Source organism: Strigops habroptila, chromosome 2 (genome assembly GCF_004027225.2).
Source record: "Strigops habroptila isolate Jane chromosome 2, bStrHab1.2.pri, whole genome shotgun sequence".
In the NCBI taxonomy this organism is placed as follows: Eukaryota; Metazoa; Chordata; class Aves; order Psittaciformes; family Psittacidae; genus Strigops; species Strigops habroptila.
The window spans coordinates 54,962,759-55,082,311 of NC_044278.2; the positions used below are offsets into that span (position 1 = coordinate 54,962,759).

The 119,553-nt window shown below is 41.8% G+C and overlaps 2 protein-coding genes across 3 annotated transcripts in view; one reads left to right on the forward strand and one right to left on the reverse strand.

The window, feature by feature from the left end:
• Positions 1–13,047, reverse strand: part of RP2 (RP2 activator of ARL3 GTPase) — a 16,508-nt gene extending 3,461 nt beyond the window's left edge. The window contains exons 1-4 of the mRNA XM_030476891.1: positions 12,786–13,047; positions 5,329–5,994; positions 3,599–3,713; positions 2,348–2,433 (exon numbers count right to left, since the gene is read on the reverse strand). Coding sequence (XP_030332751.1) covers positions 2,348–2,433; positions 3,599–3,713; positions 5,329–5,994; positions 12,786–12,911 — 993 coding nt within the window. The 5' untranslated portion in view covers positions 12,912–13,047. The remainder of the gene's footprint in view (positions 1–2,347; positions 2,434–3,598; positions 3,714–5,328; positions 5,995–12,785) is intronic.
• Positions 13,048–35,742: 22,695 nt separating this feature from the next.
• Positions 35,743–106,750, forward strand: SLC9A7 (solute carrier family 9 member A7). Of its 2 annotated transcripts, XM_030476801.1 has the most exons (17): positions 35,743–36,101; positions 66,925–67,124; positions 68,411–68,488; positions 69,214–69,290; positions 70,279–70,391; positions 71,747–71,852; positions 72,803–72,944; positions 76,883–76,988; positions 77,345–77,433; positions 77,548–77,661; positions 80,142–80,253; positions 81,653–81,806; positions 88,006–88,065; positions 92,076–92,139; positions 94,810–94,892; positions 98,210–98,315; positions 104,229–106,750. In XM_030476801.1, the coding sequence occupies exons 1-17, from the start codon at positions 35,843–35,845 to the stop codon at positions 104,475–104,477; spliced, it is 2,112 nt and encodes a 703-aa protein (XP_030332661.1). In that variant the 5' UTR covers positions 35,743–35,842; the 3' UTR covers positions 104,478–106,750. The 2 variants fall into 2 exon arrangements, with proteins under 2 accessions (XP_030332661.1, XP_030332662.1); XM_030476802.1 differs by lacking the exon at positions 88,006–88,065 and having other exon boundaries at positions 104,229–106,001.
• The last annotated feature ends 12,803 nt before the right edge of the window (positions 106,751–119,553 follow it).

Genomic DNA, 119,553 nt, shown 5'->3' on the forward strand with positions numbered 1-119,553 from the left:
AATACCATGTAACTGTAAACGATGACAATTCCTGGAACTTGTATATACTTAAACTGTTTTTTAAGATGAATATCCTGTTGTCCAGTAAATTTCTGATTTAAAAAAAAAAAAAAAACCACAAACCAATGATATATCACCACAAAGCAAGTAGTTTCCTAGGCTGTTGCTTGGATGCATGGTAGACTTCTATTTGAAGGGACTTGAAAATATCTACTAATTATTTGGCAGTTGTTTGGTGCGACAGCGATCAGTACCATAGTCACAACAGTTGAATACCTTACTTCAGCACCCCTCCATACCAGGATATTGTGATTTACATTTTGCAGAGTATTTTATGAATAATTGATGAGATGGAGGAACAATACGAGAAAGCATGCCAAAAAAGTCACACTAGAAAGAATGTCAGAGGTGAAGAGTGCAGACGTACCTAGCCCACACAAATAGGAAGTCTACTTAAGTGCAGAGCATAGAGCTCTCCTTGTAACATGTTGTTTCTACCAAACAGCTCAAAAAACTGTGGCAGAACTATTGCTGAAGAACTTTTCAACCCCTACTAGAGTACCTAAAGTTGTTAATTGGATTTATTTTGGAAACAAAATCCTGGTGAAATTAAGGTTATTAACAGATGAATTTAATAATTTTTAACTATGGCTTTCAAATGCAAATGTAGCCACCTGCTTAAAAACAGATTAAGCTCCTGCAAAGTCTTACAGGATACATGTCTTCCTAAGAGCATTTGCTGTTATTTCTTGATCAAGGATACCAATAATTCTTTGAGTGCTATAACAACTCTCAAACATGGTAAGGGCAGCCAAGAATGAAGTGAAACCATTTTACAGAGCATTCCTGAACCTTCTGGTAGCAATAAGTCTGAAGTTTGTAACTCCCTAAATTGCTTCTAGATTATGCTCCAAAGAAGAAATGCATTTTCTAAGAAACATATACTTATAATATTCCATTATCTAGGGATCCATGCACAAACCCAGTTTTTATCCGGAGTTTTGGAGTTACATTTTATCTAAATAAAGTTCTGCTTCATAATTCAATGCAGCAAGTATTTAATAAGTGAGGTAGATTTTACTATGTAACCAGACTGTAAACAGAAGTTTTAAATCCAGATGCAGTAGTTTCATATTTGGAACCGAACCCAAACGCTACCAATCACCTCCAAGAACAATGCTTACTTCACAGCAGGAAGCGCACAGGCTGAGGTTTCTGGATGCATCTCGGATCAGGACAATCATAGTGTTATTATAAACAGACACCGGTCATTTCCAATAAGGAAAATATGAAATTTTATTTGTTCTAGTAATCACTATCACTTCAGTCTTTGAATAGAGAAAAAGATCAAGAAGAACCAGTGAGTTACCTACCCAGTATCAGCTTTGTTCTGTATGGAAAAAGAAAAAAACGCTAACCACGTGACATAAAAAAACACCCCAGCACTGTAAGATCCTGTTTTAGAGAGGCCGTTTTTATGGTAAAATTTGCAGTGATAACTTTTGGGTCAGAAGAATTGCCCAGAATGTAGTTCTAGTATTCTCCAGACTGACAGCCAAATCAAGGCCTGCTATGCGTTAGGTTTTTGCTGGTGCAATAGCAAACACGAAAAAAGCAAACACATCAGCTGCATTTGAGATGACTTACTACAAGATAACTCTTCTTCCAGAAACTGGGCTGTCTAGTGCCTAGTAACTCTTTCAAGGGAACCAAAAGACAGCAAGTTGCTGTATGGACATTAGGTCTCAAAGACATTCTAGTCTTCTTTGAAGAGCTACTTGAAAGCAAAGGGTTTGTCACTTTCTTGTTACCAGGAGTGCTCTAATCGTTTCCAGAAATTTTCTCAAAACTATTGCCATTCAGAGAAATGGGGACAGCAAGCAAAGAGGAGGTGTGGTGTCTTTGAAGGAAGGCATTCCGCGATATCCTACACTGCAAAAGTAAACCTTGAAAAAGGATGAAATCCCATCATATTATCTTTGTCAGGATTTAATGGACTAGAACATCACAAAGCAGACTTCAGCATAAGACTTGGAACAGAGCTTTTCCCTACTATAGTTATAGAACTTGTTTTTACTATTATGTGAAATAACAGTTTAAAGTGGAAATCTTCTGTTCTTCAGTTGATATGATGAGGATTTAGTACTCTCTTTCCAAGGGCAATTTTTCTTGTCTCTGACAAGCGACTTGAGTTTGGAGTACAAAAACACACAAAAAATAGAATATTCAGGGTTTACTATTCAGAAACCTAAAAAGATCGTGCAGTTTGTCAGCACTATGGCTTTTCCATAAAGTTTCCTAGACATTCTGTGACATTTTCTGCCAATAAAGCAATACATCAGCTTACCTTGGTCCCACTGAAAACATCATTTACAGTGCTTCGACATCCTTCCACAGCACCGTCTCCATTAAACTCCAAAGCAACCACTGGACCTAGAAGATAGTTTCATCTAGAATCAATACTACTTTTAAGCTTGGCATTGAAACAGTAGATTTCTCAACCCACGGGGAATTGTGAAGCTTGCAAGAGGTATTTTATGGTTTTTGCTTGAGCAGCCATAAAGCAAGAATTAAAAACACTTAACCATAGCTTCAAAGTACAGTGTTATCTGAGAAGAAAATATCTGCAATTCTATGCTCATTTTTGCAGAGATTCTGGCAGAATTCCAGTTTTACTTCTTGAAAGGCAGCAATGGCACAAAACCACTAAGGAGCGCAGGGCATCATGGAAGTGAGTCAGATTATACTGCTCAAGTAGTGAGCCATTTCACAGACATCTGGAGTAGGACTGAGTCATTCAGGCATTTTTGCTTCAGTCCCAAGATAGCAAACTGCCTGATTCTTAGACTTGTTCTCACCCACTATTTGCAGATCCCCTTTCTCTGGTTTCATTCTGAACACGTTATTTCTTCCCACATGGGTGCGAAATAGCCTTTAAACTAGACTGCCATCTGATAAGTACAATAACTTTTGGCCTGTTCTCGCAATGAGCATCGCAGGCCTCTTATGTTACTATGAAAAAACCTGAACACTGCTACTAAGTTTGGGAGTGTATATTGAGCTTTAGCATATAACAGATGGCAAGATGTCAGTACTTCTGCAGGAAGAGACAAAAACCAATTACAGTCAGATCAATAAAAAGGCTTTTGAAATACTCTGACAGTACACCAGTTAAAACCAGGAATTTAACACTTGCCTGCTTTATACATATCTATACCTATTTGCTTGAATATGTATACGGAAAAACTGAACATTTGGGTATTGAGCAGCAATGGCGAGAAGTTAGAAATAATCTAAAAGCATGAGTTGCTTTTGACCACCCCCGACAGATCTCCATGTGCCACTGCTCCTGAGCTATACAGTTGCACCACTAGAGGGGGGGGCAGAGCCACAAATTACATATGGAATAGCTCATTTCTGATGCCTTCAGGAGTTTTGGCTAGTTTAGGACCTCACTGAGGCTTCCAAAACTCATCTCAACTGGCTTTACACTATGCCCTTGAAACACAAATTTGTCCTTCATTCCTCTTTCTTCTCCAGAACTCTCTAGTGACAGCTAGATACCTGTATCAAGAGAAAGCAAACACCACAAACTCACCTTTTTCAAGGAGTGGAATGAATTCTGATGCACACTGCTGGAAAACTCTGTGCGCATCCTCTGCCTTCATTGAAACTTCTTTAGTTTGTACCAGCTGAAAGCCTTTACCAGTCATCTGTTAACAGAGAAAGAATTCATGTTAAAAATAATTTTAGGGCAGAAAGTTCAGCTCAGGTATCCAGGTTACACTGGAATAGACCCATTTTCCCCCCATACACATCAAGCCACAGAGCAAAGAGACCCTTTTTTGCTTTTTTCAAAAACCATTTGCTTTTTCTACATTTCTGTTTATTTTCATTCCATTCATCCAGATTTTCTCCTCTGGCCTAGTGCACCTAGAGGAGTAAATGTGAATGGTTTTGTTTTATATTATGGCCCAGGGTTGTGTTTTTTTCCTCACAATCCCTCACAAGCTGAAACTAATGGAAGTTAAAAGCATTCAGCATCTGGAGTCAAGCAGTTAGTTCTCATTAGCCTGCAATAGTTCAGTCAAGCGTTAGCTCAAACTCTCGTCTATCCACTGCTGAAGTTTTCCATTTTGGAAAAATAATTACAAACTTTGGAACACACGCAGCTTCTTACTTCAAATCCGATACAAAACTAAAAGCATGTGGAGAAGGAGCAACTGTATTTGTACTTCCAAAGCATCTATTACCCTACAGAGCTGTAAGATTTCCATAGAATCTCACAAACTAGGCTTTCAGTGTTGTCTTAACTCTAATTTCTAAAGAACTACTAACACAGAACACATCTATTATCCTCTTTACTATAGCTATTCCTTCTCCAGATACCCCTACGTATCATTATCTTCATTATTTCCCTTAACTCAAGTAGCTGCTAGTAACTCAGTTCCATAAAAAACCAACTGGGAGGGGAGAGGTGATGGGGTGGGTACGGACATGAGACATGGAAACACCCCACAGCTTGCTTTCGTTGCAGTTAAAACTCAAGGGAAGGAGCCCCATCAGTTGTTTTGTTGATCATACAGCACTGGGATCAGCAGCTTTTGCAGATACCTCTTCTGTCAGAAGCTCTAGCTCATGGTTACTGGCTCTGCTCTGTCATCCCTGGCACTTCAGGGTGCTAAAAGCAGCCAGCCACTCCCAGATTTTAGCCCCAGGAAAGCCCCAAATCTTGCCAAGCTTGGAGCTGCTGCCTCAAAGGAAAAAAAAAAAAAGAGACAGCACCAGCTATTTAAGTAATGGAAGACAGCTGATCAGCTGTGACAAACACTCACTGCCTCTTCCAGAAAAAAATTCCAGTACTGGGTGGCAGGGGGAATACAATTTAACACACTGGGGTTTTGTAAAGTCTCTGTTAGTACTGGAGAAACTTGCAGGCCAAGCTGTCAGCTGTGACTTGCAGGGCAGTAAGCTGTTAACTGGCTCTATCCCTTTCACAAGCATTGCCAATTGCTCATTCTACAATTGGCCAAGTTCATCAAATCAACTACGCATTTTCTTCAGAACGTAGCTTTGGTGTGTGCCATGACAGAAAAGAACACTAGAACTATTAGAGGATAGATGTGCCAGTCCCAGGATGTCAGCTGTAAAACAACAGATCAGATCCAGTCTCTTACCTTGCTTTAAGGTTTTAAACAGTGCAGTTGACCAGTATGGTCAGCAGACAAGCAGGGCCTCTGCGTTCACCCTTCAGGGAGCACCAGAGGCTGTCTAGAGGCAAGTTCAATTAGAAATTCGAACAGCTGAATGAAGACAAAGGTTGCTCACCTCATCAATTAGCTTCCTGGCATTTGCAGTTGTGTAGTCACCAGCAAAAAACACGGCCAAACACGATTCATCGCTGTTTTTCTGTCTCTGCCCCCGAGTTACTGGTATTATGCTCCTTGTAGCATCGGTAGAAATTCTGACAGCTTTCAGCTCCTCAGAGCTGGGCAGAGGAACATAATCTTGGACTACAGCATTCTCAGGCAAAAGGCCCCAGTTATTTTCTCCTGACACAGGGGTAAAGTCATGGATGTTGCTCCATGTGTTATTGAAGATACTCAGTCCAGCATCTTTAAATTGCAAAGCAAGCTCAGGATAATAGTACTGGAAACATCCGAACTTCATACCTGTAGAGGACTCGATAATGGGCTGGGTGGCACAGCACAAGAATACCTCCAGCTTTCTGCAGTCCCGAGTGCGAAACTGTTGACAGGCCACTATACACTTACAATCTTTGCAGTCACGGAAAAACACACTGCCCTTTATTGGTCCTAAAAAGATTTGGCAGTTTACACAGTCATCAATAGTGATTGTAGCAGAATTGTCAAATATGTAGATCTTGCAGTTCTCACAGTCCTGAATGACGAATTGTTGCCCTGCTATTTTTCCAGGCAGTCGGCCCACAGTTTCATCTTTAAGTCCAGAAAACGTGTAATCTTTGGGGTCAATCTGAAGAAGGAAGAAAAGAAAAGAAAAGAAAAAAAAGAAAAAGAGAGAACATGAAACCTTTCCCATACAGAGAATATTACAATGCTAAATGTCAATTCACTTCTATTAACTGAGGTAGCACTGAATTGTACAGGATAACCTGCCAGAAAAGTCTTTGAAGAGTGATGAAAGATTAGAAGCAGATCTTTTATCTAAACTACTGGAATGCACAACAAAGAATTGAAACTATACTTCTGAGATGCTCCAAGAAGAAACCCAACTAACTCAGCTTGTCCTCTAATACAGAGAGGAGGCAGGGGCAGCTAGTTTTCTCTGTGGCTGCTAAACAGTTTCAATGTGGCTATTACCACAATAACTGTAATAAATGAATTGGCCAACACACTTGCAGGTTCATAAAGTTAGAGATACACAGTATTCCCTTGTCAAGTAGCTTTCTTGGTCATATTTTACCACACTTAAAGATGTTGCAAGGAAACCCTGCTGCTTTCAAGCAATATCTTCTTTATTATGTTTGCAAACTACAAAGAGCTCACTTATCTGCACCACAGTCTTATCTTGTGCTAACAACTACAAGATTCTTGGGCTAGCAACAGCTATGTGATTGTTTTAGCTACGACCAACAGGCAAACATTGGCAGTGGTGGTGCAGAGGCACTTTTACAGACCTCTCCTCCTCCATGCTCCAGCATCCCCCCACCAGGGAGAGACACTTGAGAAAGGCTGTGGCTTTCCCTGTTGGGGAGCAGGGACTGAAGAGCCACATGGAACCCAGGATAGTTTGCAATACAGGTGGACAGCATGAATAATACGACCCATGCTGTCATAACACCAAAGGAATCTGAGCTGGTTCATTTCTAGAAAGACCTAAGCCTCAAGACAAGTATAATTCCCAGAGTAAATTCTACTCTGCCCTCTTGTGAAAGCATATTAAAATAGCACTTAGAAGTCTACAAGTAGCTGAACTAGTTTAACACAAAACCAATTCACAAACCTGCTTTTGATTTTCTGCCCAAGGGCCCTAAAGTTTGCTCCACAATAATCAGTGGTAATATATTACAAAAGTTTCTGTGTAGCCCAATTTGTAAAATACTCCTCCTCCCCAGCATTTCAAACATTTGCATGAGATTTCAAGCCCAAAAAAAGGCATAAACCAGGATGGGCTAGTGCCAGACATCCACTAAACCAGCTCAGCCTAGGTAGCTTTAGTCCAGAACAGCTAATGGAAGCTAAGGTATCAGCTCCACCAACTGATAAAATGTACTCCTTTATATACAACATATCTGACCTCTGGACAGCAAAGTAAGTTTGCAGCTGATAAATCTTCCAAATAAAATGCAAATTGAGACAATGAAGATGGCTTCCTAGAAATCTCCCCTCAATCATATTTAATACCACTAGAACACATCCAGGAAAGTTAGTTGGAAGAATTTCAAGCAAAATTAGGAGGCTCAAACGATAATGTATGCATTCTAGAGACTCAGCCACATAGTACGGATAGTAGGATAGCCATGTAGTAAGATTCAAACCTTCTAAGGTCTTAAGTCTCATGTAATGTTTCATATTTGATCCATATACAAGATATTTGTATTAGTTTTGTCCCATCCCTGGCAGTGTTCAAGGCCAGGCTGGACGGGGCTTTGAGCAACCTGGGTCTAGTGGAAGGTGTCCCAGCCCACGGCAGAGGGTTGGAACTAGATGAGCTTCGAGGTCCTTTCCAACCCAAACCATTCTATGAGTCTATGAAGTAGGAACATGCATAAGTGTCTAAGCCTGGGAATGCACCTTTCTCGTTTATTTCCTTTCTGTTAATTCCCCTACTGACAAAAATAGCACATAAAGCCTCTTAAGTTTGTGTGCCTACCCTATAGCTGCAGCTTTTAATGTCACCGGGTCAGCAGCTGGCTCTTGGATGTCATCAGCTGTATATAAGCCCAGAGCTGAACTGCCATCTCTTGTGATTTAAACAGATATGGAATTATTTTTTTGAGAATGATATTTAAAAGAGAAGACCTTTCTGTAAATGGTTTAGAAAGACTCTGCAAATTCTTGTTTGCTCAGCAAGCTAGACCGAGGTGACCAGGGAGAACCATAATCCATTAAGTACAGCAGTACCTTCTCATATTTGAGGTGGCATATCATTGCTGACTGAAACTCCTTTTCTGATGGAGCCAGTGAAAAAGTCTTGTTAAGACATGAAGCCATACCAGAATGAGTTCAAGAAGCTGTTGGGATCCTCGGTGATTCTAGGTACAGTTACCACTTAAAAACTGTGAAGGTCTAGTACTTCTGAGTCATCTTCCAAATGGGAGCTCCCTAGTCTCGGTGCCAGTAAACTGGATAATGGTGGTTGAAGAGATGTACGTCATCTACAGCCTTCATGTCTGGCCCCTGACCTTCTTGCAAGACAAGTGTTTACAGGAAGGAAAGCTGCTTAATACGCCTTGCACTTGTTGCAGCAGAGCTTCCTAGAGTTCAAAGCAACCATGACAAATTTTTGTTTGTCTTAACTTCTCTCTCTTCTTTGTTCTTTAAAATCCTTGCTCCTTACAATTTGTCCTTCAGCCCTTCATAACAAATCTATCATCGCTGATAACCAAGATGATACTTCAATACCTCTGTTAACAGGGAAGAATATTGTGTAAGCAGGGATTACTTTTTCGTCATCATATCTGGTAAAATAACCAGGTCACTCGATGAAGTAATTCTTGAACCTGCACATAGCACTTCTGTTAGAAGGTTTCAACTCTTGAACTGTGTCCATATCTATTAACGCATGAATCCTATCTAGTCTAAAAACTTTAAATTCACCTGAAAGCATTGAAAGTTGCATCTATAAATACTGTCATCATTTGGACTTAGACCAGCCTGAGAAAAAGACATATAAAAATGTACTGAGGGACGGAGAGTAAAGCAACTGTGTGGGTGAGATGGGTTGATTTGGACAAAGTTCTTTGAAGCTTTATCCAAATGCAAAGGATAAATAGATGAGTTATCAAACAGTTGATTTTTGCCGACCTGCCACATGCTGAAGATTTTACAGCATTAGTTGCCCAGATGAACAGGCAGAGAAATCTACATAGCCCTGACTGTGGTTGCATGAGGCCGCAGATGTTACCTTCTTCTGCTGATTTTGGTTTTTCTAGCCTGCTTTTTTGCTATGTTGCCCAGACAGAGCTTAAGAAGCAGTTAGTGCTGACTGTCAGGGGAAGGAAGGTGGACACAACGATTTAATACCAACCTGCCGATGATAGCTGCAGACTTCAGAGATAGCATGAACCAAGAAAGCAAATGGCATCCTGGCTTGCATTGGAAATAGCATAGCCAGCAGGACTAGGGAAGTGATCATCCCCCTGACCTCAGCAAACTCCCTAGCATGGTGAACAAACTGAGATGTAAGAGTTGTGTTAGGGCAGGACTCTTAACTCATGTCAGGGAAATAAAATTGAGCTCCTGATTCTGGTAATAAGCTGATTTATTTTTCTTACCATTAAACTCAACTACTACTCTCTCAAGTGCTCTCATTTGAAACTGTCTGTAAGCTATAGTTAGCTGACTAACTAGTAGGCCTAAATAAAATCATCACATAGGCCTAAATAAAATTGCAAGGTGGATGGGAAGTTTCACACGTCTCTATAAAGGCCAACGTGTAGGACAAGCTAGTGCTGCTTCAGAGGCTTTTTAGAGCAGAACAGTTTAGAAGGACATGCTTAGGTGCCAAATTTAAAAAAAGCTGTAAGTTATGGTACCTCTGAACTTCCCCTTCTGAAAAGAAGTAACTGTTCCTCTGTACTCTCTTTTAAGGCAGTAAGTAAGCCTGCTTCCCCCAGCATACAGGCACACACACGGGCAGGGACACCTCACATTAGACCATGTCGCCCAAGGCTCTGTCCAACCTGGGCTTGAACATCGCCAGGGATGGAGCATTCACAGCTTCCTTGGGCAACCCATTCCAGTGCTTCACCACCCTCACAGTAAAGAACTTCTTCCTCATATCTAACCTGAACTTCCCCTGTTTATATTTAAACCCATTGTCCCTTGTCCTATCGCTACAGTTCCTGATGGAGCCCCTCTCCGGCATCCTTGTAGGCCCCCTTCAGATACTGGAAGGCTGCTAGGAGGTCTCCACACAGCCTTCTCTTCTCCAGGCTGAACAGCCCCAACTCTCTCAGCCTTCATACGGGAAGTGCTTCATACGGGAGGTGCTCCAGCCCCCTGATCATCCTCGTGGCCCTCCTCTGGAGTCGCTCCAACAGCTCCATGTCCTTTTTATGTTGAGGACACCAGAACTGTACACAATACTCCAAGTGAGGTCTCACAAGAGCAGAACAGAGGGGCAGGATCACCTCCTTCGACCTGCTGGTCACGCTTCCTTTGATGCGGCCCAGGATACGGTTGGCTTTCTGGGCTGCAAGCGCACACTGCCGGCTCATGTTAAGCTTCTCGTCAACCAACACCCCCAAGTCCTTTTCTGCAGGGCTGCTCTGAATCTCTTCTCTGCCCAACCTGTAGCAGTGCCTGGGATTGCCCCGACCCAGGTGTAGGACCTTGCACTTGGCTTGGTTGAACTTCATGAGGTTGGCATCAGCCCACCTCACAAGCATGTCAAGGTCCCTCTGGATGATCCCTTGCAATACTCGCATGGGTTTGGTGCCCTTAAGCACCGAGTTGCAACATTCTCTGGAGACTGTTGAAGTTACTCACCTCTGGCAGATTTCTAGATTCTTATGCAACAAGAAAAGATGGAAAGAGGGACAGCATGTGCAAGTTCCAGTCACTAGCATACAGATTTTCATCTTGGAGCATCTCCTGCACACCTTGACTTCAAACGTGGCCAATAAAATAGTCTGAAGGCACATTTCATTCTACTCTTTGTAATCTTCTCCCTCTTCTAGAGTACCCATAATAGCATAAACTGGTCATACTCATACTTTTCCAAGCAGCAAACCATTGCCAAATACTGCAGATAGAAGAAGAGCCATTCTCGAGCTGTATAATACAAAAACCAAGCAGCTAATTTGTCAGCTTCCCAAGTTCAGTAGCACAGCCCAAGCTCACAGATTCTTCTGGTTTCTGAGAGTCTTTTATAGAAAAGGAGGAAGTTGTTGTACATGCAATATATTACATGCTTTTATTTTCCCCTCCACAGAGGTGGATCACTGGTGCTGCAATAGCCTTGTCTGTTAGCTTGAACCTACTTCTAGCACATTAACAATGGTCATCTCCTTAGCAACAAGGCTGGCTGTTCTCCAAATCAAGTGTTTCTATGTCCTGACTTTCCTCCTCCTAGTTTCAGAAGTTAGAGCCATATAAGCAGATTGGATGGAAAGTCTCATATCTCTTGAGCTTTAGCTGATGAATTTGCTCTAAAATTAAAAAAAACCAAACAATCAATTATTATTTCAAATGCTCATTTAGTAAATCACTTTTGCACAGGACTAAGATTTCTTCTGCTGCTCTAGGATAGGGTTTGAATACAGCTCTCTCCCTGAGAACAGCCTCCATACAAGTAACAGGTTGCCATGCTTCCCTTCTCTATCCAGCGCTGCACTGCAACAGTCAAAGCAACAAGCCCAACAGAGATCAACCATCATTATCCTTAAGGAATCAATTCCTCCAGGCCACGCGCATGCTCTCTAGCTCATCTCCATCCCAGCTTGTCTTAATCTACTTGGAAGACTTAAGGGGCGCCCTAGAGCCAAGTTTAAAAAAACAAAGCAGCTAAGCATTCAAATAAGTTGACGCATTTTCTTTTCTATACTTGTAAAATGTGGCCTAAAGGTTTGAGGATTTTGTTTGTTAAAATTGAGTTTTACAGCTGTTTTCCCCTCCCTTCCACCCCAAAGGCAGGTGGAGAGGAGGGGAAACCTAGCAGGGCTATGATGTCATGACACATGAGGAAGCGAAACTTGAAATGGGGGTGGGAAGAGATACATTTAATCCAGCACTTCAGTGCTTTCCTGCTTCGGTCTTCACAATCGCCTTCGACAGGTCAGGAAACAGCAGTGGGATGGACCTGTCTTCATCTGTCACTTCAGAGACTGATGGGGTAGCTCTAGTTCAAATAGCTTTCAAAGAAAAAAAAAAAAAAACCCAACCCAAACAACCAAAACACCCAAACATGCCCAAACCCCACAACCTAATCAAGAAGATCCCAACAGCCCAAGCAGGAAGAATAAACATTACTGACAGCCAGGGCACAAGTTCTGTACCTGCACTGAAGCACCATGAGCGGGGACTTCCCCTCAGGCCCGCACAGACCGCTGCTGCCCCTGTGCCCACCGACCGCCCAGGTACACGGGACCCCAGGGTACCCCATAAATCCCGACGGCAGACAGACACAGACCCACCACCGCGGCGCCTGCCCCAGCTCAGGCTGACGGCCACCACTACGGTGCGTGTCCCACCCCGAGGCAGCAGCCACCGCCACCGCCGCTGGCGGTACAGCTGGACCGGGACTGCCTCTCGCAGAGCCGAGCCGCCACCACAGGATCCAGCGCGCCGCCTTCTCCGCTTGCGCCACCGGAGGTAAAATCCTCAGGCTAAATACTTTTTAATTTCTTAAACAAACGCACTTCCCTGCGCGGACCGAGCCCGAACAGCGGTACCGGGAGGTGAGCTCCCCAACCGCCCCCAGCCCTTCCCGACCTGTGTCCAGCGGCCACCGCCCGGCGCCGCGGCCCTGCCACAGCTACAGCCCCGCACCTCCCCTGCCCCGGCCGGCAGAAGGGGGCGAGGCGCTGCCCGAGAAGCCGATACCCCCGCCCAGCGCAGGGACAACGGCCGGGGCGCTACCTTGGCTCGCTGGTCCCAGCTGTACTGCGGCGCCTTCTCCTCGCCGGCCGCCGCCTCTTGCTGCTGCTGCTTCTGCTGCTGTCCGCCCTGGGCCGGCTTGCCGCGGCGGGAGAAACAGCAGCCCATGGCAGCACCGGCGCCGCCGCCGCCCGGCCGGCCTGCGGGGAGAGGCTGGGAGCGGGGGAGCCCGCGCCAGCGCAGCGCCTCGCCGCCCCGCCCCGCTCGCTTCCGGTTTCTCCTCGTCTCCCGTGGCGACCGCAACACTTCCACCCCCTCTCCGGCTCGTCCCGCCCCGTCCCAGCCGTCACCGGGCGCGCCGGGGCCGGGTCTGGCAGGGGGAAGGGGCCGGCGGGGCGGAGCGCAGCCCAGCGCTAGAAGGGGGTTTCTTCAGTGAGTGCCCTCACCGTCTCCCGCAGCGGTGAGGGTGTCCCTACAGCCGTGCCGCAGAAGCGGGCGCCGAGCCGCACCGGCACCGGGTCGGAGCGGTCGGTAACTGCTCATGAACCACCGGCCCCAACGGGGTGAAACGGCTGCGCCTGTGGGAGCCCGTGTCCCAGCTGAGGCCGTGCGCGGGCTCCCCTGCGGGCGTCATGGAACCGTAGAACGGCTTGGGCTGTAAGGGGTCTTAAAGATCGCCTAGTTCCAACCAAAGGAAAAATGTCAGGTGCAGCATGTAAATACAAACCAACTACTCCATCGAGTCATCTTCAGCCGGTGCAACCCGTCCTGTGGGCAGGTGCCTCTCCCTCTGGATGCGTTACGCGGGGGTTATAGCTGCCTTGCTCGTGCTTCCGAGGGGACTGCACCGAAAGGTTCAGCTTCCCTGGCTTCTCGTGAGTGTCTCGCAGCACCAGCAGCAAGTGGCAGCGTGAGAACCCCCAGTGTCCTACAGCTCTGCGCCTTCCTTTGCAAATAGACAAATGGGCTTTCTTTGTGGGTTGTGGGTTGTTGTTCGGGGTTAATCCTTCCCCAGAGGGGGAAAAAAAAAAAAATCACAATTTTTATCAGACCATCCAACCGTTCAAAGAGATTTTCCCTAAGATTTTACAGATCTGATTCCTGGGGGTAGAGGGAAAGACTTCAGCACTCCCTCTGAGGCTGTTACCCAGTAGTGGGTTGACCTTGGCCAGCTCTCCACCCATCTACTTGCTCACTGCCCTCCATAAGACCAGGGGAGAAAAGGTGGAAAAGCTTGTGGGTTGAAATAAAGACAGGGAGATAATTTACCATTTACTGTCACAGGCAAAACAGACTTGCCTTGGGGAAAATCGTTTGCCAGTGAAAAATAGTTTGGTGGTGAGAAACAAAGTCTAAATGAAAACAACACTTTCCCCCTGCCCTACCACTTTCCCTGGGTCACCTTCACCCCTCCATTTCCAACTTCTCTACCTCCCACCAGCATGCCCCAAGCAGTGCAGAGGAGTTGGGGAATGGGGACTGCCGTCAGTCCATCCCTGCTCCTCTTTGCTGCTCCTTCCTCCTCACACTTTACTCCAGCATGGGTCCTTCCATGGGCTGCAGTCCTTCAAGAAGTACTCCAGTATGGGCTCTCCACAGGCTGCTATTCCATCAGAAAATATCCACCTGCTTCATTGTGGGGCTCTCCATGGGCTGGAGTGTGGATGTCTGCTCCACCATGGTCCTCTCCATGGGCTGCACGGAACCCTTGCTCCAGCACCTCCACCCCCCATTTCTTCCCTGACCTTGGTGTTCACACTGTTGTTCCTCACTTTCCCCCCTCACTCCTCTCTCTCACACTACTATGTAGTGGTTTTGCCCTTTCTTAAGCATGTTTTCCCAGAGGTGCCACCAGTGCCACTGAGGGGCTCAGCTGTGCCCTGTGGTGGGTCTCTCTGGAAGTGGCTGTGTCCAGCGTGGCAACCCCTGGCCTCTCCTCACGGGGGCCACCCCTGCAGCCCCCCCCCGCCAGCACCCAGCCACCTACACCCAATCATGCCCACTTACAAAACTTTAGAGCCCTTTTGTGTAAGATAAAGGATGACACTCTTGCTGTAGAAGCAGAAGAGGAAGGAGAGGAGAAGCCCTGGAAAAGCAGCAGAGAAGTGCCCTGCTGGTTGAGCAGGCTGGAAGGCTTGGCCAGCTCGGGGCCCTGGGGACAGCAGAAAGGAGGAAGCAAGACCAATTGGCCAGAAATGGTTGCTAAGGAAGAGGGTGGCTGACACCCTTTGTAGCGTCAGCTGCGCTGTGAAACCTCATGCCTGGGCAGGTTTTACTCTGAGCTCTGATGCTACAGTTCAAGCCAACAGCTCAGCCAGCACTACCACTGGCAACACAAAGTACAGCTTTACACCTCAACTGCCACGTGGATTTACTCTATGAGACACTCATCTGGGTTTCTTAGGCATTGGCTGGCTGGATCCTGGTCTTTCTCCGAGACCTCTGTGCACCAGCTCTTTCCATGGAGTGTCCAGCTAGGCCAGTTGGAGACAGTTTGCAACTGCAGGGAGTCTGACACACCCTCACCTCTTCTAGCTCGTGCTCTTTAAGTCTAATGGTCCTTCCAGACCACTGTGTAATCTATACAATTATTTATTCTATTAGATTAGCAATGTTGCTGATCTAATGTATGCAGTCTTTTGGCAACCAGGCTCTTTTTTCTGTACACCCGTTAAAAAATATAAAGTATTTGTGGATAGAAGGAATAAAAATAACATTTGATACATTTTTGTCAAAAGCTAACATGCCAGTTAATTAATCTATGCAAACCCTAAAACTACCAGAACATTGTTACCTCACATTAATGGATTATCTGTAGTAACAGAAGACTTCATAGTCCATGTGCGTAAAGAGACTTCTTCCCCTACTGAGATGCAGCCAGCTCTACAGTGGAAATATGTCAGAGACGGCGGGAGAAATTGCAACACGACCATCCAGGGAATGATCAGCAAATCTCGTTTATTTCACCAACAGGCTGCGGTTATATAGACATGATAATAAGCCTCATACATAGTGCAAAAGCTAGCTCATCATTGGCTTACAGTCAAATGTCATCCCCGCCCATACCTCCTTGTTCCTGAAACTCTTGTGGTTATACAGACCCTGTTTTTAACACTTCTCCGGCCTTCAGCCAACTCCCCTGTTAGTCAAGGACACAGTGTCCTTGCCTTATATAATCTTGTTTTTCTCACCCAGTTGTTTCTAACTTCACCAGCTGTATTTTATCATGTCCTTTTTCTTCCATCCAGAGTTCGATAAAACTCTCCACATTTCCCCTGTTTTCCTTTTGGGCGAGGAGGTTCGTCTGCCATATTTTCTGCGCTGCATTGGTAATCATACCTCGAATACAATTGAGTATACAGGGCAGAAGGAGTAATAGTAACAATATCACACCCAAAAACCCTATTGCGTACATTATAAGACTCCTTAGCCATGGGCCAATTCCCAACCCCTTTAGCCAGTTTTCGATTCCTAAACCACCTTCCTTTTTTAATAAATGTAGCCCTTGTTGCAACTGCTTAATCTTGGTGTGGATAGAAACTGCATGGTCCGAGAGGTTCATGCAACACATACCTTCAAATTCGTCGCACCCATGTCCCTGAGCTAATAGAAGAAAATCGATAGCAGCCCTGTTTTGTAGCACTGCATGGTTTACGCTCTGTACATCGCTAGTGAGCATGTCAAGTATCTGAGATGTCTTATTAAATTCATCTTTGGTCCAGCATCCTAACTGTTCCGCGAGTTTCATGGCTTTACCGGCTGCCGCACCCGGTACAAATATCGCTGTCATGATAAGCCGGAGATCACTCCGAAAGTTTGGGCTACCAATGTTAGTGCATTGTAGTTCGTGTACGCTACGCTTGGTCCTTGTACTATTTGCACTACTACTATTCCATTTTAGTAATAATGACATGTTGGGGTGAAATAAGGTTAATTTTCCCAAATAACATGGTCCTCCCTGTGGCTGGGCAGGTATGCCATTCCAAGCTCTATCTCCACAAATAAGGAATATCCTATCGGGCAGTCTTTTTGGGGTAGTAACACTACTACCATTGCAGTTTGAATACAATTGTTTGAAAACCGTGCTTGACTCCAGTGCTGAATCTAAAGTAGCCCAATCTTTTCTATGCACATTCCAATTTTGAGGGTTAATGGGGGTGAAGCTTACCAAATCCCCCTCAGTATTGTTTCCAAGGCTAGCATTGGCGCTCCCAAAGAGATCTAACTCTTCAGGAGGGGAGTGTAAGGTGGCATTAAGAGACAGTATTAGCTGACACTGCCTATGGCCATCCGGAAACATCTGTTCACTGGTACCGGAACTAGCTCTCGTGGTCTTCATAGTCGTTTTACAGAGGGTTCCATTGTTGACCCAACCACAAAATTCTCCAGGTTCCCATATTGGTAGGCCGACTAAACATGTACGAAAAGGGTTGGTGACTCCTCCCAGACTAAGGCAAAGCGAGGTTTGATGGTTTGATTCGCTAATGTCACCCAAATGTTCTCTCTAGGCTGGTTAAATCGTGTAATGCATACCACACTAGGCAGAGTAATAATAGCAAATATTATGTGATATCCCATTGTATCAATTCGCTTTCTTTCCTGATTTGTACTTATCCTTCCTTGTTCCCTTCAATCTGACTTGTTCTAGCTTTCTTACCCTTAGGTCCTTGAGACGTTGTAAGAGTAGATCTAACTCTTCTTCGGGGTCTCCACGTAATGGTCCTACAATCGAGTGTTGTGATATAGGTATTCTCTTTCTACACCTAACGGCTAATATACTAGACTGATTTTGAACAGTTATTCTATAAACCACCTGCTCTAGTTCCCAACGCAAATAAGCTAAAATCTTTTGTTCTACGGTTTTGAAAAGCTGTACTGCAAGTTGTGTCCTTAGCCCAGTTTTCGCTTGCAATTCACTCTCCCAGGTAGTGTTATAATGTTGGAAGGCACACCTATTGCACCAGAGGTTGGTGATCAGAGACTGCTCTATCCAGAAGGTCTGATTGCAGCCTCCACACCTCAATGCTGTCCAAGCGGCGCAATCCTGATTGTCACACTCAAGACACTTATTCCCCCTAGGCCCGCGGATATTAAGTCTTTGCCAAGCCTCAATATTTTCAATCCAGTCCCCGAGTGTCCAATGGCTTTTCTCAGTCTCACTGAGGTTTCTCAGATGGTCACTTAGTTGATGCCGCAGGGGCTGTAGCGTAAGGAGTGCTTTATCTTCAATCCTCTTCCTGTCTGCCTCTGTTAAGTTCCGGGGTATCAGGAACATTAAGGGCAGGCTTAGTCCATCGTGATGGTACCCATATGTTTCCTGTAGGGGTAGAAACACATAGATATCCCCTTCCCCAATATATCACCTTTGCCAGATCCGTTTTGTTGCAGCATAGGCGAGATCCACTCCAATACCCATAGCTCCCCCGTTTTCCTTTTAAGCTGCGTCAGGGCAGCTAATGGGTACTGTTCGCCACACCAAATCGTGAGATCGACGGGTAGCTCTGGGTCGCGACGTCGAACTTGGCCCGTTGTGACTCGATCCATTATCTGTTGCAAGATGTCATGTTGGTGTGGTGTAATGTGCACTGGTTGGCGGCAGCTACTTGTGTCTGAGCGCGGCTGCTGCTGCGTTGCGACGCGCTGGCATTGGAGTTTCCCGGCCGCCGCCGGCACGCCGTAGTATTATGAGAGTCCGAGCGGCATTTTTGGCACCCCATTCCTGAGGCTTGACATTCTCGACGCATATGTCCTGCGCCTCCACAACGATAGCATTTGATTCGACCACTAGGTGGAGCTCTAGGATTACTTATTGCAGAGGCTTGCAGGGGTGCAAGAGCAGCTAGTACCTGATTTTGACTTGCCTGTGCCTGTTCCTTCAGTCCTAAACCTAATTCTTTTATCGCCTCTACCAACATTGCCTGTGGCCCCACTGGGATACTGGCTAGGCGGTCTAGAGCTTCTTCAATACTCCAGTCCGCGCCCATGGTGTTTAATACACTTCTGGTGGTGGCATTGCAGTTTTGAAGAGCACATTGCTTAAGCATCGTGCCTTTAGCGATCTTATCAATAAAACTGCCAAATGTTTCGTCTCTACCCTGTTTTATCCCCATATAGGACAGAATCCCCCCTGGCTCTTTCACCCTATCCATTGCTTCCCTTGCCAGCCGCATGGCTTCCCGACATTTATCAGGGCCGATTAGAGCCTGAGCCTCAGTACGCAAAAAGGGTCCCAATCCCATTAGTTCTTCTAGGGTGACTCCCTGCAACGGGTCTCCGACAGCCCGATTCATCATCACACTCTGTTGGCATAGATTTTGCCAATGCGCATTAAATAAAAGTTGTTGATGCTGTGTAAAGATAAGCTTAACTATTCCCTGACAATCAGCTGGCAATAAAATATGCGTTCCCCAGATATAGTCTAGCATCTGTTTGACTGGCTCACTTTTAACCCCAAATTGGCTAACTGTAGATCGTAGCTGTGATAAAAGTTTCCAATCTAACGCAGTAATCGTGGCCTGAAGTCCACCTCCCGCCAGCGGAGTGAAAACCACCGGACAAGCCAGCTCTTTTGCTGTCTCCATTGCCTCCCCATCCCCAAGCTCCAGGCATTCTTTTGCCAACGCCGCCGACGCTTCCCTCCTCTCCTTTGCAATAGCCCCTGCTAGGTCACTTTCTGCCCCAGGGATAGGCTCATTGCTAATTGGAGATGGTGGTGGTGGCTCCTCCGGACACGGAGCGGGGGGGGCAGTTGGCACATTCGCCACAGCCGCTGAAAAAGGGGGTTTGGGGAAAGGCATAGGGAGAGGATCTTCAGACCCTTCACCAGCCGGTGGCGGCAATACAACCGTGGACACAGCAGGGGGTAATGGGCAGTCTGACCAACCGGTATATCTCTTATTCTTCTCTTGAGCTGCCGTGGCGTGATGGGCTGCCCCTTTTTCTACCTGATACTGTAATAACTCATTATGCACCACCCTCCACAACTTTCCCAGCTTTTTCGCTGTCTTATCATCATCTAATACGGCCTCCCATATCTTATCGCCAAATTTCCGCCACTCCTCTAGCTCATGAACAGTATGTGGGTTCTGAAAACAACCCTTCACATAGCCATAGGCTAAAAGCCCAGGGAGCTCCTTTTGGAGGTCTATCCCTTTTATCTGCCGCTTTTTTAAAAAGCATGTAAATAAATCATATGCTGCTTGCCTTTCCATCTCTTTGTTACTCGTCAGCGCTGTTGCAGCCCCACAAGGTCTCAGCAGCACGTATCGGCCAGGCTCTCCGCTGAGATCACCCAGGGCACGGCACCGCTCTCTTCTCTTGTCGGCGCTTAGTTGCCGTCCTCGCTGCTAAAGGACCCGAGCTCACTCGCCGCTCCGCCGTGGTCGCCGATTATCACGTCGGGGTCGCCATTTGTCAGAGACGGCGGGAGAAATTGCAACACGACCATCCAGGGAATGATCAGCAAATCTCGTTTATTTCACCAACAGGCTGCGGTTATATAGACATGATAATAAGCCTCATACATAGTGCAAAAGCTAGCTCATCATTGGCTTACAGTCAAATGTCATCCCCGCCCATACCTCCTTGTTCCTGAAACTCTTGTGGTTATACAGACCCTGTTTTTAACACTTCTCCGGCCTTCAGCCAACTCCCCTGTTAGTCAAGGACACAGCGTCCTTGCCTTATATAATCTTGTTTTTCTCACCCAGTTGTTTCTAACTTCACCAGCTGTATTTTATCATGTCCTTTTTCTTCCATCCAGAGTTCGATAAAACTCTCCACAGAAATACTTCATCATCGATGAGGCATTTTCAGTAATGCACCACAAAGGTATTTCAATGCAAGAGAAGAAAGTAACTTTTCCACTTCTAGGCAAGGCAAAAGTAAATTTCTGAGTTGGGATTTTTCCGTGCTGCCATGACCAATATACTTGTCTTACAAAACAGTCAGTCCCACAAAAATACAGGCTTTTTATATGGCTACAGCTGATTAGAACAGACTGTAGGTTTTATCTGTCTGTCACAATACAGCCTCTCAAGCTCCAGGGTTTCTCCTGACACCAAAGCACCAGGATATTTATTCCAGACCAAATTAACATGACTTGTGATTTGTAAGCACATGACCTCTTAAAAAATTGCAAATGCCTAGTTCAATCCTTCATTCTCTATTTTTACGACAGCCAGACCCAACCCTCTTGACTTCTGAGATTTGATACAATCATAGCCTGAAGTGTAGTAATACAAGATTGCAATAGTATCCTAGTCACTACCAACCATTATCATACTGACTTTAATTTCAACAAACTGCTGTAATTAGTGATTTACCTCGTGGGGATGTTGTGAAACATATCTAATTATGGTCTAATACAGAGCTTTGTGATCTCCAGACAATAGTTTCTAGGTAACTGAAAAATAAAACATTTTCATTGTAAAGGTTATATTCTAAAGGATTTGGTGAAAGCAGCTTGCTGTATCCGTACCTTCTGGTCATATGCAGCTCATAAGGAGCCTTTCAGACCCCTGCTGTCCTTCCCAGGAGGGCAGTGATCCTGTTCCAGCAGGAGAAAAGTCCCTCTCAGGCATTTGGGCAAAGCTTGTGCGTGTGTCTCTATGAGCTGGCTCTTATCCCCACACAGCTTTGTAGTGCCTGCTTCCCCGCAGGGAAGCAGGTCCTAACTCCCTTTCCTCCTTCTCTTGTTTGACACTCTTGTGCATCCCCCAAAGGCTCAGGGAGGGAGATGTTCTCAGTAAGCATCAGCATCTGGAAGTCTGCTCAAGTGCTGAACAGATAGTGTAAGGAAGAGAGTGTGCATCTGCACTTCTCCTAAACCAGGGCAGAATCAGGTTCGCTCTGTGCTGTTGCGTGCCTGCCAAAACACACAAAGCCAAACTTTCACAACCTTCTGCTTAATGAGATTCATTGTGTTCTCTGTGCCTGTCTCTTAAAGCTCTTGAAATCACATATTTGTGACAAAACCTGAAGGGTGTCTTGTTTAAAGCAGGTTTTTAATCCTGTTTGTTACAGAGAAGATCTTGAAAATATCACTTCTAAAACATGAAAATCAAAACAACAAAACAAAAGAATGTAAATATTTTCTAAAAGCTCATTTCATGTTTTCTATCAGGAATGGTTATAAATCCTGGACTTGAGATCCTGGCAATTTATCTAGAACTGGTATAAAGCTTTGAAAAGGATTCCTAGTTAAGATTAGGTTCACCAATACTCATATGAAATTGTGAATTACAGATGAGAAAAATTACGCTGGACAGTGGCAATTCATAGAGTGATGACAGATCACAGAATGATCATAGAATGGTTCAGGTTGGAAAGGACCTCAGAGATTATCTAGTTCCAGCAACCCTGCCACAGGAGGGACATGTTCCACTAGACCAGGTTGCTCCAAGCCCCATCCAACCTGGCCTTGAACACTGCCAGGGATGGGGCAGCCACAGCTTCTCTGGGTGTACTTCCCCACATAGTATTCAACAGAAAGGAAGGGAGGGATACTTTACTGCTGGGTTCACTCTCTGAGGCTATGTTCTGGTACACATTTAAGACAGAACTGTTACAGCAAGCATCCCTTGTCTCCAGCTGCTTATTTAAATCTCCAACCACCTATGAAGTGGCACAGCATAAATGTTTGTACAGACGTGGTAAAATGTGTTGGGGAACTGATGAATGTGAAAAACAACCATTTCAATTAGACATCTGCGCATTTGAGTCTCATACACTCTTTTTGCAGAGGCAGATGACAAATATATTGAAGAACATTTTCACACAGCACTCGTCATACACTCTGGGATCACGCTGGCCTTTTTTTTGGTCTCTCAGCAGATTCTCTAGTGCTGGAGAGTCTTGTCAGATTGAACACCAACATAAGCTAGTTGAGCTTGAGACCAGGTAGAACAAATAATATGGCTAATTTTGTGATAAAATGTATTAGAATCTATTTTGCATTGCTGTTGGTGATTTTGGACTAATGTCCTTCCATTTTTCAAGCAATATATGGCTTTCCAGCATCTCCTTGCATATAGAACGTAGCCCTGGTCACCACTAATGTTGATGAACCACACTACTGTTGGTCAGCAAGGGAATGCTTTTTATGGTAGTGGTACCCAGCATAGAATTTAAGTGTGATCTACAGCAGTAACGCTGGGATTATTTAAGTGGGAACAACGGAAAAGTGTGCCTGTATCCCAGGTTACTGTGAACTTGCACCCTGTGACAAGGAAAAGCACAAACAGTAAAACTGAACAGTTCATTTTTGCTAACTTGTTTGTTCAGAAATGGCCTTCCACATATTCCCACTGTAAATCACCTCCCCTGTAAGAAGTTACATCACATCCACACACCTTTTTCTGTTGCTGGTGCTTGGGGCAAAGATGAGCAGAGTTCTATGCAGTACATGAGGCACAGACAGAGAGCACACTATTTAAAATAATTCTTAAAAGACACTACACAGAACCACAAGTCATTTCAGAAGGGTTTTTTTTCTCCTGAAAATCTAAATAGTTCAATAATTTTAAAAAGACATAAATTAAATATTCTTGGCCAAATGAATGAAAGAATCATTTGAAACTAGACCATAATATATTTTATCCTGTATAATTGAAGTATATATCCTAATATTAGCATAATGGACAGCATAATGTATGATATAAGCCCCAGATTAATCCTGAAATTTGCCGCAAGCCATCTCCATGGAAGAAATACTGTGGCTGAGAGGATCACGATCTGTTTAAGGGCTGCTAATGTACTGAGTGCACTTACTCAAATGGAGCACAATTAAGTTTTTGTCTATAAAGCACATTCTTGTTTAGCAATTACAGGTTCATAGATCTTACACAAGAGTCTGTATCCCAGATCCTTTTCGGTGATATGAAGACAGCTGCCGCAAACAGGGTGTTGCCCAACATCCAGTTTGCCAGAAGAGCTGGTGTTCCACCTGAGACTCTAGCTGAGGCAGACAGGCTCTTCAATTTAATGTTAAATGAAAATGCAATGTAATGACAATGAAATTTACAGAGTGTATCTTTTGCAGTTTGTGTTTAATAGTGCAGCAATTCAGGTAACAAGCTACAGTGCTGATTCAGCAAGGCATGTATGCACGTGCTAAACCCTACAGATTTCAGTGGGATTTAAGCAAGAGCAAAGAGTTAGGCACATAATTAAAATTAAGATGAGCTTTAACTGCTTCCTGCATCATAGCACAGCAGCCTTTACTTTCTTCCCCAAGTTTACAGGACTTGTTTTCCTCTAAAGAGGCACTCCAGTTCCCTTTGCTTCCTCATTAAAGTTGACAAGATAATCTGCCAGCATTTGTTTCCAGTTACATCTCTTTATCCTTTATCCAGGTCTCTAGTACTTGGCATGCTCAGTGGAGCACTGTTCCAAAGGTGGGCTCTTAGAAAGTTTTGCTCTGTCACAGTCCTGATGTGGAAAAGGAAAGACGAAAACTCACTGGGTAAAGTTTGTTTGCTCTTATCGCCTGGCCAGTTTTAGAGCCTAGGTAACTTTTTGACTGTAGAGGGATACAGGTTTTGTTTGGTTTTTTAGCTTGCTTAGTGTCTGGCATAGTATCAACCCTCTTTCACCATCAGTTTGAGCTGCTGCTGTGGCATGGGAGACGGATTGCTGAGGCCTGGGGTAGACACTGTCCTCCTTATTCGAGTGCAGCAGACCATCACAAACAGGTAGTTCGAGGTAGCAACGTGTTAATTTGCTATTGCACAATTCATCAGAATTTGTCTATCTGAAGTCTTATTTTACATTGTGGCACAGTCCTCTTCCAATTTCAAGCTTTTAACATTGATTTTGTGGGATGGCTTTATCTATGGTGCCAACCTGCCATGCACATTGTCCTTGTGGGTGAGAACAGTAGCTTTCTGGTGCTCCCAGGGAGACTGGCAAAAAATGAGAAAAGCGGGATCTCCAACAAAAATGTAGGAGACATCACCTACCTGGACCCTGGTGGAATCAAGGGCTGCAGCAGTGCTGGATTCTGCCTACATTAACTTCAGGGAATTATACAGGAATCTGTAACTGAACAATCCCCACACAGTTCGAGATTTTTATCAAACTTCATCAGCATCATAATGAGCCAGTGAATCATATCTAAACTACTCATTTAAATATTCAGTGTTAACTGTAAAAAAGTCCGCTGTCAAAGCAAACACAGGATTCCATTTGTTTTGCCTTTTCTTCCCTTTCTGTCTTTCAGCAGAATGTGCAATAAACATTCTAGACACTAGTTTTGGAAATACTGCTAAGTCACTGTAAGACTCTGAGGAATCAATTAGTTAAACTGTTGATAACACAAAACAGCAAGGGATTCTGCAGAGACAGCAGATGGAAAGAAAATAATAAAGAAGTAATTATTATTGGTGAGAGTTTAAACTCTAAAGCTTGCTTGCATGTCAGGAAGACTCATTGCACTAAGACTGGTTCAAATAATGTAATTTGTACTGAAGAAGCAAAAATGTTCAGGTCAGAAGTCAATAAATTAAAATGGTCAGATGGAGAGGAACTAGGGTGGAATGAAAGACATATTCTCTTGCAAAACAGACCCATTCACCAGAGACAAGTATGAATTAGGCAAATCCAACATGTGGAAAAACCTTCCTCTCAGTCCAGATAGATAGAAATATAGATTTTAATACTGTAAGGTGAAATCCCAAAGGAATTCCATGATCATGTGCAGAGGTAAGTACAGTCCATATAACCTACACAGAGTTTAGGCAAATTGATCTTGACTTATATGTCAAAAGAAGGGAAGAACAGCCATGTCATGAGAATCTGGAGCAGAGCTGGCTGGTGAGCAATGGGAAAATGGGAAATGTCTTTGAGTTAAGGCAAATGAAGTCTCTTCTCATTCAACCCTGTGCTGTTTTGGTGAATTTCAGTCCCTCTATTTCCAGGAGCTCAGGAGTTATTCAAACTGCAGTAACCTCTCTAAAAATTTTTCAGTGAGAGAGGTACTGGGAAAAAGCCAAATAAATAAAAAAGAACCAAAATGCATAATGATGGCTCATTTTGAGACTCATGCTTTACTCTGTTTCAGACTTATTCAGCAGGATCTGTGTCCCCAGCAGAACAGTCTGTTAATTGTCTCTGTTTTCAATTGGAAAAGGAAAAATCTCTCTCTCCGCTACTTTTGTAAGTGGCTGCACATCTTCAGTACAGGCAAACTATCAAAAAGTGCCCTTTTTTGAGTTCGCGGCACTCACTGAGATCCGCTGCTGTCAAACAAACTAGATTTGTGGGTAGGTTTCCTTAGCCTTAGCGTCAGAGGCCTACTACTTAGACATGTAACTCTGAGTTTGTCACCTAGAGCAATCTCTTTGTAGGCAGTGGAAAAAAACCTTTGGGATGGCGATTCATCTCAGATAAGCACTTTTGGATAGTAGCTAATGCAACCTATCTCAACTGTCTGCTTTTCTCTGTTAACTATAAAGTCAACAAAGAGCGACGAACACAATAGACAGACATCAAAACTTCAGCTGTCTAAAACTGACCTTCCAAAGCTGTTTTAGGTAAATCACGCCTTTTTATGCAGAACTGTTTATCATTGATTATTTCCAGCAGTTCTCTTCAAGTTATAGATGCTATGCATAAATGAAACCATACTCCATGCCAGAAAGAGCTTACATCTGGAAAGCAGCTAAGCCAAATCACCTCACATACATTAAAGAGGTGCCTGCTACAGCAGCTCAGCTTCAAACAACTGGATAAATTATATTCATGTTAATTATGAAGGTGAGGTATCTATTTAGATAAATATATTGAGTAAATAACCCTGGATCGTATCCTGAAAGAAATCCATTACAAATATTATTCAGGCATTTGAAAAGAGGTTCCAATTTAAATATTTTTGTAAGATAAGGGAAACAAAATGTTAATTTTATGTATTAAACTGGATCGTAGTCAATTTTTTATATTGCTTGTTTAAAATTATTTCCTTTTAAAATAATTTGCTTTGAAGTTCCTCTCTCTATTTCACAGCTATTTACACACCAAAGGACTAAAGAACAAAGAATAGAAAATGACAATCAAAGAATTAGGAAACATCAGAAATACACCCAGGTGCCATGAATGTAAAAGAAGTGCTCTAGAGAAAGGTCCCAAACCCCAGACTGTGAGCCAAACCAAACCAAACACAAATGTCTTCCATAATGAGCAATTGCACTTGGTCAAAATGTCTATGCATCTCTCTCAGTTGTGGCAGAGCACTGAAATACTTTCCACTGATGGGAAACTTGTCTCTCAGGGTGTCCTGCAACCTGCTGGCTGTCCTGCTGAGAGCCTGCACCAGCAACTCCCCATGAGAACACTGGTCATCTCCTACCAGTCCTGTGGGAAAAGCTGGTTTCCTAGTCACACAGTCATGTTCACTGCTTTCTGTTGCCCTATTTGTTGCCATTTCCACGTCATCTCTGTGCCAGTAGCTTCTTTCTGGCAGCCCTGGTCCTACCTCTCCCTGTTGCCAGAGTTAGTATGCCAGGCAGCAAGTCATTCCTAGCCTCCTTCTCCTGCTGTTGGGACCCTGGACCCTCTAAGGGGATTGTCAGCAATGACAGCTTCACCTCTTCAAGGGAATAGGACCCACAAACCCAGAGAAATAGAACATTATTCTTTTGCTGATGTTAAAAGAAAATGTTAACTCCTCTTTGACTTTCTGAGTCACTGCAGAGAAGACATTGACAATTTTACCTCCCGATTCTCACTGCTGTTCCTTCTTGCACTGGTGTTGCTGGGTTTCTTATTTGTCTGCATGAAGACAATAGCAGGTGTACTGCTATTTTGGCTGAGATAGAGTTCATTTCCTTTATAGTAGCTGGTATGGGGCTATGTTTTGGATTTGTGCTGGAAACAGTGTTGATAACACAGGGTGTTTCCGTTACTGCTGAGCAGTGCTTACACAGAGTCAAGGCCCTTTCTGCTCCTCACCCCACCAGCCAGTAGGCTGGGGGTGCACAAGGAGTTTTGAGGGGGCGCAGCTGGGACAGCTGACCCCAACTGACCCGAGGGATATTCCATACCATGACGTGATGCTCAGCACATGAAGCTGTGGGAAGAATAAGGAAGGGGAGACATTTGGAGTGATGGTGTTTGTCTTCCCAAGTAACACTTGTGATGAAGCTCTGTTTTCCTGGGGACGGCTGAACACCTGCCTGCCCATGCGGACCAGTGAATGAATTTCTTGTTTTGCCTAGAGTGTGTGCATGGCTTTTGCTTTACCCCTTAAACTGTCTTTATCTCAACACATGAGTTTTGTCATTTTTACGCACTTTTACCCATTTCATGGTGGATTAAACCATGATAGCAGGAAAGATTAACGGCCATGTGTGAATAGTTGTCAATGAAAACATCGCTGCAACACATTTGCTCTGCTTTTGGTATTTCTGCTGAATTAAAAACTTTTCTCAATCTTATCCTGGCAGTGGGACAAAATTTGGGCTGCAATAACGCTGGCAGTAAGGCGGGGTACAGCAGCATAGAACTAGCACGTGTGTGATGGTTCCTCTTTAACCTTGGCATTTCCCCAATCATATCAGACTGGTATGAGTGACTTTGACAGTGCCTTGGGCTTAATACCACTAGAGGTCATGCAATGTATTTATTATCTAAGCTGCTTTTGAAAAATGCTCTAATATTCCACAACTAGTGGATGTGGTTGTACTGACTATAGTTCCAGACACTGCTTTGGCCTCTAGATGTCCCTGCTTTGTAGGTGTGTAAATAACCACACCACAATAAATCACCCCATCTATTCTGTTGCCCAAGCTTGGGATTTATCTTGAATAGTACTCAAATGGGGAAAGATGAGGAATTGGAAATATGCAAATAATATTAGCATGAAAAGCCTGCTTTATAGAATGAAATATCTTATCCACTAAAATAAAGAACAAACAGTGAAAGACAGTGCATCAAATCTTTCATTATAATAGCACAAGTGGTGGCTTGTGTCTGACCTGACTACTGTGATGCTGATTCCACTAATGTATCTGCCTTGGACTTTTCCTATCTTGGGGGTACAGCTTGAGATAATATTGATTGCATCTTGAAGCAGCTGACAACTGCTCTCTATCTTTTGATTACAAGCCTTTTGGTGTCTTTCTCCTCTTTGCCTTTGGCCAGTAACACCCTTATCTGTACCACCCACATCCAGCTCCACCTGGAATAGGCATGCTTTTAGGGACCTGTCAGACATCACATCCTGTCACAACTTGCACCAGCCCTACTATCGTATTTTTCCCACAAGATGCACATATGTTGTGAGTAGGCTAAACTGTTGGATCTAGCACGTTTTCCCTTAGACCGTGCCACTGGTATTAGCCAGGGTCCAGCAGCAGCTAAAACTTGTCCAACAGCACTGCCCTCACCAGCCTGAGTTTGCTTATTCTTATTAAAACAACAACCAACTCTCAGCACTGGCATCACCCGCTTTATTCTGCACTCTTGTCTGATTCTCATCTTTCAGCTAGGCAGCCCCTTCTGCCTCCCTGACTTAGGGTTCTCCCAGGTTGGGGGCACTGGCTGCCTGTGTAGCCTTTTGAAAAACATATCTCCAAATTTCCGACGCAATTTGGCAGATCCTGCAAAATGAGATCAGTAACAGTCAATCAGTTTTTTAGTTTCCACAGTAGTAAGAATTTACAATTACATTGTTCTCCTCCTTTTGAAGGACCATTCTCCTAGACTTTTGCCAGTCTGGAAAACTCTGGAGATAAGTATTGTTACTAAACTAGATGTTACATTCATAATCTTATCATTGATAGTCTAATCTCATCTTATTTTACCACACACTGATAATCTCATCATTGTATACAAATACCTGAAGGGAAGGTCTAAAGAGGACAAAGCCAGGCTCTTTCCAGTGATGCCCTGCGATAAGATCAGGGGCAAAGGACACAAACTGAAACACAGGAGGTTCCCTCTGAACATCGGGAAACACTTTTTCACTGTGAGGGTGACTGAGCACTGGCACAGGGTGCCCAGGGAGGCTGTGGAGTCTTCATTGCTGAAGACATTTAAAAGCTGTTTTTGATGAGTCTAGGTGTCCGGCTTGAGAAGGGGAGTTGGACCAGATGGAGTTGGACCTCCAGCTGTACCTTCTGACCTCAGCTGTCCTGTGGCTACTGGCCAGTTAACTGACATTGTCACTCTCTTCATAAGGTATTTATTATCGATGCAGGAGGTTGCTTAGATTATACAAGTTGACTTTATTAGTATATTGCTAATAATTCAGCCCTTTCAGCAGAGGAAGTGTCTTTGGAAAGACAGCAGGCAATTTATACCTTCTTGCTAAAGCACTAGGCTTCTTTCGAAGCTGTGGAGCACAGTGTCCAGCATGATGGGAGCCATTTATCATCCAAGCCCACTTCTCTGTGTATGTTTTATGATCTAATATTTGTAGGAGAGATTGTTTTCCTGTAGAAGAAAATAGAAGTTTCCTGTGTGGTTTGGCATTTTGGTTTTGGGGTTTTTTTTCCAAAACAAAAGCAAAAGTAAGTACCTTCAGGCATAACTTCTCAAGATAGGTTTAACCTTTTTCTTTTACATATCTAACCGTGCCTCTGGGCTGCCTAGTTCAGATGAATCCAAGACGCTTAGCATAACTTTACTTACAGCGATTCACTTTCCAGCCTATGCAATGCCTACAGGAATAGCGTATTGAGTGTAATCAAGATTTAATCAAACATAATTTTGACTTTCTGTTACTCTATCAAGAAGAGAGCTGCAGGCTTTTCCAGGAGACCTTTGTCAAAAAATTTGGAATAAATGTAAAAATATCGAATAGAAATATTTTATCAGAAGTTTGATGCCACAACATCAAACCCAATCTTTCCTTCTTTGTACTTTAGAACTACATTCAAAGAAACCTTCCATAGGCACTCTTTCTGGTAGTGGCCACCTGACAGCTGGCAGTAACAGAGCAACCATGTGCATGACTACAGTTTCAAATCATGTTCACGTACTCCTCATAGGGCTAGACAAGATTTATCTTGTGCAGGAGGTCAAATTATAATTCATGTGCCTCAACCGAGGCTCACTTGCTCAGAACTTTTTCAGACTCTTCTGGCACAATTTGAGCAGCAGCACTCAGATATTCACTTGTTTAAATATTTATGGGGAATGTGGTGGGGAGTGATGAGTGATGAGAACAGTGATCACTTAGCTGCTTCTTTGAGCAATCATAACACTGAACGTCATAACCACGATTTGCACCCTCAAAGAGTAATGAACTGCCACCTTCTGAGGAATAAGAGAAAACCTGCCTTGTCCCCTGTAGAATGACACTTCCTGATATCACATACAGGTAGAAAGGAAAAGCAATATATTTGGGTATGAGGGAGATGGCAGAGCACCCTTCCATAGATAAAATTTCTAGTCATATCCCTCTCAGACACTTTGAAAGTTTACCATGACATAAAAGCTGTGAGATGTGGCTGCACAGCAAGTGACTTTTGCACCTTGCAAATAGCACAGAGCAGCTTTTACTCTAGCTAGACTGATGTCTAGCAGAAAGGCTAAAGTTGCTTTCTGCATTTGCACTGGTGGAAAATGGCAGTTCTGACATTTTCTTGGATATACAACACCTCTGCAGAACTGGTACTAACAGAGAAATATGTCACAATTGTTAGCACTTCCAACAAACTGGAGATTCAAGCAAATTTGTTTTTACAGTAAAAACATCACATGTTCTTCATAATTTAGCTGCAGAACACTTAGTTGTCTTTAAACTCACATCTGCAATAGGACGTGTTTTATGGGATCCCGGCACATAGGGGTATCTTACATGAACACGGGAGGGTAGCCCACAAGATGATCCCACTATTGCTGGAAGCTAGCTGTCAGTTCAAAATGGGTTGCCATTTTAAAGCACAGTGATGGGACATTTTGGCTTAAAAGGGAAGGAAGGAGAAAGGAAGGGAGATGGTAAGGAGAGCAGCTGGCATGCTAGCTGCTGTGCAAGGTTGACCTGTCTGCTAATCAACTTGATACTGCATTCTGGATTAATGTGCTAGAAAATTTGAGCATGCAAGGGAAGCTGCACAAACATGCCACATATTAAGATAAGGATTTGTTTGATTTTCCAGTCTGTTATAAGCACAAGCAGCTGCAAGGCCTTTCCCTATTGGAACCAGTCCTACAACAGCATGTTAGATCAATGAAAATCTCAAAACTGTTGCCTTTGTCAGCACAGAGGGCCCGTCTCAACAGACTTGTGTGATACAGAAAAGGTCTTGATAGAGTGCGAGCTCTTCAGTGTTACTGACAAGGCGTGGACAGTGTTACCACCAATAGCTCAGAGACAGCGCAGGGCCTCGCATTTGCCTCACATGACATTATTCAGCTCTGGGAATAAGAATAAACCTGAGGTATGTATCGGTTCATGTGATAACGATGGCTTCCATAACAAAGGAAATTATAAAAATGCTGAGCAGACTATTTGATGGTGATTCTGTCAGGATTAACTTTTTAATAAGAGAAGGCTGGTAGGCAAAAGGAATGGGGTGGGCTGATCCATATGTATCTCTATAGTGCATTGATCAGACTCATGTGAGTCAATCCTGTGAGTCAATCATCAACTCTATGCAGATGCACATGTTTATTAGCATTTAATACCAAAATCCTCCTGCATCCCTCCAGTTATGGCTGAACTCTGTTGAATGGCTAGCTTCTGTCATTTGCTCTGTTTCACTGCCATCTCATAGCTTTAGTTTTAAGCCTTTGATAGCTCTGTTGTGATCCCACTTGGACATTGCCTTCCATCTCCCTGAGCTCACCTCATTGTTTCTGCCCCAAGTGTGGCCTTTCAAACAGTGAGCAGATCAAAGACTGCTGCCTGGGACTAGATAAAAAAATAGCAAAGGGGAGGAAAGCAGGAATAGAATAAAATTATAGTTTTGCTCAGCAGCCAGGCTGGCTTCTGCAACATATGTGGTGGCAGCTAGGCAAAGGTAACATCAGGGTCCCACCTGTAGAGAACATGAAGGAGGTTTAGTGCAGAACAGCTTGGGAAAGCAGGTGGAGTCCGGGAGAAAAAGTTCAGAACACAAACTAACCACAGGGCTATTACAGTGATGGAGCTACCCCTGGAGGTGAAATTACTGGTGTTGCTAATGGACTGAAAATGCCACAGCAATCTGCTAGCTACACTGCTGTAAGGAACTGGGCTGTTTGAACACAGCTCTCTTACAAGGATGAAGCCTGGCTTATAGTGATGTAGAGACCAGCTCAAATTGATAGCTTTTTCTTGTTTGATATCATATGCTCCAGATGATCCTGCTTAAATGAGTTAAACTATCCAGTACCATACCACATGGTACTGATCCATGAACGTAAAAAGGCAGCAAAATTTTGCCTGTATGAATCAAACACACTGTGCATGCCAAATTCCCTGGCAACAACACATTAGACAGAACAGTTGAGAACTTAATTACATCACTATTAAACTTTGATGCCCTGGATGGACAGAAATTATTATACTCCCATCATGAGTTTGTGTCTGCGTTGAAGTTACATCCACATAGCCCAAAGTAAGGATTAGTTGTGCCCAACTTTGTGCACAACAATGGTGAAAAAATACTTTTTTTGATTCAGGAAAAAGATTTTGGGATGGTACCTACTGAAGTATTGATTTCAGTGGAAGTGTTCCTAGGATAAGGTGATACCTGTGCAGAGACTACAGGGGCAAGACAGCAGTGAAAACACCAAGAAGTGTGAAGGAAGAGGTTTAAAGACAGTAGCACTGACGTGTGAAACTGTAGATGAATGCTTTCCTCCACAAACAGTATAGATCAGCTAGAAAAAATCAAAATAATAAAATAAAACCAAGTAAAACTGGACTATTATGCTTAACTGTTAAAAGAATTGCCTGGATATTTCTCACTGTTGCTGGAGAGCAACAGGCATAGCGCATAGTGAACTGTGCGAATGTTGAAGGCTAAAACACAGGTTACTGCTGGAAGACTGCAGAAAGTAACTTAAGACCTTGACTGTGGCTCAGCTGAGAGGTGGATGAAATTACAACATACATGGAAATTGTCTTTCTAAAAAGAACCACCATACACTTAGTGATTTTACCCAGCGCTATTCCACACAGGAAAAAAACCAAACAGAAGAGAGCCTGTTACTGCCAAGCAGCTTTTTATTTTACAACTGTATCAGCATTACACATACCTAGCACTGTACTGCATACCTGTAGTCTGCTGTGAGGCCTGTAGATTTTATATCCTAAAGATATACATTATATTGTATGTAGGTTGCATATCCTAAAGATACATCATAAAAATTTGGTGGTATAATGCTCTCATTATACTATAAATGTTAATTTTGAACTTGAGATTTAACATAAGGCAGTCTTGAGGCAGGATTTTTTAATGGTTCACATAGATGTAAGAGCTAGGTCTTCAGGGCAAATTACTGCTTTTCATCTCTAAGAGGTTTACAAATGACGGCACTATCAATGTAAACTTTCAGCCCTGCACAATCAAATGTTTAAAGGTAATTGCAGACAATTATAGCAGATTTTGAGGGTTGTTGAGGAGTTTGCGTAAATACCATGTTTAAAAGGACTACATATAAATAAAAATGTGGATTTACATAGCTGTCATCTTGAAATGTTTCTAAAAAGGGGTCTCCTAAACAAAAGTATGTGTGACAAGAGACAATTCCAGGTCCGCTAGCAGAAGAGAAAGTCTGGAAGAAATACTCTTATAACTAGAGCACCCCAATAAATACCTTCAGAAATGGCCAGGCAGCAGTTTTAAGAAAGAGGACAGCACTAAAGGAGATAGCATCTGCTATATAACTAGTTAAACACGTGGCCAAACATATTCTGCTTTCTTCTTATTAGCAAAATAATGGCTAAAGTACATGTTAGAAGCTGTGAGTGAAACTACCAATTCTGGGAGAAATGTCACAGGAGCAGGAAGGTCAGTGCTGCTCACGCCACTGCTGGGAACTGGGAGGGGATTCCTCTGGCAGCCAAAGGCAAAGCACACTCATGCTGAAGCTGATAAAAACTGAGTAAACACGAGTTTTAACAGCATTTCCTATTTCTTAAGAACCAAACATTTTCATTACTCGGAATTCTCTGGTTTTGTTGGTAAAAAAAGAATAAAAAATTAAATTTGCAATTCAGTAAAGAAAAAAGCTAAAGGAGACAGTTCTGATGTTGGCTTGTTTGCAAAAAGCAAAAAGTGACCTTTCTTCTTTTCTTTCCCTCCCCAACTCGAGGTGATTTTGAAACAGCAGGCATCTGGTTTGGTGGGATTTTTTTGGTTTTGTTTTTTGTTTTTGTTTTTTAATAGCAAAGAAATTTCGAATGAAAAATACTGACTAGCTCTATTAATTTCCTACAATTGACTTGTTTCCTAGAAGCAAATCTCTAGTAGGATGTACTTAGATGGAAACCCCCAAGTCAGCAACTTGCGTTTAGTGCGTTTTCCTGTACCGGGGGGGGAAGAGAAAAAAGAAATAAAAGAAAAAAAACCACGAGGGAAAACAGTCGCGTGACTCTAATGAGTGTATTCTCACTCTTTTGGGAGAACGTCTGCAAATTCGTAGAGACCCGGCGCGACCGGTGCCTGCGTCTATCCCCTCCCAGGTCTCACGGACACCCGCAGCTCCCGGCCCCGCTCGGGCCCGGGCAGGGCGGGCTCCAGGGTGATGATTTCCATCCAGCACCGCACCCGTGGAGCCGCTGCGCACCGGTTTGCTGTGGGACACGGGGAGACTGGGGCGAGCACCTGAGGGTCTCGAAACGAATCCAGCCCCACCTCGGGGCTGGACAGGACCGTTCTCACCCACCCCCGGACCTCCCTCCGCTTCACCTCCACTGGGCCGAGCCCAGAGCAGGGAGAACACCGCATCCTCACGGCAGATGAGCCCACACCCCCCCAGCCGAGGCTGCCGGGGCTGCGCCTTTAAGGGGCCGTGGGAGGAGGTGGCGGGCGGGATCTTGCGCGCCGGGGCTGCTCCCTCCTTTCCTCCCTCCGCCGCCGGCCGGGCGGTGGGCAGTGCCCGCGGGCCGCCGCCGCGGGTGAGGGACGGGGAGCCGCGGCAGCCTGCCCGCTCTGCGGTCCGCAGCCATGGCTGTGCCCCTGCGCCGCCGGCTGCCGATGCTCCCGCTTCTCCTGTTGGCAGCCGGTGGGCTGCGGGCGGTGGAGAGGAGCAGCAGCGCTATGGAGGAGCTCGCCACCGAGAAGGAGGCGGAGGAGAGCCACCGGCAGGACAGCGTGAGCCTCCTCACCTTCATCCTGCTCCTCACCCTCACCATCCTCACCATCTGGCTGTTCAAGCACCGCCGCGTCCGCTTCCTCCATGAGACCGGCCTGGCCATGATCTACGGTGAGTTCCACCGCGCCCCGGCCAGCGCTGCCCGCGCCTCAGCCCCTCTCTCTTCCGCCCCTTCCCTCCCTGAGGGCCGGCGTCACGCCCGGCAGGTGCCGGCAGGGGCGCGGGCGGCGGCGGGCCCCGGTGCTCGGCTGCGCCCTCGCCGCCGGAGGAGAACCGAGCCAAGGGGCGGGCGGGCTGCGGCCTTGAACCCCCGTCGCGGCTGGCGGGCGGCAGTGCAGGGGTAGGCCGCGCCCCGGGGTGGGGGGGCACAGCCCATCAGCGCCGGTGCTCCGGGATCCTCTCACCCCGCCGGAGCCTTTCCTGTGTGAAAAGAGCGTGTTTAAACTTCGGTGCTGTGGGGTTTGCTCCTGACTGCTGTCATGCCGCTGCCACGGGTGGACCGAGTTTGCTCGTTACCGGCTGACCGCAGTGGTACTAGGCACTCTAGACAGCGCCCGCAGCTCGCCCTAAACCCATCTCGTGGAATAAGGACTGTACTCAGTCGAGTTTGTCACCTCCAGCCCTCTCTGTGCGTAAAGGGAAAGTAAATTCGTCAGCAGAAGCGGTTGTGGGGATGATGGTTTGGAGGAGCGGGGCTCTGCGCCGGTGCTGTTGGTGGCTGGCGCAGAGGACCGCAGGTGAGCCTCGGCTGGTGCTGCGGAGGACTCGCTCCGCTGCGAACGCGCACAGTTGTATTATGCGTGCGGTTTGCTACGCAGCATAAACGGTTGCGATGAGGAGCAGCCATCCGTTTAAAAAATGATTTGTCTGCTGGTGATTGGCTACTACTGTAGCACCGAGGGCATTTCTTCTTCATGAGCGGAGTCCGCTCCTGCTGAATGGTGTGAAACACCTACCCGGTGCTGGTCGGGATAAACATACTGAGGATAACCACAGATGAGAAATTCAGCACTCGAGGGGAGGGGAAAAAAGAACTCTTTCCTCCCTGATGAGTACTACTGCTCTTGAGAGCTATGTGATTGCTTGCAAAGCAGTGGAATTTTCCTCTGCTGCTGCTTCTCTTAAACCATCCCAATTTGCTCTTAGTCACAGATCTCTTTGCTGCATTGCTGTGTCTTTCACATATGCTTGTTGCTGAAAACTGACAAATTAACAATTGGGCATATAAGTAAGTTCTGCACTAGCATGGTAGTGTTTAGCTGCTGGGTAGTGCTCAGGAGGGGGTAGGTTAACTGTATGTGTGCTGACTGGAAGAGACAGGGTAAGGTTGTATTGAAGATGTCGTTTAGATACTACCCTGGTGTTGTCACCTTCAGAAAGTTCATCTAGGTTTTATGACCATTTAGGTGGTTTAGTTTATGGTGGAAATCCTATGTATGTGGGAGTGCTAATGTATGCAATAACAGTACCAGGGCACTGAGGGCATTTGGGTATGCATTTTGATGAGCTGTGGGGGAAATAAGAAGCTGTTCAACTGGAGAACTTCTACCTTTCATGAAACTCAAATTAGTTTACTCTACTATCCAGTTCCTGATCCATGAAATAGATGCTAGATTCCCAATTTAACGTACAAGTGCTGAAATGGTGTGTTAGGAAAGGTGCTATGCAGTAGCCATTTTTGCCCAACAGGCAGCACTGCTGAAAGGATTGGCTCTAGCCATTGCATATTCTTGGTATACCCTTGCTTGAATCTTTTTCTTTTCATAGATCATTCCTCAATGCACTCACCTTCTAAATAAGCCCCTTTACCAAAATACACACTCTTCTCTCTCCCAAACAAACTGACTCTTGCCATGTTGTGGCAAACATCTGAGGAAACATGTTTCGTGAGCTCAATTCCTTTCTAACACATTTAATCTTCTTGCCAGTAAAGCTCTGCTGAGGTCCAGCTTCACCTAAGCATTTTGCAGAATTCCTTTAAAGCAAAGAAAAGAACATAGCAAGTGTCATAGTAACTGTCTGTTACGCTTCTGATAACCAGGTTTCAGTCTTCAAATAAGAGTTTCTCCTCTTCCTTCTTTGTCACTTAAAGGGTAATGGTTAAACTGAGATGGGTTTCTATTTTGCTGATAAGTGGGTATCTGAGAAATGCACATGTGGGTTTTGTTGTTTGGGGTTGGTTGGTTTGTTTGTTTTGTTTATATGTGTGGTTTTACTATGTATGTATTTAAGAGGCATGTGTTTGATCAATCTGACTTAAACACAAAATCATTAAGCAATATTTCAACCAAAGAGTTTGTTGTCATAAACGCCCCCCCCAAAAAAAACAACAAACCCAACAAAACCAACCAACCAAAACAACAGACAAAAAAAAAAAAAAAAAAAAAAAAAAAGACCAAAACCAAAAAAACCCCGAACAAACAAACAACAACAAAAAGCACCACGGAAAAACCACCAAAACCCCCCACCAGTTCTGGGTGTGTAGGTGCTCTCCTAAGGATGTATTTAATAACATGTTACTGGTGTAGCCTCCAAATTCTGCACACTAGGTAACTTTCTTATGGTTTTGTGGTCAAGCGTACAGCACTTGTACCACTTGCATTCAACTTTTTAGCAGAAAACTCAAAATGTTTCTGTAGCAGTTTTCAATGCTACCCAAGTAAGTGGCTTTCATTTACAGGAGAAGTAAGTCACCACTTCAGTGCTGATTAATTTTTATTATGGAGAAAATGACCTGGGAAAAACTGGCTTGTTGCACCTAAAACCCCTCCAGAACTGTTGGTTTCAAAGTGGTGAATCTTTGGATGATAGTATTGGATCAAATACACATTTGACTTGAGCTGGTTACAACTGCAGTTCTTAATGGTTGCTAGCTTCTTCTGATCTTTAAGAAGAGGTGGTGGAATTGGGTTTCTTTTTATCTAGCCATGTTAATTTAATGTGCAGTGAGACCTCTTTCTTTGAGTACAGTAGGCATCAGGTAGCACGACACTGGCTTGAAACAGTGAGCAGAGAGGCTGCCTCCAGAAGCCAGGGCTTTAACCATCATCCAGATTTGCTGTGTTGTACGTAACTTTAATGTGCTAGCTGCTTTGATTGATGATTAAAGTGTCATTAAAATCATTATGTAGTCTGTCCATGTTTCTTATTTCCTGTGTTGTCACTGTTCTTCAACAGACAGTCGCTGCTTGTCTGTCTGTGTTATTCTGATGTGTTAAATATCTTTTACTGAAAATATCTGTTGAGATGTGAACTAACACAGAGCTTATATGGGTGTTTAATGACTTGCAGTGCTGCTTCCCCCCCACCCCCTTTTTTTTTTTGGTGATGTGCAACTTAATCTTGTTTGTGATGAAGCAGTATGGAAATCTCAGCTGCACATGACAGATCTGTGTGTGTGAAAGTGGAAGGAACCTATCTTTTTTGAATGTCTTAAAATACCTTGTGTTAAAGCTGCAGGTTTGGGTGCAGTACAGATTTAAAAATGAATACGCACCATAGCATTGCACTATGATCACGCACAGGTCATTCCATAGGGTGTATTGGGCTTACAAAGTGCTAAATACAATTGAATCTGGTCTTGAAACTGTAACAAGGACATTGCTCTATGAAAGTTAAATACTTGCAAATGTTGTGCAGCTGCTCCAGCAACAGTGTTACTAATGTAAGTCATTATGGAGCAATCAGCAAACCCCAAACAACTAACCCATAACAGCGCAATTAAGGAATTGAGACTTTGCTGACACACGTATTCCAGCTTGTGATAGTGATCATAATGCTCCTTTTTCTTTGTGCTGGTCTGAGTCCCAAGGGTAAAGCATTCTGAGCTGTGTTTTACCTGAAGAAGTTCAACAGCGTACAGCAACTCAGTGTTTGACAGGTTTCTTCACTCTCTTAGGAGCATCCCCAGCTGGTGGGGCACCAGAGGGAACAGACCATGCACCTCAAGAGCTCTGGGAAGACCTTAAGAATGTGAAGTGATGGTAGGTTCCCAGCATCCTGCTCTTTAAGAAGCAGCTTTCTGGATAATTAGATGTGCCACAGCAGATCCAGTGGTATTACTCCCATTAGGCAATTAGTTTGTCCCTTTTCAAAAGTGGTAATTTGGATGTCAGTCCTACCAGGTACCTTCTCAACTGTGGAGCTGTTCTGGAACTGTCTGGAGGCCACATGTGCTAGTGCTGCAGATAAAAGTAAAAGCAAAACCGGACTTTGGTGTGAAGAAAGAAAAACAATATATGAAGAGGCATACAAAAGTTGTTACCTAAGTTTCTGTATCCACAGAGTAGATACAGAAAAGGCCTGTTTTTAGCCCATGTGGCTGCAGCACTGTCTGTTACAATTTTAGTCTCTACACATGCTAGAGATGACCTGATGCATCTCCCACAGCCATCAAAATAACAGCAGTGTTGGTATTTAATAAGCTGCTTTCACACAAGCCTTCCAATAATAGATTTAGAAGCATAACTCCGAGTGCCTAGAACATCACCCTTTCTCTGGCAACCTGCTTGTTCTTCCTGAATATTCTTTTATATCTTTCAAATGAGTCTTGCTCGATTTGTCGGCTGCTCAGGACATTTTAATTGTATTGCAAATCTCATCTGTAAGCTTGCTTTGTGGTCTGTAACTGGATGGAGCTTATTTTCTCTTTTGAGAGATTTTAGCAGAAATGCTGTGTATCTGTTGTTCAGATTTGCTCTTCAGGTGGGATAGCTGAATAGCTTGGAAATTGCTAATGTTTCTGAAATGTCTTTGAAGTATAATTCAGCTGTAGTCCTCAGAGCACAGAGCAGTGATTTTGTAGGGTTTTTTTTTGTTTGTTTTGTGGGGAGTGTGGTGGTGGTGGGTCCTTTTAATAGCAATAAGATAAATCAGTTCATTTTTATGTTTGTTAAATTCAGCTTCATGAAATGTTCTATCAAATCAGCACCAGAATATCCTTCTGATTGCCAGCATGACCTAAAGAAGAGAGAAATGGCAACCCTGGATTTCCACCACATGACAAAAGTGGCTGCTAAAGCTGGTACTGCTCTACAGCACCACGTGGTTGTAGGAACCAGGATGAGGCTGAAGGGGAAGGGATTCCTTTGCATGTAATATAATTCTCATCTGAATTAGAAAGTAATCACAAATAGAAGCCAGTTCTGTAATATTGCAGAGCTCATATATCTGCCTGCCTTCCTCTCCTGTGTGCATGCTCGGTGACCAGTTGCATTGGTTGGAGTGTGCTGAACTGTGGGTAGGTAACCTGCTGTCTGGTGCACAAGCTTTTTTTTCAGACAGTAAGGTGGTCCTGCAGTGCATGACAGGTTAGCATTGCTCCTGTCTAGGATCTGTAGTATCTTGAAGCTTTCCTTAGTCCACTTCTGAAGATTTTCTGCAACATTTCCAATTTGTCTTTGCTACCTTGCAATAGAAATATGACTCTAAACAGGTCCTCCAATGAATCTTCCTAAAACAACCCAAGGACTGAGCTCCTCTGTAGATGCAGTGTCTGTAACTATTCTAGTAGCTTCTGCTCTTGGTGCAGGTGAGAAAACTGAAAAGAGGGTGGTGAGGGAGTGTATAAAAGCTGTCAAGTCCCGCAGGATGCACAAAGCTGCTTGTCAGGTGCTGAAGGTATCCCCATCTCAGTGCTGCTCTACTTAATCACTGGGACTCTGTGGTTTTGGGAGAGGTGGATGGGACAGATCAGGTCTAGGTTTTCAGCTGACTCCTTGCTGCTTGGTTACTTAGGCCTTTGTTTTATAGACGATCACAGAAGGGTAATAGGCAGTGCTTCTTTGGCTATGTTAACAAAAATCTATGTAGCAACTGGTGTGTAACTTTATCTCTGGGTTTCACAATCCTGCATTGACTTATACCTTATGCAAAACAGAATGAACAATTCAGATATTGTTCTTTCCAATATTTAATTTAAAAAAGCTGTGGTGGACTGAAGTGATACTGGCTGTGCCTTCTCTTGCGGTGTGTCTTTTATAGACCTTTCTCACTTCCTGCGCTATAGGAAGACTAGAGCTTCTTAACACTGAAATCACCTTCACTCAAAGCAATTATGTGCACAGCAGGAAGTGCCTCTGCTTCGTCTGTACAACCAGTCCTGGGAAGCATTTAGGTGCAGGAGTGAAACCTGTGAGACTCCTTTCTAAATCACTGCGTGGGCTCACTAACAGAGCTGGAAGTCTAGACTTCTGCTGTGTGTGCTCCCAGCACAACTGGAGACAGGCATAAGCTTTGCCTCTGGCTTGGTGGGGCCCAAACTCTCCCTTCTCAGGGTGCTGGCCTTGCCTCCATGCCAGGATGGTTTCCCACAGCACACACAGATAGCTCTGGAAGCAGTGATAGGAAGCCTCCATTCCCTGTGACAGAAGTATCATGGTTCAGCTAGCTATGCTCCTCTTTGTCCTCTGTCCCCACAAACCTGGCTTTGTGGGTGCATAATAGCATCTTTCCTTAGGAAAATTGGCCTCCCCTTACCACCCTACTCTGTAGGTTAGTGTAAGACAACATCTTGAAGAGCTGAGTGAAACCATTCCCTTGCTTCTGGTAGGGAGATATTTCTACCCCTATCCCCTGCTATCTGAACAACCATTCTCTCCTTTAGGTAGAGGTGGCAGTATCCACCCCCCTACTGATTTAGAAACCAGAAATCTGAAGCAGGAACCACAGGCCAGCCATCATGTAAAACAAAAATCCCTCAGAGCTGTGCAGTGTTATAGGACACCTCCTGCAGCCCAGAACTGTGTATCTTGGCCTGTTAGGGGCCAGAAGTAAAAATATTTTGCAATTCCTCTCTAGCCCTTTAACAGGTTCTGTATATCAAGGATGCTCTTTCCTTGCTCACGTGCTGATTGCTGTGAGTCTGGCACTGTGCTGCTGAGCTGTCTCTATGTGTTCAGGAGACAGCCTCAGTATTTAACTCAAAGCTGTTGTTTCCACTCTGACAGGCAGAAATACCAGCTTGTAGACTTATTATTTTTTTTACTTCAACAGAGTCCTTATTTGTGACTCAAGATTAATGTTTTATCTCCATTTAATACTGAATATAGCCCTTCTCCCCCAGACTAAGTGGTGTCTATATTGACAGGATGTGATACAAGCAATTATATTTTTTAGAAGGGCATTTATCTTGAAGGAGTTTTTACTAGTGTTGTAAAAAAACCACAGTTGTTCTCAGCAGATCAGATAATTTCTGTGTCTACCAGAGATGGGTAATTTAGCTCAAATGCACTGCTTTTTTTTCTCTCTCTATTAAAAAGCACTTCAGCCTGCAATTAACTGAGTGTGAAGGGAGAAAAGAGAAATGGTACAAAACTGCCTTTTTTTTCTTTTCTTTTTTTTTTTCTTCCCCCTCCCCCCCCCCCCCCCCCCCCCTTATGCCCTGAAATCAGACAATTCACTTTATTTAAAGGTACCTTGAAAGTTACGGTGGAAGAAGCTGGTGGTTTTGTTTCGTGTTGTTGTTTCTTTGATTGGAGAGAAATAGCTGAAGGCTCCCTCTCAATTAGAGCAGAGGAGGTGAACTGCTCTTAGCCAGGGGAGGTGCATGGTTTTTATGCTTTCTTCCTGGCTTCAGTATTTAATTTTCAAAGGCTGAGCTTAAGCTCTGCATTTCTCTTGATACAGCTGTATGTGTGAGTGATGCATGGAAAAAGATCCCACCCTACCTGGTAGGTCTGTCCTGGCAAAGCTCTTGTAGGTGCAGCACTGCTGCCAGGAGGTGTCTGTCGCTTGGCTGCACCCTACCCTGGATGGCCAGCCATGGGGTAGCTCTGCTGCTGCTTGTGGTCCTGCCCATAATGCTGTGTTTGTGGGCTTGTAGGTCTGCTGCAGCCTGGGCTACTTCTCCATAGCTGTTCTCTTCTCTGCTTGTAGGATTTACTTTTTCTCAAAATATCCCTGCCCTGTTGAGATACGTCTGTAGCAAATGGTTTTAAAGGCAGCTGGAGGCCACTGAAATACCTGGTGCAAACCTTAAGTGCACATAATGAGTGTACAACTTGTTTCTCCTCTATTACCTTGTATAAGCTCCTTGGAGGGGGCAGTTTGAACAGCAGAGTTGTGGGTCTAATGGACATCTTGGTGTGCTGGCTTTGTGGAAGTGTTTAAATGAAGTGATATGCTTATTCTGAATGTCATGCCTCTCCATAGGTGTCTTTGCTTCTCACTTAGGCTTAAAAAAACTTAATTAGTACTGAGGAGATTTTTTTTTTTTTAAAATAGGTGCTCTCTGAGTTGTTCTCCTGCACTTTCATTATGAAACTGGGGACTATTCTTAACAACAAAAAAAGAGGTGGAAACGAAGGGGCACAGTATAAATGTGTTTTAAAATGCCATTAACTTTTCTGTGCATAAGATGACAATCTTTAACGTGCTGGCTTCCTGTGGATGTGCACTGTATGCACCTGCAACTCTTGCCATCAATAGCTAGCTGAAGAGAAAGCTGCTCGTGTGGCTTGGTGTCCCCTACATATGAGATTCTTCCCTGTGTCAGCTCTGCAGCAGGGCATGGATTGATGCCAGCATGCTGGGTCATTGCTTCTGAGGCTCAGATGCTATCCCCTTAATTCAAGAATCAGATTAAACATGAAAACTGCTGTTAACCTTTGCCATAGCTTTGAATATAAGATACCAATACAAAGATGTCATAACTGATGATAATTTGAAAATATCAAGTGTATCACAAGGATATGACTAGCTTTTGATTTGTTCTCGTTGAATCCATTAGAATGGATACTGTTTCCACATTTATTCCGAGAAATTAGATTTTTTTTTTTTTCCCCATCACTTCTTAGTACTTGATATCAAGTTGTCCGGTAGAGAAAGGGGATCTGCATTTGAAGTGTCATACACCTCTCTGCTGCTGTTTTACTGCTGCACCATTCTTCCTATTTGCTGTTTCCTACATGCTAGTCTTCATTGTGCTTACTGATCATGTAATGGCCTTTCTCTTGGGAACAACTTCCTTTTCATGAGACAGCTTGACTATTCCTCCTTAAATTGCCTTTTTAGTGAATTGTTAGTCTTCAGCCCCCAGAATTTGCCCTGACCTGCAGCTGGCGAACTTGCTTTACAGCCTTGAATGAATGAACAAGTCACCTGCTATGGAGTTGAACACTTGCCTCCTCCAAAAGTCTGCTGAGGCTGAAGATAAAATATTTACATTCCATGTATACCCAGCACCATTATTTGCAGTCTTTGGATCTGGCTAGTTTTTGTAGGTGAATTACAAAGTACTTTTATACTCTGAAGTATTTAGAAAAACCCAGGCATTTGGAGAAGCAGAGGCTTCATCTGGGCATGCTTGAAAATGAGCTGGGTTGTTGTTCTCATATAACAGCAGTCATCAAACAGCTAGCTAGTTTCTACCTAATACTGTGCTTGTCTGTGTATGAGCAATGAAGCTGATAACCTAATGCGATTGAGAGAGAGAGAATACAGTTCATGCTATATTTGTGTTTGCTAGTAGATCCCATATTTGAACTTGTTATTCTTGGCCTGAAATACCAACCTATTGCAGCTGGCTTTTAGCTTTGCTATGTAATTGTCTGTTTCTAAATAGTCTTTAGAAGTTGGACTTGATAGAGGAGTCTGTCAAACAGAGAGCTCCTTGGCTATTCAGGAGGGATACTCCACCTTGGCTATTCAGGAGGTGGAAGGGGCACTCACAAGAGACAAGAAGCAGGCTGTGGAGTTGGCATCACTGACTACAGTGCAGGTCTGCAACGGCTGGAAAATACGGGAATAGCCATGGAGGAAGTAAACTTGTGTAACTGCTTATTCCTGCTGTGGAAGTGTCACCTGATTGTTCCTCGTGGATTATCTTTGATATTCTAGTTGAATATTATATAGTGTTTATTATTAATTGCAGAGGAGTGTGACTGTATGTGACCTTCTACAGACATGTCTGGCAAGGTTGGCTCTAGCATCCTTTCCTGGCTCACAGAATTGAAGCGGGCAGTTCTGCTTGTTTAGCTTGTCTTGAAGCTTTATACTTTGGCAGTTGTGACAGCTGCACAGCATAAAAGGTGCAGCTTTGTCATACTTATCTGCAATACTAGTGTCTTGCAGAGAGCGTATTCCCATCAGGCACTGTTTACAGTGAATCATTCTCAGAGGGAAGTGTTTTGAGGGCATGATGGTATGAGTGAGGTAGCCTTAATGCTGGAATAGACTTTCATATGGGCAATTAAGTGCCAATACAATATTTCAGCCTAACCATTACTGCTTTTCATCTCTGCATGGCAGTATATCTAACTTAGCAAATATTTTTTTTATGATTTTTATCTCTAGGAAATTTTGACTATTGTTCAACCATATTCATATGTGTTAGAGCAATGTGTTTACCTGCTAGCCGCAGACACATTCTTAGCACTTCAGGAGCTTGAATAGAAAGATTGTGTTTCTGTACCAGGTTTAATTTTTCTCTGAAATTCTGACTTGCTGAGTTCTCAGGGAGTTTGTTATGCCCAAATTTCTCTCAAAGAGAAGGAACCTCCTTGGAACACATACAGACTTTCCGGGCTTCCAAAAAATCCAGTGGGTGACCATGTTCCTAATGATCTCTTACAGACATTCATAGACATGAAATTAATCTTTTACTCAGCACTGCATGACTGAAGAGCTAGTGAGCGATTTCCTAATGGTGACCTGCTTGTTAAGCTGCAGTAACTAAACATAATTTCAGCATACTCAGTTTTTGCGTGTGCCTGCATGAAACGGAGAAATGTCAACATAGATATCTTAGTGATACCTAGCACTTGACTATGTTCCGTTTCCCCTCAGGGGACTGTAAAAAACAGTTTATTGCTCTTGCTGGCAAATGCTTGGGTATATTTATTTCAACACTTTCAGTTTTTGACCCCAATGGTTTTGGGATCTCTTCCAAAATGCAAAATATAAGGTAGTTACATTTCTTGCCCTCTGCGCTGCAGACAAAAATACCTGATCTTCTCATTGCAGTAGGTGCCTATGACATCAGATATATAAGTGTTTTCTCTACCCTAATTAGGGATGGGGTAAACTTTGCATTACATGTTGCATGTACCTGTGACAGAGCTCCTCTCCTAAAGACTGGAAGGTGAAGGCAGGATGCGTAAGCACAATCTACCTCATGTTTATGAATACTTTCTTCTTAGCTTGTTGAAGCTAAGACCCTTCCATCAGGACTTCAATCTTTTAGGTACTCCTTGAATTTATAGTTATGTTCTTAAAAACAAAAACAGATGAACAAACAAAAAAAGCACCTCTGAAACATCCGGTTTGCTACTCTCATTGGCCAAAGTCATACCATAGAATGGTCAGGGTTGGAAGGGACTTTTAAAGATTGTCTAGTTCCAACCCCTCTTTGCTCTTTTCCCTGCCTCTTGGGATCATGTGGTAATTGACTTGAGCTTAGAACAGCTGAAATAACTTGTCATTTTTAACTTCCTCCTGCTACAACAGTCTTCTCCATCACTCAGGCCGGTTCCTATCTCTCTACACATCTCCAGTCCAGACTTTCATTGCAGTGTTCAGATTAAACTTTTACTGTTTGTGTTATAAGTATTTTTTTCCCCTTGACCTCTCTTGCTCTGTTGCAGTGTTCTCAGCTGTCCTCCTGGTTCCATGTGTGTTGGTTTAGAATTTTTAGTTAATGCTATGTGAATAAGTGGTTTTGTGAAGTCAAAGGTAAAGTTGCCACTATCTCTAGGAATATTTAATTATAGCAAGAATTAAACTAACGTTGTTTAACTTGCTAATAGTCTGTGTCAAAAGCAAGACCTACTTCTCAGTTCTTGGACTTTCAAAGAAGGCTTAGAGTTTGACTCACTGGCCAAGTACAGATTGCTCAGCGATAAGAAGAAAACTTGAATCACTGATGATTATTTACTATCAGATTTATGTTACAGAATTTTCTTGGAATGGCGAGTGAGGAAATTTGAGTTAATTTGTAACACTAGGTTATAATGAGTTTGTAAAAATAGTCCTTTAGTGAATCTAATTTTATGATATCTTCAGAACTCTTAATTGCAGAAAAGGGTAATGCTTAAGAACAGAAGTTGGAAGCTTTTGTAATGACGGCAAAGTGCCAGAATCCAAATGAAGCAATATCTGCATGGTGTTTTCCAAACACAGATCCTTGAGCTGGTCACATTCCTGACCCACGTGTGTGCACCCACAAACAACATGCATGCATCAGAGCTGAATTTCTTGATTTCCAGAATAGCCTGTTCTTGTGTAATATTCTCTGAGCACAGAGACAGTTTTCTGATGCTTCACTTGATTAGAACCAGTATTTCTTTGCATTTCACTTAGTATAGAAAATATACCATTTTACATGTGGTGATAGTATTTTATTTATTTTCCTAATGTCATCAAAAAAACCCTTGTCAACTAAAGAAACTTAGGCACCCTCTTTCTAAATTTCCTGAAACATAAAGTGAGTGTCTGTTGTATGGTGGACATAAAAGGTCTATGAATCATATATTGAAATAAATACATGATCAATGCAATCTGATACACCTTAGGTAATCATTAGGTATGCTCCTCAATTTGACAGTTCTTACTATAGGTGATTTACTTTTACACCGTAATTGCCTTACTGGTTGAGAAACTTGAAACAGCAGCTTGTTGACAAACACAGATTTATGGGAAGTTCCTGAGCGGGCAGGGGTTTTGTGTGGTTTGGAGACAGTGGGCTGGTGTGACCATGAGGGTGTTCTGGGGCTCTTTAAAAGGACTGGGAGGACCTTACTCATTCTTCTTAGCAGCTGTTTGCCAGAGGCCCCTTCCATAGTGCTGGGCTTCAAAGTTGAGGAAAATTAATTTGAAACCAGTATTCTATTCTTAAAATGTCTGGAAGAAAAGCTCACTTTCATTCTGTAACTTGCACTGACCAGGTCCTATGGACTTGGGGTTAGTACTGGCTTGTCGCATTTGCAGAACACGTTCTGCTGGACAAGTTGCTGTATTGACCAGCAAAATTAATCTATGACTTAGGTTTTGATGTGCTTGAGGACCAAGCAGTTTTGTTGTAACCTTCAGTGAGCAGGAGATCAGCCAGTACTGAAGAAGTCACCTACCTTGTCCAGAAGAAGCTGCAGAAAAAATTGCCGTGCGACAGATGTCCCAAGGAGAAATGCTTGGTTGAATTGTATCTACAGAGAGAGATGTAGCCAAGGAGAAGGCAGCAGATTCAAGGCAGGCTTATTGAAATGGGCAGAGATACTGACTATTGAGAAGACAGAAGTATTCTGGGGAGATATGAATTCTCTTTTAGGGGTGACAAAACAGTGACTGAAAAACTAGGATTTCTGGTCTAGGATTTTCATAGCTATATTCTTGTGTTATTTGGCAGATCTTCTACATAGTCTGTGGGTCAAAGTCCAGTAACCTCAAGTCTTTGAGGTGATAAATAGGAAATCCTGGAAAAGAACAATTTCCTTTGGGATCTTAAGTGGGGAGGGGGTTCTGGCTGGGAGTGGGCTGTTGAACTACACGGCATATGTTCTCAGAAGTCAATGTCAGTTGCATCATCTCTGAACCACCACAACTATATTGCTCAGCCTATAAAATTTTTTTAGTCACCTGTTTATGCTGCTGCTTTTTTTCTTCCTACTCCTACTTGCTTGGCACACCTAGCACACCCAAAGGCACAGTATCATAGCAGGGAGCATGGGAACGGTTGGGCCACTGATGCTTATCAGCCTAATATAGGACCCAATTCTTCTTGCTACCTCTTTATGTGGGATGGAAAAAATAAAGTATGTGTGTGCATCAGCTCCATGAAATACCATATTAGTATCGAAGCGTTGTAAAGCCTTAGTAATTTTTTCCTCTTAAAGATGGAAAATAGTACTGGATCTGAAGTAGGTGACAGGAAAAGTTTGCTCAAGGATGCTTTGAAGACTCGCTGCTGAACTTGGATCATGAACTGTGATTCTGTCCTTGCTCAGCGATTTCCACTAGCATAGTCTCTTCTGTTGAGCGTAAAGCAGAACCCTCTGCTCTGAAGCAGCCAGTGCTGTGCATGCTCTTTGCTCTTGTAATGATCATACAGGGCCCCAATTAAAAATGATCTGACTTTGCATATTTTAACTGTGCCTGTAACATGTCTGTAATTTTTGCTTTGTAGCAGCTGTACAAAGCAGGCAGGCTGCCGTGCCCCTTACAAAGAAGCGTGAGTGCTGAGTGCATTTTCCCCATTGCCAAGTCTTAACCTGGCACGGAGGTGTGTGAGTGACTTCTTGTGCCTTTTTTCCTAGCCAACACTTATAGGGAGAGCTTATATTTTTTTTTTTTTTTTTTTTTTTTTTTCCTTTTTCTTTTTTAATGGGACTTTTGGTAAAATAGTTAAGGGGGGGGGTGGTCTGGGTCTATTTGCGGGGCTTTTGGTGTTTGCCATGAGTGACTCGATGTCAGGCACTGTGCACATTACTCATCTCATTGGATCCATTCAATCCTTTATTTCTGTTTGATTTGGTGCAAGATTTTTAGTTACTGTTGTGACAGGAGAATTGTGGCATACCTTGTTAACTTTCAGTTGAATTTAATGATGTATCTTCCACATAGGCTGCTGGAAAAGATTATCTTTTGCTTAGAAAGTAATGAAAGCTGGACCCAGTACTAGCAAATCTTCTAGTAGTCATGTTGGTCTCTGAATATGTAGATTTTATACATTTAATGATATTATCTGCCAGATATTTTTATTGTGACATTTGTGGTCTAAAACATGGCTGACAGCAGCCTGATGAGTGTTTTCTCAGTGATCTGGCAGTTCAGTCTGTCAGTATTTAGCATGAGTAACTGGGCACACCTTTTGTTTATGCTTTGCTAGTTTAGCAGTCCAGAAGCTGACATTTTTTTCCTGCATCCATCTGGATCTCTCGACCTGAAACGTTATGGTAACAATGATAATGCTGTACTCAAGTTCTGCTGTTCCTTCTGAAATATTATAGTTATTTATGCCAGAAGAAAATTATAAGCTAGTCTACTTGATTCCTTATGATACTTAGCTCCAGTCCCAAAACTGATCCTGTGTGCCTATGAGTCTAATTGCTAGGTAGCACATTACTGTAAGGTACAGTTAAGCAATTTGGTCTTCACAGAATCACAGAATGGTTTGGGTTGGAAGGGACCTTAAAGATCATTTAGTTCCAATGCCCCTGCCATGGACAGGCACACCTTCCACTAGACCAGGTTGCTCAAAGCCCCATCCAGCCTGGTGTTGAACACTTAACGACAATCTTCCATTTATTGTTGCTTAACCTGCTCGTATTTCATAGCAAGTCTTCTTGCTTAAATTGATACAGCTTGCTAAAAGCTTTGCAAAAAAAAAAAAAATTGCAATGAATGTGTATTTTGTGGGTTGCAGTACCTATTGTGTAGTACATTTTTAAAATTGGGAGGCAATTTTTTATTCACATTAGGTTCTAGCAAAAGCACTGCGCAGCTGGTTTGCCCGCTGCTGAGGGAAGGCTCGCTGGAGCGATTATTCTCTCCAGGTCCTTGGCATGAATAGGCATTGCAGCAGTAATTTTTCTGAAGAACTCCTTTAATTGCTGTAGCTTCAGAACATGTCACTGTCAGGAACTGACGTTAACATACTTTTTGTAGAGAAGTAGCAGAATGCTTCACAGTGCCTGCAACAGCATTTCAGCATATCTGTAACCTGGTTTTATTTTTGTCATTCCTTCTTTCTGTGCGTTATCCCTAAACACAAAGGAACGAGAAAAGGTAGTCTTTCTGTTTTTGGGAGGGATGTTGCTGCGAAACAACTTTATACAGAGGCACTTTGCAGCTTTTTAAATATGGCATCTGAATGTAGTGCTTCATAAACCCTTTTTGACTCAATTTCCACCATTTTCCTGTTTTGTTTCAAAGACCGTGTACATTTTATAGCTGACCATTGTATACATCAGCAAATCTTCAGTGCATGCTCTGAAAGCTTGGATTTTCTTTGGACAGATTTTCATTATGGCTCTATTGCTGCTCTTTACAACCCAAAGAAAGCCTGCATTCATAAGGATTACTGCATCTGTGAAGGATGAAGAATAAGTAGGAATGATGAACTCCAGTGGTCATGAATGGACAGATTGTTCAGGCATTTGTTCAGTTGTCAGTATATTGTGAAGTATTTGGGCTGGCAAAAAATGTTAGCTTTGGGTAACATACTCGTTTTATTAAAAACACAGTAGAATACTCAGGCACAGTGTATTCCAAGACAGTATGTGATCTATTAGTGTATCTCTCTTCTTAATTTATTTCTCACTAAAAGCTTGTAACTTTAGATTGTACTTCTGCTTTCCATTGCTAGCTGCACTTACGCTATCAGACAAGTCTTATTAAAAAGATACTTGTAATTCTGAGTTGGATGCTGTGTGGTGTTATGCCAGGAGCACTGAAGAAGGAAGACCATGCTGTACTGGCTGAAGATCAGAGTTGATTCTGGAGTCTGAAATGTTCTTTGTGTTCACAAATATAAATAGTACTGTGGCCGAGAGTTGCATGTCTTCAGATTCCACTTCACCCCTGTCGTGGTGGGTGGTAGTAAATGTAGGCGTTTTCCAGGGTGTTCTGATAAAGCACTTCAGCAGTTCTATCCTCAGTGATACAAGTCTCTTCTAAATACAATGTTAATCAGGAGTAAGCAGTCACTGTAAGAGCTGCTGTGCTCTTACATAGAATGCAGCACTTTGTTATGCTCTGATACCAGAGCAACTAAATAACATCTCACGTTAACAGTTTGCTCTTGATAGAACAATCTGGTCCAGCTATGAACAACACTTTAAATAGATAAAACGTTAGAAAGCTAGTTCAATGTCATTTAAAATAAAGAATTGGGATGAAATTGTTTGGTAAAGCATTTTGCACGGTATGGGTACCTAATGTGCCTGGCACTGCCTGTGGAGATCAGAACAGGCATGTCTCTTGTGACTGACTTGGGCTTCTGATTCCATCAATACCAGCTGGTTTAGCAACTGCATAAACCAAATATAACACTGCTATACTGTATAAATTTTAATAAGTAATTATACAGTTAATACTGTACAAAAAATATGATGCTTATGTAAGTGCTATTTATTGCAGACAGTATTGATATTCTGATCTGAAGATGGTTTCCTTGCATCTGAGTTTTCACTGTGGAATCTGTTGTGGTTGAGTCAACAAGCAAACCTGGGGACTTTCAAACCAATGGCAAATGTTATGGTGCTTTATTGAAGACATCTACAGTTAGAGATAACCTTTCCTGAATATATTTTGCTAGTGACAGGTCATTACTAATGACAAGCCTTGCAGAAAGAGCCTTTGAATAGCAAATTAAGAGCTTGAAAATAGTAGCTAAAATAGTAGCTGTTTGAGATATATATGTTTAGAAGGAGGGAAGCAAGGGGGAAGAGATTTTTCCCTTGAAGATATAGTGCTATATAAAGCACGTAGGCATGTTTTGAATACTAGGGGCTTTGGGGGGGTGTTTTTGGGTGTTGGTTTTTTTTTGGGGGGGGGTGTGTGTTGGGTTTTTTGGGGGAAGTGTTTGTTTTTTCAGCTGACCAGTGAAATTTTGTGCTCAGTTGCCGTCTTTAGGATCTTTGCTATAGTGGACTTGAGGACACAGTGATGTGCTTTTTTTGCAGCTCTCTGCTAATGCATATGTGTTCCCTGATTTGATGAGAATTAGTGTGACTGCACTTCCTGACATCAGGACATCTGTGATCATTGCTGATGGACATCGTTAATTGATTATTTGCACTTCTGTAGGCACCAGCTGCCCAGCTGTTATCTCAGGCTGGATTTGCATTCCTATGTGTCCTGGTTTCAGCTGTAACAGTTATTTTTCTCCTTCCTAGTAGCTGGTGCAGTGCTATGCTTTGGCTTTAGTCCGAGAACAATGCTGATAACACACCGATGCTTCAGTTGTTGCTCAGTAGCACTTACCTTAACCAGAGACTTTTCAGTCTCTCATACTCTGCCAGTAAAGAGGGGCACAAGAAGCCAGGAGGAAGCACAGACAGGACACCTGATCCAAATTAGCCAAAGGGACATTCCATACCACAGCATGTCATGCCCAGTATATAAACTGGAGGGAGTCACCCAGAAGGGACTGATTGCTGCTCAGGTCAGTGGGTAGTGAGCAATTGTATTGTGCATCACTTGTGTTTTCTGAGCTTTCATTTCTTCTCTTGTTGTTTCCTATTATTATGTTATTGTTGGTATTCTCTCTTATCACTTTATTACTTTTATTTTGTTGTACTTTATTTTAGTTATTAAACTGTTCTTATCTCAACCCATGAATTTTACATTCTTTTGGTTCTCCTTCCTATCCTGCCCAAGGAGGGGAAGGGACGTGAGTGAGTGGCTGTGTGGTTCTGAGTTGATGGCTGGGTTTAAACTATGACATCATGTCACAGATTATTTTTATTATGTTCCTGTTTGATAATTTTGATAGGTCCCACTGAAGGAACTGGCCTGTACTTGTACTTAGCTTCTAGAAGAGTGCTTGTATGTGGTATATGGAGCTGTTATCATGTAGCATGGCTCTGTAAAATTTTCTTCTGTCTCCTATTCTTTGGGAATATGACTGCTATACTCTGAGGGTTCTCACAACCATTAAATCCTGTAATGTGTTTGTAGGGGAGTGCTATGACTCCATCTTGCAGGTAAGGAGTGACAAGGAACAAGATCAAAAGCATTACTGAATGTCTTCTAGTTGTCCCCCTTTTTATGCCTGCAGTGGGGACTTCCTTCCCTTTATGCTCCCAGATATGCTCTTATGTATCACTGAAGCTTGGAAAGACCACTACTCTTGCAGACCTCTAAATACTAACTTCAAGAATGCCAAGTCATGTCCCATTGTAAATAGTGGCTTGTGGTTGTTTGCATGACCCAGAAGCTCTTACAGACTCAAGCTTGAAATGTAACTCTGCAGGCAGCATGGCTTTGCTTTAAGGCTTTGTCCCCTTGGAAGAGACCCACCTTGAAGATACCCTTTCCAAATTTTAACAAATAGGACATGATCGTAGTGCACAGCAGCCTCCTATGAGTTGTAATAAGCCCAATCTTAATAAATCCAAGACACATGCAATGTTCTCATCTTCTGCCTGCTGATTTCTGGGAATGGACAGCAATTTTCTAAGGCAAACTGAAATGAAGTTTATTGTGCTGTATGTACAGAGTGGTACACTTCAGTTTGCTTTTCAAAATTGCGTTCTGCACAAAAACATGCTATTGGAGTTAAAATAAGGTAATGGTAGCAGTAGGGGAGGGAAGAGACAAGTCAGGGCATGCAGCTCCATGCAGTTTTGGTTACAGCTTCTTTGCACGTTGTTTCTTGGTGAGCATTTTTGTCTTTGCTTCTGCAGCCTATCATCACCCAGCCTTCTTCCTCCCCTCCTGAGCTGTGTTATAGTGCCCTCCCTGCTCCAGCGCCTGTGAGTTTTCTGGTGTCCCATGAGTTTGTACTGTAGTTCTGATCACGGTAAATGTGGAAGCCTAGGTAAATACCCAGAACTGTTTCTAATCTTTCATACCCAATTGCAGAATTGTGATGGAAGCCTCTTTGGAGATACTTGTAACTTGGATTTTTCTGTCTCGTGATTGTTTTAACAATGCAATACAGAGTCTTTTCTCACTCCTGTTATTTCTTTGTTTTTCAGGAGTCTTGACTTTCTTTTTGGAATCCCCTTTTAAAAAACTTTTATGGAGGTCTTCAGTTAACCTTTTATAGCAAATTTTTTTTAAAGCCAGGCATTTATAAGGATAAAACTTAAGCCTAGCAAAGTAACTCATACAATTTTTATCTGACAGAGGTTGCCTTGCTTTTACAAGACATTTCTTCAGGAACTGGAACTGCGAAATGTCGTTGTTCTGACAGAAAATATTTTCTGTCTGCAAAATTCAAGTTACTTTCATGCAAGTACCCCTTTTGCAAAATCTGCAGCAACGTAAGTTGAGGATAGTACAGAGACCATTCAGTCTGTGAGTGCTGGATTGCAAAGTCTTGAGCCTTGCTGACATCTCTGCAGTTTGGCCTTAATATGTAATAAGCCTGACATTCTGCAGTCTCTGGAGTGAGAATGGATCTTTAAAAAACCACCTTGTGCCTATGCTGGAGTTCTCACCAGGTTCTTTAAACTCGGAGGTATGTTTGCAATACCGTGTCTGGAGGGTAAGGCAATAATCATCAGTTTTATGGCCCCATACTCTCGTTGTATTAAAATTCTAAGCAGTTTGCAGAAAAAATTACATTGTATAGCAGAGCAAGACCTTGGTTTTGCTCTTGATCAGTGGGAACTATTGCAAGTCTCAGGTTGCCTTTTTCGAAGGGAATTAAGAGGTAAAGTGACTTGGCAGAGGCTACTCGTCCAGGAAGTGCTACAGCCTGCACGTTCTTGTTGTCCACTTGATACCAGGTGTCTTGGTGGGACCTAAGCTTTTCTAGAGGAAGCTGGTCTTGAAGGCATAGGAGATGCATGAGAGGTGCAACCCACATCTGTTGGTGCAGTGGCAGCAGTCAAAGCTGCAAATATACTTCTGCTTATGTGCCAGAAAAGAGCAGCTGGGGCTGTTCCATGAGGACAAACTTTTTTTGTCTCCTTCAAAAGCTGTGGGGAATCTAGGGAAATACAGTCTGAGTAAGTTGGTTTATGTACCATCTGTGAACATAAGGGCTCTCTCAATTCCAAACTTCTGATTTGAACCCTGGTTTTGTCTTTGGATAGACAGGAGCAAATTTTCAGGATTGCTAACTCTCTGTGGATTCCCACCAGTCAGACTTCTTTGTGGTAGCAGAAAGTGTTCATCCTCCGCACCTTGCACCCCAAATTTGCTAGCTTGAGTTGGAGGCTGCTGTTGAGACAGCTGCCTTGTCTGATTTTTGGGCAGCCCAAGCAAAGAATCTGACTTCTTTCTTTCTGCGAACCCTTAGCCAGTAGGAAGTCATGCACAAGTTAAAGCAAGTATTTGTCATTACACTGGCATATTTCACCAAGAAAATTCATGGTAACCACAAAAGTACTTTGAATTATTTTTGCGTAAGAAGCTGTGTAGCGAAAGTTGAAAGTTACTGCTCTAAGTTATGTGGTTTGGGAGTTTTCTAGAACTCTTTCAAAAAACTTCAGTTTTGAAATCCACAGAAGTGGCTTTTTTTAGATCTTAAAGTGGTTTTAGCACGTAACTTTCAGCTGACATTGAAAGGAAAAGAAGAAGAAAAAGCAATTTTTTTTTCTCTTTTTTTTCTTTTTTTTTTTTCTTTTTCCTCTGGAGGCTTGAGTCAAATTTTTATTTTTTTTTTTTTCCTCTTTAGTTATCTATGCAAATTGCAAATGCTCTGTAAGAACATCTCATTTTTGTCCTAATATGTCATTAGATTTTGAACTTGAGCTTAAACTTTAGTAAATCTTTTTTGTCAGACTTAAGTTGGTGCTTAGACTTCTACACTGTAATTTTTGTTCCACACCTATCTTGACAATCAGCCTGAAAGGTAAATGTGTGGGAGCTCTTGCCAACTGCTAATGGCTTTTAAAAGGCAAATTGTTAAATCAGAATTCTCTTCAAGTGCACCAGGGACTTCCACTGTCCTCAAAAAAACTAACTTCATTTCTAGCACTTTTGTGACTTTTCTAACAGGAATAACACAAAGGAGATCCCATGTCTGCCTATGGGATGTAAATGAGTTGGGATGTAGGAAGTATCATGTTGGGCTTAAAATGCTCCATTGGGCTGGAATCCTCTAGCAGTGGGATGAATGGAAAAGTTAGATATTTTCTGACTTGGAACTTGGAACAGTAATAGGAGGAACAGGCAAGCATAGGTTCTAACTGGTTTCTCTTCTTAGCTTGGCTGCTTGGAAAGGGGCAAGATGACAGCTGTGTTTCCTGCTGGCTCTGGGCAAGAGCCGTTTACTTATCCTAGTGGCTTCCTTAAATGTCAGGGTATACAGGGTAGTGGTACCAAAACTAACCTTGGTGGAGGCAAAATAGAAGCTTGCAGTGAGTTGCCCTAGATACTTTGCATCCACTGAAGTAAATCTGCAGTCTTTATGTATTAACTACCACTCCAGCTTTTGTGCTGTGAGGGTATTCATAAGTGCACATACACTGCTATTTAATCTGCAGATTCAGATGGTAATAGGTTTTGAAGTCCTTCTTGGAGGTTTCAAGTGGTGTTTTACCAAATGTCTAGATAGTAATCCACCTCTTAACCACATTGACCAAAAGCAATATTACTAGCGTGTAATTTTTAAAAATAAAAAGCTTTTTGTAAAGACTGGTCTGTTCTCCAAGTGTAGCTCTCTGTTGATGAGCAATGTTGACACGTAGTTTCAGCACATAAATGCAGGGTAGTGTAACTTGTTATGTACACAAACCAGTGTTTTGGGTGGTTTTGTATTAGCTTCAACTATTTACCTGCTACCAGAGCCCTAACAGCCACATCACTATTAAGTGAGGTATTTCTGTGGTTTGTGATGGCAGTTGTAAGCTGGACAAAATGTATTATATTGTATTGCATGTTGTTGTCTTGCATGTTGCTGTCACTGGTACTTGAATTATTCTGTCAGGCATTTTCTTAGACTAAAAAAAGAGTATCTTTGAGGAAGTGAAAGAGAATTGAAGCCAGAATTAGCTGATGGTGTATTTCACTTAAAAAATCTAAATGGAAAAGTAAAGAGAAAAGGCTATGAAGCTGCAAAAATGGTAAAGGAATACGCATGGTGAGCAGCAGTGCTTGGGGTCACGGCCTGCTTAACTCTGTGCTATCTTGCGTGTGTGGGTGTGAGTCCATCGTCCCCTGCCCTCTAGTTTTATGGGAAGTGGGAATTGTTCGTGCTTCTGATGGCAAATGTGTAAGTTCACAGGTTTTTATACATACCATATGCACTTATTTCTTCTGAAGCATGTTGACTTAAGCAATTTCTGACTGTTAGACATAGTTCACCCCTTGTATTGATAAAAATAATGTCATGAGAAATGACTTAAGGAAGTTTGGAGGATATCTTGGTGTAGCTTGTCTAGAGCAGCTCTGAAAGCACAGTGGTGTGAAGCCAGTGAAATAAAGACCCTTCTTTCGGCTTGATATCTTCCTGAAAGGGTACCCTTCCGCCTTGGGGATGCACGACTTGCTTTATAGTGACTATTTTGCATAAGTCCAAACCCAAAATTTTAGTGTGGGGCTGGGAGTTGTTGTGTTGAAACAGTTTGTGTGGGAAAACCTGCTGGTTCAATCTAACAATCTCTTATGCTTGTTCTTGTCTCTATTTGTTTGAGAGAATATATAAGGTAGAGGAATGAATGGCCGAAAGACAATGTAAACAAATATCTTTATTTAGGGCTAGGATAATAGCAAGTTCATGGGGTGCACAGTGGCTCTTCTCGTGTGAGATCAGCCTTTGGAAGAAGGTTTTACTCCTTACCTTTCTTTGTCTTGCTAAGGGACCTCGCACCAAGCCCCTGCAGTGTCAGTAGCTGCTCTGGATGTCAGAGGGTCAGATTATTCCATGTAGTGGGAATTGGCTGCTCTGTCTTTAATTAATCTAATTTTACTAGTGCTCAGCTGGCACCTTCGGAATAGGAGGGGACATGAAACCACAGGTTCTCAACCACGTCTGTACCACTAGTGAGACATGCTGGGCTTAGAATTGAGGTGGGATGCAGAGGAGAGCCAAAGAGGATATGATTGTTCAGGCACCATGCTGGTACCGCTAATGCTAAAGAGGCTGGAAGGGGTGATTGCTCAGGCCAGAGCAGCACCTAAGGTATGTCGGGAGCAGGCAAGGAGGCATCAGTCTGTAGTGGGGGCAGAGCAAGAATCTAGTGACTAGGAACTGTGGGGTGAGTTTGGCTGGAATAAGGTAAAGCTTGTATTAGTTTAGGAGGGAAGAAGGAGGAGGGTGTTAACAGGCTGTTGTAGGAGGTTGAGAAATGCAGCTGCGGGACCTCAGGACAATGTGCTGCTTGTGAGCACGGCTGGGCTTTTGGCTGATTTTTCTTGTTGCAGCTCAAAGTACGATCTTTCTTCTTTAGCTCATGGGAATTGGTTAAGAAGACAGAAGTGTTATAAAACTGCTCATGCACCCCAGGCTGTGGCAGCAGTCAATTGCCTGGCTTCTGCTGTTAGTACTAAACCAGCTGCTTAAATTTTACTCTGTATAGGAAAGCAAGCAATAGTTGATTTCTTTGATTCTCTGTTCAGCTGTCCATAAGATCCTAGAAGAGTATTCCCCGGCTTTTTTTGGTTCCTGCATGTAAAATGGGATCGATGTCAGAGCAGCTGGGTCACTGGGTTAAACAGCTACAAAGTAGGACTGAAAATGGTGTGTTTGTGGAAAGGCCATGGCCACCAAAGTGCCCATGCTTAGAGCAGTCCCCCAGAAAGGCGAAAGAGAGGAAACGTGGTTCTCAGCTCTGCTTTGGGAAACATCTCTAAGCTGCAGGTTGCCCCTGCAAGATAAGGTAGATCATCTGTTCAGACTGTGTGTTTGGATGTTGCAATGACAAGGTTTCTATGGTCAGACATAATGATCACAAAAGTCCAGTGTTGTCATCTTGCTGCGATTTCTGTCTTTTGGGTTGGTGCATTTCCTTGTAGCCACAAACCATCTTGTTTACAAGTGCTGGCTGGTTGTCTGCCCACAGCTACAGAGTATGGGGCTTCCCTCAGCAAAAAAGATTTCCTTGAAAATTCAGTCAACTTAAAACCTTTGTCTGTCCTACAGGTAGGAGGTTGTGGTGTTAGTAAATAAATAGGGCTTGGTGCAAAAAGACCTTTGGGAAGAGAAAAATACTGGAAAGTTCCCCTTGAGACAATTGAAAACTTTTCCAATGCAGATGTAGTTTATTCATCTCACTCAAAGTTCTTCCTGTTCTTTTCTTCCTAAGACTTTGGTCATCTGTCCTAATCAGAAGCTCCCAGAAATGATTTTTAGAATGAAGGCCTCTACATACATCCATCACTTTGAATACCCTTCAAATGAGTGAAGGCCTGAGGCTGGGATGCAGAACTGCTCATAGCAAGGCAACAGGCTTATCTATAGTTAACAGGTCTCCTTGTAGCTATTGTGGGGTCTTTGAACCCAAAGCCATGTTGAGAGAGATGTATTTCCTGTCCCTTCACCCTTCATCCTCTCCTTATGTCAAACCTTCAAATTAAATGACAGTGTCAGCAAAGAGATTGCTGCTCCTTAATGAGTTTCAATTGGGTTGCAGATTGAAGCCTCACTCCTTGCAATGACAGATTAATAACTCCTTTTGCTGAAGCTTTACAGCACGTTGGGGGGTGAGGGGCAGATAATTAGTGTCTGGGCTTTTTTCTTTTAAACTGGGAAGCTTAATTTCTTGGTAGTGCCTGAGCCAGGTGATATTACTTGTAAAGCTTTCTGTAACAAGCAGATTGATGTTACTCTTCTGGGACTCTGAGGAGCTTGTGGCCCTCCTGTTTGAGATATGTAGAGCGTTTTGAGCATGCATATGCAATGAGAGAAAAGCAGTAAAAAAACACAACTATTAAATAGATAGGAAGTTTGCTGTTGTATGCCATAGAGCTGCTGCTGCTCCTGCTGTTTTCTTCTCTGGTGTCTGCCAGTGGGGTCACCAATGTGCCTGGCGGAAAGAATCTCTGTTTGGGGATTTTCCTTATTTGGCTTAGAAATCTGTGTTGAAAGAAATGCTTCAGCTCAGTTCCAGGGAAAGGGAGCCACAGTCAGGCAGAAGTCTCTGTGGTTGCCCATTGCTGCTCACACCTCTAGGAACATGTATGGAGTTAGTATGTATATGGCTTTAACTGCTTTGTGGTTTATGGCTAAGGAGGAATACTTACATTTCTGAAAGTATAAAGAAACTTTCTAAACATTACTTATAAAATATTTAATAGCAAATGTCATGTTAAATATGTGTTGCATGAAACAATAATTATGCGATAAATGAACTTGAAAACATTTGAGTTGAGATTACAGACACTGATTGTCTTTGTACTCTGTGACAAATACCTGTGTCTTTTGCGACTGTGGTATCTTATTTCTATGTTTAAAGTGTCTGTTTAAAATGACTTCTATAGCTTGTCTGAACTTTTCCACTGAGTCACTGCTGAAACTGGGAACTGGGTCAGGAGCCTTGACTCACAGGCCTGTGCTTGGACCAGACACCACATGCTCTTACCGCAGGACAGCAGTTTCTTCCAGGCTGAGCCTTCGGTTTAGGCTGTTCAATATATAATGTGGGGTTGTGGTTTGTTGTAGGGTATTTTTTGGTGATTGTTCTTTTTAACTGTCTCTTTTCTTGACTTTTAGATTCTAGGGGAGAATACAGGGAGCAAGTTTTCTTCTTGGTTATCATTTACCGCGTCTTTATCATCATGTTTCTGTGGTTGCCATCTTGCTAATAGTGTCTATTCATCCTTGCAAATCACTTGGAACAATCTAATTCTTCTCTGGAGTTAGAACTCTCCTGTGCAAATGTGAAGCTATATGTGAAATTTACTACTTCAGAAATTAACTATTGAAATTCTAAAGTGGTCTTCTGTTTAAATCTCGCTATAGTTGTATTTTTGAATTACTGTTTTTGATCTTAAGCCTGTTCTTTATCCCCATCATCAGTAAGAATGTGTATTACAAAATAAAACATATCTACTTAATTGATATGAACTGCTTATGTAGTTCATAATTTTTTTTGAGCATTTCACTATACATGCGAGTATGTAGATCACACTAACATGGCGTGACCTGAAAAAGAATTAGTTCCCCTAGGAAAAACCATAGCAATGGTTAGTTAGAAGGCATTTTTGACCATCACAGACATGCTTGTGGGTTTTCTGGAACCCAAGGCTTGTGAGAGGGTGAGAGTGCACATGGTGCACACATACCCAACAGTGCAGAGCCAGCAAGTTAATTTGGCATTTGCTTCTGCACAGTGTCCCAGTAACTTTGAGTAATCTGTTCATTTAAATTCGAAACTGTGCGTAGTTTGGCTTATTTAAAAAGTGAATAAATTGCATATTTCTAAGATGCCCTTGATAGCATACTGTACGTTTGCCTACAAGGAAGAATTACCAGCTTGTTTACTGTCTTTTAACTTCCTTATCCAAAATAGCCCTAAGGCAATGACAAAGCATGACCTTGAATCTGTTATTCAGCATTTCAGGTTTTGGATGTCCCCAGAATTTCCTCCAGACTTCAAGATTGGCATTACCTGCCTCCGTTCCCTTTTGAAAAACACCCTTTTTTTTTCTTTACTGAAATGCGGTGAGGACTTGTCTTGCCTTTACACTGCTGAACACAAACTGCTAAAGATAAGGATTAATTTCAAAACAGAGTTCCTATTTTTCAAGTCTCGCATCTTCTGCAGCACTGTGACAGGCTGATGAATGCCTTGCTGGCAGCGTCGCACCATCGATAAAGTAGCTAATAGATTACTGATGCTGAGTGTGAGATGTTAACGGGTGTCTGGAGCTCTGCAGCCACTTGCTTAACCCTTTGTCAAGGGGTTGTATAGTAGTGTTCATCTGCACTCCTATACAGAACAGTACAGGTGAACAGCAAGCAAACGGCGTAGAGAGTAAGTTGCTAGCACTTCTGGAGGTGATATGGAACATTAGATCTGATTTACTTTTTACTTATTTTTAATGTGCAGCATTACCATCTTGATCAGAAACAACACTTGAATTATCTTGTAAGACGTGTTGAAACTTCCTCATAAGTCATTGTCAAATTTGAAGGTGTTGACTGTGAGGTTCACAGGTTGACTCTGTATTAGGAAAAATATTTTTTCTGTTGGTGTTTCAGGCTACTTATAGTAAAACTTTCCAGCTGTGCTATCTTGATGCATACAGACAGCCTATAGTCAAACAATCTGTATGATAAATACTGTGTATAATTAGTAGTAGTCTTTTGTTTTGAAAATATTTCAATCTTTCTTGCCAAGCTTTTCTTCATCTTTGGTTTGTTTTTTTGGTTTTGGGGTTTTTTTGTATTCAAGCTGGTAAAAAGTTCAGTTTAGGAATAGGGAGGAAAAATCTAGGCTTTTGAATGTAAGAAATCTTTTTTACATATTCTTTGTGTTTTTTCAATAATAAGCAGGTATTTTACTCACCATCACCTGCATCACAAGGAAGCTGGTGTCCAAGTAACTAAAATGTGCTACTGTGCCTCTGCATGGGCTGGGCTAAAGGGAGACAGGCTGTGTGCCGAGGTGGGGCAGGTTTTTGCTGCTGAACAGTGCTGCCCAGCTCGACAGACCAGTCAATGGTTTGCTGTAATGTTGCTTTCAAAATGTACTGCTTTTTACATTTAACAAAAAAGTGAAAGACAAGTCATGTCTGTCAAACATGTCCAGCTGATGCATTTCACTTTAATGTTCAAGCGTGTTATGTCGGAACTATGATAAACATAACAGTATCTCTGTACCTTTGTAAGGTCAGAAACCTTCCCTCCTTCTAACTCATCTTTTGAACTATTAGGTGCATAGTGTTTGTTGCTAATGAAGCTGGCCATGGACTTTGTGTGGCCTCTTTGGTCCCCTTCTATTTTAGTACCTATTTCCTTTAATGGCTGAGCCATGGATAGCTTTAGCCACCTGACTCCTTCTGCTGGCATCTGGCCTCAACATTGGTCACCCTGGTCCCAGCTGCATCCTGCTGCAAGACAGTAGCCTGGCAGCAGAGACCAGATGTTGCTAACTGTGTGGTGCTTCCTGCAAAGGTTGTCCAGTTTGGTATTTTGTCAATAGGCATATAAAAACATGGTATTTCTCTGTAGCTGTGTTAGCTGAGCCATGGGACACTGAGGGTTAAAGGATGTTTCAATTCAAACACTATGTATCAGTAGTAGATATAATTGGCATATCTTCAAAACCAGTTTTAAAATAACTGGTATATTTTGTTATGAGCAGAAAATGTAGTGAGTGGATTATATCCGGTTGCATAATGCAATTGCATCCTGCTCTTCAGTGCCTCTTACTAATGCAATAGTAATGGGGGATTTCCGTCTCCTTTTGCAGTGAATTCGCGAAGGACAGTCTCTGAGCCTAAGAGATGTCTATCAGTGTCCCCTCTCTCTATTCTCAGCTTAGTGCCAGTATAGATTTGGCTTCGTGCCACTACTATGTGTAAGCTCTTTCCTACAGTTTTCATTCTGGCTTCCAATTTACTACAGGATTTCCTGCTGATGCTGGTTAGATCTGTTTTTAACACAGTCAGTCTTCCTGATGTAGTCTGTAAGCCTAGCTCTTCCCAGAGGTGAGGGGGTGAGAACAGCAGGAAGCTTTGGCTCCTTGCCTGGCTGGGTTGGTGAAGATGTCTGTAGTCATAACTGGTAGTGCAGGTGGCTTGGATGTGACTGGCCGTAACCTGTCACTTTGTGCAGAGCTGCGTTTCTGCTGCATCCATCACGTGTAGCTGTAAAAGGTGCCGAGGTTGTTAGGAGCAAGCTTGTATAAGCCTCTGTATTTAAATTGTTAGCATTTGAAACTTTCGCAAGTTGATTTATCTTGCTGGTGTGGAGATTCTTCCCTGTGTTCTCTTTGAGTATGTACTTCCCTTTTCTACACGAAATGGATCTGAACCTTCTAGTTACTTTTTTAATGATCTTGTTGCAGCTATGTTCTCTTGATAGTAGAAGAAGAGGACCAGAGGTGAGCTGTCCACTTGTGTCACAGCTACTGCTGTCTCATGCGTTAAAACTGTTTTTCCACTCTGAACTTGAAGACAATGAGGTGTGTTCTTTTGGTTAGCTTTTTTCAGGATATAGTTTGGTTACTCTTTATGCTATGGCATGAAGATAAGTCTGTCTGAGTTTTTTTGGGTGGTTTTTTTTTTTTGTGGTGTGTGGTAGGATTTTTTTGTTTGTTATACCTCATTTATTCTCTGGTTATTACCTGTCAGCTTCATTTTCCATCTGGGGAAACAGGTCTATGGATGCAGAGTGAGGGTCATGAGGAGCAAAACCAGCATTGACTACTGACTTGCCAACAAAAGTATCAAACATTCATCTTCATCTTGCAGTTGTCTGGAACAAGGATTAAATCACAGGTCAACCTAAGGCAACAGAGGAGCCTTTAAGTGGGTATTGAATTGTTTACTTACCAGACCAAAACCACTTTGTTCTTATACATTCTCTCCACAGAACTAGAGTCTTGTTCTCTTCTTAGTACATTTTAAAAGGAATGGTGCTCAGTTAAAACCTTGTGCTTCTTCAGCATCCTGGCATGGCCCTTCAATTACATTGTAAATTATTTTTTGACATTGTGTTTTATGCATCCTTTATTGATAGTGTTTTCTGTTTGGATTTTATCTAGGCTGGCTGAATAATTCTTATATTCTTGAATCTTAGGTCTTTTGCAGTTACTCCTTTTTATCTTTATTTTTGGTTTTGTGGAATGTGGAAAATGCTTGCAAAAGACATATAGCTGGCTTCTTTGTACGTCATCCAAATTTTAGTTGCCAAGTTTGCAGAATATGCAGGAGATTGTGTGACAAGCATTGTTTGCTTTTTAGATTTGCCAGGCAAAAAAGCTGCATCCTTGTTGCAGCTATAAATTATTGTGGCGAACATCACTGTTTCAGCTCTGTTATGGTCACATGTTTTCAGCAGTCATTGTTTGCTGGCAGTGGTTTATCTACTCAGTTCTGTCTTTAGGCAAGTGCAGTGTGTCCTAGTGTTTAGCCTCTTGTGTAACTCAGGGTTTACATGTTATGGGTTTGAATGAGGGTGAGGAAGACAAAGCAAGAAATGAAGTCTTTGTTTTTCATTTCAGACAGATACCAGATTTTATAACTTAATTGGTAGCTTTGATGTGAGCAGTGAGTCTTTTCCTCTGCAGGAAACTGATAGTAACAATTCACTGCAAAAGGTTTATGGTACACATATGCTTGTGATGCTCATGCATTATGCCATGGACCTCATTTGAAACTAGGAAGTTAGGTACAGGAGCAGAAAATCAGCCTCATGGATTTCTTAACTCTCTTCCAGGACTCATCGTTGGGGTGATCTTGAGATATGGGACTCCCTCTACCAGCGGCCACGATAAGCCATTCAGCTGCTCACAGGAGGACAGGCCGTTTACAACTCTGCTGGTCAACGTCAGCGGGAAGTTCTTTGAGTATACGCTCAAAGGGGAAATAAGCCCTGGGAAGATCCACAACGTAGAGCAAAATGACATGTTGCGGAAGGTGAGGATAGACCATTTCTTGTGCTTGGCTGAATGTTTCTCCTTTATCTATGCTTCCCGCCGCTTCTTCCCACCTCCATCACATTTGAATCACATTTGAATGTTAGGTAGTATCAAGTGTCTTTATTCCTGATAGTAACAGCACTTCAATGCATTATTCAGAAGCACCTTCGGTATTATATTGCTGCCGGTGAAACTGTGCTCTGTTGCATGTATGTAGTGCTTTCCCAAAGCCCTTGCTTGCCGTTTGAAGACTTAACGTGCATTTCTAACATCTGTAGGATTAAGGAAGACCAGCTGAACAAAAAAAAGCCTGACATTGTCTTGTATAATACAATACAAGGAAAATTATAATTTCTAAGTGAAAAATGATTCTTACTGTTTTTTCTCTACTTTTTTTTAGATCTCTATTGTCACGAAATAATTACTACTTTACATCCCCATAATCCACCAAATGAGACAGCCTAGTACTGAAAGTGAAATTCATCTGTCAACTGTTACTTAAATTTGCTATCTGGCTTCTTATTCTCTTCAGTGTCAGGAATTAACTACCTTTTGTGTGTTTCAAAGCTAGACTTTGAAGTATAGAATTGAGACTTTAAGGTTTGTAACCTAAAAATGCTTCTTTCTGCTATGAAGAGAGCTTAGGTGTCTGTTTATATGTACCTGTCTGCTATAGATATCAAAAGTTAGCTGAAATTAACTTTTTCCTGATATCTAATCTAAATCTACCTTCTTCCAGTTTAAAGCCATTTGCCCTTGTCCTATCACTACATGCCCTTGTAAAAGGATTATCATGCATAATTATCATGGATATCTGGAGCTTCTACTGAAATACATGGAAGGGACATATGATCCTAACTCCTGAAAGCCGGTCTTGTGTCTGACTTGATTGGTCTACAATAGTATGCAGTGGCTAGACTTGCAAGAAACCAAGGCTAAAATAGCATTTCATCTGCAGATGTATGAATATCATGTGCTGCAGTAAGAGAGATCTTCAGCAACATTTCTATTAGAATTTTTTTTTTACTTAGGGGACTGTGTTTGGGGCTGCTGCAAGGTTGTCATTAGTGTTGGATGTAATGCCTGTCTTTTCTAGATGCTGTTCACCAAGAAGAGCTGCAGCTTTCTGCTGCTGCATATGTATAGAGCTGACCAGTATTTTGGAGGGTCAACTTAGCTGTTTCAACAACCGAAAATAGTAGTTGTCAGAACATGAAAGTGGAAAAAGTGTTAACAATTTGTGTATATCTGTTTCTAATTGAAGTTTCGTATTTTATTTTTTAGGTAACATTTGACCCAGAAGTTTTTTTCAACATTCTGTTACCTCCTATTATTTTTCATGCTGGTTATAGCCTGAAGAAAGTAAGTGTAATCATTTCTGAGGAGAATATCCCTTTTTTATGTGAGACTGCTGATTTGTTCAGCAGTGCAGCCTCCACTTCAAACATTTTATTTTGTGTGGGGTTTTTTTCTATGGTAGTAATTAAAAATTCATTTCCTCCATAGATGGTTAGGCCATATTGTTTTAAGAGAAAATAAATGTAATTTTTACTATAAACACATTAAACTATTTAATCTTGCTGATTTGTTTTCCTTTGAACTTTGCCAGAGGTTAGGAGTTTCATTTAAAGTAAAAGATGTCCTGCTATGAATTGTTTTTGTCCTTCTCAAGTATCCAAAACACAGTAAATTATGCTGAGAAGTGGACCCAAACCTGAGTCCCAGTGGGGATGTGATGTGATGTGGAGACCCTGGATGGAAGGAAGGTCCAGGTTCTACTCTTAACTGAAGATACCATGAACTAGTACTAGTTTCCAGCTTTGCAGCTAATTCTAACATCTCTTCTGAAAACATCTGTGTGGAAAAATTCCTGTCTATAAGCTACATGTAGGATTTAATAGGCAGTTCAGATTTGATTTATTCAGTTTATTGAAGTTGGACAGAATTTACGTTGCAGTAATTGGAGCATTCTTCTGAAATGGAGGAGAGTTTCTGTGTATTAATGCAAATGTAATAGCATGCTTGTGTTGTCAACAGGTGATAAGACTTCTTTTAAATAAGATTATAAACCTCTTCTTCCTATGCAGAGACACTTTTTCAGGAATTTGGGGTCCATCTTGGCTTATGCCTTTTTAGGAACAGCAGTGTCTTGTTTTATTATTGGGTAAGTGAACTTTATGATATTAGTTCCATTCTATACTAAAGTTCAAGTTGATAAAATGTATGTTGAGATTGCCATATGGCATCAATTTTGTAATTTGAGGATTTTATCTGTGTGTCCTCCAGACAAAATGCAAATGCAACTTTTGCTGAGACTTATCCCACTTCTAAATGATAGTATCTCTTGAAATTATATTGTCAATTTTGAATCACTTGACAAGTCCACAGTACTAAAGAGCAGCGTTGGGTTTCTAATGCAATGGTCCAGTACAAAAAACCCCACCTTGTCAGACTCTTACTGGAGTTGACTTTAACTTGAATTGTGGACATTACTTGTAATAGAATTTTAGCTACCAAACTTTTGAGATGTCCCTTCCAGTGCCCACATGCATGCACATACTCTCTCTCTGTGTACATGTGTGTGTATATATAATTTTATGTATATCTGTACACACACATATAGTTTCGTAGCTTTGGTTTACTTGCATACAATCTCTTATGCTGCTAATATTACTGGGTCTGCTGTATGAATATTCTGAAACACAGAAATCCTGAATTGTATGGGTGACATTGGTTTGTCTTGGAGAATTTCACTAGAGAAATATTTTGAAGGCTATTCTTAGCTCAGAGTCTTTGGCCTGCGTACTGCGTTGGGAGAAGCAATACTGAGGGGAATTTTGAGTAGGGAAATGTACCCTTTGGTGGAAAAAAGAAACAACCTATAGATTCTGTGTATTAGTTGAGTCAACAGATTTCATGCTTTTAAATTATACCTTCTAGACTATAACTTCTAGATCATATATCACTTGACTCCATTCCTAAATAAAAGAGGAAAATTAATTTTGAGAGCTTAGTGTTAAACTGTGGCAGTATCCCACAGAGCTGCAGCATAACCAAACCTGCCTGAAGGACTGTTGCTTGTGCTTTTCTTTTACCTGTCTGAAATGCACCAACTTGTTTGACTTGGACTATTTTATCCTCTTTCTCTTCAGGAATCTCATGTATGGGGTTGTGAAACTAATGAAGTTGGTGGGTCAGCTCTCTGATAAATTCTATTATACAGACTGCCTCCTCTTTGGAGCAATTATATCTGCCACTGATCCAGGTAGCTTGCTGAACATTTTTTTTAATAACCTTCCAAAATAATCCTATTGCTATGGTTTTTGACTGCATAGCACAAAAATATTAACAGTACATGATTTTCAGTTATGTTATGCTAGTATCTCTGATCCTTTTCTCTGAAATGCATGCAAATTCTGAGCGTTGTGAAAGCTGTTCTTGGTTTGGTGCTGGACTGATATGACATGATAGTATGTTTGGGGAAAAATGTAACTTTACTGTTCAAATATTTAAATTTTTTTTCCCAGTAGGTTTTATGTTTAGTGTGCATCAAGTTTAAGACTGCAAATAGATGAAACTATTACACCGTCTGGATAGCAGGACTTCCTCCGTTAGCTACATTCCTTGGAATGTTGGATAGTTTACGAGCAATATTTAACGCTTTAAGGCTCTTTAGGCATAGGGTGGTTACTTTTTTCCTCCTTCAAATGAACTTCATGTATCACAAGTTTAAGCAGAAGAATGCTCTTGTGGCAGAATAATTTGAGCTTTTGCCAAAACAATCTAGTCCAACCTTCAAAGTTCAGCAGGCTCACACAGGTGTCTCCGCTTGACAGGATAGTCTGGAGAGCTCGTGTGTCAGGAGCTGGGGTTAGGCAGTGGTGAAGTATGAAGCTTGACATTTATAACAGCTTATTTGAGGCACTCAGTGGAGATTCGTGTGAAAATGGGAAGTAGCTCCTGCAACTGAGCTGAGCTCTGAACATCTGGTCTTTACACACAATTTATGCAAATAATCACCAGGTGATTTTTGAAGCTCATATGCAGGAACATCTTCCAGATCATGGTCTTTCATCTCAGCCTGCAGTGTCTTGAAAGGATTTTTATGAATATTTAGCAGTGTTGCCCTTTTCAAATAATGTGCAAATGCGCAATCCTGTAGCATGGAGTGTGCTTAGGGAAACACAGTTAGTAACACTATTTTACAACGGCTGAAATAATAAAGCTGTGTCAACAGCCCATGCAGCCTTTAAAAGTAGCAAGAGCTGCACAATGTTTTGTTGATAATCTTACATGGAATATGTTCTAAAAAAACCAAACAATATAAGGGCTTTGGTAGAAGTGCTTTATCTGCCCCATACCCGTTGATCATGGGGGCTTTCTTTATACACTGTACAGATGGGAGGACAACAGAGCCACTTCCTAATGGAGCTGTCCTAAAACTGACGATGGAATTGCTTACCTATAGATAAATGTGATTAGCCTGTTTCCCAGTTTAATTTTGATCTTGTACTTAAATTTCTAGGGTTTGTTGCTTTAGGCAAACTAGAGCCAGCTCTGTCAGCTCATGCAGTTGTTCCTGAAGTCAGCCAGAGTGGTTTTTCTCTTTTCTTTCTATAGTTACCGTGCTAGCAATATTTAATGAGCTACATGCTGATGTTGATCTCTACGCACTTCTGTTTGGAGAGAGTGTGTTAAATGATGCTGTTGCCATTGTGTTATCTTCGTAAGTAACTACCTGAATTTCTACTCTGAAATTATTTGGTTTTTGTATTTGTTTAAAATAAATGTTTGTTTTCTGAGAAATGTTATTTTAAATTTGAATGGGTTGTCTTGAACTGAGTTAATAAACATTGCAAACATTTGCCAAGATCCCTCATGCATACATACACCAGAATGGCAAGTTTGCCCTCAGTATGGTATTGTCTCTTCTATTGCCCAGATATTACTGTTATAGAATCATAGAATTGTTTAGGTTGGAAAAGACCTTTTAAGATCAAGCCCAGTCATTAACCTACTACTGCCAAGTCCACCACTAAATCATGTCCCTAAGTGTCACATTTACACATCTTTTAAATACCTCCAGGGATGGTGACTCCACCACTTCCCTGGGCAGCCTGTTCCAATGCTTGACAACCTTTTCTGAGAAGAAATATTTCCTAATATCCAAACTAAACCTCTCCTGGTGCAGCTTGAGGCCATTACCTCTCATCCTATCACTCGTTACTTGGGAGAATAGACCGACCCCCGCCTCACTACAACATCCGTTCAGGTAGTTGTAGAGAGCAATGAGATCCCCCCGAGCTTCCTCTTCTCCAGACTAAACAACCCCAGTTCTCTCAGCCATTCCTCACGAGACTTGTGCTCCAACCCTTCACCAGCTTTGTTGCCCTTCTTGGGACCCGCTCCAGCACCTCAGTATCTCTCTTGCAGTGAGGGGTCCAGAACTGAACACAGGATTCTAGGTGCAGCCTCACCAGTGCCAAGTACAGGATGATAACTTCCCTATTCCTGATGGCCACACTATTTCTGATACAGGCCAGGATGCTGCTGGCCTTCTTGGCCACTTGGGTCACTGCCGGCTCATATTCAGCCAGCTGTTGACCCAAAACGTTACTTGACATACAACTTTTTTGATTGCACTTCTAACTTCTCTTTATGTTATTCTCTTTCCAGATCTATAGTTGCGTACCAGCCAACAGGTGAAAATACCCATGCTTTTGATGCAGCAGCATTTTTCAAGTCTGTTGGTGTTTTTCTGGGAATATTCAGTGGTTCTTTCATGATGGGAGCAGTGACAGGAGTTGTGACAGCTCTGATATCCTTTTTCACATTTAGCTCTTCCAGGCTAGATGCCACATTCGGGTATTAACAAGGTTGTCCTGTTTCCAGCTATAGCAAAATTGATGTTAGCTTGTTTTAATGAGTGTGAAGATATGATCAGTATTCATGTGACCTTTGTCTATAGAAAGGCATTTTAAGCACCCACAGAAATCAACTTTTTCCAATATAATGGTAGCTACGCTAGAAGTAGTACAGTACATACAATACTGCTACATGCTAGAAGTGCAGGGGAGGCCCTAAATGGGTGTGTCTTAATATTCAGTTTCTTTTTATGAAATTAAAAGAATAGCTTTTATTATTAGGCTTGAAAGACATCTATGATAACTGCTGTTTAATTCTGTCTTCAGCAAAATTGTTATCAGGTATTTCTGACACCATAGGATTCTCCAATTCCTGCGTTTAAACTTTCTGCTGGTATTCTGATCTTATCTGTCTTGGATAAGATGGTATCTCTACCAGAGTTAACATCATAACATGCTTGCATGATCTGTCCTGTTCTCTGGAAGCTTACTGCTGCTATTTGATTAGAGCTCTGAGGTGCTCAGCAAGCAGTCTATGTGGGTTTTGTTTCAAGCTCAGGCAGTAGATGTCAAGCCTGACTTGCTCCAGAAATCATGATGTTTCTTCAGGAAATGAATTAAAATTTTTTGCCTTCAGACTGGCTAGTATAACCATGTTTGTGCATATCCCAAATTGCTTTGATCTGCCTAGACTTCTGAACATTGACCTAAAGGGGTAGAACATGCCATTTTATACAATAATTGTGAACCTGTGACTCTTCATCATAAGCAATAATGTCTCGACTGTATCTTGTTATATACACACTGTGCAGATTTGTCTAATATTTCTGCATAATGGAAACTTTTCAGGAGTAAGGTGGAAGATGTGCTGTTGATGCTTTAATGTTTGGTCTTCCAGCTGCACTGATCCACAATCAATGTGACCCAGCATCATGATTTTTCATCTGGCTTTTAGGCTACTGGCCATCCATAGCACCAGCTGCTCAAATGCTGTTACTGTGATGTTTGGCTTGCCAATTGGGTACTAATCACAGCTGAAATGCATTCAGATCCATTTTGTAAAATCATGGCTCAGAGGCAGCAGTTGGTTCTTGCTGTTTCTAATGTTTGTGCTCAGGAGGTGATATGAGGCTGAGAGGGGAGAGGCTGTTCAGAAGACAGCCTGTAGTGGTTTATGTGTGTGTTTCTGTTGTTTTGATTGGGTTGCTCTGTTATACAACTTTATTTTCCTTTGGAAAAGTACTTAATGTCATGCAATAATGTAGAAGTAAACTGTAAATTAGCATTTTACACTTTGTAGCTGATTACAGCCCATAACTTTAGTAATGAATTAAGTTAATACACTGTTATTCCAGTAGCTGTGAAGCACCTCTCTGAGTGAGGGGTTTCATGCAGTCATGCATTGCCCTTTGAAAACACAGAGAATACTTAGTTTCCAAATATGATGCAGATAATATACAAAGATTTGTTCTGGCTTTCAGCAAGCTGTCTTGACCTCACTATCTGTGGTTATTTTTATGACAGTTAAGTACTGTAACACTTTGTATTTTCTTTGTAAATTGAAGAATCTGCCTGGTTGAAATGAAATGAAGCAGAAGGCCATGTCTAAGGAATAAACAAAGTTAAGAAAACAGAAACAATAATTTAATTTGAATTTACACTTCAATTTGGTCAATTATATGAAATAAAATATTTTTTCCTTACTTTTCTCACCTTCATCTTCCTCCAAAATAATGAGCACAAGTTTTCATCAAATCTGAAATGAAATATTTTGGTATGGTTACTTATAATAACAGCAAGGGGAATAAAGAATTTGATTCTCAAAGCTGCCAGAAAAGAGTGGAAATGAGGAATTGGTTCTCATAAGGGCCCTTGCCTAACTTCAAGGGAACAAAGTTCAACCTCTTCCTCTCTGGTTGTGCTATCCAGTTACTGAAGCACCCATGAATGTCTCTTAAGAGGCATTGGGATGGGCTTGTGGTGAGGTTATCCGAGTGCTCTGTCGGAAAATGGCTTCTACTGTTGCTATGGTGGATGTTGCTGCTTCGAAAGCATGATCTTAGAAAATAGGTCTTGGAGGACTGAGGGGTGCAAATTCAGCTGAGTGTAACAGTACATCCTCAAAAGTTTTGGGGAGATGGTTTATGTGGAGAAATGACAGTGTGGAGAATTAACAGCTGTTTAAAAATGCTGAGGCTTATATTTGGTGTAAAGCCAACTGTCATGGAGAATAATATTTTTTTAATGATGGTTTGGGCTTTTGTTTTGAGAGCAACCTTTTGACAAAGTAAGGTCACAGCTGAAGGTGTGGCTGGAGTATGTGCTTCAGACCTTTTGCCCTCAAGTTAGCAGAGAATGCCAAGAAGAAGTAGGTATGGGTGGGGAGTGGGTGGCTGGCCTCAGGATTGCTTCATCCTCACCAGGCTTCCACTGAAGCACTGCCAGCTGCTTGCCTCTGGTGTTAATCACTTGTGGCTTGTTGTGAATGACGTGATATTCTGTGATAAAGCCCGCAGGAGCCTGTTCCCACAGAGGGTTCTGGGCTACTTGACTGCTGCTTGCAGGAGGCAGTTGAGGGTGTTGTGAGCCCCAGGCCTCCCAGGGCCTGAGAATTTCCTGTGAAAACCAGTGCTGCTTATTGCTTTTAAGATCTGTATCCTGTAATGAGCCATGACTCCTCAAGCAGAAGTGCTGCCATTAGCTTTAGATTGTGCGGTGCTGCAGAGAGCCCAGGATGCGGCTGTGTTACTCATGGAGAGCAATGGTGGATGACCGTGTGGTCTTGACATGTCTGTTGAGGTACTGATTGCCTTCATAAGAGCAGAGGAGAGTGCTACCACCTTACTGTTTCAAGTGTCCTTGTCTTGCTATTCTCACACTTGGATTTCAGAGAACATCATGCTAGTTGTCAGCTTTCAGTAAAACCAAGGATCTCTCTACCACCTCTGCTAACCATGGTTTCTTCCTATGTCTTCTACTAGAGTTGCACATAGCTGTTTGCGCCTCAGGTGCAGTGAGCTGTTCAGTGTTCACCTGCTGCTAAACTGTAGTAATGAGGGAAAAAAACCAACCCAAACTTATATGAATATGTGAACAACTTCTGTAGTATGTGAAGAGCTACATTTAACACTACTGAAATCTGTTCCACTTCTTCAGTAGCTGTATGAACTGTTAGTTCAGTGTGTGTCTGACATTCCTCAAGTTTTGCTCTCCTCTGGAAGATAGACTTGTTTGTTCTTCCTCTTGAAAAACTGAGCTGCTCTGATTGAGTTGGCTTTTACTTCAAAACACATCAACACAAGGAGAGCAAATATATTCTGTTGTAGGCAGGATCTGTCTTTTGCCTTGAAAGAACAGTGGAAGTCACACTTGCTGAAAAAGATTTGTCAGCAAATCTGAGTAGAAAAATTCTGATAAATGTACTTCCTCTTGGAGTTGCTGTAGTCAAGAACTATTGTGAATTACATGCTTCTGAATGTATTTTATGCTTTATTTAAAAATGGGACGGATCCTGTGAGGGTTTACCAAATCCTAAACAACAAAAAAACCCAAACAAAACCCAAGACAATAATCTGAAGGAATGCCAGGTATATATCCCTTCCCTGCTGGCACTTTGTGGGGAAACATGGCATAGAGTAAGATACTACTTCAAAGAGGCAGAGCCACAGTTATGCCATTGATATGCAGCAAAAATATCCCAAACTGAGTGTTGCCAAGGGGAGACCTTAAATCTGAAGTTTTGTCTCGATGTGATAGAATTTATTTTTCGGCACTAAAAATGTTCTGTTTTCCACGAGGTGTTGGTTGTTAGCACATAAAAGTGTTTTCCATAAATACTGGGTACAGAGAAGCCAAAGAATTTATTTTTTGACCCCTTAACAAATGACTTAACGTGACGAAGTTTACCAAGTTGCACTGCTTCCCCCTGCTGGAAACGGCTCTCTTCTTCTTGATGTCCTGGAGCACCTTCTTGCTTGCAGAAGCTTGCGGATTTACTGGTGAGTTGTTGGGATTCAAGCACATGGAAACAGAAGTCCTGTCCATCTTAGCAGCCGTTTTTCCACTTTGTTATGTAAGCTTTTCTAAGAGAAACATGGTGTTGATATTTAAAGCTTTTTATTACGTTCTGTACAATGTCATTGAGGGTGCAGTTCACTGCATACCAAAGGCTTTTAAGAACAATGGTTTGGTTCAAACATCGCCTCCCCAACCTGCAATCTAACTCACTTGAAAATAAGGTTCATAAAAATCTCAAGGTTAAGGATTATGTATAAATTTAATAGAACTTGGGAAGGGAAAATGTGTTGACCTCACACAAGAACAGGCTGATTTTTACATGTGATTCTGTTCACAGGTGTGGTGGCTGTCCTCTTCTGTGGAATTACCCAGGCTCATTATACATACAATAACTTGTCAGTTGAATCAAGAAGTCGCACTAAGCAGGCAAGACTGTCTTTCACCTTTTATACAGTGTATTGCTGTAGTAGTCCATGTATTCTTGTTTCTGAAAAATATCTTTATTGCTTGGCCTTTAACATGCGACTGTTTTGTTCCTAGCTCTTTGAAGTATTGCACTTCCTGGCTGAGAACTTCATATTTTCTTATATGGGTTTGGCACTGTTTACTTTCCAGAAACACATATTCAGTCCAGTTTTCATCATTGGAGCTTTTGTATCCTTTTTTGTTGTGTGTGAGGTTTCTCTGTCTTATGTACCTGAAAACTTGTGGCATCTGTTGGTTTTACCACAGAGAGGATGGTGTCTGACCTGAGTTCCTCTGATGTCTTGCAGGCACAACAATTTTGAGAGCAATCTGTGGTTACGCCTTGCATCAAAGCCTCTGTGCCACGCAGTTGTTGGCTCTGTACCTGAGCAAGTGCTAGAAGTTGTATAATTCCAATAGATAAATCAATATGCCTTACTGTGGGACTTGGCTAGTGACAGCTAGCAGTGCTTGTGTTGCTTTTGTATTCAGAATTTGGAGGCCTAGAAAAGGATTCATTTATTTCTTCACTTCTAATGGCCCCTTGAAGAAAGCAAGCAAACCTCAAGTGAGTAAAGAGGATTGTGGGTGAACAGTTGAGCAGTGCCCCAAAGGTAGAGGTCAGGATCTCAGGTAAGGGAAGGGGAAGGAACTGAGCTGTGGTGCGGACATGAAGGGTACACACTGCTGAAAGGGCTGGTGTTGGAGCTGGGTATCCAGTTCCTGTTGTCCCCCGGCCGACTGGTACATGGCTCTTATTTCCTAGAACTGAAAGCTTTTGTAGTAGTCGCACTCATGTAAGCTAAGAATCACTAGATTGCTCTCTGCATGCTGCCCCTGTAGAAAAGGCTTATGTAACTGTTTTTTCACTGTATTTCTGGCTGCTTGAAATTTCAGAGCAATTAAAAGTGTGCATGAAGCAATGGGAGCTAGTCTTACAGTTTTGGTTTCTCTCTGCCTGCTGCAGAGATAAAACTCAGTGAAAGGATGTATAAAGATGGCCTAATGTGGAATGTACTACTTTTCTCTCCTCTCTGTTGTTTTCTCATATCTCTCTACTGCTTCTGTGGATTTATCCAATTTGTCTTTATTTTCCTTTGGCCACTGTTTTTCCTGCAACAGTAATAAATGTCCTCCTGTGTCTCCTCATGTCTGTTCTTCTGACCTAAAAAGTGCTCCAGAGCCCTGCAGCCACTGGAGACACATGAGCAGAAGAGTTGCATCTGGTACACGAACCATTGTAATTTTTCATCTTTGCTGTGGTCTTCCATCTTCTCTCTGGTTATGCTATCTATCTTGGGTTCGATTTCAGTATTTATTTTGTTCCTTTCTCTTCCTACCCACCTATCTTTTACATTTTCCACATCTTTTTCTACCACTCCACTCAACCTCTGTTGCCTCTTGAGTGTTTTTCTATCTTTGTGAGGAGGTCAGCTATACCAGCCACCCACTTTTTGCCTCAACAGCTACTGCCCCTGACGAGTTCACACCTTGCAGGTGTGAAATATAGAGGCATCCTTAGCTGTTGAAAGAGAAAAGTTGGACTGCAAAGGCAGAGCTAAAGCCTCAGTGTCATTGACAGAATGCTAGCTATTGTTCCTGCGTACATGTGTCATGATGGCTTCTGATGTCTTTCTGCAGATCACAAAAGGACCTCTATAAAAGTTGTTTGGAATGATGACATTAAGCTTGTTGTACAAAGTAACAAGAAGCATCTTATTTTCCTGGAGACACAACTTCCTGCAGACAGTAGTATTAATTTGCTTCAGTTATGGCAACAACATGGTGGTGTCTATAGCTCTTATATATGGTTTTCTTTCTCTTCCATGAGAAAGTTGTTTCATTCTTCTAATGTTGCTATCCCAGCAGCAAATGATCAGTGTTTGTTTGGCTTCTAGTTGTGTTGGTGTTTTATCTGATTTCATCACATCACTCTAGTTTGTCCCAAAGTGTTCCTTAGACAGTAGAGGGTGTATTCAACTTTCTGTTTCTCCATTGGAACCATTGGATGTTTTACACCACAGTAAGGACATGAAGGAGCGTACTACTGTGAATTTCTGCAATACTCTTTATTACTCTTTTAAACTTAATTTTAGTGCTAACAAGTGGGGTTTGGATTTATCATCTTAGTAACTCTGTATTTTTAAGTGCTTGCAACTCAGTAGGAGGTTTTGTCTCTGCAGGAGCCATAATGGAGTGGTCACTTGCTGGTCTTATGTTGGTTTTTCTTCTGTACATAGGCCTGCATTTCTGTTGGTTTGAAACACATAAGGAAATGGTGGTGGTGATAGTTGTTTAAACAGTGGATGTCTTTTTGTTTTTGTTTTGGGGTTTGGTTTTTTTTTTGGTTTTTTGTTTGTTTTTATTGGGTTTTTTTGTTTTGGGTTTTTTTTTTGTTAATTAGGAGATTCTTCATTTCTAGAACTGTTAATTTTGATAAGTATAATTTCACTGTGAATTAAAATAACTTGGTTATATTAAAATTCGCTTTCTGTGCCAGGAGTTATGTGTACACATAATTGGTAAAAGTCTGTTTTATATAGAGATAACAAGAACGTTTGATATCATGATATAAACCTCTCACTAAAACAGGAGCTTTATGTTAGAGCCAGGTACCCAAGAGTGCATCCCTCAGGAAAGTTAAATCCTTAACCCTCAGCTGTGAACAGATTGCAATCTTTTTTGGCAGAGCTGCACATATCTACCCTCTCTCCTTCTTGTTGAATCTGGGCAGAAGGCATAAGATCAGCTGGAACTTCCAGCACATGATGATGTTTTCAGGTAAATCAAAAATGTTTGGTAAAGCAAAGAGTCTTACTTTTGACTCATAAGGAATTTATGGTACTACCTTCTGCTTTTATAATCCCCATCCATTCTACTCCTGAATAGAGACTGACTGGTTGTCGCAGCATGTCACCAGGTATCTTTCAACCTTTGCAGAAAGTGTGTCATGTCTGGGAAGAGTGACATCTCAAAATGCCAGCTGCTGGCAGCAAACAGTCACCTCATGTAGGGAGCAGAGTATTTTTCATTTTGAAATACATCTGAAGGGGATGGGGGAATTGGGATGTATCTCTTCCAAAAGGTTATTTCTAGCTGAGATGTTGTACACATTGTGCAGAAACGTGCATCTGCTGAGAAAAACAAGGTGTATTTTTGGGTGCCCTCTCCCACATAGTTGGAGAAAGCAAGGTATTGGACTCAAACTCCCTTACAATTTCTGTCACACAGATAACTTCTCAAGTTTGTAATTTAAAGCAAATCATGGAGTGTGTGCCTGTATGTCTAAACATGTGCACCCTCAAGAAGTGCCAGGGATGCCTCTCCACCTGAGGGGGATGTAAAGAAGATAGAGCCAGGCTATTTCCAGTAGTGCCTAGTCACAGGACCAGAGACAAAGGGCACAAACTGAAACACAGGATGTTCCCTCTGAACATCAGGAAACACTTCTTACTGTATCCAAGCACTGGCACAGGTTCCCCAGAGAAGTTGTGGCATCTCCATCCTTGGAGATATTCAAAAGCCATCTGGACATGGTCCTGGGCAACCTACTCCAGATGACCCTGTTTGAGCAGGGAAATTGGACTAGATGACCTCTAGAAGTCCCTTCCAACCTTAACCATCCTGTGATTCCCCTACTTAAGAGGTCTGCAGGTGGCCAAATGCCATGGCTTGTCCTTGCTAGTAGATTTTTGTAATCGAGGGCTGGGAGGAAGGAAGAGGAATATAGTCTGCATCTGAACATGTTATTAACTGGAATATTTTTTCAGCTGATAACAACTTCATATCAAGAATTCATGCTTCAGTTATGGAATCTGGAAAAATGTGCATTTCCATTTAGATTTGGGGAGCTGCTCGATTTCAATAATTTGTTTTCCTGTTGTCCTCAACTTGTTTGCTTATGTATTTATCTCCTGTTAGTTTCTGGGAATATTTACACCTTTTCTTAACACTCGTGAATTCTATAAGCTACAGAAAACTACCAGGGGAAATTATGTTCTAGATCATTCCAAGGCATGATTTATCAGGGAAACTGTGGGAATTAAAACTTGACAGAGCCCAGTGCTTTTCTGCCTGTCACTTTGTGCCTGTGTAGCAGGGAGGGAGCAAGGAAAGATGCTGTGTTATAAATAGGTGTGGTTGCACTACTGAAGCTCTGCTATTTCATTCTTTTGCATAGGTCTCAGGGGAGCCATGGCATTTGCTTTGGCCATACGAGATACTGCTACCTACTCACATCAAATGATGTTCTCGACAACTCTCCTCATCGTCTTTTTCACTGTGTGGATTGTTGGTGGAGGTACAACTCCCATGCTCTCATGGCTGAACATCAGGTCAGTATGCAACTGTGTGCTGGGGAAACTTCACTTTTCAGGTGGCTACTGTGCTAATTGACCATAGTCCTACAGAACTTGTTTGATGCTTGCTAGAGCCGTTCTAGGTGTTTAGAACAGTATGTTTTATAGAGGAAGGTGTTAGTGTGGGCTGGTGAATAAAATGTACTGATGCTGTTGGGACTTGGCCTAAAGATCTCTTATGCTCTGCAAGCAGGTATCGAGGTCCTTGTCAGCCCAGAGGTATATGGAATAGTGTTGCCTGATACAGCAGCCCCTATGCTGAAAAGAATTAATCTGTCTAGTCCTGTATAAACTTCTCTTCCTATTATACTGAAGACAGTTCCCTGTATTTTGACTCTTGATAATGGCCCCATTATGTTTAAGTTAAGTGGAGTCTTTAGTGGGCGGTGCTAAACTGAATGCACTTTAAACATCTATTCAAACAAATGTGATGTTATCTAAACAACTGGGATAAATGGGATCCTGCTGGACTTATGGGCATGTTTCCTCCTGCTTTGAGGAGACCTGTGAAAATGGTAAATAGTGAGATTATAGACATTTGTAAATCCTGGCCAACACTTAGTACTTTCAGGCCACAAGTTCGTGTTTGAGGATACTTCTCAACAGAACTGCTGAAGAATCATGAATCAATTATTGTTAAAGATCACATATGTTATCATTCTGTGAAAGTTTTGGCAGTTGTTGGGGGGCAAAGGTAAGTAGAGTGGAATTAAAACAATACCTGCTGTAAAAACCCTTCAGTGCGTTTTTCATATGTAATTTTTGTGCTCTTTGGCACTTGAAAGCTTATTTTGTCTTGTTTTCTAATTGTGCTAACCAGAATTTGTATCCCATTGTCTTGTGATAGGTTAGGAAAAAACAATTCTTAGGTAAAATCAGTGTCAGTCTTTGGAAGAACTGATTATTCTTGAGGACTGGTGCTGCTTTTGGAAAACTTAAGCGAACTGCTTGTGGCAATAGGTAGCAGGTTGTTTCTAGGTTGGCAAAAGGAAGAAAATGGATAGGACTCTCGGAAATGCATATGAACTCTTCTCACTGAAGGTGGCATGCTTCCAGTTAGCGGCAGGCATTTCGGCAGTGATTTACAGTATCTCAGCTCTGGCTATCAGCAAACATTGGGAAATCACGGTTTCCTTTTTTGGTGCTAAGTGAATCCATTTCTGTCTTTTAAAACTGTCCTTGAATGCAAGTTCCAGATGTTTGGCTAGCACAGCAGGAAGAAGCATCACTTCTGTGTAGTCAGGCTCTCTGAAGGTCATATTGCTAACAACAGGTAATACAACACATGGTGTGAGGTCAACAACAAAACCAATCCCAGTGCAGTTGTATCATTAATGATTGTGAGATACCATATCCTAATGATATTTTGAAGTCCAGCCTGACTGATTTCTGTTCCTGTTACACGCGAGAGCTGTGCAATGACTTAAAGTACCTGGCATAGATGCCATGTGCAGCTTTCCATTTGACATCTCTGACACCAGAAGGAGATTTCTGTACAGTGGTGGTATATAAGTAACAAATGTACTAATACACCTCTACAAGCAGGGCAGGCACAGTGTCTGCATAACTGGCAGCGTGCACAGACTGAGGCATGGGGTACAAGGGAGCAGGAGATGAGCTCTGGACAGCAGTACACAGGTAAGAACACAGCTTGCAGTCTGCTTGCAATGGTTGAACAAGGTCAGACAAGAGCTGCCTGCAGCCACTGCAATGGCCGATGTGAGGATACCTGTTGTCTGATCTCCATTTGGGTGGATTCCAAAGCATCTTCCAAAGTGACCTTAATGCAACCAGGTCAATAAAACTGACTCTAACAGCTCTCACTGTAGGTGCTGGCATCTTGAGCCTTCTGCCCTGATGCCTGCACCTCTTTTGTTAGGGAGCATAGCTGGGTATTTCCTTCAAACCTCATCATCCAGCAAAGGATGGGATGTGCTGCTGACCAGCTAAGTGAATAATTATGTTTGGCCTACCTGTATCAGAAGGCAGCTCCTGAGTGCCGTCAACTGTTACCTCTGCCACAGAGCTCCTCCAGTCATCAGTGGCAGGACAGGTCTAAATTCTAGCCTGTGGCCCAGCTCCTGGTCAACTGGAAAATAGTTCTGAGGCAGCAGCTTTCCCCTCTCCCTCACCATCGAGTCTAGGAAGCAGTTTGTGGAAGCATCCTAGAATATGCACTTACTTCGTTAGCAGGACTAATCTGGTTCAGTAATAAGACTCCATGGGCTGGGCTGATGAGTTGCTCCTGAAGGGAGAAGTGGCTAACACTGTATCTGTTCCAGGCCTGTCATTTGGGCAGGCTATGCTTGCAAAAATCATTAATGTGGCCAACGAGCAGAACAACTGGTAAGTATGTGATACCATTCCTAGACAAGTAGCTGTCAAACACAGTTGAGTGTTTAGCTGTAGCTTTTTGGGAGATTTACCCACCCTTGCCAGTAAACAGTAATTTTAACTGTCATTTGTTTGGCATCGTTGACAAAATAAATGATTACCTTTCTTATTACGGGAAGGATATCACATAAGCAAGGGAACTCTACATAGGAAGTATTCTGGAGAACTGCATGGGTATATCTACAGCTGCCTTGATAAGCACTGCTCTGTAAATGATGGAAACTGAACTTTCTGAGACCACATGAAATTAGATTTGTGCCAGGAGGTGGCAGCCGTGTGCAGCTGATCGAGAATTAGAAACTTGGTGCTGATCAAGTACCCTCTGAAATAGAGCCCTTTCTGCCGGAAAGCAAGAAGTCCTGTCTGAACTTACAGGTTTAAGCAAAGGACACATTAGTTCCCAGCTGAATTTTAGAAATATGCTGCTTTTCTCTTTTTCTATCCCTTTCTACCCAGCGAAATGGTAGGCAGGAGGAGATGAAGACAAGATGCTGTCCTGGTGCCTCCCTCAGCAGCATGGTGTATACTTGTCCCTGGGATGGCCTGGGATGCTTTCTGAGCCTTGGCACTTGCCATTACGTTAGATTGCAAGAGGCTAACATGAAAATAAACTTTTGGTAAAGTAAAAAGCAGTGTAAGGAGGAAAATAAGCAAAAATGCCTTCTGCTTCCCTCGCTTTGTTCTGAATGTCTCAAGTAATCAGAAGAGCAGGAATCTTCCCGGGTAGGGTATGTCATTAGTGTACCAAGGTCTGTTGACTAGGCTTAAATATATGGCTAAGCAGAAAACTTATGGTTTGTAGCAGAGACTTAACTTTAGTTTGCTGCTTGACTATTTGGGAAAGTGAGGTCATGACAGCGAAATCTGAGTAAAAAATAATGGAATCTTTAAATGCTTTTGGTTTCTGCCACTTGATGCTGAGCAAGTTAAAAATTAACACCAGAAACTGGAGTTAAAGCCCTGATGTCATGTGTTTTGAATTTCTTGGCTGTCTATCAGTGGGACGTATCCAAGCATGTGAATGGTAAACAGTTAGACTTTTCCAGTAGTAGATTTTTTTTTTTTCTTAGAAACTAAAGCAAGACTTAGATATTAAAAATACAGTCTCATTCTTTGAGGCTTAAAAAAAAAAGAAACAATTTCCTGCCTGAAGTTTTAACAGTCTCAGAAAACTCAAGAGCCCCGTAAATTAAAACCACTGGCAAAGTTCCTCTTTTCAGAAAAGTAGATGACTTATCATTTCATTTATCTGTTACAGGGAAAAAAGGGAACTCCTAACATTTGTATTGCAAAACAATGTTTTTTCCATTTTTCACTAGAGGTTATTGACCTGGTTCTTTTTATGTTGAATGAAGCAACATGTAGATTAATGCCTTCCTCTCCTTCACAATCTGCTTCAAATGAGGAAGTTCATGCTTATTTTAATGAAGTAATTTCAGTTTTATTTAGCAACCTTTCACTAAATCTTAAAGGATTACATCTTTCAATTTAAAATATTTTAGGTATCTTTCCACCATAAAAGCACAGACAATGTCAACTTAGACATTTACTGCCATATGTCTGACTTTGCAAATACAATTTTTAAAAGTTTTCTATTTAGTGATTAATTTTATTTATTTATTTATTTTTCCCTTTAAATGAGCAAGCTGAAAAATAAATCTGGAAACACTAACTCTCACATAGCTGCTATGTTAACTACCCAGTTATCTGGGATGGTGGTAAAACTGACAGCTTGGTGGCAATCTCAGGTTATACTTCATTATCTAACCTGGGTGGTCCAACAATAAAATGTGCATTTCTTAAATACCATGCCTCAGTGTGCTGCAATGGCAGGAGGCAAGTTTTGGTGTTGGGATCCAGCCTTGTGTTATATTTCAGACTGGAGTGGGGGATGTCTGATAAGAGGTTACATCCTTCTGTTTTGCAGCCTGTTTCTCTTATTCTGCAACTTAGATCCTTCACTGCCTTATTTTAGCTACTTTTTGCTACCCTTGAAGGGCAGATGCACGCACAGTTCTGTTCCTTGCCTTATTGTGGGCTTTTTCCTTTCACAGTATCTTTTTCTGCACTGTTTCCTCCAGTTGTCTTTCCCTGTCTAGTTTCTCCCATCTTCCTCATTCTTTCCCAGCCTCTAGTGTTTCATCATCAGTCTTGAATCTCTCATGATGGAGGTGCAGTGCAGCCTCCAAACCTCCAGCCTCACCCCTCTGGGTCTTTCCCTTGGTAGGGAAAGAGATTGCCTCCTGTTTTGGATATTTGGAAGTACGCATGGGAGATGCTTCCTTATCTCTGTTCTTGTGCTCTGAAACATCGCAATTCACACCAGGGAGAAAATGTGTGGGGAAGGCCCATAGCCTATAGGAGCTGGGCTGAGATAGATCTAGGAGCACATGGGTGATATGGGCTTAATTGCCAGGATTTGGCAAGCCTTAGCAGGCAGTTTCAGGAGTCCTTATCTTTGTTAAGTAAAGAAATACCTAAAACCAACCTGAAACGACATTTCCTAATTCCAGGGTTGTTTTAGTGATTGGGCTTTAATTTCTATTTATTTTTTTATCATGGTGGTGGGAATTCTCTTCTTCCTCAGCCATCTTCCGAGAAAATGTTGAACTCTTCCAAAATAGCTAAAATTTTCCAAAAATGCTGCGCTCATTATAGACATCTGGGAAAACTTCAGTGTACTGACTTGGCAAAGATACAGCAATGAGAGAGAAGTCACTGAAGGGAAGTTACTGGGCAGTTTTTAATTTTAGGTTTTGCTGCACATGCAGAGGCATCTCAGTGTTGCCCTCTCGGAGCAGAGTGTTCTGACCTGGAGTGTATGTTGGTATGGGAGAAGAGCTATTGAACCAGGAATCCAAAACAAATCTATCCAAAGCCTTTGGCTCAGCCTTCAAGGATTAGAAGAGTGCATGCTCTTCATAGCACAAGCTGTGGCCTTAAGTATTTGGTTCATTAAGAAGTCAGCCTACAATCAGGGTGTGTACACCTGCATTTTGTAAAGCAAGGCCTCTGTGGATTTCTGATCATCTGGGCTTTTATTTCACGTAGTTCATGTAGTATACCTTCATGAAAAAATAAGGGGAAAAAAAGCCCCCACAAGCTGCTAAGGAATTCATGTGGAAAATATCAGAAACCAAACATTCTTTCACTGGTGTTTTTCTTTAAAGTACAACTGAAAAAGGCAAAGCAGAGTAAAAACACACTCTGCTATGACTGGTGATCAATGTTGCTAAAGATTGTTAGCCAGTTGTTAAACAGTTTTTAAAAAATTGAGTGATTTAGTACATATTACCAGTTGTTTTGGACTGCTCTGAAACTAGGCAGTTGTTGATGGCTACTGGCGGCCTTTTTCATATATGCATAGCTTCTTGTGATTACCTTCTCCAATGAGTTTTCCTCTTTTAGGCTGCATGCAGGTCTGAAGTGGTAGGAATTGGCTTAGATCACTTAGATCAGCTCTGTCTCTGTGTAGAGCTATTGAATCTAATTTTCTGGGGGAGGTAGCCTGTCATGAATATAGGTGTTTTGCCAGCCTGAATCTGAACAAACAAAGAATATTATTGGACATCTCAATCATAAAGTGCTGCTGTTATTAATTTTTATTGGTTTTGTCACTTTGTCATTGTTCTGTCATTCTGAGTCTTGTATGCTTTGTTCCTTTTTGTTTAGGTTAGGTTTTTTTGTTGTTGTTGGTTTGCTTTGTTTTGCTGTGGAGCTCTGTAAAGCTACCATCTCATGAACATTTTGTTACTCACAATGCATTCTTGTACTGTACTAGAGTTGGTGACCACGTTCCATCGATGGAAGAGATGAGTGAAAGCCGCTGGCTGTACTTCAGGTGACACTGTGCTTTCCTTGATACCAAATTAAGCTCATGCTTGGCTTTCTTCATCTTTATAACACTAAGTGTGTGTTCTTTTTTTCGTGCTACTGCTTCTCCTTTTCTGCAGAGTGCCAGAGATGGCCCTCAATTCTGAGTCTGTTTTCTTCTTCTGAGCTGGGAGAATGTGGATCACACATCATGTCTTTAGCTTTAAAAAAAAAAAAAAACAAATCAAAAACCACAACATCTCTTAACTCTGTGTAATTAATGAAGCAAAATTAGCATCTCTGGCCTGGGAAGAATTAAAAGCTGAAGAATCATGGATGCGGTCCTATGAACCTTTATAACACAGGTATTCTCAAGCAGTCTTTAGAGTTACTTCATACAACTGCTCAGGTTAGAAGGGACTTCATAGATGATTTAGCTCAGCTTATTCAGGGATGTATTTAAAAAACTGAGGGTTATAACATTGCTTCACAGGAAGTTGCTAGTAAGAGTGGAGACAAACCAGAATCCAAAAATATTCTTTTCCAGTTGATGGTTTTTATAACTGATATATGGATAGAAAGAGAATCAACAAGAAGATAAATCTCTAACTGGGATCTATAGAGGCATGTGTATTTGTGTGTGTACGTGTGTGTATATATATGTATATATAGACATCTGCAGAATATTTATGCAAAGAAAACTCTTCGGGGTGAGGCAATGGTAAGTTTCCTGTCATGGTTGAAGGTTCCCAGCAAACTACTAAATTTGCCAGAGATTTAGCATGCTTGTTTGTACAGAGAGTCTGAGAACTATTATCTATTACAGTCATTCTTGGCTGCTGCCACAGTAATTACGTATGCTAGAATGTAATAAAGCCTGGTAGTTTGGTAAGTTGTCATCTATGTGTTGCAGGGCCTTGGAAAGGTTTTTGAAGTGTCAGAAGAAATAGTTCCACCATTTAAAAATGACATAGTGGAGAACTTGAAGTAGCTCTATCCTTTCCCCCCAACCCCCCCCCTTCCTTTCCATACATTTAGTTTCCATTTTGCATTCCACATTTTCTGTGTCAACCATTTTCTACCACACTGTTTAAATTTGTGAATTATACATAAGTTTAGCATTTGAGGGATCAAATATGAGTAACTGCTTTCCTATATGTGATGCTGGAGTTGTAGCATAAGTTGTAGAATAAGGACCAGAAGTTTAGGAAGTCAGCTCAGAGCAGAAACACAGTGCTTTGGTATTGGGCTCAATGGTAGTCCTTTTTGCTCTTACAGAGCTTTTAGTGCGGAAAGACTTTTATGACTTAAAAAAACCCAAACAAACTAACTAGGGAGGAGTGAGGAAGTATACTTAAATTGGAGCAATTTTTACTGTAGCATACTCTTGTCTACAGATTCCAGTACACTTCCCAAGGCAGAAATAAAGATGCCTGAACTTTATATGTTACAAACTGTCTGCGCTGAAGTATTAAGGTATCTGTCAAATACTGAATTGATGTCAGTGGGGGAAATAGGTGGGGTTTTCACCAGTTTTGGAATATATATGCATTGTTACAGCTGAAAGACTGCTCATATTCTTCATCTGACATCTGCTTTTTAAGAGTTACTTCTTTGAATTGTTACTGTACACCCTAAAGGAATGTACAAACAACTGCTGCAATGGGCTTTCAGAATGGGTGGAGAGGAAATGAAGATGCTGTCTGTAGTAAGAACTTTTCCTAGAAGTTGAACCATTTTAATGTAGAAAAGCTCTCTTTTCCTCTTCAGTATGGCAATGAACCCAAACACCTGGCCTGAGATGTACTGTGACTTTTCACTGAACAGAATGGTCATCCTGGTTTGGTCTTCCCTTAAGCTCCCTTCCTCTGCCTAAGGGCAGTTAAAATCCCCCAAACAAATGCACAGCCTTGTAAGTCAAGTAAAAGCTGAGACATTCTGAATTGTTTGATTTTCTTGTGTATTGTGAAGTGAAAGGGTAAGCCAGTGAGTTCAAACTATTTAGGGAATGCAAGCTATGTTCATCTTCTGGAACCAGCTTCTTGAACTTCCCATTCATATTAGCAGCTGCGCAGCTAACATGAATGCGATTGCTCTCATAGTGCATTGAACCTCCCCAGTGTGTAGCTGGAGCTTGGAAAGCCACAAATATTTTTCTTTTATTTTTATGTATGTTTATAAAGGAATGCACAATCTTGTATATATTGCCATACTGAGTGAGTTTCCTGATGTTGCTTATCAGCTTTCAGCATGAGGCTTCACTAGGTAACTAGTTTATCTGCATAAGACCCTTCTTACCATGTCTTCATGGCTCAGTGGTAGCCTAACCTGTAACATGTAAGCACTTGTAACCTTTCAGAGCTCTTGTGTGTGGAGTTTTATTTTAGCGTGTGTAACAACCCAGTACCCAATCTCTGTCTCTCCCGTGTTCCCTTAAAATGGTAAAGCTTTTTAGTTGTGAGGCTGGTTGGTGCCAATGAATTCCCAGGCCAAATGTGCCAAAAGGTTTAGATAACTCTGTATGTGAAAAAAGGAAGTGATGATGAAAGAAAAGAGACTTGGGGAAAAATCCAAGCAAGAGAACTGCTCTATATGAGGCTGCTGCAGTCCGTCTTAGAGCAGCTTTCTGGATGTTCCCTGAACTACATTAAGTCATGTACAGCCTTGGATTGGCTGTTGGGTCCACAAGGATGACTTAAAACCTTAGTTCAATGCCTATTTTCCTTCTGTTGCTCTATTAGAAAGTGCTGCCCTGGAAGTTATTTGAAGGTGTTGCCTTTTAATTTAATCCATTCCCTCTTCTGTGCCTGAAGGTAAATAGTGTCTGAATTACTGCTCACCTTGTGCAAGTGCATGCCCCTGGGACACACAAATTAGCTAGTCTTACTAGTAAGGTTCTTCTGGTTTCTGGTGATCCTCAGGGATGTTGCATAAACACTGTGGCTAGAAATGGCTGACAGAAAGTCTAAAAGTGACAAAGAGATTGAACTAAACCAGCTCAGTCCCTTCCAAGAGAGGGGACATGAAGAAGTTGGCCATTTCAGACAATATGTTTTTCTAATTGCCTACATTTTTCTACACTTATTATGCAACATAGTAGGACTAAAACACAACACATTTGAGAATGACAGTCTTTCTTACCCAACATTTGAGGTTGAAGGTCTAGGTTTTACAAGACAGCACAGAAATTAAGGCATAAGTAGGATTTAAAACTATACAAGAATAATCTTAAAAAATAGCTACCCCCAAACAGAACAACCTGAACACAATTACAAGGATTAAACACCCATCTTGGATAGAAGTGCTATGTGAAAGGATATAAGATGCTCACTAGCTATACAAAAGCAAGTAGATAGCTTCTTATTAACATACTATTCTGCTATCATGCACTGTTTCATTAAGCAAACCCTCTCACTCAAGTAGGAGGCTGGACTAGACAAACCTCTTGTTAATCCACTGCAGCTGTGTTGTGTTAGGTGAATGCAACTTGCAGCAAATTAAGATTATGAGTCTTTATAAAGTGTTTTTGTTGTTTCATACAGTGCATTAAAACTTAGCGTGTGTGTGGCTTCTTTTAATCATGTATTTGAGCTGTTCTCAGGCCTATCTGGCAGCTGAGTAATTTGCTGTGTCAAGTATTTAGGCTGGGCTCATTCATAGTCTCTGATTTCTTACTGTTGGACACGAGGAGTTTTTTCCACTGAGGACAAAGTGATCCAAAGTTCATCTTTTAAGTCAGAAATAGCATTTGCCACCATTCTAAAAGAATTGGCAACAAAGGTAAGCTGTTCAAGTTGATGCTGAGATGGAGTTAAAGCTGTTATCTACAGGTAGCTGGTGCTTGAGTGAAAATATCTTGTGTTTAGCTATGTAACTGCAAGGGAATAATGGACAGCTCCTCCTCAAACTGTTCTTATAACCTCTCTGAATGCAGCTTTGCTGGGTGCCTAAAGTGCTTTTAAACTGCATTCTGCCAGACTTACAGCGTTTGCAACCCTCAGTAACACCACTTGCTTTGTTTTCCTAATGTCTCTGTAGGGTTGGGGTTGACCCAGATCAGGATCCTCCACCTACTAATGACAGCTTTCAAGTCTTACAAGGAGTAAGTAACTACATAACTTCTCTATCAGACTGATCTTATTGTATATCTAAGACGATAAAGAACTGCAGAAGCTATATGCATGGATAGAATCTTTCTCTCCTAGCTGGCAAGACAGTAACGCATTTTACTTTATACTATTCAAGTAATGCCCATCAAAAAACATTCTGTAGTTTTGGGTGTAATGCTACAATGTTCGGATTTTTGTGTATACGTCTATATATAAGGCATCCAAAACTTTCCAAAATCTGCTAATACAGTCTATTTAACAATGTGCTTTCCTCTTCCCCAGCCACCTAAGATACTTGCTTTTAACATGCTACAGCATAAACAGTTCTTCCCAAGACTGACCCAGACGTAACCCTCTTGGCTTCTGTTCAATAACTCACACCAAACTTTAGCCCTTGGACTTTCTTAGAATCAAAGATTAAATTCACTAATCCAATCTCGGCTCCTGCATACTGTACCACAAGCCCGCTGGATCTTGCCTGTACTATCTACTGCCTGTATGAAGCAAAAGGAGCACTAGAAACTTGTCATTTATATTCAGCAATGTGAATCTTTAATGGAGCTTTCTATGCATAAGTAACAACCCAAGAGTTGACTCTTTTTTTTCCCTGCAATATGCTATTGGCAAACAAGACTATCAAAAGAACGTTGTTCATAGCAGAAATTTCAGTTTTCCTTATCTATAAACTGTGTGAATTCACAGGAAGAGGGAAAGGTTTGGGAAAAATCCTACCCCAAACAACACAACAACAACCCAACATTTCCTGAGGCTTCCTCTGTCCAGATGTTAGTTTACATGCTCCCAGAGTACTGCGTGACACTAATTGTTCAGTAGCACAACTGGTTGCTTATGCAGGAACCTGCTAGAGGAAGTTGAATGACAGCAAAGACAGATTACTTTGGATGCAGAGGATGCTTAGGGTGCAAGTGTGTGAACTGGACTATGTAAACCTCAGTCTGTATGATGCTGGTCACAGATACGTGGACGGAATATTCGTTGTGTTTGGGATCAGCTTTCTTATTAGTTGTTTCTCCTGCCTTGCCTTATTTTTTTGTTTGGTCACAGGTTGTACAGGTAAGAATTACTTGCTCAGGAAACATCTCTTTCATTGCAGAAACTGCATTAGGTATCTCTCTGTAGAATCCTCTGTCCAGCACACAAAATAGATTCTGAAATAGTGGGTTTCAGTACTGAGAAGGGTGAATTTGGTTTTATATCTATCTGAAAGCAACCAGAAGGCCAGGCTTCAAAACACCTTTTATGGTGAAGGCCACAGTTCCTGCACAAATTCAAGGTTAGGAAGTGGTATTGTGGTAAGATGGCTTTGGCCAGTTCAGACTGAGCTTGTCAGTACTTGAGGAATTGCTTTACAGGAAACAGAACATGGGTATTCTGTTCTCATTCAGTGCCTGGGTGGAAATATCTTGTTGCTTTTTTCCCATGTAAACATAAAGCACTTACCCATTTGTTTCCTTCTTTAGCTGTGCATTGCATTCCTAATGGAGTCCATTAGTCAGTTCCCTTTGGATTCCTCTTTCTTTCACCAAGCCAAGATTAGCAGCATGTAGCAGTTAAAGAAAATACATCAGTTGGGATGGGGAGGGAGTGAAAATGTACTAAGCTTTAACTCTTGGTGGATTGTGGATTTTTTGGAGATCAGGAGTACCCAGGGCAATCCTGTTTTGTTTTCAGTAGTTTGGCAGATGATTCATGCAAGGCATTCTCACTTCATCTGTTTTTAACTTCGGCCTTTGGTCAAAAAAAAAAAAAAGGAAAAACCAAAACAAAAAAACCCCACCAAAAAACAAAAAACAAAACAAAGAAATGAAAAAAAAACCCCAAAACAAAAAATTCCAAACAAAACAAACAAAAAAACCCCACCAAAGAGACACAAAAAACCTCCAAGCCCCCGAAAAACACAACATCCAAAAAGCAAAATAATAACAAAAGTAAAAACAAATGCAGCTGCAGACCAGCCGGTGAAATGACTTGCAGCACAGCAAGTAAAGGGATTATATTTAACACTGTTGGCACTTCTGAGGTTGATCTAGCACTTAAGAAATTTTTGTGTCCTTCATCAATTGCGATTTTATATGGATTCCCTGTTAAGCATGTTTCTTTTAAGTGTGATACGTTTCATCAGGTTTGTTAGAATTTCAGGTGTGGTAAATTCCCTTGTTCTTCCAAGGAAGTAATAGGCTTAAGGAAAGAACATCAAATAGGCCCAGAGTTAAGGAAGCCAAGCAAGCAATGAATAGGGATCAGTCTGGATTATTCCTGTTCGTTTATTTGGGGAGGGAGATGGGGATGAGACATCAGTGAGCCTTATTTGTCAGTCTTGGACTTATTCCTATATCCATTACTGCTTTAACCATGCAATAAGCTTTTAGACTCAAGGGAACTTGTTGGTAGAGGGCTCACTGAGGTAACTGGAGGGCAATGAAGAGTGCTGCCTTGTCTGCAGTCATTTCTGGTCTTTCTAGGAGAAGTAACTTTCCCAGTATAAGCATGTCTCTAAATAGCTTTCTTCTTCAGTCCAAGTACAGTATTGAAGTAATTTGGCCTTTTTGGACAATAATGTGAATGATTGGAATGTGTGATTTGATTTGCTTTGGGTTTTTTTCTACCTGAAATAATTGAATGTGTTTTTACCTTATTTTTAGGATGGCCCAGATTCTGAAAGAAGGAACAGGACAAAGCAGGAAAGTGCTTGGCTTTTCAGACTATGGTATAGCTTTGACCATAAGTATCCTTTTGAAAACACAGCTTAACTTCAAGGCATGAAATGCTCGCTTTTTCTTTTCCGCATACATGTATGTAGCCTTAAGCACTTGAGAGAGTCAAACTGGAGAAAGATCAAGTCTTTGACAGGTTCAAGGCACAGAACTGAAGCTTGAACTCACTGCCTCAGAAGTTGGACCTTTCCCTTCTCTAATGCATGGTATATTGGACTTGCTGGAGGACAGAAGCCAGTCAGTTCTAGGACCTGAAGTTCCATCCTAAGCAGTAACACAGCCAATCAAGTATTTCAGATCCTCTGATTCGTTCCATTAATCTGTTCTTATCTTTACTGATACTCATAGCACTAACTAGTTTTCCAGTTCACTGTACATGTCTAAGCCCTGATTCATTACTCGGAAGGACCATTTGCTTTTGTGATGGGGAAACCCATTGCTGATACAGGAAGTTCTGAAACTAAAAATCTGCATATGTTCCAGTTTATTCCCTTGAGTATGTCTGGAACTTCCTATAGGTGTTAAAGGAGAGTGTCCTTGTGTGTGTATATAGTATCGTAAACCTTTCTGAAGCTGCTATTGTACTGTTTAGATAGCCTTAAGTTTCTGAACAATTTTTGTGTAGCTGTCCTGTCTTTCATGCTTGTGTTTTGTTTTTGTTTTTTTTTTTTTTAATTTACTTAGCGTATTCTTACTCAGTATATCATACAGGTGCCCCTCCTTAACAGCTTACACTCAGTAGAAAACAGCAAAAGACAATCTTGTGGCCATGGCAGGTCACTTATACCCAGAAGTTCAAAGAAGTTTAAGTTATTGATTCTTAGTAATTTCTGGGGCAGTTAAATATGTGTAAATACCTGTGACCGAGCCTTAATCTTGTTGCAGCTTGCATCTGCAAGTGAGTCTTTTCACTGGGGTCTTGGCCGTTGGTTGATAAGAGATTGCTGGCCTGTTGGAGGACAGTAGTTTCCTTCATGCCTTGTGTATCAAGATTTCCCACGCAGGGAAACCCAGGTAGAGTCTTGAAAGCATTTGGATCCTAATAGCGCTTGCCTGTTCAGGATAAAATGTTTGTGACTGATGCTTTCAGATGTATTGGACCAAAGCCCAGAAGGGAGTGTATGTGCTAGCTTAAATATTCATAAATGTTAGGAATTCCAAGTTAACCCTTTGAGTTGAGTGGTGGTGTCAAAGTGTATTGAGGTCAATTTTTGCTGACCCTGTCAAACAAGAAGTTAAAAAGAAGACCTCTGTGGTAAAATCACGGAAGGATCTGGCTCTGTCTGACTGCTTCTTTTTTGTCTTTTTAAGAAGGAAGCAGAGCTATCCTCTTCCCCTGCCTTTACAAAGGGGATGCACCCAATGAATAAAAGGAGTAGTTGGCAATGTTGACTTCCCTCAGCTGACACTAGCACAAGCACAGTCCTCAGCAGCTGCAGCAAGGGGAGGGGGAAGTACTAGATGAAAATTACAGCTTAATTAGCTGTTTCATGGAAACTTAAAGGACACTTACAGTGCATTTGCTTTTCAGTGGTGACTAGCAATCTTTAGGCAAGGTTTCTGTGAAGTTTGTGCCAAGGAAACTGACATCCAGAGGCAGAACTCTTACTGTATCTTAGAAGTAAAAGCTTGCTCCTTCTCTTGCATTTGGATAAATGTCAGCTGGGTGGGCTTAAATTGCATGGAAGGGATGATGTTTAGAATTGCCACCTCTGCACCCACAGGTAAAATATTTTTTGCTGATGCATTCACTCGGTTTGTGGGTAGAAAAGCAGATTGTCTCAAAATTCACTCTTTGCAAGGCAACTTAACATGAAAAAGATGTAAGTAAGTTGCATGTGGCAGTGCACTCCAACACTGGCAATTGCCTGCAGAGCTCTGTCCGGATGGATAACTGGAAACTGCATTCCACAGGAATGCAGAGTTCATTTATTGTCATGGGCTGTTCCCAGCATTCACCCACAATTGTTAAACAGGAAGAAAACTGCAACTTTGATGAAGTACCAGATGTCTTTTACTGGGTTTGTTTTATTATGACCAAGTTGCTGCATGCCTGTCTGCCACAAGGCAATGGAGGCTGATAGGTTAGTGTAAGGGCAAAGAACTTCTTTCTTTCCAGGACTGGGTGTAGCCATAGTGTTACTGGAGGAAGGAAGGAAGAAACATAACTCTGCAGCAGCATAATCATGCTGTTATATGCTCAAGTAAACATGCTATGCTAGGATCTGCTAAAAGGGAGGGATACATCTCTGTAAAAACAGCCCATTTTTAAACCCACTCTTTCTCCTAAGCACTTTCATTTGTGAGATGATCAGGGAAACTGTTATATTCACAAGTGGACTTGATTCTTAGAATTCTAAGCACAGAGAGAAAGTTGTTACCTCCAATATATTTACATATAAAATAATCAGAACAACTTAACAAAAAAACCCCCACACCAACCCAAATCCCTGTGGTCCTGATTTCAAACAACATTTGGAAGTCTTAGCACTCTCCTCCTGAGCTCTGTTCTTGTGCCAGTCCAGATCAGCATGCTGCTCTGTAGCAGGGACACCTTTTTTGACTCCTGAGCATTTCCTCAGGCAGATTGTCCATCTGGAGTACTAGTATGAACATATAAGGATTTACCTGGAGGCAGACATGTGAAAAGAGGCGTAAAGACACCTTCCTTTCCCACCCTGGTGCCCCCTCAATGTAATCTAGGCAGCACTGCTTTTCTTCTATGTTGTGTTACGTGGTTCTTTCCAGTTTTCCCTTTTTAAGGCTCTGCGTGGTATGTATATGTGCATTGCTGAGACATCTTTGAGCCTTACCAGAGTAAGATCTCTGGTTGCATCTGTGGTTTGGTGACAAATTGCTTTGAAAACATTGGATGGACAGTATTTCTTTATTTCCCGGTGTTGAGCCACATATGTGTGTCACGTTGTTACCTCTAGCTTACCACCTCAGCACCATGCTCCCTTCTTCACAGCAGAAACACCTTTGGACCTAAAGCACTTGTACCTTTGCTTGCTCCTTTTGGCTCCAGAGAGCCCAAAAGCTGGAAACGTTGCAACTGCTTGAAGCTTTTAAGAAGAGAGTTAGCTAGTTTTCCCTGCGGAGAGTGTAAGAGTAAAGAAACTGCCCTTGAAAAGATCAAGGGAAAATGTTTTGGGGGAGAGATGTTTTTCTTTTATTTGTCTACAAAAGCAGATTTTTTCAATGGATGTTTTATATGCAATTATTGAACTGCACATAGATCAAAGGCGGAACTACATTTATGAACAATTGTCTTTTTATTTTCAATGACGGTTTTTGAGCACTGGTGTGTTTTCCTTAACTACCTCAGTTATTTAAAGCCAATTCTCACTCACAGTGGCCCTCCATTAACCACAACTCTACCCAGCTGGTGTGGTCTGGTCGCCCGCTGTCTGACGAGTCCCCAGGTTTATGATGTAAGTAGAACAACTCAATACTTCCGGTGGTTGGTTTTTTTGTTTCTTTCTTTTTTTTAAACTTATTTAATTTCAGCAAAGCTTTTTTTTTATTTTATTTTATTATATTTTATTTTATTTTTTTAGGCAAAAGGGTGGTGAGAGATACACACTACAAGAAAGTGCTGGTTTGTCCTAGGCAGAAAAGGTTTAAGATGCTCTCCCTTGAGGCAGCAGCTTCCATTAGTAGAAATAAGATATGATATTATTGTTCAAATACTACAGTAAAAAAAATGATATTTAAGTATATCAATAAATCACAGGCCTAGTCAATAAACCAGTTCAGCGAATCACTTCAAAACATTCAGTCCCTTCTCAACACTTTTGGACAAGATTCTTTTCCTGTTACTGCTAAGGTTGCATTGAGGTCTCCTTCGGAGAAGACAGGCACGTTTACCCATGCCGGAAAAAAATCTGGTAGATCTTCCTTTCATTGTTTCCACTGTGAAATTTGAGATTGTGTTTCAGAAACCGTTCATCAGTTACTTATCTCAGTGTAGCAGGTCACTATACTGTCTTTACAGCCATGTCTTGCAATAATTAATGCTTCATTCTCATATTACTCTTGCAGGATCCTGATACATGCCATTCCTATCTGTACAGGATAGGAATGTAGATTCTGAAATCTACAGCTCTATATAAGCTGCCTATAAATAAAACCATTGCACTATGTGGGATCACTGAAATTTACAGGTTCTTTGGAATGGTAACATCTCTACCATGTTCAAGTAGTCTTGGACCAGATTTCTATTAATCTTTTCCTAGAGAGTTAGGAATTCCAATTCCAACTTTGAAATACTTCCCCTGCATTTCTTTCTGGTGTAATTAGCATCTTGCTTTCACCTGATAGTAAAATTTCAAAGGAATTTGAACTACCAGCTGCCTATTTGGAGCTATTGGTAATGCAAGAAATTGGCCTTGTTCCCATCTTTGCAATGCCACTAGAGATCTTACAACAGATCTAGGTTGGAAGGCATCCATCAGACCAATTAGCCTACTTGTGTGCTGCCCATGTGTCTATCTATGATCTTATAAGATTAGTTATCTAGTAACTGAGGATCTAACCAGAATGAACATGCAAGCTTTGACTTTCATTTTCTTTAACAGTTGGGCTTTTTTTTTGCCTTCTTTACTCCGGATTCTTAGCTACTACTGTATGTGGAAACTTATTCTTTAATTGGATTTGTTCTGACACACACAAATGCATACACAGTTGGGATGTTAACTTCATCATTTAAAATGCTTGTAAGGCCGCATACTTTGTTAAGGTGTATGACGTAGAACTTTTCATTGTCTTCTTGTTCCTATTTCATTGCACTGCTGCATTAGTCTTAGGAAAGAATATAATTTTGAGATTTTTATTTCTAGTTTCTTTTCAAGATTTACAAACTCTGTAGTTGCTTTATTGCTTTTAGTTACTCTGCATAGCAGGGTTTGCTACAGCATTTGGCTATACCATTTTATTACCGGCTAAAAAGCTGTGGAATCTTTCTGCCTTCCTACTAAGTGCAGGTAAAGCAACCGAGAGTGCCATATGTTAGGGGGGACAAAAACTGCTTGGAATAGTTGTGCTTTGTGAGGCGTTTCCAGGAAAACTGAATGGTACATATGAGAGAATTAGAAACTGAAGACTTTGAATTAAACATGCAAAAAAGTCTGTAAATACTCAAGAGAATGTAAAATACCTGGAAAATGTGTTTCAAAAAGAAGTAGTAAATTCTAGACCTCACTCAGATGCATGTCTGAGCAGTTATGACATCTACATAAAGAAGAATGAGAAGAAAGCATGCACATATGTGGCGACACTGACTGTGTATTTGTGTATTGTTTTCAACTTTTGTTCCCTCCCTGGCTTTATTACACCCTTATTTAGAATTCATTTTCACTTCTGCGACTGGGAGTACCTCTTTTTAATTAGATGCCAAAGGGTGAGTTCTAAAGTCTGAAAGTCAAATAATGTTATTACATAGTCCACCTACAATCTATTCCTAAGTATGAGAGCGTGTCCTCTAAGCCTGAACTTGCATGCTGTACATGTAAGTTTGAGTCATCATGCAGGGGTGAGGTACAGTGGACTTTTTCCAAAGCTCCAGTTACTATTCCTTGCTGACGTTCTCCTACTGCTTTAAGACTGTGTCACTAGGCTCACTGTCAAATGTTTCCCACCCAAACAGAATCCAAGTTGGAATTTAAAAGCATGAAGAGCTGCTGTTGTTAGTGTTTAAAATTATAATTTTAAAAAATTCACTCCTATATTTCTTTCCTGGTGCTATCTTCAGTGTATGTCCCTGACCATGGCAGGGAGAGTGGAACTAGGTGATCTTTAAGGTCCTTTCCAAACCATACCACTCTGTGGTTCTATGTCCATTTGGAAGGGCTTTCCATTTCATTCCAAAATGATGTAGGTCACTTTTTTCTGCCCTATTGACATGCCTTTTAAAACTTCTAGTAATTCTGTTTCATCAACTATTCATCCAATTTGAAAGAAGCATCTGTGTTTTCACCTGCTCTTCCTCATGATTAAGAAACCCTGGGAATTATCTTGTTTGTTCAGGAGTGTGGGGTTTTTCTCCTATGCACTTTCACACCCATTTTTTTTAAAGTTTATTTCTTGCACCATATACAGTGTGACAACTTGGCATGAAAGTAGAGGGAATTGAATTATTTTTCTAAACATGCAAACCCAGTAAAGGAACTTCATTTGTATTCTCTGTATGTCTTGGAGGAGGTAATTCTCAAAACTGGTAAGAAAACTCTTCACCTGTGCCTCCCCCCTTCCCTTTCTTAGTAGCTCAAGCTTCACAGCGAAAAGTTGGTTAGTTTCCTTGAAGAATTTGAAGTCAGCTGAGAAATCAAGAAACTCTAAGCAGAGCATCAGATTGAAGTTGTAACATACTTTGCATGCCTGCTACATGACACTTTTGTTTTGGAAGCAGAAGATAAGGAATTTCTGATGCAAGTTTTGTCATCCACATTGCCTGTGTTGTATTCAGCACCAGCAGTGTACGTGATGATTACCAGCACTTTGTATGTGTGGTGTACTTGGCAATGCAAAAAGAAGCACATGCATTAGGAGGCAATAAAGACTGGCTTTGTAAGCAGTAACTCCAAGCTTTAGCTGTTCAAATGTCTCCAGCATGCTTTCTAAAGAGCATGAGCAGATTTTACCACAAATGGGACAGTTCTCTGAGGGCCCTCAGGGTTATGGTCAGCACATCAAAGCAAATTCAGTCTTTTGTAGGGTTTTGGATTTAGCTACTCAGCCATTCTAGCTTGTTAGTTTTAAGTAGTGAAATTCAGACCTATGTTTTTTGAGTGAATTGAAGCTATTCCTACAGAACTGTAGGGACGGCAGAGGCCGGTTTAGGGTTATTCTTGGAAGAATTTCAAGTCTCTAGGGATCTACTTGGATACATTTCCTGCCTTTCTTGAATTGTTCATGCTGCATGAAGCACAGTAGGTTTATTCACCCATCCTCTTTGCTTGCAAACATAGCAAATCTGTATGCTACATGGTGTTCATGGATGTTCTCTGGGGAAATACACAAAATAAACTGCCTGCTACTTGCAGTGCTTTTCAGAAATGAAATAAATAAGTGGAATTTGACTTGTAGAAGGCAATGTTTGTTCAGTACACTGAGAGAAAGCTCAGTGTTTTCTCTGGAACTGATCATGTTTACATACATGTAAGCATAGCCTGGGACAAACCAGCAAAGACTGAGTTAGGACTTGCCCTATAGTATAAAGCCCGTGGCCCTCTCAGTACTTGGCTTCCAAGAGCTTTTCAGTCTTTTGGAGAAACTCAAGTTATAGTGTGTGTTCTTACCAGTTTCTTGTCTGACAGGTGGCCATAAGGATTCACTGTTAAATAGCATTGAGGAGATAGAAGATGCTTTGGCACCTTGCTGCAGCCACTTCACATGTGGCCTTGGTATCACAATACCTCCTGGTGTGCTGTTAGCCCTGCCTTCTCCTCGTTGGTGCTTCTCCAAGGGCAAACACCATGAAAGGCAACTTGTGATAGAGCTGCTTTTCTTTGAGTTCTTAAAACATAACCAGTCAGCTGTCACAAACTGCTTTCTTGCTAATTTTTCTGCTTTTCATCTTTGTTTGAATGTCTCTTCTTCAAAAACAGAATGCATAGGGACATCAGATTTTCTTAAACAGCTGATTTTGTGTATCTTTTCTAATCATCTTGGTCTCGTCCCTCAGACTTTTACTTTTTTTCAGTGAAAACCTTGTAAAGGCTGTTTCTGCCAACTAGAGCTGAACTCTTTAATTTCTGCCTTTCTTTCTTAAGATTGTGGCAGTGGTTCAATGGTTTTTTTGCAATCAAAGCAAGCAAGTGTCCAGAACTCTTTGCTCTTTGAGAACTGTATTCTCTATCACAGTAACCCTGTCTCTAATAAGTGATGATAAATTTGGATGCCTCAAAGGTTCTGAGGAATTAGCATTCATTTTAAGTAGGGCTTGTCTTGTATCTGACACTGAACTGCACCATTTCTGTCATTGGTTTTGGTAAACTCTTGACACCTCTTCCAGTCCTCATTAGTTAAATAGTCTGCATCATCTAGAGGATTCTGCTGCCTTATTTTGGCTAATTATCATTCTGAAATAATGACAGGAAGCTTTCCCAGGTAGCTTTATTTAACCAGGCACTGTATTTTTCATTGCGGACAGGCTAATCAGCATTTTCAATCTCAAGTGCCTCCTGTTCTGCAGTGCAGGTAGGGCTTTCTGGTCAGGCTGATCACAAGCATCCTACCTTGTGTAGCCTCTGCCCTCCTTCCTCTGCTGAAGTGGAAGAAGACGATATATTTTGAGAACATAGCCTGCTCGGGTGTCCAGCCTACCAAGGAGAACAGCAATACACACACTTAGTTTCATTCTTGCTAAGCAATATGGAGCTATTCACATGGGGAAATAATTGCTTTCAGATACAAGAAAGCAAGTTTATAGCTGATAGAATTTCCTTCAAATATGAGGAAGCCCCATTTTGTGACTAATTCAGCTGTTTTGCCTTTTAACAAGACCATGTTAAACAGAAGTGAAACATGGTACAGGTGCTTGCTGTTGTGGAGAAATTAATACTCCAGCAATTTCTAGTCTCTGATTATGTATTTCATCTTGTCTTTGCCAAAATAAATTCACAGGGTTCCATGAGCCACTTTCTTAAATGATTTTAAAAATGAAACATGAGAACTAGTTGCAAAACTATGAAGCAATCACTTTCTTGTATCAGTCTTTCTACTTGTATGGCTCAGGAGCATTTCTAAGAGCTAGGTCAAATAATTCTCCATTTAGTACTAGGTAAGATGAAGCAGATAGTTTTAAAAGAGTCGATCTATAACAAAAACTTGTTCAGGAAAACTTGAATATAAGGAATTTGGGCTTAATGAGTTCTTACCAGCTTACATAAGTCTTATGTTAAATAGACAAATTCACTAGTAACAGATGCAACTCTGACTTTGTATCTGGAGTGACTTAATTGTGCTTCGTCTCCAGTCTTTTTGCTGTACTGCCTTCTAAATTGTCACACAAAAACCAGTGAGCAAAAAACTGCTCACCTCTCCTGTACTTCTGGTAAACTTCCAGTGCTATTAAATCCTCAGTTACCTGTTTTAAAACCTAGTTCTTGGATTCAGCTCCCCCTCATCTCTCCACAACAGCAGTAGTTATATAGGGAGCAGTAAGCTGATTTGCAAACACTAGGATCAAAGTTATTTTTAACATTTCTTAAAGTGGATCTTTACGGCTTTCTGCTTCTGTGTTAACACATATTAATTGAACGTGTCTTCTGTTCAGTTACCTTCTTGACAAAGACTAGATGTGTGCTGTACAAAGACTTTTTCTTTATTTTTATTTCCCCCCCCAGAATCAAGAACAGCTTAGAGAAGAGGATTCTGATTTTATTCTGAATGATGGTGACCTTACTGTGACATATGGTGATACAACAATAACTGCAAATGGTTCTTCTGGCCCCCATACAGCTACCACTAGCCTTGATGGCAGGAGAACAAAAAGCAGTTCAGAGGAAGCACTGGAACATGATGTGGGAGCAGCAGATCACGAAGTTACAAGCAGGGGTACCCGGCTAGTATTTCCTCTGGAAGACAATGCATGATTACTGACTCAGTAAAAATAACTCTTGCTCTGTGGATGGATCAAGGAAGACTGCAGGCCACTGTGTCACTTGAGGTGGGGATGTTTATTTAAACAAGTCAACATGCATAAGTGGTTTTACTAGGGTCTGAAGATGTCACCTATTTTTTACTCAAGATGCTGACAGTGGGGTTTTCTAAATGTCTGAAAAAGGACGAATGAGAAAACTGGTCATTCTCCTATTTTCAACCACATGTTGAATCCATGTATAACTAGCATGCTGCAATTGTCTTGTTCAGCTGCAGCAGCTCTCTCTGAAGAGAGGTACATGAAAACATTGTCACAGAACTGAGCTTGTCTTGGCTTAGCTTGAGAATGTGGAAGAAGAAATATAAACCTGATAATTGAGGTGGAAAAAGATTTGTGTGTATCTGAGTGTGGAGAGATCCACTGTCAACTTCTCTCACTGAGGAAACTATCAAGTAAGACGGGACAGTATATATTAGGACTACAGGTGCATGAATGCAAGACTGCGTGGGGAATCTGTTACTGCAAGGTGTACTTAATGCATTTCAGGGAAAAGAAGATTTCTTCACTGGATAGGTGTTTAAATAGAAAGGCAATGAGAGCTACTTGTCCCTTTAGCTTTAGGCAACTTGACTACTACTATTAGCCGAACTTCTAGTGCCTCAAAAGAAAAGCATCCACTTTCCTGTGGTCTAAGATGTACCTGAACCAACACAAGCCTGGAGCCAGGCTCTCTTGGGTAGAAGTAAAGAGATAAAACCTTCTCTCCCTTAAGGTTCTTAGAATCAGGTGGAAATAGTTGGAAATGTATCTTGGGCTGGGGAAAACAGCAGATGAGTAGGATGGGGGGGAAGAGAGATTGAGAGAGAGACAGTATTGAACTTGCATAGAACCATGAGGTTTCATATTGCTCAGAAGAATCCATGGACTCTGCTTACAGTTTTTGCGTGTGATAAACAGCAAACATCTAATTAAATGGACAAGCAAATACCACTGGCTTTACCATTTGTGACTATCCTAAAAGAAAGGTGTTTACTCCTGTTCTCTTTCGCAGAGTAGATGTGAAACTTCCATGGGGCATTGCACAACAACATATAAGCTACGAAAGCAATGAACTGTAGTATCTTAAATGTGAAAAGGGAAATATCTTTGCCTAGTATTTAGCCCACTTACACGTAGGCTAGCTTTAACTTATTGCTAAATGCTTTTTAATTTCCAAATGAGGAGATATCGTTGTCTTTGCCAGTAGCTGAAAATTTATGCTTTGAAGAGCAGTTCAGCTGTTTAAAGCATGCAAAAATGTGATTTCATTCTCGTGTCTCAAAAGGTTTATTTTTTTAAAGAGTTCTGTGGCCCACTAACGTGATGTAATATCAGTTTGTCTAAAAAGTGTGTTTTTTCTTGCTGCCATTTCAGTTGTTCCTCTCAAAATTGTGTGTGAGTAAATACCCACTGTTTTTCCTTAACTATTAAACTTAACGGGCTAACTTCGGTATGAGAACTTACTGCTGCAGAGAAACTTTGCAGTCATATTGTCTAGTCTGCTTTCTTTCAGCTGTGTTCTCTAATGAGTGATCTACCTCCTTGTCTGTCCCTCCAAGGTAAATTTGTAAAGGGCATTGATCTGTAATGACTGTCTGATATTATTAAGAGAGACAAGAAAACCAGAAGTCTTTGTGGGAAAACTGGAAGACCAATACAGTCAGCTCTGTTCTTAAATGGTGAAGAGTAACAAACCCTGATTGAAGACCTCCAAGCAGAACAACTCCATTTCAGTTCTCCTCTGCTTTCAAGGAAGACAAAGCAGATAGCAATGATCCATGCTATTTATACTGTTTACATGGCTTGTTTTCTCCTTTTTGTTTAAGTGCTCTGGCAGTAGAAAAAGTAGTTTCCTCCTAAATTGCAGAAACAATTACATTCATTTTGGACAACACTTTGGGACCTATGCTGTCAGTGCTGAGTGAGGCTTGAGACTTCTACAACAATTTGCATTATTAACTGAATCATATGAACCAAATTTTGGGTTGAGATAGTGAAACATACTCAAAATAAATGGATTTAATACAGTGAGGCAAATCTTTACAAGCTTTGAAACTGAAGCTTCTGAAATCACTTCAGCTGGAAAAAGAGAATCTTATGTAGAGAGAGATCTGTTCTTTGGAGGAAAGATCAGGTACAGCTGCTGGAAGGAGAAGTTCTGTTTCTTAGTTTGCTCAGGAAGACAGAATCTCTTGAAAGCATCAATAAACCATCCCATTGCAGATGCTTCTCTGTCTGTGTTTTTAATTCTCATAGTAAAAATATATGATTCAATGGAGTTCACCAGTAAGCCCAAAATGTGGTTGTGAAAGAGCACCCAAAATAGACTGATCATTCGCTGAGAGGTGAGGAACATAATAGTCTAACTTAACATTCAAATATTACTTAAAATGCTTATCCACCACGGTGAGGAAAGGCCCATACAGACAAGCTTCATTTTTATTCATATGTTACAAGAATTAATTTTGTTCCTTGACTACTTTTTTTTTACCTATTTTTCATCTTAAGTCTCCTTCCAAAATTGCATTTCACTGCTGACAAAAGGTAAGCTAAAACATGTAGCCTCTTCTTACACCAATCCTTGTACCAAATTCACACGGGACTCCTTCGCTGAAAAAGTGAGGGGAAAAAAAAACCCAACAAAAAAAGCCCTCCTTTTTCTGAAATACTGCATATTTCACCAGCTCTCTAACAGAACATATTTTTCTTGCTTATATCCTTTTGAAAGAATAGTTCAATACTTTGAATTCCTTTTCAGTAAGATCCTGAGCTTGCAAGAATTTGACCGAACCATATCAACAAACATATATTTTCTTATAAACTTGGTGTGAGGTTTTAAATAGAAAACACAGCTTAAGATTGTACTGAACAGCAATCAATGCATAGCAGCATCTTCTTCAAATTGAAACAGAAAATCTGTAAGATGATGGTTTTCACTGAAAAAAGTAGTGCTATACCAGCATAGGATGTTGCAGCTTACATAGCTGCCCTTACATTGGGATTGAGTAACTTCTTGTAGTTTTTTGCTTGCTGCATCATCAACTCACTGCTGAAAATCTTCATTGAAGTTGCCAAGGAATCCGGAGAAGGGCAAAAGAAAGCCCCTAATCTTATTTCAGTGTTTCATAGAAGCTGACACCGGCAGTTAGGCATGACTGTTGTGCAGTTGCTTGAATTCCCATTGCTGTGGCTTTTAACACAAGTAAATCTGCAGGCAGTACACCAACATTGTCTTTAAACAGACTAAGAAGTTACCTAAACCTTTCTGTACATTCATCTGTAATGCTGGGGGCAGGAGATGGTGGGGATTAGGGTTTCATTCACAGAATTTGGAGGAACACAAAAAATATCTGAAAAACTGGCATTTTTGTGCTTTTCTTGTAGTTAATTTGGGGGGTGTGAGAAATGATGATGTTTTGAGCCATCTGCACAACACTGCACATGTTTTGTGCAAAAGAGCAAACTCTCTTCACTTCCCTGGGTCCAGAAGCAGTTTATCAGTTAAAGCTGAGTAGCTGTGAGCAGATCCTGTGGCTGCTCTTAGCAGCCACACTCAAACACAGGCACAACACAGGATGCTTTTTGTGAGAGGTATTCAAAGCGCTGCTTACGCTGGCTTCGGCATAGCTGATACTCTGATCTCAAGTTGTCAGAAAGGAGGAATGATAGGACAAGTGTGTTTTCGCAGTATGTTACATATCTGCTATGCAGAGGAAGGGTACAGTGTAACCTACCTTTTCTGATAAAGACTGAACAAGGGTGAAGTATCACATACTTGGTACTTGACCAAGTGCAGCCCTATTTCAAGGATGTAAATTTTTTTGGCCTATGGAGGGAATTTAATTTTTATTTCTTTTTTTGACTGAAGGAATTGCCTTTGGGGAAAGGAGTGCAGAAATTTCAACTGGAGAAAAAAAAAAACCTAAGCTTTTTTGGCTGAACTTCCAAGGAGCTGTCTGAAACAAGTACATAGCAAAGGTTAAAATTATGTCTACTACTAAATGATAGCTACTATGTTTTATTCCTAGGGGGAGGGAAAGACCTCATAGTAGGAAGTCTAGCAATGTAAGCTGCTCATGCTATCTATTACTAGGAGGACCAGATCCTGTGATTTTAATCATTATAGTCAGTGAAACAATTTGTAGATGGGCATAGAAGACATGGTCCTTCTTGTGTAATTTCAGTTTAACTTGAACTGCAGTCTCTCTTCAGACAGTATTGGTCACAGGAGCTTCTTTGAGTCAAATTTTGAACAGTAAAACCCTAGAAACCAATATGCTTCGCATGCCTTTCAAAGAAAGGTTCAGTGTTTCTTTTAATTCTGTTTGAAGTCACTCACAGGAATAACATGCTTGACCTCAGCCTTGGCAGGCATGGTCTCTGCTTCTGCACAAGTGTGGGAATGGAATTCGAGTACTCAGATACCTCAACTTCATATGCTTTTCTTTAAGATGCAGGGGGAGGACTACTTTTGGGGAGAAACCAGAGAACTTGCAGATGCATCAGCAGGGAGTACTCCTCTCCAAAACGCTGAACTTGTGACCTGCTGAAACTTAGAGGCAAGGGAAGATAAGCCATAACCAGGAGGCACAGGCCATCCAGCAGGAAAGCAGGCAGTAAACACCCTAACCCGGCTAGGTACAGTCTCCGTCATAATCAGTCACAGAAAGTAGGACAGAGCTGCTGAGTAGCTTGAACACATTCCTGAGAGAAAAAACATGTAGAATAATTTCAGATGTCCCTATATTGACAAATGCTTTTTGTGAGAAGCAGCCCATGCAAACCCTATTTGCAGCGTAGGAGGAGGGTCTCGCCTCCCACGTTTGGGGAGGACAGTTTAACACTGTGCACTGAGAAACCACAGATACTTCTTGGCCTGGGATTTTTGGGAGTGTCCTTCTGAAAATGTAACTTCCAGTAGAAATAAGCCAGCTAAGTGAAAGAGAAGGAAAGTGTGGAGGAAACAGTGAATTACAAAGCCAGGAAATGGCTTAAACAGGCAGCTTTACTGTGGGAGCAGTGCTGTAAACAATTGTTACTCTTAATTTTGCAGTCCTAAATGCTGACTTTTGATGCTAGGTAGGATCTGCCTACCTGATCCTAAGCCAAGGCCAATGGAATAGTGCAAAAGTAAACTACTCCATCCTAATTGATCACAAAATCAAAGGCTTTCACAGGGAGCACTGGCTTTCTTCTACTCTGGAGCAAGGAAAGTAACTCTGAATATTTTTTAAAAAGTAATCTCCCATCACTGCTGTGTTTTCTTGAGTCTAAAAAGCCATTTGAATTTTGAAAGCAGTTCTGGGGTAACATTATTCTGATAAATAGGGAGGTGCCTCACAAAACATGCGCACATACAGGGTGTAAATGCTTGGCCAATTGTATTGGAATCTGTGTGGCAGACTCAAATGAAATTTCATGTATTCATTTGATACCTACAATTTGTACAAGCTTTTGCTATGGAAATTAAACAGCAGTGGGAAAATTATTAGATACTAGAATCAGTTCAGATTTTCAGGTACCAAAGTTACCTATCTATCTGCTTTGGATGCTTCACCCCCTATACCTTATCCTATGCTACTTTCTTGATCGTAATCCATTCCTTTTTTGCACTACCCCACATGGACTTGCAGACCTCCAAAATACCATTGCGTCTGAAGCTTTATCTAGGGTCTGAAACTTAATGGGGAGAGACAGTTCATAATAACTTATACTGGAATAAAGGACTTCTCTGGTTGCCTGCACTGTCTACGTCAGGGAATGTGGTAATGTAGAGAGGTGGCTGCAGGGAGACAGAGAAGCCCTGGCTTTTCAATACTTGCTTATACTGCTGTGGATAAAGCCAGTGCCCCTCCCAGGTTTCACGTACAGTAATATAGAGCCAGAAAGGATTTATACTGGTGCATTCAAAGGAGCAGCAATCTTTGTCCTGCAGAAATTGAAAAAGTTTGGGTTAGTTCTAGCTTTTGTTAACATAAAGCTTTTCATTTAATCTTCTAGTTTCCTGCATTTTTTTTTTTAACCTTTTGGAGCTTGAAAGCATCCTATATGAACACACTGGATGCATATTTACAAAAGGGGGACAGAATAGTTGCACTTCACTTTTGTGCCTAAGCACAATGTCAAAGCTCTGCTCATCACTAGCTTATGCAAATGTGCTTAATTAGATGGCAGTAATTTGAAATACTGCAATTAAAGGTCACTTTTCCCAATTTTATTTAGAAAAAGAAACCCCACCAGATTTGCATTCCCTTAGAGAAAGTGAATGCTCAACTTAAAAGGGTTTTGCTGCTATGTTAACATACTTTAACTTTAGGCAATGAGAAATGGATTGGATTTATTTTATAGCTAGCAAAGTCTCTGAAGTTGTTATTACAGAGGCAGTGGGAAGTAGGTCATGCAGTTCCATGGTATAATGTATTTATGAATTTGATTTCCAGGTTTTAGTTTAATCAAGAAGGTTACCATCCACTGTCTGATTATGAATTTCAGTCCTAAATTGCCTGGCTGAATGTCTAGATGTTGACACACATGAATACCAGAAGGCAGAATACCAGAAGACATTCTTTGGATCGTATCACCCAATTAGTAATAGCCATTGTGAAATAACAGCTTCTAGCATACAGGGTCATTTGAGGTAAGTGTGTCTGATTTTTAGTTTGGGATGTCAAAAGTAAAGAAAGGGATATGACCCATAGCTGGTTTTGGTGGAGAAGGGAGAATGTGAACCACCTAAGGATGTCCCAGATTTTATCCTTTCCTTAAGGGATTCAGGCTGCTGTGCCTTTCCTTTGCAGTTACAGGCTGCGTGCTGCGGGTTTTCTGTTTATTAGTTCTGATCTGTACATAAAGCACAAAATCAGAAGCAGCATTTAACCTGATTTCCATCAGTCTGCCATTCTCATAGCTCTTACCCTCTTATCATTTAAGATATGAGCACATCAGTAAGGTTGCAGGAGGAGTCTCAAGTTTACTTCAAACATAAAACTACACTTGGTATCCAAAGCATACCATGCTGCCCTAAGACTGCTATGGTAGATGGTCTGTCCAAAACTTTTGGTGACTTCTATTCCCTTGTTATTGAAGCACCTAAAGCCTGTGTGGTGTGATAGGTTCAAGATGCGGGTGGGCCAAGGGCTGTGTTGTGGAGGACTGTAATGTATATTAACTCCTATCCTTCCTACAGGTAGTGTTTATCTCCTGTGTGCAAGAAATCGGGTGTTACTGCACCAAATGTCTCTAACAATGCTGGAGTAATTACTATAAGCAGAGGTTTGTATAAACTGCAGTATAATACTGTACCCCTGATACATCCTCTTCACAGTAGCTACAGCAACAACAGTCTTTCCAATATTTGCAGTTTAAGCTGTGAGGATTTAAGGAGGACAGCAATTCTCTGCAGTACCATGTTTGGATTTTTGGTCTTCAGCACTTAGTGCAAGGATGGTGTGTGGGTGCCCTGAGCCCTGGTGCGGGAGCTCAGTATCTGAATGAGGTTAAGTCAAGGGATTATTGTTTAACTATAACAGTGGGTGGGGAAGAGAGAAAAAGCAAAATGTTGTGAAAGATCTGTGCTGGGGGGATACAGTAGGGGAGGAGGGGGAATAAACACCTGCTGGGCTTTCTGCCACTGGCTGGTCTGTGTACACACTTAGCTAAACAGTCAAGTCTTGTGGACAAGATACTGCAGTAGTTTCAGCTTTCTTTGAGCATGCTGATTGGGGCTTCATCCATGCATCTCTTTCTCAAGAGAAGAAATGATAGTGCTGCTTGGAGCTCCTGCTCTGTCAACCATTTCAGATTAGGTATGGACATGGTGTTACTATTCTAGGTCAGCAATTCTAGGTCTTTCCGTTTCTTCTTACTACTCCCTTACTTGACATAGACCTTGGAGTCACTGCGAAGTAGCAGGTACAAGGTGGTATTAACTTTTGTGGAGCTCATTGTTTTCTGTTGAGCTATACCGTTAGCTGCACTCGAACAAATGATCTTATTTGTCGTCTATCATCAAGTCAGAAACATGTCATTTCTTCTTATTTGATTAATAGTAGTGCAAAGCTTACTGCTTTGACACTACGTATGCTTGATACATACATATGAACTCCATATTTCAGCTCAGAAGTGAAAAGGGCTGATACTAGCAGGTCTTTCCTCAAGGCAAAGCTAGCAACTCAGCCCTCTTCTCATAGTACAGAATTGATTTGGAGTTCCCTTACCTAAAATGTGATTAATGATTCCCATCTGGGACCATCCAGCAGTTCCTCCAATATCCTTTTATTTTAGGAAGCACTGCAAGCTACAACTGAAAAAAGCCATTATTACATGGAGAAATAAAATACAGATTTATGTCAATATGGTTGTGATAGAGAGGAGTTATAACTTCTAAATCTGCTCTTAGAAAGAATGAATGATCACACAGACAAAGGAGGTCTGATGGCAGACAGATCCACGGAGTCAGCAAATCTGAGCATGAAATATTACAGTTCCAGTTGAAGGAGATGAAACCCGTCTTATGCTATTCTGGTTGTCTTGTTTCCCTACAAATAGCCCCAAGCGGTGTCTCCAGTTGTTAAGAGTTGCTGCATTTGACTGTACGTGCTTGTTCTGGTCAAGCGTGTGCTTGCTGACAAGGCCAGGCAGGTACCTCTGCGGTCAGTGAGGGCAAGCTGCCCCCTGACCCGGAGTGCATCCTGCGGTCAAGAAGAGAAGCTTTGCTGTGAGCCTAGAAGTGAGAAGCTTATCGGGTTTCACGGTAATAAGTGGGTTTTAGCAGCTGTGGGAAGAACTGAAAGCTTGTAATCAGGTAAGGTATGAAGTTCAGAACTGTTATTTAGTCAGAAAGGGACTCTTCCTCAACATTACCAACTGTTATCTTGGAAAAGTGAGAGCTAAGAAAATTACAGCTATTTTCTACCTACAACTACAGAGCCCCTTTGTTCGGGAAGCCCAAGAACTGATGCTTCTAAAAGCTAATTGTTTTCAACTTTCTTTTTATGTCCAATCCAAATAAACCATTTTTATTTGCTTTTGCAATATCTTTTCCTCAAATATGTAGGAGCTTCCTTCTAAAACAAGCTGTTAAGGGGACTCAGTAAATTGTCAGTATGCTAACGTCAGCTGAATATTTGAACTGGATCAAACAAAGGAGTGGAAATCATAGGAAATGGGGACAGAATTAAACTGCACTTGAAGAGGTACAGATGTTCTGCACACTGTCCTTCTTCCCCCCCACCAATTCTCTGTATTCTTACATATAATCAGTAAAGAATGTTTAAGTGTTTATCAGTCTAATATAGCTCCTGTTCCAAGGTTAATGCACCTATGATATGGCTGAGTTCAATATTCTCGAGGCAACTGAACTCTGTTAATCCAGTTACCTCTTATTTTCCCTAACCAGGAGTGAGTTTGCAAACTGAAAAGTATTCCTGCTAAACTAATCCATGTTCCAAGACAAAGTGGGTTTTGCAAAGTGCTTGAAGTCACATAAGCCATGTGTGGTTTTGAAGTTAGGAGCGGGTTTCCTTTTTTTTTTTTAAAGAAGAATAAAAGTGACAGCTTACATTCAGCTTTGTGTAGCATAATGCTTGAAAACGTGACTTTTTCTAAATACACTGCATGTTCTGAGCAATGACATAAAATTATCAAATCCATCTCTATTAAAAATCTTAAACAAAACGAAGCCTGTTCTCTTGTTATGGGACAAGAAATAATATTTCAATACTAAATGATGACATTACAATCTGAAAAAGGAAATCGTAACCTGAGGTAAGACTATAGCTATCTCAAAAACACACTTGATTCCAGAAAGGATGAGTAATTAAACATGTCCCAGCTAGACAGAAGCCTGGTTTATGGTGCGTTATTTTCAATACCAACCACAGTACTGATGTGTACCTGTCTTTCTCTAGAAACTCCAATCTCATCTTTCCAGCAGTGCTTTCAGTCTTTATACTACAACGAGGAGAGATCTCTTCTCCATGTTTAGCCATGCTCGACCTTTTGCTGTACACTAGTCATCCTGTACAGAAAATTGTTTCTGTTCTATTATACTGGTGAGTTTGTGGCAACGGTGGATTTTAAAATGGCAAACATAAGCTGCACTTGGTAGGAGGCAGAGCTTTCCTGGTGCACTCTGCTGTGCTGGAGGCAGCCTCTTCCTGGGAGCCAGACCCACTGAGGGGGTTGGATGTGGTCGTGGAGCTCCAGCCACGCACTCCCACTGCTACCCTCACCTTGAGAAACCAAGTTGGCAGATGGCTGGGATTTCACCTGCATGTATCTGTTGATTGCTGTCCTGGTTTAACTCCAGCCAGCAACTAAGCACCCTAAGTTGCTCCTCTTGGTGGGACTGGGGAGAGAGCTGGAGGAGTAAAAGTGAGAAAACTTGTGGGTTGAGATAAAAACAATTTAATGGGTAAAGCAAAAGCTGTGCATGCCAGCAAAGCAAAACAAGGAATTAATTCACTGCCTCCTGTGGGCAGGCAGGTGTTCAGCCACCCCCAGGAAAGCAGGGATCCATCACATGTAACAGTTACTTGGAAAGACAAATGCCATCAGTCTGAATGTGTATGTGTCCCCCCCTTCCTTCTTCTTCCCCCAGCTGTATGTGCTGAACATGATGCCATATGTTATGGGATATCCCTTGGGACAGTTGGGGTCAGCTGTCCCGGCTGTGTCCCCTCACAACTCCTTGTGCATCCCCAGCCTACACGCTGGTGGGATGAGGAGCAGAAAAGGCCTTGACTGTGTAAGCACTGCTCAGCAGTAATGAAAACATCCCTGTGTCATCAACACTGCTTCCAGCACAAGTCCAAAACACAGCCCTGTAACAGCTACTATGGAGAAAATTAAATCTATCCCAGACAAAACCAGCACAATGTGGCTTTAGAGCCAACAGTAGGAGTTTGGATATAGCCCCCAGAGAAGCAGCAGTGCTGAGCAGTTCAAGGCAGTGAAAGCGAGGCAAACTCAGGGTACGTAGGTACAGTTTTATCTAATGGACCATGGGAGAAAGTCTCCTCAGGCTTAACATGCATGTTGGTAAAACCCTACTGGAAAAATAAACAGGACAAGACATGATTTACACTGGCTATTGGTATTCAGGAAGAGTGGAGAAGGCAATACCTGCAAACTGCTGTAGCTCTCCTTTGACTAGGAAGGAATTAACTGTTACAATGTTATGGGCAAAGGTAAACAAAACTACCCTCTGGTTACTGAAAGCTATCAGTGGCTGCATGCTCAATACAGATGCTATTGCTGCAGGGGGCAGAGGCAGCAGGATGAGAAAAACAAAAAGACTTCTAAAAGGGAAGGTGGTTCATTATCTAGTCCGTTACCCAAGAAAATTTGCAAAGATGGATGTGCACTTTTTTCATTCTAGAAGTTCGTACTTTATTCGGAGAACACTACCTGTGCATGTATGAAAGCATTTGATTACAATAATTAACCTGAATTTACCTTTTGGCAGTTATTCCAAAACCTGACTGTCCAAAGGATGTAAAATTTGCTCTGTATTAATGGCACCTATGATATTACAAGTATTCAAATTGCTGTTCTCAGTTAGATGCTTCAGCTGGTTTAGTTTAAGGAGTCGCTATCGCATTCTCTAGATAGTTTTTACCTTTACTGGTTTAAACCACTCAATATTGGAATGAACATTTCATGGGTAGAGCAGTGGTGAAGCCCTGCAGACATTCAGAAATGAGTCTCGGGAATTATTCTGCAGGGTCCTACACTGCTGCCGCATTCCCCAGATCAAAGCATCGTTAGAAGATGAAAAAGTTTTATTAATTAAACATCTAGCTTGCAATTATTCCTGCTGTTCTGTACCAGATCACAAGAGGCTTCTCTCCCACTTACCCCTGCACTTTCCACTCCAATGCAATAGCAAAGGTTTTGAAAATAAGCTTTATCAAAGGCACAGCCTAACCCTTCAGGAGGGTGGGATTTTTGCCATGAGGACTGGGGCATCACCCGCCTGCTCTGTAGCCAGTAACAAGGCTTCATGCTCTGCCTCCACTCACTGAGGAGCGCTCCAGGGCAGCCCTGGGGAGCTCAGTGGCTCAGAACCAGAGTTCCTCCTGGCAGGAATCCGTGGAGCTGCAGGCAGAGGCATGACCGGACACACTTTGGCAGCTCCAAGCACTCAGTTTAGAAATAAGCTGAGTTTATTAAGTCTTTGAAGTGCTGACTAGCTGCTTCCTTCAAGGTTTGCATTGCTGGCTTACGAGCAACACGTTAACCTACAGTGAAATGCTAAAAGCAACAGGATGGCCATTTTCCAGTGCAGAGGTATCAAAGCAGCTGCACATAACCCATATTACTTGCCAAGACTTTAACTCCTTTTCCATCAAGGAACAATGTTTAAAAGTGTCAGCTAGTTCCCTCTAATCTGAATGTAACTGCTGTAATTGTAAGTTCTTAGAAGAGCCACCTTAACGCAAATACTTTACTATGAATTTACAGAGAATCAATAGGAAGATATGGTTTCCAATTTACAGTTTAAGTTGCAAAATGAACTTCATGCTAAAGTGGCTCCTCATTTGCTGCAGAGTATGAGCAGCTGTCGCTCATGCCATCAGAAAGAAGCAGCTCAAGGCTGGGTCCTGCTTTCTATCCGTTTCCACATCTTAAGACATAAAAACCTTTGTGAACAGCCAAGACCAATTTTCAGGTAAGCAAAAGCACCTCTCTTCATGCAAGAAATTGAGGTTATATAAATGGCTGGACTAGATGAATTTTGAAGGGCCCTTCCAACCCATATTATTCTATGATTCTACAATTGAGCTGGTTATCTGCTCTGGTGGCACTGAGGCAGAACTCAGGATTGAGTCAGGTTTAATATGAAAGTGTGAAAGCATGAACAAACCAAAGTGTTTATGAACACAAGAATTGTAAAATTGAGACCTGAATTGGTAACTAATAGGCTTGAAAGTCAGGGGGGTTCATTGTGTAAAAAAGAATCCTATAATTGCATGCTTATAAGACGACCAAGTTAGCACAGAAAAATGGTAACAGGCTGTTTTCTGCAACCAGTAAGAGAAGTGACAGGCTTAAATTGAATCAAGAAAGATTCAAATAGATGATTGAGAGCAGTTTTTAACAGTGAATGTACTGACGTAATGGAGTAAATGACCACTGGAGGATACAAAATCTTCATCCTTAATGCTTCTAAGAACAGGTTGGGACAGGTGACAAATGTTCCATCCTCTCATCTTTAAATCCATTTGAGATAAAGGTGGGTATTACTAATTTGTCTTAAATTGGTTTTAGAAAAAAAGAAGGGGTGTGTGTGTGACATGACAATTCACCCAAGTCACCCCTCCTCAAGCAGCAGCTGAAATCATTGTGAAAAAAGCCAAGGAAAGGTTTCCAAAACTTCCATCAGAGAGGCCTCTGTTGTGCTTAGGCCCATCTCCTACAGCCCTTTTCTATTATTCTAACAGTGCACTTCCATCTTGGCGGCACTTCGAATGCTATCCAGAGCACACCTGAAACCAGCACTGTTTCATGTGTGCGCATAAATAAACAAGGGGTGAATCATTTCACAGATCTATGGCAAAACATTAAAGAGGGCTCGTTGGCAGCCAGGGTAGAGCTTGGGCTGTACGGCCCCACACCCTGTGCTTGCCTGCACAGCTGGGAGTTCTACCCATTGCAAGTGAGCAGCCACACAGCTTTCGTGCACACAAACACACACTGATGGCTTTGCCCTTCCCCTCAGCTCCCCTCTTCTCACAAAAAATAGGCAGCAAAAATTACTGAGTTAATGGTGTGGGGCTTGTTCTCCTCTTGATTTATTGCACAGCTCTAATGTATTTTATTCAAATACTGGCAAAGACAAAATCACCAGGTTTCCTCTTAGGAAATGTTATGAGGCATTAACCTATTGCAGCATACTCCAGAACAAACTATTTTACAACATTTCCGTGAAGGTCAGCAGAATGTACAAAGCATCTTTAAACCGGGGCTCAGGTCTCTTTGTACATCAAAGCTGATTTTTCAGCACTCTGTACAGAAATTTCCATGGATCACAGGGCTCCTGGATCACACAGCTTCCTATCTTGCCATAATGTGGTTGTCTATCAGATGAGTTCCTTTCCATTTCTAAATTAATGGAGTTGTCTTTTAAAATGGGTTGTCTTTTTTCCCTCCCTTCCTGCCACGCTGTTCTCATGGTTAAAAAAAAAACAAACCTTCTTCCAACTTCCAGGCTGAAGTGATTCATTGCTAATGTACAAAAATCTGTTCTTCTGCCAGTATTGTTCATAGCTTGATTACCTCTCTCCCACACTGCTGTGCACCACTGTCCTCTTTCAACATTGACTTTGAGGCTAAATAAACCACGCAGCTTAGTCTTCTCCAAGACAGAGGGCTGTTCTTTCACTTGACATTTCTCAGTATCTATTAAGAATCTGAATACATCCCCTTAGGGCTTGGGTGGCTAGGACAGAGAACACGTTAATGCCACTGCACATGTGCTCTTTTCCCAACTAGGGGTTCAGAGTCACCCCACGAGGTCCTCGACCAGGCACACCCACATGCTGCAAAGTCAACTCCAGCATACCAACCATGTCACTCAGCTTCTGAACGCCTGATACGAACTTGGCCTCTTCAGAAAAGCTAACTTATTTGTCTAACATTTCACAGATAGTCTGGTGCCAGGGACCGAGTCCAGTTCCTCTCGCAGCTTTCTGAATACCTCAACCATGAGGCACTGTTCCATCTTTTCTCCTCCTTCAGTCTCCTATCGGATTCCTGCCTGCTTCCTAACTTCTGCCACAGCTCAGCAATGCTCACGGTGCCAGATGCATTGCACAATCCATTCCTGCCCCAGATGGGTCTAACCTTGCGCCCTGACCACATGCTGTAGAGGAGGGAAAACCAACCACCTGTGATATATGACTGTGAAGGAGCACAAAAGAGGAGGCAGCAGATTTCCTTCAGTGCTTGCCTTTGCAGCACAGACACTGGGTGTCTCTGTAAGTGTCCGCATACAAGAGGTTTCCTGGCATTTTTTGAAAAGCTCA

Coding starts and splice junctions, on each gene's coding strand:
- SLC9A7 (XM_030476801.1), top strand. CDS start 35,843: ATGGCTGTGCCCCTGCGCCGCCGGCTGCCGATGCTCCCGCTTCTCCTG. Junction 68,489..69,213: donor CTGGTTATAGCCTGAAGAAA/GTAAGTGTAATC, acceptor CTTCCTATGCAG/AGACACTTTTTCAGGAATTT. Junction 98,316..104,228: donor CGAGTCCCCAGGTTTATGAT/GTAAGTAGAACA, acceptor TTCCCCCCCCAG/AATCAAGAACAGCTTAGAGA.